At 40.5% G+C, this 144,179-nt stretch overlaps 5 protein-coding genes across 16 annotated transcripts; 2 read left to right on the forward strand and 3 right to left on the reverse strand.

The window, feature by feature from the left end:
- Nucleotides 1-23: 23 nt before the first annotated feature.
- LOC131237667 (uncharacterized) lies at nt 24-981 on the forward strand. Its single transcript, XM_058235557.1, has one exon. It carries the CDS (start codon nt 215-217, stop codon nt 788-790), a length of 576 nt encoding a protein of 191 aa, XP_058091540.1. The 5' UTR covers nt 24-214; the 3' UTR covers nt 791-981.
- A 26,486-nt stretch (nt 982-27,467) lies between these two features.
- On the reverse strand, nt 27,468-30,152 carry LOC131237668 (stem-specific protein TSJT1-like). Its single transcript, XM_058235558.1, has 5 exons — nt 29,844-30,152; nt 29,492-29,732; nt 28,614-28,734; nt 28,311-28,417; nt 27,468-27,718 (listed from the first exon to the last, which is right to left on the reverse strand). Exons 1-5 carry the CDS (start codon nt 30,044-30,046, stop codon nt 27,683-27,685), a joined length of 708 nt encoding a protein of 235 aa, XP_058091541.1. The 5' UTR covers nt 30,047-30,152; the 3' UTR covers nt 27,468-27,682.
- Nucleotides 30,153-40,701: 10,549 nt separating this feature from the next.
- LOC131237669 (carbon catabolite repressor protein 4 homolog 5) lies at nt 40,702-72,191 on the reverse strand. 7 transcript variants are annotated; one of them, XM_058235559.1, is made up of 14 exons: nt 71,812-72,185; nt 62,369-62,532; nt 56,954-57,019; nt 56,764-56,816; nt 49,366-49,447; nt 48,184-48,242; nt 47,369-47,450; nt 45,400-45,492; nt 45,251-45,283; nt 43,847-43,944; nt 43,549-43,681; nt 42,989-43,074; nt 42,814-42,898; nt 40,702-41,056 (listed from the first exon to the last, which is right to left on the reverse strand). In XM_058235559.1, the coding sequence occupies exons 1-14, from the start codon at nt 72,089-72,091 to the stop codon at nt 40,940-40,942; spliced, it is 1,431 nt and encodes a 476-aa protein (XP_058091542.1). In that variant the 5' UTR covers nt 72,092-72,185; the 3' UTR covers nt 40,702-40,939. The 7 variants fall into 7 exon arrangements, 6 of the variants coding, with proteins under 6 accessions (XP_058091542.1, XP_058091543.1, XP_058091545.1 ...); XM_058235560.1 differs by lacking the exon at nt 71,812-72,185 and adding an exon at nt 70,350-70,671; XM_058235562.1 differs by lacking the exon at nt 62,369-62,532 and having other exon boundaries at nt 71,812-72,184.
- Nucleotides 72,192-87,436: 15,245 nt separating this feature from the next.
- Nucleotides 87,437-100,647, forward strand: LOC131237671 (signal peptidase complex subunit 3B-like). 2 transcript variants are annotated; one of them, XM_058235565.1, is made up of 6 exons: nt 87,441-87,647; nt 95,334-95,381; nt 95,756-95,818; nt 98,252-98,305; nt 99,592-99,678; nt 100,397-100,647. In XM_058235565.1, the coding sequence occupies exons 1-6, from the start codon at nt 87,522-87,524 to the stop codon at nt 100,520-100,522; spliced, it is 504 nt and encodes a 167-aa protein (XP_058091548.1). In that variant the 5' UTR covers nt 87,441-87,521; the 3' UTR covers nt 100,523-100,647. The 2 variants fall into 2 exon arrangements, with proteins under 2 accessions (XP_058091550.1, XP_058091548.1); XM_058235567.1 differs by lacking the exon at nt 98,252-98,305 and having other exon boundaries at nt 87,437-87,647.
- Nucleotides 100,648-102,449: 1,802 nt separating this feature from the next.
- LOC131237672 (tetraketide alpha-pyrone reductase 2) lies at nt 102,450-119,886 on the reverse strand. Of its 5 annotated transcripts, XR_009167368.1 has the most exons (8): nt 119,632-119,886; nt 119,089-119,263; nt 118,191-118,363; nt 117,706-117,894; nt 117,443-117,605; nt 116,618-116,753; nt 115,410-115,599; nt 114,807-115,040 (listed from the first exon to the last, which is right to left on the reverse strand). XR_009167368.1 is itself a non-coding variant. In XM_058235569.1 (7 exons), exons 2-7 carry the CDS (start codon nt 119,192-119,194, stop codon nt 102,654-102,656), a joined length of 963 nt encoding a protein of 320 aa, XP_058091552.1. In that variant the 5' UTR covers nt 119,195-119,263; nt 119,632-119,886; the 3' UTR covers nt 102,479-102,653. The 5 variants fall into 5 exon arrangements, 4 of the variants coding, with proteins under 4 accessions (XP_058091553.1, XP_058091552.1, XP_058091551.1 ...); XM_058235569.1 differs by lacking the exons at nt 114,807-115,040; nt 115,410-115,599; nt 116,618-116,753; nt 117,443-117,605; nt 117,706-117,894 and adding exons at nt 102,479-102,795; nt 103,601-103,790; nt 105,708-105,870; nt 105,960-106,148; XM_058235568.1 differs by lacking the exon at nt 116,618-116,753 and having other exon boundaries at nt 114,750-115,040.
- Between the last annotated feature and the right edge of the window lie 24,293 nt (nt 119,887-144,179).

Genomic DNA, 144,179 nt, shown 5'->3' on the forward strand with positions numbered 1-144,179 from the left:
ATCCGACCAACACGCGCCTACACACCAATATTAAAATCCTCATCCCTTCCTCCCTATAAAATCCAATCCCTTGCATTCTCAGCTCGCATACACCGTACTTCCATCTATATCCTCTCTGTACGTCTTCTTTTTCTCCCTCTCCTTCCCTTTCAAATTCAACCCATCTTTCCTTCTCGTCTCAGCGAAAAAACCCATCTTTCATTTCCTTTTTCTAATGGCAGAAACCCATTCCAACAAGCGAGTCCGAGTCGACTCGGACGAGTCACACACCGAGTCGCCTGACTCATCCGAAGCGAAGCGCTTCCGGGCAGACATCCTCGATATTCTCGACGACGTTGACGCCTCCGGTGATCGGGATCCGGCCATCGAAGATCTTGCGACGGTCATGAAGAGCCTTGAGGAAGAGATATCTTTGTCCCTGACAGCCCCACCACCGTTTCCGTTGTCCGAGTCGGACTCGTCCGAGTCGCAACCCGATCTGGGTTACCTCCTTGAAGCCTCGGACGACGAACTAGGCCTTCCTCCCACGTCCTCCAGCGCGGAGAATGACAAGGAGTCCGTTGATGTCCTACGTGGCGAAACAGAGACCGCTGAATTCGGTCAGATTTGGGGTTTCGAGGATGAGATCCCGAGTTATGATGCGTTGGGATTCGGGATTTGTGCGGAGGGAGAGAAGAACGAGGACGAGCCTGTTTTTTTCGGTGGTCTTTTTGATTATCCGGACGTTGTATCTGGGCCGTCTGATTTTTCTGAGTTATCGTGGCGGCCCGAATCGTTACCGGCACTGTAGAAAGTATCGGCCGATACGACCTTTCGGTGCCGGTTTTGACTGTTTATATGAGTTTGTAAAGGAAAAGAACAGAAACTGAAAAAAAAAAAATAGGTAGAATGAAATCATCACCGTCAGATCAAAATCGTTTCTTTTATTTTTTTAATTAATTTATTATCACCAAAATGTCCTAGAAACGTCTTTACGATTCATACTGCCGATTCGATCCGGCAGCGTACTTTATTAATTTTGTGGAGGGGTATTTCAGTCATTCGATTTTTTCCCCGAATGAGAGAAAAATAACGTGCGCACTGGGAGCGCACTCTATCTCGATACGCCCAAGGAACACTGTGTTGGTACGCACCCTTGTATGACAGCATTTTCAGACGGTTGCGGGAATCAGTCAGACCCTTCAAAATTTTGAATTTTCAAAAGTCCAAGACTGGATGCGCACCAAATCTCGGTGCGCGTTGGTTGCACCTAATGCTGCACCTTGTGGGGCCCGCAAACCATGAGAAAATAAAAAATTAACGGTCCACCTTTAACCAACATAACGCTAAGATCTGTTGGCTGGAATCTTCAGAATATCTATCCGGTTTGGGGCTCTTTTGGTTCGATTCTTTCGGTTCTCGACTCATCCATTGCTGGGCCATCATATCGACGGTTCTGATAACAGAACCATTGCCCCCATTTGTTGTAATAAGCTGAAAGAAGCCCTTTGGGCTTAGTCCTTGAAAATCTCACGAGAAAATATCAATATATTAATGGCGATAAATAGAGCCGAGATAATCGGGTTTTATTCTACTAGCGAGAGAAAATGACGGGAAAGTGTCGGTGGGGTTCGATGGAGAACGTCAGCGTGTCTTGTGCGGATCACATGCGCCTCCCTTAGGTGTACCTCAATCAGGTTCATTGTCGATTCTAGACTTTTGTGGGGCCCAGCTCTGGTGTGCTGCACCATGGGGATGTGTAGCCAATCATGGGTTTTTGTGTGGACCACCACCATGTATCTTTTATCAAAACCCCTAAATCAGGTGCAACTCACCCAAATAAAGTGCAAAATACAAAAATCAACCTCATCCGTCCATACGTGTGTGAACTTGAGAGGTTTAAGCAGCAGTTTTTTCATTGTTTCCATCGGTGTGGGCCATCCCAGTTTTTTTTTGGTAGGGTTGAAATCTTGTATCTGTGGTTTAAATAATGGATCTCCGGATGGACGGTGTGGATTTACAAATGAACATTGTGGGCCACACAGTTTGGCCATTTTATGCAGCTGCCTGACCACGGTAACTGGCGGTCTGCCTCTGTATGGATGCGTGTATGTTGGTTACCATGGGCGGGCCTGCCGTTGGGTTGTTATGGATTTTTTTCTCGCCAGTCTGGACGGTTAAGATTGGACGCGGATTACGTTGTACCCCTGCTTCGACCCCTTTGCAGGACGGACTCCCTGGGGCTACCGTGATGCATGTGTTTTATCTAGGCCGTCCATCTTTTTTTTATTTTCAACTTCATGAGTCCTTATACCCTGGCTTCGGTGGATCTAGATCTGTGGTTGAGGCCCACCGTGAAGTATGTACCTTACATCCACGCTGTTTATCCGTTTTGACATCTCAATTTAGGTCATGATCTAGAAAATGAAGCAGATCGAAATCTCAAGTAAACCATGACATGGGAAACAGTGGTAATTGGTCATTAAAAATTTATAAGAACTTTTGGGCCACAAGTTTTAATTAAGCCAATATTTGTGTGGTTCCTTCATCTAGGTCGTGACCTTGTGATTCGATTGGATGAAAAATAAGAACTCTGGTGACTAAAAAGTTTTAGTGGTGGTTATTCAATCACTCATTTTTTATGTGATATGGTTTACTTGAGATATTGATGTGCTTCATTTCTTGGATCATGACATAAAATGAGCTTTTAAAATAGATGGACAGTGTAATGCTGTAAGGCACATAAATTTTTAATGGTTGTTAAGCTTTCAAAATGGATGGACGAATCAAAAGTGGCTTAAGTGCTGCTGGGAGAATTTGAGTAGCAAGACTTGATAATGAAGTGTCATTACTTCTCTGGGCCTCACCATAATGTATATTTTATATAAATTATCCATCCATCTGAAGCAATCATTTTAGGACATGAGTTATATCCAAAACTTCTAACGGCTACAAAGGTTCCTGATGAAGCTGATATTTGTATTTTCCCTACCTTAGCGGATGCACTAAAAGAGCTCTCCAAATGGATGTATGGTGTGTGGATACAACACATACATTATAATGAGCCGACAGAACCTCATAACGTCACTTCATAGCGAAGGAGAGTGCTTCCATCACCGACTCCTATCTCATTTGAGATTTCTATCGCAATGACACCTCAGCCGGTATATTCATGGATTTGAGTTATTAACAGAATCGGAATTCTGACAAGAAGGGCAGCAGATTGGGAAGCGGATTGGTTGGTGTACCACACGTCAGCTATATAGACGGAGTATTTACGTCAGCAAGTTTTGTGGGTCCCATCATGAGGTATGTATTATATCCAAACCTTCCATCCATTTTGCGACCTTGTAATAAGGCTTGAGGCGAAAAATAAGACATATCTAAAGATCAAGTGGACCACACTTAAAAAAGCAGTGGGAGATTAGTGTCTACCATTGAAACCCTTTTGAGGGACACAGAATTTTTGGATCAATATGAAATTTGTTTTTCATCTTCATCCAGGTCTCTGTGACCTTATGAGAAGATTGGATGGAAAATAAATGTTATGGTGGGCCCTACAAAATTTTTAATGGTGAAAATCATTATCTCAGCTACTATTTGTGGTGTGGTCCAGTTGATCTTTAGATATGATTCATCTTTTTGATATTGATCTAAAATAATCTCTAAAAATGGATGAACGGTGTGGATATAATAAATACATCATCATTGCAGAGTCACGTAACTTTGTTATCCTTTGAACCGTTCGTGCAACTAGGAGCTGGAGCAGCATCAGCGCTCGTCGTCTCACATGCATTAGATTGGGAAGCGGATTGGCTGGTGTACCACAGACCGGATATATAGCTGGTGTATTGACGTTAGGAAGTTCTATGGGTCCATCATGGGGTATGTATTATATCCAATCCGCCCATCCATTTAGTGAGCTTGTCTTAATGCTTGAGCCAAAAAATAAGATGGATGCAAAGATCAAGTGGACCACACTGAAAAAAGCAGTGGGGGATTGAATGTCTACCATTTCAAACCCTTTTGGGGTCATAGAAGTTTCGGATCAATATGAAATTTGTTTTTCTTCTTCATCCATGTGTTTGTGACCTTATTAACAGACTATGGAAAATAAACATTATGGTAGGCCTATGAATTTTTTAATGATAAAAATCATTATCCCCGCTGCTATCTTTGGTGTGGTTAATTTGAGCTTTGGATATGATTCATTTTTTTGTCTAATGCTCTAAAATGATCTCTAAAAAAGGATGAACGGTGTGGATATAATAAATACATCATTGTGAGACCCATATAACTTGATCTCCTTTGAACCGTTTGCACTACTTGGAGCTCGAGGAGCGTCCGCGCTTGTCTTCTCACGACACGTATCTACACCAGCTATATAGCTGGTTTGTGATACCCCAGCCAATCCGCTTCCAGTAGATTGAGTCCTGCCCTTGTCCACGAAGGACTCTATGAGTTCCTCCTTAATTTATAGATTTTATCCGTTTTATCCAGGCCGTCCATCCATTTTTCAGATCTTACTTCTCAAGTGCACTATTTACTAGAGATTGAACATACTGTTAGAAATTTCTTAAAAGTCATATAAGTTTTGGATGAAATTGATGTGTTTTCTATTCATTATAAGTCTTTATGACCTTATGATTAGATTGGATGCCAAGTAAACATCACCCTAGCTCCTTAGAAGGGTTTCAACGGTGAGTGGGTGTCATTATCATAGTGTGGTCCACTTTAGTTTTAGGTGGAACTTCTTTTTTTTTTTTTTTTTTTTTTTTCATATCTTAAAATGATCCAGAATAGATAAGGCACAATGGATAAAACACGTCCATCATAGTAGGTGTTGATGCAAAATTTTGGGTTACCCTCCATTGAGCCCTGCACATTCGGAGTGAACCTTGGTCGGGTACAGAACAGTAAATAAAGGAGACCCTGACTTAAGTAAGAGACCCTCCAATACCAAAGTCATGCTAGGAAAATTGGGTCTAATTAGTGTAGAGTCGAGTGGGGGCGTGAGATATTACATACCTAATCTCGTAGAAATGACCTGTTTTATACCTGACGGTCGCGGTGAACATGTCTGACAATCTCAGCACAATCATAGCCATCACGCGAGGATTACGTGGGGGCGGTATTCAGCAGTTACCTAGATATTGTGCATCAGACATATCTCCAGTTGTGTATTACTGGAGTTATACATTAACGTCACTGATCAAGCTCCCATCTGACCCGACCTCCTGGCTCAAATTCTACCCAGTGATTTGAGCCGAGCATGCGGGTAAGTGGATTGATGACATGTTTAAGTAGAGGATAAGATGAACGGATCGGCTCGGATATGTTGTTGCTGCTCCGGGGTGATCCTTACAAGATTATGAGAAGATTAGGGTAGCGTCATAGTTCTACCAAAGCCCTCGGGTTGGATACTTTCTTCGTCTCGGACGCTACCCGCTCGATAATTTATTCATCGATGTCAAAGTTAACCTGATGCGGCTCTTTTCGGATTTACCCATAACAGTAGGCTCCACAGACATGGTTCCTGCCCATTGTGCTGACCTGAGCTTGGCACTAGCAGGGGACATGAGGTGACCAACAATTTATATGTATTTTTTCTACCCTTTTCATCCCAATTTTTTTTTTTTTAAATAAAATAAATAAATAAATAAATAATCCATTTCAAAGTATAAAATAAAAAATAGTCAAATTTAATTAAAGCTCAAGCAGGCCACACTTATAATGAAACCCTAGTTGAGGACGCCTTTTGGCTGGTGACCCAGCATCATCCAGCCAGCTCATGTTAAAATTCTATGGGCCCACCCTAATGTATTGTTTTATCTAGCCGCCCATCTGTTTTGACGGTTCATTTTAAGGCATGAGCCAAGCAAAAAATTATTCAAATCCAAAACTCACCTACACCACACCACAAGAAAAAATGGAGAGAAATGTGTTCACCATTAAAACCTTTCTAGAGCCGACGATAATGTTGTTTGTCATCCAACCGGTTCGAAGGAAAAAGAAGTAGAAAAAGAAAAATAAGCTTATCCAAAATCGTGGTCTCCCGTAAGTTTTCAACGGTAAGCATTCAATTCCTACTCCTTTCACAGGTTTGGTCCGCTTTGGATCTACCTATTTTTTAGCCCATGCTATAAATTGAGCCGGCGAAATGGATAGATGGCCTGATAAGACACCTACATCATGGTGGGGCCTACAGAGCCACTTTGCGGGCTAGTGTTTGGGTCACCAGCCCAACAGCGTCCCACCGTTGAAACCTTCCCGAACCCACCTGGTTATTTTCCATCCAACCTGTTCATAGACTTGGATGAAGGGAAAATAAAAATATGGGCTTGATATAAAACTTATGTGGTCCCAGTAAGTTTTCAATGGTAAGAATTTAATCTAGAGCGTTGGATCTGTCTCAATTTTGAACTTCAACCCTAAAATGATACGGAAAAATGAAAGGACGGTGTGGATGAAACCCATACATCACGGTGGCTTCTCAGAGCCCCTGCCTGTGCCGACCTCTTAACGCCCACGTGAATAACGGTTCAGATTACAGTAGAGTTATGAAGTAACATCAGTGACCGACCTTACGAGCTGAAAGCATTACTTGCTGGCGGTGGATGGTTGGTCTGTCCAATTGTGTGGTCCCTCTCTGCCTAACCCTGACAAGGATGTCCATGTCCGTTGTTTCCTTGCATGGGCCCCACTCGTCTGTTTCTATCCCATCCACTACCTTTATTACGTGAGCCCCGTTAATCAGACCTGGATAATCATTAGATGGGCCACACCACAGGAATTGAAATATACAACCACCTAATAATCATGAAAAACACGTGGTGGCTGAGGGTTGGATTGGGCTGATTACTTTCGTGGTGGGCCAACCCTGCTAGGCAGGCTGGATGTCATACACAATGGTGGGCCCCACGTGCTGTCCTTAGTAGAATTAACTTGACTTGTACAGGAACCGGCCTCACCAGTTTTTAAGAGTATCTGGTGGGGCCATAAAAATAACAAGTGGGTCCCATCTCCATCAAGAGGTTCCCTTGACTGGACGCGGATTGCGTCCTACCCCCGCCTAGCTCTGTAGGGCCCACCGTGATGTAAGTATTTTATCCACGCGGTTCATCGTTTTTCTCAGATCATTTTAAGATACGAGATGGAAAATGAAGTAGTTACAGGTCTTAAGTGGATCACAAAGTGAGGATTGAACGTCTACCATTAAAAACTTCCTGAGAGCTGGAGAAGTTTCGGATCAATATGATATTTGTTTTTTCACTTCATCCACGTCTACATGACCTAATGAATAGGCTAGACGGTAAAAAAATATCACGGTGGCCCTTAGAAAGGTTTCAACTGTGAGTGTCATTATCACCGCAGCTTCCTTTGGTGTGGTCCACTGGAGCTGTAGATGTGCTTCATTTTTACAATCGTACTGAAAATGATCTTAAAACATTTATGAACGGTGTGGATAAAACACTTACATCACGGTGGGCCCCACAGAGCCCTGCCCGGACGGATTACCGTCCGGGCAGGGGTAGGATGCAATCCGCGTCCCCCTCGAGTACATCTTTTTAGGAAAACCAACGGTAATCCGTCCGGGCAGGGGTAGGATGCAATCCGCGTCCCCCTCGAGTACATCTTTTTAGGAAAACCAACGGCTTTGGAAGCATTTCTTCGTAAGGGTATATATCTTCTACTCGCCTTATCCTTTCGTCTAATGCGTCGGATGCGTACACGTAACATGGGAGCGGAGTAGATGCGGACCGGTGGCTCACAGTGATGTATGTATTGTATATCCACACCGTCCATCAGTTTTTTAAGCTCATTTTAGATTGCAAATCAAAAATGAGTCAGATAAAAATCTCAGTTGGACCACACCGCATGAAACAGTGGTGATTGGCCATTAAAAACTTCTCGTGGGCTATAAAAGTTTTGGATCAAGCTCATATTTGTTTATTCCTTCATCCAGGACTGTATGACCTTATCAACGGATGGATGGTGGATATTCAATACATAGATTAACATAGCCCCACGGTCAGTACCGCACCGTGCTGAGTGTGGCCCGGTACGCACCTAATCCGCTTCCCATAGCATGCATGTCATGAGATTGTCATCAAATGAGATAAAGATGAAAGACACGTGTCATAGAAGGAGGTGTCCTTTTCCGAGCGCGGATTAGCTACTTTCAGGTTGAGTAGCGAGACTAGCCACTGAAGTAACGTCACCTAGTTCCGTGGACCCCACCATTATCTATGTTTTGTATCCACGCCTTCCATCCATTTTGAGAGATCATTATCCAAAAAACGAGTTAAATCCAAAGCTCCAGTGGACCCAGCACAGAAAACAGTGGGACAGTGACACCCACCGTTAAAAACTTCAAAAGTCCACAAAAGTTTTAGATCAAGCTGATATTTGTGATTTCTCTTATTTCATGTCTTTTTTAACTTTTTAAGAGGTTGGATTTCAAATAAACAAACATTATGATGGGCCTTAGGATAGTTTCAACGGTGGGAATCACTCTCCCCACTGTTTTCTTTGGTAGGGTCCACTACAGATTTTTATTTGCCTCCTTCTCCGATTCATACCCTAAAATAATATCTAAAAATGAATTAGACTGTGCGGATATAACACAAACAACATAGTGGGCCCACAGAACTTGGTGACATCGCTTCAGTAGCCGCCTCGCTACTTAACGTGTCAGTATCTAATACGCGTCCTCCTTTTCCATAGCAGTTAATCCCTTTCTTTCCCAACGAACGGTGGTTACCATGCCACGACGCGGATTTCTTGCGAACCCAATTATAATAAGTTCACGGTAAGAAGCTAGGTGGGCCCATCGCGATGTTTGTGAGAAATCCACCCTATCCATCCGTTTTATCAGCTCGTGTTAGGACGCGAGCCCAAAAATGAAATGGATATAAAAATTCAAGTGGACCACACGACGGGAAAAGGTGAAGAGAAAAATGCCTACCGTTGAAACCTTCCCAGGTCCACATATGCCATCCAAACCGTTTGGAAGGTCACTCCCACGAGGATGAAAAAAATAAAAATAGTAGCATGATCCAATGGTTAAGAATTAAATAGTGTTCCGATGCATCTATTTTCTACAAGTGGAGCTCCGTTAGGGTGATCCACACCATTGGTACTTTTGCTTAAACGTTGACCGTTGGTTGGAGATTTCTCAAACTGTTTGTTTGTAATCGTCAATTGATTTCTGATCGGTAGGTATGGGAGACAGATGAAAGGTCAGGATCTAGATCTCCTCTCTTTACAGGATTATGAAAACAACTCACTCACATGAGATAGAGGATTTTGCACTAAAAAATGTGCCAACATGGGACATGTTCATGATGCGACCTTTATCTGTTTTGGTCCACCATGAACGTGACCTTGCCGAAAATTAATTAGACTGCACGTGTTTATTAAATTTGGACGGTCAGCAATTTTCAATTTCTTTTTTACATGAGTGTCCCGTAAATAGGTAAGGTTGAAAAGTCTTAGATGATTGGCGTAGGATGACGAATGGCTGGGATCTCGCTTATGTAAGGTGCATTACTACTCGTGAATGGCAACTTCAGAAAAAATAATAATAATAATAATAAAATAACATTTATAGCATATGATGGGGGGCTGATTAGGTGGTTCAGTGGATGAGGCCCTGACCATTGGGCCCACCTGATGTATATGTTTCATATCCATACTGTCCATCTATTTTGGAAGCTCATTTTAGGTTATAGTCCCAAAAATGAGGCAGATCAAAATAGAAAGGTGGATCACACTACAGAAAACAGTGATGATTGAATGCCGGCTATTAATAACTTCCTGGGGCCACTGTAATGTTTATTTGCCATCCAACCTGTTGATAAGGTCATACAAAGCTGGATGAAGGGATAAGATAAATAGCAGCTTGATCCAAAACTTTCGTAGCCACAAGAAGTTTTTAACGGTGGGAATGGTCCATCAGATATTTGGGTCTTAGTCATCTTTCGAAGCATGCTCTAAAATGATCTGGAAAAATAGATGAACTGCGTGGATATACAACACATAAATCGAGGTGGACCCCACAGTCAGGGCTCACCGAACGCTGATTGCCTCCTCCCCTGGCTGTCTCTAGCCACCAACGGGCAGTTTTGTGAGCAGGCCCACCGTGATGTATCTGTTTATCCATGCTGTCCATCCTTTTTCTTAGATTATTTTAAGGCATGGGCACAAAAATAAGGTAGATCCAACGTTCAAGTGGACCACACCACATACGACTCCTGCATTTAATGCAACCCAAGCTTATTATTTGGTGTGGTCCACTTGAGCGTTGTATCTGCCTCATTTTTATTCAAAAACATTAAAATGATCTTAGAGAAGGTATGGACAGCATGGATAAATAGGTACATCATAGTGAGCTTATTTAATGACTGAAGCGGGCCTCACCCACTAATCTACTACCCCTGCCCCACTTAATCCACGCCCCATTTAATGACATCTTCTGGCCATTTAGAAAGATCCAACGGCTCCACTTTTTCCATACGCCCGTGGCCCACTTGATGACTGAACTGGGCTTATTTTCTATATGGGGTCCACTGGCAAAGGGCCCAGAACAAACATGATAGGCCAGTTGTAGAATGAAGGTTAGTCTACAACTGTTGCATGTGGGACCCACCTTATCATGTGTGTGCCAGCCAATCTGTACATAAAGTAAGCCACCGCCCCAACAGTCCATGCCTATCCAATCATCAAGTGGACCACAGGCCAGAAAACATGGCCAACCACCCAAAAAGCTTCGAAAGCACGCAATGGCCCACACAATAGCTGGAAATGCGTGATTTATGGGATTATGGCATACACAAATGTATAGGGTCATTTTTGTCATTTCTGAAAATAAAATTAATTAACAAGGTAGCTTAACCAAAATCTTATTGAATTAGGTACCAGAATATAAATACCAAAATCATGACATACTAATATATAAAAATCCCTTAAATTTTAATAGGAGTAGAAGCTTCCATGCATGGAAGGAAGAAGTTAGGTTTGGACAAGGAAACATGCTTTGCATGGTTTTTGAATTTTCTGCCATATCAGGAAAAGAGTAGTAGACTAACTAAAACAAAGAAGAGCTAATACTATTCATTGTTTACAAAAAAGAGTAGGGCATGGCATGTGCAACTGACGTGGACAAAGATAGGGAATAGAAAAAGGTTTGTTGCAGGTGTAAGGAAGATGTATGCATGACATTTTTTGCACTTAAGATTCAAGTGGGAGAAAAATCTTAGCCTTGCGTAGGTTAGCAACTATCTTTTAAATTATTAAAATTTTCTCAACTTCATTTAAAATATCTTCTATATTTAAAATTTTAATTATGAAGTAAATTGCAACATCTATTATTTAAATTGTAACATCTATGATATTTGGTAAGCCATAAGGTTGAAAGCAATGGACAGCTTGATTTCCGCCGGGAAGTCTCCATGGTGGAACCCACTCGCCGTACCGCCTCTTAAACTGCTTAGATCAATGCAATATGAGCCCACTTGGTACAAGCTCATATCTTAATATGGTCACGTTGAGGGAAATCCGATTGCGCGCGTATTGAGTTAGTTGGCTTTTATGGTTGTAAGTGAACTCTGTTGGGACTGCATAGAATTTATAAAGTTTATCCATACCATCCATTCATTTTTAAAAAATAATTTTAGGAGTTGAGCTTAAAATTGAGTCTTATCCAAAGCTCAATTGGAAAACACTATATGATAAAAGAAAACTACTAATATGCTTGTTTGTCATCTAACCTGCTCATAAGATCACACAGACATGGATGATAGGAAACCATAAATATCAACTTGATCCAAAACTTAGAGGGCATCTAGAAAAATTTTAGTGATAGATGTTCAATTCACGTTGTTTCATGTGGTGTGGTCCATTTGAGCTTCATTTTTAGGCTCAAGGTTTAAAATTATTTAGTATAATGGATGAATAGAGTAGATAAAAGGTATAAATCAACGTCGGCCCCACGGAGTTTACTCGGTACTTAATTTGCATCGTCGCCGAGGAGCATATGATTAGTAGACAATCATTAATAAAAAACTAAGCTACCATACATAGGAGACTTCATTTATCATCTTAAGATGCGCTAGCTAAAGTGGGCCCGTAATGATGTGTAATTGAAATTCACCTTGACCACAAAGTGTGTTCTTCCATTTTAAACACAGGGACCAAACATAAGCTCAATTTATGATTCATGTGGACCAGCGGAAGGAAAACAATTGGGAAAGAGATCCTACCCTTGATTTACACATGGCCCACTAAATTATACAAGAGAAAACTACTTGGAGCATTAAACATGAGATTCCAAATTTAGATCTAGGCAAAGAAATCATGGTGAAATGTGATTTAGGTGGGCCACAACAAAGGAAACATTTGGAGGAGAGATGTCTCCCTTTGATTTTTTCAGTGCCCTTTGATTTTTTCAGTGCCCACCATGATGATTATGTAAAATTCATGTGACCTATTAAATGACATACAAAAATATATAATTGGAGCTCAAAAATCAAGCCAATTCTTGAATCTGATGAGCCACACCAAGTGAAACAGTTCAGATGTTTCTTAGTTTCAACTGTCGAAATGATGAAAGGACATTTTCATCCTTCATAAAAATAAGGAACATAATTTAATCACAGTTTAGAAAAACAAACCATATTGAAATGGAGGTAAATGGAAAATAAATTGGGATTAAATGGGTTACTCAATTATGTTTACATAGGAGTAAATGAAATACATTTAAAATCAAAATATTTTTCATTTTGATGAAAATAAATGAGATGAATTAGAATGTATTGAAAATTTTCTATATATATATACACACACACACTCGAAAATATGTGATATTTAATGGAATGATTATAATAAGCCCATTAAAATTTATACATTAATAAAAAAAATGAAAAAAAATAAAAATAAATCTAAACCTTGAATGGGTCACAAATGTAAAGGTTACAAACAAGCAACTTGTTAATATTTTTTAACTTTCCATTTAGATAGTCAACCTTTGAATGATTTAAATTATTCTATTGATATAATTTTAGTAATGTAATCAATAATTGAATTATTTTGAAATATAGATATGCCACATATACGTTAGACTTTTGTTTACTTGTGTGAATCTTCAAGTGAGTTCAAAAAGACAGTTCACTCCGTATACTTTTCAATCATCTCTTAAAAACGAGAATTTCATTTACAATGTTATTTACTTTCATTTCATTTCATTTACTCTATTCAACCATGGATTGAATGTCATTTAACTCCATTTACTCCTAACCAAATGACCCCACTGGCACTAATTAAGTACGTTAATGAAAAACTTTTAAAAAAGTTACAGGATGTAAATTCCAAAATAATAAGGTAGTGTTTAGTAAAAATCCCTATTTAAAATTCCACTTGCGATGGGGCAAAGGGGGTAAATCCCAACCGTTGGTGGCCATGCCGGCCAAATGCCGATTGCCTTTGCTTTGATTATTTCTCATGTCCTTTGAAAATCAAAAGCATAGGATTCTCCGAGCGTGTGAAAATTTGCCGTTGGCTACTAGCGTCACATGTGGCAGAGATATATAGATGGAATTATAAACGTACGATTCTATCTTTATTTTACTATTAAGGAATTTCATATACTGAAAATGTTTGTCGTAGGGCCCAGGGCCCACAACAAGCTAGAAAATCCAAATCCAGACCGTTGATCAGCTGGATCCAATTGTGGATGTGCGATGCTCCAAAAATTTTCGAGTTGGAAGTTGATAGCTGCTTGATCAAGTGCCTAAAAACAGACGGCTGCGAAAGATTCTGCAAGTCTGCAACGGCTCAGAGAAAAAGACAAGATACTCGATTGACCGGGCATCTGCTTTCAAGGTGGGCCCAATTAGGTTCAAGGTCTGATCATTCAACAGATTGGGTCCACTATTCACGTGCGCACGCATCAGGACAAAATCAATGCAGAGGGCATTTCTAACTTTTTTAGGTGGGATTCCAAAATCCCATTTTGAAAATCCCAACTACTAGCGTCTTGGATTCTCACCCACCACCGTCTTTGGATGGTGAGAGATAGGTGTTCACCGACTCTCGGTGCGCATATGGTATCTACTGACAGCTCTTTACCAACTGAACCTCCGTAAAAGTAGGAATTACTTTTTTGCCACCTGATTCGAACATCTGGGGCCATGTTTTGGTGGGCCAGATGTTGATCTTATTGATCCCACCTTGATTGAACAGCTGGGATCTTCGAATCCAAGGTCTCCTTTTTTTTTTTTTTTGGTGTATCTCCCAATCCAAGCTTATGCCTGTCAGACCAACAACCTGGCCAGCCAAAGTATGGGCCCTACATGAGTGTCTGAGAAGCTTGATTCTTCTCATTGGTAAATATTAGAATTTGAGTTCTTTGTATTCATGGGTTTGGCGATGGTGGACCGTCTGATAGAGTTAGAATGGTATTAAGAATTGAACCCCTCTTGAACTGCCACCTTCAATCTAAGTTGCAGCAAACATGTATAGTTGTTAGTACAATTAATCACTTACTCTGAAATTTATCTTATAACTTAGGCCTCACGTTTATGGGTTAGGGTCTTGGCTAAACCCTCATCCTGAGCTTCAAATTTATGGGTTCCGCCTCCTCGAAGGCCCTAAATCATATGGGTTCTACCTCACACGAGCCACCCATTTCACATGTCTTCTAAATCCATGAGTTTCGCGGGCTGCCCAGCCAAAGTATGGCGTTATATCCTAATGGCAATTCCATTCGAGCCCAGTATAAAAATACTCTGTATTAATCACCCCAGCGAGGACTCTCGAACACGAAACCTCCCGCTCTGATACTACTTATAGGGGGACCAACATGATCACACCACCACTAATAAAAATTCAATAACAACAAATTGGGAGTTTGATGTAATCATTTCCATCTATGGATGAGATTGAAGGATAGCTTGCCTCAAGTAGAAACTTGGCCAGTGAGCCTTAAAATCAAGCCCAAGCGCAAAATAACTTGACTGGGCAGAGTCCTAATAGGAAAGTATTAAACTTGGAATGGACCCTACCCAGCCTATTGTCAGCCTGAAATCAGATCAAGCACGATCCTTGTGCACACTGTCTACGTCCATACCCGCCAGAGTATCAGAGTTTTTCTAATAGAAAATAAAAAAAATAATGGATTTCTATCATTGTTTAATACGATAATGCTGTTGGTTTCATGCATGTATTGGAATTTTCTTTTATTATTATTATTTGAATATTGAAGAGATGGCCACACATGGGCTGCTTTGGAACACACGGGCCGTAGGGGGATTAGCTACTTGTCGGTGACACGTGTCAAGTTTTCATTGGAACTTGTGTTTATGGGACCAGGATACGTGTGAGTAGCTGTGCATGGAAGTGGGTCTGGGTGAGATCATATGATCCGCATGCCCACGTGAGAAGTCTAGCTAAGGTCACATGCACACCTGGCCACGTGCCCATGCTTGTAGTTGGGTGTACCATATTCCCATGTGTCTGGACTCCATGCAATGCAATAACGAGGACATGGGCGCTTATGTACGTGTGAGATTAAGGTTGGTAGTTTTCCTTAGGAAAACCAATCTCACACGTGCGCGTATGTGCCTACCGTTATCCTAACTATCAGATATAAGCTCTGTCACAAATATCGCCTCGCCTAGATTTTGAAAATCTCACGATCACATCACTATAAATTTGAAAACATTTTCAAAACATAGGTAGATTTAAAATTCTCCATTTTTATCATTATATTATCATAATATTATCCCAAACAATAGTAAAAATATTAAGAAATTTATTATCTAAATATATATTTAAATTTTAATTTTATTTAGTAATTTAGAATAAATATTTTTACATATTTATTTTCAGCAGGAATTTTTCAATGATAACATCTCTAGAAAGACCTCAAAATTTAAAAACCTAACGCAAGGAAGGGCCTTCTTGGGGGATGACTGTTCTAAGCGCACCAAACTTCTCTGGACAACTCACAAATATTTCTCAAATCCACGAGAAAGAAAGCAAGCAAAAAAAAAAAAAATCTATAAAATTTGAAATTAATTGATGATTAAAATAAACAAGTTTACAACCCTTTAAATAGGGGTACCAAGCAATGAGAGAGAAATCAAAAGCAAACTACAACTAAAACTCATAGAAATCGTAACTTATAAACTTACTATTTAGACAATTGTGATGTCTCCTAGTGCGCAAGGTTCTCTGCCAAAAATAGTAAGTGTTATATTTGGCTTCACCAAGCTGTTCTCCTAATTATTCTAAGTTCTTTTCAGGCGCAACTCCTAAAGCCCAACGAATGAAAAGTTATAATCAAACTAAAACTTATTATTTATAGTAAAAATGGAATTAAAATAGAGAAATGACTTTCGATCCGAGGGTATTTCGCAAATCCGGCTTGCGCTCGGTTGGATGGCTAAAGTAGCTAGTTTTACTCCAAAATTATATATTTTATACCCGATGACTCATTCCAGATTGCGAGATACGCCCAATCTAAGGTCTGACAGTCTAGATCACTTTTGTTGTCGACCGGGCCTTTTATGATGCATCTTGGCCATGAAACCATCTGCAACCGACTTTACGTCAAAATCTCTCAAGAAATTTCGAGCACTCAAATGTGTGGGGTCAAGTCAGGTTGAGGATCAACACTACCTTGAGAGTAGCTAGGCCTTGACCTTGGGCATTTTGAATTGTATCAGGTTAACACCTATAACTAATAAAATAATATAGAAATAAAGATTAATTTTTTAATAACATCAGTAAATAATGCATGTAAGTACTACCACAAAAAATATAAATAAATAAATAAGATTTATAAGCACTACTTATAGATAAATAAAATTAAAGAAATAAATAAAAAGACTCAAGTTGTAGGTCCAATTCAATTCTAACCCTCAACCTATTTTATTACATGGATGGTTCCAATCACAAACCCATATAAGCATAACGTCTACAGCATGGATCCTAAGATCCTTTGAACCGTGCATTGGATATGAAAGCCCCCAGCTAGTAAAGGGCCCGGATCAGAGTCTTGCACGTATGTTTCAAAGCCCTACCTTCAGCCCACGTGAGTGGTTATCCTGCGTATTCAGCTAATTTTTTAGTATTCTGGAAAGCATGAGTTTCGTGGGCCACTAGCCTCAATGGTAGGTAACTGTCTTTTCTCATACGTGGGACACAAGTCAACACAACCGACGTTGGACCAAGAATAGAAATTCCATGAATATTTTGCCCGCTAGAACGTCTGACTGGACCGGATCCAGTGGGAAACGGATTGGCTATTCCCCCTGCCACTAGCCAGGTGGCTGATGGTCTGTGCTCTGTGGGCCCCACCATGATGTTTTTGTTTCATCCATGACGTTCATCCATTTTTACAGATCATTTTATGGCTTGACCCAAAAAATGAGAGGGATATAAGTCTCAGGTGGACCACACCACAGGAAAACAATAGTGATTGGATATCCACCATTAAAATCCTCCTAAGGCCGACTGTACTGTTTGTTTGACATCCAATCTGTTGATTAGGTCATACAGACCTCGATGAAGGCAAAAAACAAATATAAACTTGATCCAAAACTTTTATGGCCCCCAAAAGGTTTTTAATGGTTGACGCTCATTCAACACTGTTTCCTGTAATGTGGTCCATTTGAGACGGGTACATACATCATTTTTAGTCTCATAGCATAAAATGATCTGGAAAAATAGATGTACGGCATGGATGAAACACATACATCATGATGGGGCCCACAGAGCATCAACCATCAGCCATTGGATGGTGGCCGGGGGGATCCAGTGTCTCTTTAGGCATTGACGATAACCTTGCTTCCACTTGATTTCCGCACATGCAGTGGTGCAGGTAGTGACGTGATGAGGTTGTTCAGAGTCTTCCCTAAGGAATAACTAATCTGAATTCATGGACTTATCTGAACTGTTACAGAGCTTCCTCAAATTCACATGTGATAAAAGTAAGAATAATTTCTAATAAATTTGAAACAATTTGATTAAGGATTAAAAAAATAGAAAAGAAATTACAATCTTTTAAATAATGAACTCAAATTTAACGATAGAATTTTATACTTAGACTCCAACTCAAACACCCTAAAAACATGAATTATTATAAGGACAAAAGTAAGAATTTTCTAACTCTCTTTTCATGTTGGGCACAACTTCTACGAACTAAAGGATCAAAAGTTATACTCCAACTAAAACTTATTATTTATAGTAAAAATGAAAATAAATGAAACTTTTGATCATCAATATGATGAAATCTTGCCAATCCGGCAGCATAGCAGGGTTGGTTGGCTTAAGTAGGTTCTCCTACCCTAAAATCATACATAATATGTCAAAAAAACTCATCCCGGGTTTGCAAAATACGACTAATTTACGGTTCTGATGGTCTTGATCATTTTAGCCTCTGATCGGGCCTTCTCTGGTCCATTTTTGGCATGAAAGTGCCTGCAACCCGCTCTACATCATGCGGCATACACAAACAAGATCTAAACCATTAATTTATTAGATGAAATCGTGAATAGGCCACAATCCAAAATTCACACACTTTAGACTGTTTATACCTGATCTAAGTGCACCCAAATTTGATGGCTAGTAAGCCAACACATGGCGGCACCATTGTGCGAAAGATTAAGATAAAATTTTCATAGCCGGTATAATTGACAAGAAGAGATCATGAAAGTTGTCACCATAAGACACGTGTCATCACATCTAAGCAATACGTTGTTGCATGACGCAACAATACGAGAGCTCATATGCTCTATAATGGCTCAAATTAGAAATTTACTACATTTGTTTTAGATGTTGATGATTCTTCCTACAATACAGGGTGGAGTATGAGTGGCTACATGAAGCGATAAGCAAAAGAGCTCTATACGCATGATTAACTAAGGTGGTGATTCTTCCTACAACACACAGTGGAGTACAAGTGGTTGAACATATATGAAGCAATAAGCAAACAACTCTAATACGTTCGATTATCTAAGGTGATGTTTAACAGTAGCAGAAGACTTAATGTGATTGGCTATGCATATTAAGAAGTAAGCTGATTACCGAAAATCATGAAAGTTTATCTCAAGATAAAAATATAATAAGCTACATGTGCTAGATGATTGGCTGATTGGAAGAAAAACCTTGTAAACTCGTCTTGAATTAAAAGTATAATCACCACGTCCGTTAATTGATCAATCAATCAAGAGAAGATTCAGAGCCTGATTTCAACACGAGTATTCAACAAACTACCTTACACATCTATAAATTCAGAAAAAGATGAAGACCTTAGGACAGATCACGCCACTCCAATATAATACAACACAACATTACTTTTTCCAGAGAAATGTTGCCATACTTTTGTCCAGTATGGACATTTATCATTATTATTATTATTATCAAATCTAACTCATCCACTACTAAGCTAGCATAATACTACAAAACTAGATCAAATCAATTATATTAGAATAAGGTAATTAGGCATCCTATGTCCGTGATCATATGATTGGACTTTAAAAGATCTCTAATTTTCAAACAAACGACCAACAGGGCCATCTTACCATGTGCCTAGGGATGTTACTCAACAACTTCCCTATAAAGCTCGACCAACTTTTGAACAAGTCATTGTTTAACCAAGGCTACTTTGCCATGGAGCCCAATCTAGTGACAAGCAGGTAGTCACCCCACGACAGCTCGGAGCCAAGATCCTAGTGACAAGTGAATAGTCGTTCCCAAGACTATCTCACCACAACGTGAAGACCTATAGTGACTTATAGGTTGTCACCCTACCGACCTTCCTACTACCTAGTGTGTGGCTAAGTGATGAACGATCGATCATTTATTTTTACGACCAACTTGCCTGTAAAGCTCTGTTGTGCGGTGAACGAACTATCATTTCCTTATGACTATTTGCTGTGAAGCCTAGCCGTGCAATGAACCGACCATTGAAAATCTGCCTGCCATCGACTGTTTAACTACAGAACTCAGTCTTGAACAACAAACAAACTGTTGTGATCCAACTGTCCAGCCACGAAGCCAGTCGTGTGGTAAACAGATGATCACAACTGACCATGACTGCATCACATAACATAATCTCAATAGCAATGATCGAACGGATTATCATTCTTGATGATCATCTACCCATGAAGTTAGTGGAGCACGCGATCCAGCTTTCATACCCGACGATCTTCTTACTACGAACAAACAATCCTTTCTAACGACCATTTCATGATAAATAAATTGTTTTCAGTTATTTTATTTTATTTTTCCTTTTCTTTTTATCATTTACATTTCTAATCAAATGTAATTAAACTTATTTATTTAGTTGATTGGCTTGAGTAATTTTAATTATTTTTAATTATATTTTCTTAGTATTGAATGGTGTAAAGTATCACATGTTTAAATGAAAATCATTTCTTCGAAGGATTTCAAAAAAAAAAAAAAAAACCATTAAAAGGATGAACCCTTCTCTTTATAAATCACTTTATTATGCATAATTGATGGCTAAGTAGCCGGAGAAATCTTTAAAAAGCCCGTTACTAATCCAACCATTTCATTGCTTGAGGTCACAATGAATTCCGTTATATATAACCGATATGAAGTGGGCTCCATCATCTGGCCGGTTTCATTTGCATTTAGCAAGCCACACGTACAATTTCTGAGTTCACAATGAGCCAACTACCGTGAATGGCTGTAGATATTCGTATGAGAGGTCGGGTCCACTCCGAAGTTTTGTAAGCTAAGATTAGCTTACAAAGGATTTTGTGGGCTCACTGCAATGTATGCAGAGCATCCAATCCGTTCATCATGTGCTCCTCCTCAGGTTCTCCTCGATCCCAAAACTCAGGCGGGCCCACAACACGGAATGGATGGAATTGGATAGCCAACCGTTTAAAACCGTCCATATTTTGTGTGGGGCCCACATTTTTTATATATGGCATCCAATCATTTAAAAGATGGAACCAACCAGGATGTATGGAAACCCGAGTTGACTTAGTCTCGTCCGAGTCTTAAACATTTGGGCCTGACCGTGGCCCAGTACATCCATGTAATTCTGAGCCCAAACTAGAGGTGGGCATCGAGTCGAGTCGGACCAGATTCGGTCCAACTCCACTCGATCCAATTTTTCCAAGAACTTGACCCGAACTCAATCCGATCCGGGACCGAGTCCAGCAAGGCTGACTCGATCCGATTTGAATATCCTTACTGGCCTAACTCGAACCAAGTCTAACGAGGAAACCGAGTCAGATCAAGTCGAGTCTATCCGGTGGATTCGGACTGGGCTGAGTCAAGCCGAGCCGGAGATTCTCGTCCTAGGAAGGAAACAGGTGGGAAATCGGGAGAGAGGGGAGAAATGAGGAGAGAAAGAAGGAGAAGAGGGAAATCGGGAGAGAATGGAGGAGAGAAAGAAGGACCTCGTGCGGCGTCACTCGAGTAGGGAGGGGTAAAAGTAAAAGTTTTACAAAAAAATTATTTATACTACTCGACCGGATCGGATTGGCTACTGACCCGAACTCGACTCGATGTGCGGTCGGATCTAAGTGAGTCTACTCGATTCGACCCGATGCTGGCTTTCGGATCCGTCAATTCGGGTTAGATCCTGCGCAGCTCTAATCAAAACTAATCCGAATTCGAGTTGACTTGGTCTTGTCCGAGTCTTAAATGTTTGGGCCTGACCATGGCCCACTACATCCATGTAATTTTGAGCCCAAATTACATTTTTGGATATGGGCCACACACCTCAAAGTTAGGTCCAAGCCCAAAGGATGGAAGGCTAACTGGGCCTATATTTGGGATTAAGGTGGGCCAAAGTAATTTATATTAAAATGGACCCAACCCATCATTTTTTGTCTTAAAATAGGCCCAGGCCAGGCCCAATATAACCGGGAAACCGGCAGCTCCACAAGCTAACCCATTGTTTCAGCGACATACAAACCGTCCATCAGACGCATACCAGCGCGTCAGGCCCATGCTAACCTAAAACTTAAATGGGCTGGCCCATAGGGGCAACTGGGAGCAATGGGAGGGGACGCCCACCGTACAAACTTCCAGATTGTCTGTGGGGCCCAACATGCTGTGTATATTCCATCCATCCAATCCATTCGTCAGCTGCGTAACACAAGGGCATCCCATAATTCAGGTGGGCCACACCACATAAATTTAAAGATTTTAGGTGTGATTTTACATTGTTCCCTGCGGTCGGTTTGGTGAACGTTGGGTGGGACACCTGATGCACGGTTTGGATTCCATCCAGTAATCATCTATTCGGCCCCCAATTGAACAGTTAGGATATGTCAATCAACAGGATGTTTATCAAATACCACTCCACGGTGGGGGCCCACAACACATACAGTCAGGTTCACCTGTCCATTGGATCGGGTCTTCGACATGAAACGACTTAAATATCCATAAGCGGGCCTGGGCCCAGCCCACATTTGGCCGGATCTGGGCTAAGGAGAAAGGTCTATGGGTTGGCACTGGTCATGAGTTTTGATGCCTGATGATAAAATGAGTCGGGTCTAGCCTTGGGTACGGATTAAGACCCGATGGAATATGGTGGGCCGGCCCGACAGATTCAACACCATATTGGGCTCAGTTCTTCAATAGATGGATAAGCTGGCTGCGTCTCAAAAACTCAAACTCTGTGGGGCCACCCTGATGTATTTGTGAAATATCCACTCTGTCCATCAGTTGTGCCATTACATTTTCATCGTGCATAACAAATATCAGAAGGATTCAATGCTGAGGTTGGCCACACCAGTGGAACAATATAAAATCACACATATAACCTATAACCTAATGGAGTGTGGCCCACCTGAGTCTTGGATCATGCTTACTTTTGGGGATGTCTTCATCCTAGTGGGTATCACCTGATGAACGGATTGGATGGCATATAAAAAACACAGCGGTCACGTGAATGTTTCTACGGTGAGCATCCCATCCCCACTCTTATGTGCTGTGGCCCACCTGAGTTTTGGGATACGGATGTAATATGAGGTTTCTCAACTGTTGGATGAAGTGGATGTCACACACACACATGACGGTAGCCCCACACAGCTCAGAGTATTTCATGCTCTTCCCACATATATAGGAGCCAGCTATTTTGAAAGAAAAATGTGACTGAGCTCATGGTCCGTCCATATCTCTTCCCTAACCACAAGGATGGTCCAGTCATCAGGTGGGCCACATTCCACCAGATCAACGGACTAGAGGTAATATATAAGGTGGAAGAGAGAATGAAGTAGACCCGCGAGCCGCCCACCAAGCCAGGTTCATCTTGACCCGAACCGTTTGTTAAATAGGCTAGTTAAAATCTACTGAAACCAAGCCCGGCCCGATCCCTCAGACTGAACCGTTAGATGGACCCGACACTTGAATTTGGAGGTTTATTGGGTCATTTTATATTTTTTTATGGTGTGACCCACCCAATGGGTAGATCAGTCTGATATTTGTTTCATGTACTAATTATGATGGGAGACACTCGTTGGACGGGTTTGATGCCTTGTACACGCCACGTGGCACTCCAGTAGGTAGGTATTGGTATGATCCTCCAAGGCAATGCACAGTAGACTTGGTTTTAATTGTACATGTGGAGCCAAGGTGTAATGATCAGAACATTGGTTTGATTTGGTCCAAGTTTCTATGGATAATGACACAATCTAAACCGTTAAATTTTGGTCTGAAAATGGCTATTGAGAAAAAGATAAAATAGTAGCATGACTTCAACTGTAAAAGGCCCAAGATTGATCATGAGTAAGATATTCCAATCATGATTTTTCACATGCCACTATATCATAACGCAAAAAATTTGGATGATCCTAACCGTCCAATGATGGCCCATCTACCTTGGAATCATTGATGATTTGAATTGCCATATGATAAGATATCTATGGTCAAAAGGAATTAATATAAGATAAAAAGATCAATGGTCATGTACAATCATTTGTAATTTGGCTTAATCAACCACCCATATCACATGACGACTTTCCAAGTGTGAATGACATCACAGCTGTGAAAATGGTGGGACCCACCATAAAATATCATTGGGCTAAAGATCAGGCCCATCCAATCCATAGATGCCCACCTTTTAAGAAAACAATGGATGGCTTAAGAGCTGGACACGAGTCGAGCTAGCTCAGTTAACTCACTTTATATACCTTAGTTAATTATATATGCATACCTACCTTTTTTTTATAAAGTAAAAACGCCTTCTTTTAGCTGACTCCCTACCCAGTCGAGCTCGAGCTCCCTTTTTTTAAAAGTGTATTGGCTGGTATACCACACACCATCGACCTGACTGGTGTAGGTACATGTGGTGCGAAGACGAGCACTAATGCTCCTAGGTCCGAGTTCATAAGTTCAAAGGAGATCAACGTTACATAGGCCTCACAATTATGTATTTATTATATCCACACCGTTCATCCATTTGGCTAGATCATTTTAGAGCACGAACCCAAAAAATGAGTTACATCCAAAGCTTAAGTGGACCACACCAAAAATAACAGTGGGGACAATGATTCTCACTATTAAAACATTCGTAGAGCACACCATAATGTCTATTTTCCATATATTTAATGTGCTGGGTGAAGGAGGTGGATTTTTCATTCATGGTCATCTTTAGTGGGACCCACTAAAATACACGTGTGTGCACTGCATGTAAATGTGTGTGCAAGTGATGAGAAATGCGCCCATTGACTTGACCCATTGGGAGCTTTTAGTGATCTGGCATTTGAACATGTGTGCCATCAGTATTCATGTTCTAAACCTTGTGTTAGGTCTAAACTTATTCAGGGTCCTGCAATAATTACAGCTATTGTATGATCTTAACCATTTAAAAGTTAGCCTTTCTTAATGCTCATTTTTCATGCCATGAATTGAAAGGTTATGATAGCGAGTCTTTAACAGCTTGTCCAGATCTTATCTATTTAGGTAAGGTGGAACCAAATTTATTATTTTTATGTTGTTCATGAAGCACGCAAAATGAGTTAGGATTATTAGGCATATGATGGTACAAGTGTGGATTGAAAACTTGGTAGCTATGCTGCTTGTGTAGTGTAAATTGAAAACTTAACATCTATGCGCCTCATGTGTGTCAATTGAGATTATACAGTATTACATAAAGGGTGCTTGAATATGTACAACAACACATATAACACATGTGAAGTGTATAATGAAATACTTTGACATGAATGGCAAATACATTTTTGTACAACTTCACATATGTGAGATGTGAGAAAGGTTTTGTTTTTTTTTTTTTTTTTTTGGGGGCGGCGGGGGTTAGCTTGTTAGTACACACCCATGTCAGTACACACACTCCATGTTAGCCACCCTCACTAGGGATTGATACCACGACCTCAAGTGTTGAAACGAGGTATCTCCACTCAAGTTTGCCAGTTGAACTATGGATCTGGGTGTATGAGAAAGGGCATTTGAAGGTTGAACAAGTCACATTTGTAGCTCTAAAAAATAGACCGTAACATTCGTGGTACATCGGAATATATGGTGCTTGTGGATGTAAGAGAATGTTGTTGATGTTTTAAATCTGTAAGCAACAAGAATTGTTGATGCCATTGATAGACCACTCGATTCCATTAGAAAATTCTGAAAATTACATGTTGGTTGCTGAAATGTTTTAATGTCAATACTCGATGTTATCAAAGTTTGATGCTATCGAGGCCTTCAATAGGTCTGTCTATACCATCAAAGTCCCATTGAGCGCATGCACAGAGTTGAGTAAGTTCGGGATTTCTTTCTTATTCCGATTGCAATGCTATATATATTGGCTGTAATTGTAATTTTGGAGTAAGAAGATGAGTTCTAGGATTTCTAATTTGTTAGTAAAGGTTTCAAGGGCATAACTTGGCTCGTGAGTTAGATTCAAGGCTTGTTTGAATTGGTAACTCTCCATCTCTTGTAATTTTTTACTTTTATAGCGCATACCCATCACTTTATGCCATGATTTTTTTTCCGTAAGAGTTCTTCCATATAAATTCGAATTATTTGTGTTTGGACTTAGTTGTGCGATTGTAAGTGCTTTGTTTAATTCAACTATATGTGCTTCTGCAGTTTCCCAACAAGGACTAGTCTGGTAGATATCATATGACAAGCAAATCTTAACTTTGTTTAAAGAAGATTTCAAGTCCTTACAATTGTATAAAATAAAATATTAATAAAGTAGATAACTTGTTTTTTTTCTCTTGTTTGTTTATGTGGACATAAAGAATAGATATATAAAACCTAGGGAGGAAGCATGTCCTGAACTAACTAGTCAAGGTCTAAACAGTCCCTGAATTAATCTACTTTATGGATGATTAGATTGAAAATCTAACCTTTTTCTTACCATAAATCCAAATCATGGGTTTGTAAGACATAGATCAAAGGTAGTAGACCCTTCCATCAGATGATTTTCTAAAACAATCACTCTCAAAGTTGAAGGTCGGCAAGGCAACCTTTCTTCAAAGTCCAAAGTCACCAAACCAATTGCCGTGTGGTTGAAAGTGGAGAAGAAATTTTATTAGACAATGACCCCAAACTTAGATTATATCGGGGGAGATACTCTGATTCGCACCTTTGGACTGTACACAAGCTATTTTATTCTAACAAACGGACTCAATCGTTAGGTAATCCAGACCATTGGTTTTGAATCATATCATGTATGAACCGTGCCTCAAAATAAAATAAAATAAAATAAAATAAAAATCTATCAGATTGCAAGTTCCAACCAACCAATCCAGGGGATTTTTCTTTTCAGTTGTATTTGGTCATTGCTGTATTTCTCTTCTTGAGCATCTAGCTATAGGCCACAAATTGAAATTTTAATAATCTTCGCGCAAAGTCCATCACCATGGGACCCAACAGACCAACGATCTAGATTAAACTTGCGCGTACCATGCAAAGAGAGATAGAGAGAGAGAGAGAGAGAGAGAGAGAGAGAGAGAGAGAGTGAAAGCTAGTATTATAGTAAATAATCAAAGTGCATAATCCACCCTACCCTTTTTTTTTATGTTTGATTTGCAAAGATAGTGGAACTTACAATGCTAATGATGTAACTAAAATGTCGTTTTCCATGAGTATGCCACTATGATAAAAACAAGGAGAGAGAAAAAAAAAAATGAGAGAGAGATGGGCCCACCTGCACTTGAAACCATTGATCTAGTGCGTCACACCGTGGATGGACTATTCCTCGGACATATCCTCAACGGGAAAATCTTAACCGTTGAATGTGTGTCCTGTACAGAGAAATACAACGATGTCTGAAATTGGACATTTTCAGTGCATGATACATCCACAGTGGTGTGCACGACACCAACGGTGCAGATTAAAATATCATGGGCACCTTTTTTGAAAACCGCGGGTCCATCACTCCGCTCAGACAGGACCCGGCCCAAATTGGACTGGGCCATTTCAGATCCGGCCCATTTTCATATATATGAATGATGCAAGCAAGACAGTGATTCCCGTGATTGACGGAGAGCCTTTGAAAAGGCCCATTCACCTTTCATACCTTTCTACAAACCAAACCATCACAGAAACCGTGCTTTCTAATTTATCATATCTTACAGATTCATCCAACAAACACCAAACATGAGAGAGAGAGAGAGAGAGAGAGAGAGAGAGAGAGAGAGAGACACCCACTAAAATTACAATGCTTACAACATCAGAAGAGAAAAGGTCAGTTTCATTCCATGGTTGCGCATACATGGGGCCCCTCAACCTGAAAAGAACACAAAACATGTACATACAATACACATCAATGAATTTTATTTTATTTTTTAATTTTTTTTTCTGTAGTATACTGAATAAATCCACATACATAGATGTGTGCATACATACATATCTGTATACACATACATGGGCCTCTTATCTCAAATGGGATTTCAGAAAATCTCATTTTAAGCTTTGGCCTCTCAATCTGAGAAAACATTGAAGTAAAAAAACACCCACCAATGAATTTGAGATTACTAAAATAATAACCCCATGATGCACATGCATGCATGCATACATACTGTTATTCATATTTGAATAGGCCCACCATGGACTGCTTGTGATTTCAAAGAAGCACCTTAGTTTGATGTTGCTAACCATCCAATCCATAACTAGTTTTAAAAATGGATGGTTGTAGCAAAATCTCCAGAGTTCAATGGGCCAGGATAATCCAATAAGAGTGCTCTTTTCCACCATAGCTTGTCTAGATCAGTAATTGGCCATCCACGTGTCAGTTAGGAGCCTTAGATACATTGGTAAGGCAAGGTCATTAGCATTTCCATATATAAAATAAAAATACCATCATGGCCTGAGTGTAATACCTTAAAGGTTGCACCACATATCTCCTCCTCGGTAGCAGGCTCGGCTGTCACCTTGTTCTTTGGATGTTCATAGCTTCTAAGCTCCATTGCCGATGAGAAAAAACACCCTAAATTTATTTAAAATAATGAATAAATTAATGTGATTTATATGCACATATCCTTTTGTGAATGTAACCATTCACATCCAAATAATCCATATTTATTCCATTTCATATATATATATATATATATATATATATATATATATAGAGAGAGAGAGAGAGAGAGAGAGAGAGAGAGAGAGAGAGAGAGAGGCAAAATCACCTGGAGGAAATGATGCTAGTGATTTTCCACAAGCCCCTTTGAGTACATCGACATCGCCGGAGAAAGCAAGATACCCATCAGCAGTTATTCCCCAGAATAATGGAACCTTGCCATCTTGATCCTATTCAACATATATGTGCGTGTAAACATCATCATCATCGATACCAATAGCATTCATACACACACATAGACATATACATACATGCATGCATGCATATCTATGTGTGGTGGGCCCCATGTGATGCATGTAAGACATTCACCCGTAAAATTGTGCAATCCCTACCTTGTTTGGTCATGGCCCAATAATGACACCAACCCATGGTTCAGGTGGGCTACAACTTAAGAGACAGTTGAGAAAGGATGATCACCCTTGATTTCATGGAGGGCCCACCTGTTGTATATATGCAATCCAATCCATTCACTTGAAACATCTGTCCCATATCAAAGGATGCAATAAAAATAAGGGTATTTTGAATCTTCAGTGGGGCCTAGTGAATACCAATGATGCTGTTCCCTTCTCAACTCTTCCTGCTCGTATGGTCCACTTGAGTTTCTTTTCAACTTGATTTTTGGGGACATAGTTAAAAAAGGAAGGGTTTGCACGATGGTTGGAGTGGACGTTCCACATGCATCATGTGAAGCCCATTTCAGACCTTATCAATTTCGTATGTGTACATGAAGCCACCATCTACCCTATCCTCTTTTGCTTTCTTACACCCGTTTTCCATTTCGAGTGTTAGTTAAATTGCAATTCAAAATGGAAAATGAGTCCATGAAAATAAATCAAGGTGCATACGCTAACTAAACTACATATGCATTTATATAAATATATATAGATATGTATATATGTATATGTGTATATGTTTTAACACACTCACAGATGCGACGAAGATGGCGGAGGTAGTCTTGTCGAAGATGATAAATGCGAACTGGCCAGCTAGGTGGGCCACCATGTGGTTAGCCGAGTAAGGGGCCCGGTCTCTAAGAGCTTTGTATGCTTCCATCACCAAAACAACCTCGTTCGCGTTCTTCCCTAGACCATATTGTTGTTTTAGCCTCGCTAAGTTCTCCAAAGTCCCCTTAAACAAGCAAAATATCTCATCTTTCACCGCGAATGACCTATAGAATTCGAACAAAATAATGATAACAATAACGATGACAATGATGATAATATAAATATTTCATAATAATGATGATGATATAAATATTTCATAGTAATGATGATGATACCTTGGTTGTAATGAAGTTTGATTATCATAAGTGTAGCACATAGACATGGTTGGGCCCATGTTAATCGTTACACTTGAAGGGGAGTGTTGTAGGAAAGAATCAATGAGATTGGAGGCTGATTTTTTCGGCGTAGGAGTTCGATTACCGGCTTGGATAAGCTCTTCAGGAGCCCTTATGATAGCGCCGCTGAAAATCGCCAACATATTTATTGGCCTTCAAAGAAAATGAAGATGATGATAAAGAGGAAAACAAGGTGTGGAAGATGGGATACTACTAACAGAGTCCCAAACAATGAGGAGCTTCATGGAGCCCATGGAAAGACTTATTTATAATTCTACATTGGAAATGGTAAGACTAAGATGCCAGTGGTGCCACACGTGCTGCACGTGTGCATGATCTACACCATTCATCACGCAGTCCCATGATTAGGAATTAGGTTGTTCATGTCATTGAGTGGGACGCATGTATACATAAGAAACATGAACAGTTATCTATATTCGACACAAGTATACCTTTGGCCCATGTGTTATATTAGCTGGCTTGATATTTGGGCCATGATCTTCGTGAGCCCCACTTGATGAATGGCTTTGATCTATCTTGCAATATGTATCACATTAGCTAATTGCATTCATTCTCATAACCTCGCTGTGAAGATCAGATGGTGCAAAATCAGGTTAGTCCACGTATCAGATGGACCATACTGATGGAATCAAAGGAAAACCAACGGTCTTGATTCAACATACAGGTGGATCACCTTGATTTTCGAGATGCACGATTTTCATGTGGGGCCCACTTCCTTATGGTATGGATGTCGTGGACGGTGACTAGAAGCTGTGGTGCCGTTGCGTATAGGGGATTGGTTATCATTACAATATATCATAATAAATTAATATGGTCATGTCCCACGTCTAAATGATACTACTAAAATTAAAAAATAATAATAATAATAATAATAATAAATGAATTGGTAGTCCGCGGGCTACTAAGAAAGTCATTCTGCAAGAAAAAGTGGTAGGCCGGCCGGGTCTCCATCGGAACGATCCGATCATTCCAATCTGGGGGAGTTGTAAACGGACACGGATTGCGTCCGAACCCGGTCGGACAATAAGCCGTCCGATCAGAGTCCTGTGGGGTTCACTTTATCCATGCCGTCCATCCATTTTCTCACTTCATTTTCAGGTAGAAGCCCTAAAATGAAGCAGATCCAACTTTCAAGTGGACCACGCCAGAGATTACTCTTGCATTTAATGCAACCGAGCTCACTATTTGGTGTGATCCACTTGAGCGTTGGATCTGCTTTATTTTATGGCTCATACCTTAAAATGATATAAGAAAATGGATGAACAGCGTGGATAAACAAATGCATCACGGTGGGCCCACAGGATCTCTGGCCAGACGGCTTAAACCGACCGACCGACCGACCCAACCAATAACCCGAAATAGGACGTCTGTAGTATAGTTTAGGTCCATTCACTGCAGATTCCCCACGCGTCGAGGTGGTATTTACAATAATTCAAACCTACGGGGAGGTTTTTACAATTGTCAGAATCTATAGGGATGTGGTTACAATTATCCATTCCAATTTCTAACTTCGGTAGTCCGTCACCAGGCCATCAGGGAAATCGGATTGTGTACTGAGTTACTCAGTACGCTCTTATCGTACTGAGTAAACTATGTTGGGCCCACTTTGAATGCATGTGGTTTATCCACGCCGTCCATCCGTTTTTAGAGATCATTTTAGGCGTTGAGATCAAAATTGAAGTATAATCCACACCTCAACTGGACCATACCACATGAAACAGTGGAAGTATTGGTTTCCACCGTTGAAACCTTTCTGAGGCACGCAGTAATGTTTATTTTTCATCCAACCTGTTAATAAGATCAAATAGAAATGGATGAAGGGAAAAAAACAAATATCAGCTTGATCTAAAACTTCTGTGGCCCCTAAGAACTTTTCAAAGTCTAATTCACACTGTTTGCGTTGGTGTGGTCCACTCGATCTTTTTATAGGATTTATTTTTGGGCCAAAGCCCTAAAATTATCTGGTAAAATGGATGAACGGGTTGAATAAAATGCATGAATTAAGGTGGGCCCCACAGAGTTTACTCAGTACGCTAAGGGTACTGAGTTACTCAGTACGCAATCCGCTTCCGCCATCAGGTAATAGTCTGGAGTTGGTAAACTGACTTCTACCTTAGCCTATGCAAGAAACATATCTAGTACACTGGACATGGTGCAGCCATTTTTCTCTCATGAGTGTAAAATTCAATCCTTTAAAAAGGTGGACCGCTTCATGATTATCACTTCATATATAAATCAAGCTGAAATTTTACGCTATGCAGACACTCGGGTATACTAACTCATACCATTGGCTATCCATTGATCTGAATGTTGGATATTGATGAATGAGTGGATGGGCCTAATTTTCATTTAAGTTTATTATCTTGATATGGCCCACCTTTTTGAATAACTAGATATTACACATATAGGACATGCATGTCAGAAATTGATGGCTGTATTTCACCGATGGATGCAGTTGCAATATCTGATCGTTTCTATGGAAGCTTTTGGATAACATCGTAGTCGGCGACGTTGAAGGAAAGGGACCCGGATTGCGTGTAGAGTAAACTATGTGGGGCCCACCGTTTCCTACCGTTGAAAACTTCTTGGGGGCACAGAAGTTTTGGATCGATCTGATATTTCATCCATGTCGCTGTGACCTTGGGAACAGGTTAGATGACAAATAAACGTCAGTGTGGGACTTTGGAAGTTTTCAAAGGTGGATGTCATTATCCCCACTATTACATGTGGTGTGGTCCACTTAAGCTTTGGACATGCTACAATTTCAGCTTTATGTATTAAAATGAGCTGATACAATTGATGGACGGCGTGGATAAGACACGTATACCATGGTGGATCCTTACTCTTGCTCCGGTGGTAGACTCTCAGGGGTTGTCAAGGGTTCAAGCATCCATGGGTGGTGAAATCCCACAACGGCATGAGTGTGTGGGGGTATGTGTGCGTGTGTAAAAAAAAATGATGGGCCCCACAGAGTTTACTCAGCATGGTGCACCCTGTGAGTCCGCCGGACTACGACAGGAAGTTCCTGCAGTGAGAAGCTACATGGGTCCACCGTGATGTTGGATTGTAAATAAACATTACAGTTGACTCTAGGAAAGTTGTAATGGATCGGTTAGGATATTTGGACCATACCAAACCAAGCTCAAGTTCGTGTAATCAGAACCAGACAAGCTCAAACAGAAGAAATGGGCTTGAAACTCAGCTCGTGTAAAGCTCAAACAGGGGATGTCACATAAACAAGTCAAACCAAGCTTGGGTCAAACTGATCCAGTTTACCTCGTGTACAGCTCTAACGTTATGAACAGGCTGGGTGAGCAATTAAACATCACAGTGGACCCTAGGAAGGTTCCATTGGTGGGTATTATTATTGTGGATGCTTCCTGTAGTGTGGTTTGCTTAAGCCTTAGATCTGCCTCATATCCTAAAATAACGGGGAAAAATGGTCCTGACAAGGGCTAGGTGGAGGCTCACCGTGATGTATGGATTTTATAAATGCCGCCCATCTATTTTGCTAGGTCATTTTGGGGCATGATTCTAAAAAATGAGGCTGTTCAAGACAAAGTTGACCACGAAAGGGGGATTGAATTCCCTTCCTTTGCATCTTATAAACAGGTTGGATGACAAATAAGCATCACCGTCGATCTTAGAAAGGTTTCAACGGTAACACCTATGTTTCCTTCCTGTGGTGTGGTCTACTTGAGCCTTGTATCTACGTCATTTTTGGCTCATACCTTAAATGATTTTAAAAAATTAAAAAAATTTAAAAGAAGAAGAAGAAGAAGAAGAAGAAAAAGAAGGAAAGAAAGAAAGATGAATCACAGTAGGCCCCTTAGAGCCCCTCATGTGCCAAACTTGGGTTATGCCACGGTAGTACCCAATCCGCATCCTTTATCATCTCCTTCTCTTACCTCTCCTTCCCTTTCGGACAGTGTTTGTAGGCTGCACTCCCAAGTCGCTGTTGTTCACATGGCCTACAAGCGATTTCCTATATGTGGATAGGGCTGTACATGAACCGAGTTAGCTCGGTTAGCGCGCTCCACTCGGTTCAAAACTGAGTTCAAGCCGAGTCGAGCTGATTTTTGAGCTCGAATAAATTTCAAACTGAGTTTGAGGTTGGCTGAGCTCGACTCGACTTGGATCGAACCCCAACTCAAATCGAACTCGGATCGAAATAGTTTGGTGACTCGGTTACTTTGATATTGATGTTGCTCACCAAGTGTTTGATGAAATGACTCAACGAAGTATCAGCCGGTGCAAGGAAGGTATGTGAACGAAAGAAATACCATTTTTGTTCTTGATTTTGACCTTGCCTACAAGGTGTTTGATGAAATACTTGTAAAACTGTTGCTGCAATTTTACATAGAGTGAGAATTTGAATGTGTAGTCCATATGCTTGTGAAAATGCTGCACAAGCGAACTCAACTCGATCTTGGCTCGAACTATCCTGAGCCAAGTTGACTAGTTAGGCTTAAGGACCAAGCCGAGCCGAGTTCGCTAATGGCCCAGCCGAGTCAAGCTTGGCACAAACCGGACTAGACTAGGGGTGTACACAAACCGAGCTAGCTCAGTTAGCTCGCTCGACTCGACTCGAAAAAGCTCGATTCGACTCAGTTTGAAGCTGAATTTAAGCCGAGTCAAGCTGATTTTTTGAGCTCCAAAATGAGTTCAAGCCGAGTACGAGCAGGCCCCAGCTCGACTCGACTCAGATTGAATCCAACTCGAATCGAACTCGGAGCTATATGCACATGTATTTTTCTGGTCAAAAGAGAGGCAAAATCTGCAATAAACAACGTAATTTTGAATCTAAGATAGTTTCTTTACCAAGCATACATAACTATTGTCTTCTCAAATAAGTAGTTTCTGAAACTTCCATTGAATATAAGTGGGAATAATAATAAATACAAGGTAACTACTTGCATTGAACGTAATAATGCCTACAAGTCAGCATTCTCTGCCATCAGCTCCTGCTTCTTCACCTCATATGCATCCGCCTATTGGCCATGGAGTTCTCTTTTTTCTCTTTGTTTTTCTTGGTTTTTATGTTGCTTAGAAGGTTTTTGATAAAACACCTATAAAACAATTGTCTCTATTTGTAAAACAGTGGGATTTTGAAGTTGCAGTTCAAGTGTTTGCGGAAATGCCTCAATGGCAAACTCTGCTTGAACTTAACTCGAGCTGGCCCAAGCTACTGACCGAACCGAGCCGAGCTAGCCAGTTAGGCTCGAGGACCGAGCAGAGCCGAGTTCAAGCTGAGGTCAGCCAGTGACCAAGCCGACTCGACTCGGTTTAACTCTGTGTACACCCCTAGAGATTAGTGTACACCTGTACATGTGGACCAGCTGTTGACGGAGACTAGCTCGGAAATCTTGGCTTAGGGATATTGACCATCTGATTACACCTAATGATTCATCAGTTTTACCGGCTCTTTTTTGGGAAAGAGACCATAATTAAAGCATATCCAAAAGTCAAGTGGACTGCATTAGAGGAAACTGTGTAAATTGAGCTCATACCGTTGAACACTTCTCAGAAGCATAGAAGTTTTGGATCAAGCCGATATTTGTGTTTTCTCATCATCCATGTCTTTGTGACCTTATAAACTGATTGGATGACAAATATCACTGTAGCCCCGGGAATGTTTCAACAGTGGATGTCATTATCTTCACCGTTTCCTGTAGTGTGTTACACCTGAGCTTTAGAAATGCTTCAATTTTGGCCGCATGCACTAAAAAAGAGCTGATAAAACAGATGAACAGTGTGGATAAGACACATACGTTGCAGTAAGCCCCAAGGAGTTTACCGTAGTAAATATTGAGTAGGCGCATTCTCAAGTCATGGTTCTGGTTGCATGGGGACCGTTGGGAGTCTGATCAATCGCTCCACTGTACATTACGTCCATCACACATTACATGGCTGCCATGCAAAAATAATGGGATGATCCAGTCCAAACTATATTAGACTTCTTTTTGGCCATCTGTTCTTTTCAAGCCGAGGATGGGATGGTCAGGATTGCCCAATAAAATAAAATAAAATACTATTTACAACCAATAAATCTTCCATGATAGCCCCCGCAAACAGACGACACATTGATTTTGAAAATCTCGATACACTTTGACACACACCAAAAAATAATAATAATAAATAAATAAATAAATGATATTACCACAATAATATTAAGGATTTCCAAAATCGCTGCACTTCATTTTTCACAATTTTATAGTGTGACAATGTCCCTTTTCAAGGCCAAAATTATTTATAATTTTAACTAACCCGTTAGTACTTCTATATTTAAAGTTTTTATAACTATTTATTAATACAATTTTTTTATTTTTAGTAAAAATTTTCAAAAAATATCTCAAGAAAAACCTCCAATATTAGAGAATTTCAGATGCAGGTAATTTATGGAGAACTAGATTTGAATTGGTTGGTAAACCAGGGGAAAGGAGAAGTAGGACACAAGCAGCTTTAAGAAAGGGTGAAACAAAACGTTTGCTTTTCTTTGTTTCGCAGAAGAAAAGTTCTTCCTTTTTTTTTTCTTTTTTTACCTTTTTTTTTTCTCTCTCTTCAGTTTCGTAATCTACAACTTAACAGCAAAAGTTACTTTTTCCCACCAACTTTTAGGTTATATAAATTTTAAAAAAAAAAAAAGAAAAAAAAAAACTTTTAACCATATGTGATGGTGGGAAAAGCAAAGCAAGTAATTTATGATAGTGCATTAATTTATGCATCTTACTTGTCAATTGCATGAGTTTACGTGTCATGTAGTCGGTTGAGCCCTTAGAAATTAAAGACCGAAAACATAAGATGAAATAAGCATCAAGAAGCAAAGAACATGTAAATGAGGTGTCTTGGTGACCCTAGCCTTGACTCAAAACAACCCTTAAACTTTTATACGATCTTAACCTTAATAGGCAAACCTTATGTGATCATCCATTAACCTTGAGAGCTTTTTTGAAACATGATAAGATAAGCTATAGAAGTTCTCAAGTTGATGGAAATCTAAACAGCCCAAACCAGCAGTCCTGGTGATGTGTTGGGCAAAGCTTGATCGATCGAATTAATTAGTCAAACATAGCCAAAAACATCCCGCAAGCTCTATCCTAAATATAAATTAGTTCGAGTGTTCAAAACACAAGCTCAATCGATCGAACATAGCCAAAATAGTCCACCAAGTTCACTGGACTATTTTTCAGCCTAACTCGATCGATCGTCTATCCGTTGGAGATCCATTAGAGCATGCTTATTATATATATTGCATTCGGATCTTTGGGCAAATTATAAATTTTAGCATTTTAAATACCCTAGTGCATTCTAAGTTTTATAAACCTCTCGGGCTCTATCTCAATGAGATTCATGTCTTCTTCTCAATGATTTTTCACTCTAATGAGCATTCCATACTCCTCTATAATAAGATCATAATCTCAAGTCTTCTCTATAATTTAGACATAAATTGTATTTGCAAATCATAGTATATATCAACCTCTAGAGTTTTCATTAAATAGAATCTCCTAGAATTCAACTTCCCATTAGTTATAGAAGATTCTACCCAACCTCACATCACCTTAATCACTTTAAAGGAGCACTATATGTAAGGTGTTTAATTTTGGAGTTGAAGCATTGGCAAATCATCAACATCATGATCATGTGAGGAAGGGGGAGCTTATCGAAACATGAGAGAGCGTCGATCAAGCAACCCAAGACAGCAGATCAACGGGGCTCAATTCGACAAGTACATGTTATTGAGTAAGTCATGTACATTCATTCCTTATGTAGGATTAAGTGTATTCAATTAAGTTCTTGTGTAGGACCTTGGTTCTTGTGTAAGACTTAAAACAAGTATTTGTGTATGCCACTGGACACGAGTGTGTACGTGTTAGTTTCCAATGGAGTCTTTAACGAGAGTAAGCATAGGTCCTTATATCAGGATCGAGGTTTATAGTGAACCTATAGAAAACCACGTAAATTTCTAAAGAAGCTAGTCCTTATGTAAGATTATAAAGGTTAGAGGTGAACCTGATTTAAAACCTCCGATAGTGAAATCTGTTACAGTCATAGGTTGAGTGCGTTCATCAGGAGTAGAGTAAGGAAACCAAACCACTTACATGCTTTTGTTTGGAATTATCTTTGAGCATTTGTTTAATTATGCTTATGTAATGAATTGATGAAGTATACATATGCATTTTTGGATGAATGTTAAGATTAAATACGTAGCACATCCCATACACACATGTACAATATCTTGTTTGTAGACTAGTTACTTAATTGTCACATCTTTTGTAGTTTATGTGATTAGATCCTCTATTGGCTTAGAACCTTAGAATTAATTGTCTTAGTTTAATTTACATGTTAGTTTAGGTTATGCAATTGTGTTTTAATTGACTAAATTTTTATTTGGTCCTGATCATTCCCTTTTAGGACAGTCATCATTCGATAACTTTTATATGCTTCCGCACACATATCATGATATCATATTCCACGCAATTTCAATTTATGCATTATAAAATTAGGTTCTGATCTTGACCATCCATTAAAATTTTATACAAAATTTTATATATAGTAGGGAAATATGTCCTCACACAATCTTTGGCCATTAATATCGAGGTACTTATCATTGTCTTCATCATCTCGGCCTTAATTCCCAGCATTCAAAACTTACTAAAAAGTAGAGCGCAAAAGTTTTACTCTCGACGGGGACACCAGCTATCTTTTACACGTATTCTCAGGGTTAAAATCGGCCTATTGGGTATGTATCACCCATGACCGATTCTTTGTATGTATGGTATGATGATATACTTGCTTAAGTTTCAAACAAAAACCGGTCCGAGACATTTGGTACATGAATACTTCATGCATTTTTATGTCCTTGGTATAAGGGAGGAAAGAATTGTATGAAATCATTGAAATACCTTTGTTGTTTTTAGTAACCTTGTAAGGTTCGTCCACACATTTTTTTTGCTGGATACATATTGGTTTCAGTGCTGACAATACAGACGAGTAGACTGATAAATCATGATATTTGGGGCAACTAAAATGCACCCTTTACCTAAGTACTCCATTGACGCAAGTGCCCTGTTTGGGGGCTTGGGGAAAAAAAAAATTGGTATTTTCTCTATTTCTTCAAGGAAGCTTTTGGGGAAATTAGAGAGAGAGAGAGGGAGAGAGAGAGAGAGAGAGAGAGACAGAGAGAGAGAAGAGAGTTAAAAACACGTTCTGGGAAAATATTTCCCACCAAAATGTGAACCATTTCCCACCAAAATGTGAACTCCCAATCAAGGGAAAATGTCAATGTTCTTGGAAAGTATTTTCCAAGTACTTTCCAAGCTCCCAAACAGTTAAAACTTTAGGCAATTATGTTGTTTGCTGTTCCATAATCATAATCCCCTCCAGCACGAAATTTCAGTGTGGGAGCTTGGAAAATAGAAGGAAAGAAAGTGATACTTTCTTTGAAAGTTATTTTCCAAGGAAGCATTTGGAGAGAAGATAATAAATTATTTATTTATTTTATGGTGTGTGCTGGAAGAGTTTCAAGGACTTTTCCTATGAAAACAAACTCTTAAAACACGTTTTCCACTAAAAAGTGAACTCCCAATCAGGGAAAAATGTCATTTTCTCGGTAAGTATTTTCATTCCAAATACTTCTCAAGCTACCAAACAGGCCCAGGACAAATGAATTTATAATAATACATTTTTCAGTATTTATGCTGTTCATAGATTCGCAACACCCTAATACCCACCACCAAGCAATTTCTTTACAAAAATGAATTTACAACAACAAGACTTTACTGATGCTTAACGTTCAGAAAACACTTCCAATTATCCTTTACAATAATACACATCAATCATTTCAATATGTTAGCATGTGGTGATGTGTTAGTGCCATCCAACCCGTCCATTAGTATGTGCTCCCCATGTTAGGCCTAGATCCCGAATTCAGTCTGATCCAAAATGATGGGACAAACACCATAAAATCTTCAAGATGAAATGTGGGTCCACCCTGTAGTGTATATGTCATCCAACCGAGCAATCAGATGCGCCCCACTGGGATGAACAGATGCATCGAAGCTCAATCCATTCCAAAACTTAGGTGTGTCACAAGTGAATATATAGGTTTTAGGCATGATTGAACATTGCTACCTGTGGCATTATCTTTTAGGCAGAAGATGTTTCTTTCAGGAGTGGTGGGATCCTCTCGCTTGAGCAGTCGACTGAGCTGGCTTTGGGATTGGAGAGCGAGCAGAGACTCTTGTGGGTTGCATGCAGTCCTTGTGAAAAGAAGGCCAGTGTAGCAAAGCTCATGAAGGTGGGGCCGTTAGGTGTTCCACGTGTCATTTAAAAGGTTTGGGGACTGCTAACATTTCCTTGAAGGTGCAGATGTTCACAAAACCCTATGTCTGTGTGTGGAGAATTATACAATAGAGTCAACACTATGTAAGGCACACGAGGATTTGTGTCCAGACTGCAGAACCCGCTATAGATAGTTTATCATCCCAAATAAGATTTGATTGAATGACCCCAAGGGAATTTTTTTTAATATTATTTTTACTGAATATTTTTCAACTGTCCACTAAATTCCATCAATCAGCTACTAAAATATTTGATCAGTGAGCGTTTCACTATAAAACCCACCAAAATCAGGGCCCACATTTTGAACAGCTTAATTTGAGTTACTTGTATGAGAAGTGTGCAATTTCTCAATGCCTACATATTAACCAAGGCATTCTATAATTTGCATCACCACATGGTACCAAGAATTTGTACTGATAATCTTTTCACAAAAATATTGGACATCATATTTACCTATTTCCTGATATGTAAATATGGCCAACTCAAATAATTTCAGAGAAAGAGCACTTAACTATGTAAGTTACACAAAAAAAAAAAAACCTAAGTTTTTCTTTCCCCTTGTGATTTAAAAATAAAAGATAAAAATCTAATTGGATGGAAAAGTGTATTGAGGAGTATCACTGCCACTGCCACCAACATACCTCAATTCAAAGAGCTAATACCAGCCCAAGAACTCATTGGGCCACACCTTGTTTGTCAGAAGAAAGCACTTGAGTTGTGCTAGTCAAGTCACTGACGTTGTCTGCAAAGGCCAGTTCACATACAAGCGCTAGATGATCGCTGCCCCACTTCTGCGAAGCAACCATACCAAAATTTTAACATGATGAAGAATTAAATGTAGCACAAGCCTAAATTACATCAATGAATATATCCAATGTGTACAATCAACCTAACACAACCCGGTGTATTAATGGGCCCCACAATATGTTCACTTCCATTTTTCCATCTAGAAAATGGAACTGAACACAAGCTATAATCCTGTTCCATTTTGACCAAGGTGGATGAGGCACCACTATCTAGAAAATGGAAGCCAACATAAGGTACAATCTTGTTCGATTTTGACTGGAAAATATGCAATGGCAAATTTGCCAAAAGCAACCAAAGTTAACCGAATCCCATTTCACCTCAAAGAGATTTTCCAGCCAAAAGTATAGATCGTTGAGTGAGCCCATTCAAGTAATATGTACTTCCAATATTCAATCCAAAACATGCCCTTCTTCTTCTGCTGCTGCTGAGTAAAACATGCTCTTCCAAACGCCAAGCTCATGGAGAACTGACTTCCCTCTCAATGGGTGCACTTTTCCATAAATTACACATCTTTTCAACACTTTAGCAAGAAATGTCATTTAAGGGTGAAGGTATTTTTACAGAACTCTTTAACCAGAAATATTGTTTCAGGGTTTTCAGTATGAACCAGTGGGGCCCAGCTCAAAACATCTCAACTGTCGATATGATATGATAGATCACGTATTAGATGGTCAAGCACAAAGTATTCCCCAGATTGAAATATCCTATTCATGTAATCTTCTGCAACCAATTGAAGGTTTAGGATTTTTACCATCTGAGATTTTTTGGTGCGGGGGACATCTGGAGCACAGGCAAGCATATCAACAGTTCAGATCATGAAGCCATAGCCCCATTTTTACAAACTGAAAACCCAAGTGTACTGCAGAAACTCTTGGAGCGGCCAAATGTATAATACCTCGAGTCTTGAGGGTGCTTCCATACACAGCCTTAAGTTGTGATTCAATGTACTTGCACCCCTGTGCATGCCACCATCCCACATAGGTCCACTCTATGGATGGGGCAATTACAGGGGTGGCTGAAGCATGCATTGAATGGGTTGTAAGAAGGACAAGGCACTTTTTCAGAATAGCAAAATCTTGTTGTGTCCATGTCTGTGCATCCAACACTTCCGGACATTCAAATATAAACATCTTTTTTTTTTTTTTTACATTTAAATAATTGATTGTTAGGTTTATTATTGTTAGTTAGTTTAAATATTGTTTTACATAGAAATAAATACAATATACATTTTTTTTAGAAATAATGCTTAACATTAAAACCATTTATATTAAATATGAGGCTGAGCTCCCTACTTGTTCCGAACAAGTAACTCCCTTGCTCGGAACTTCGTTTGTAGACGTGGGGCCCATTGTTGGTCTATCCAAGCCATTGATCTGACAGTGCCCATCATAGATGAACCGTTCCCATAATATCTCCTCAACTCGTCAACTCTAAAAGAAATGCATGAAAAAAGAACATTCAAATTCAATGGAGTGAAGACCAAATGCTTGATGCCCAAATTGGAGGAGATGGGGCGGTCAGATAGATGGCTTGGATAGACCAACCATGGGCCCCATGTCTACAATCTAAGATCCGAACAGGGAAGTTCCCTGCTGGGAACTAACAGGGAACGTGGCCTCATCAAATATTCAAACAGACGTTTTGGTGTATCTGAAGTTCAACATCAACAACAACCATTCAAATGAAGCAATACCCTCTCAATGAAAAAGTGGCACATACAAAGTTGAGGGCAAAGGCTTACCTCACTTGGGAGACCTCCCGTTTTTCTTAAGATGTTGATGGGTAAGGTTTCAACAACTGCTACAGGAACAAGGTCCTCAGAGTGCCTATATGAGTAATGAAAGAAGGTTTAGACAAAAACAAAACCTCCAAATGCCACGCATCAAAAGATTTTCTTTCAAGAGTATAATTTGCACCAGATATAATCAACAGTTCCCATAAACTTTGAATGATATGACGTTGCCAAAGGTTCTCCATCATTGTCTCTAGTGTGGCAATCCCCCTGTCAAAAGTGAATGTAATGAGAAAAAAATATAATGCACTGACTGAGATTGGCAAGAAAACTTTGGATCTTAATATCCACAAATGATCAGGTCCTGACAGATCAGGCAGTGCAAAGTTTTCTGGTGTGTACAGACTGGATGGGTTGATCCAGACCATTGATTAGGACCCAACAGTTGATGGGGATGCTTGGACTACTGCTCAAAGATCTGTGGTCTGGATTCCTAAACAATTGGCCCAGCCCATACTACCCCCCGTCAGCTCGGGGCATGGTTCCTAAGTTGTCAGATGAGCCAGGCTCGGGCCATGGTCCCTACAGCATCGGGCCTAGCCAGGCCCAGCCTGTTGCCACCCCTATCAGGATCCAATAAATCATCTCCAGATTATTAGTCGACCTCTGACAATACTCATATAAATGAACGAACTTAAAATGCACACAAAGAAAGGAATGAGCAGGGCCCATATGGAAAATTACAGGGACTCCTATGTATGCACTGTGGAGTTTTAGGTGGTGCTGGAGATGGGTACATCCTCTACAGCCAGCTGCAAGTCGTATCTCTTCCTCACTCCACCTATATCTCATTGGATTTGAGATGCATAACAAAGACCTGAAGCCATTACCACAAGCACCCACATACACCAAATTATCATACTAGAAAAGGTAACACGTGAACTACATGGCTTTTGCTGCATTTGAACTAGAAAAGTATGATACAGAAAATCTTTTAGTAATAAGACATTGATTAGTGGAAGTTTTATGCCATGACAAAGACCTCGTTGTGGTCGCACTCTGATTGCTGAAGGGTTTCGAGCTTGATGGACATTCAATCTGGCCAGACATCTTTCTGCGGTCGTACATTAGAATATCCAACTGCATATATTACAAGAATTATTTCATGTTTTAGATTTAGATAGAAAAGAGTTAAGACTCTGATTTGTGCCTGCCAGTAAAGTAGTACAGTGGCAACTTAACCATATGCATGCTAATCCAGATCATCAAAATTGTGGGCCCATTCATAGCCTTAAATCCTCTGATTGGACAATCTTAACTATCTGATTTCACTCAGTGAACATGGACAGTTGTGCATTTTCTTTCTAGCAGCCCATTCAACGGACACCATTTGAATGGTTAGGGCGCTAAAAAACTTATCTTTGGAGGGGAGGATCAATTCAAGACTAGTGACCTCAAGAGCCTGATCAGAGGAAAAGGAATTTCTGCTGAGAAAAGTTCCTCACTCAGTGAACACTTCAGCTTGAGTTTCTTTTATCTTAGTCAAGTGAAACCCCATCCATCGCGCTGTAATACATACACAGTTTCGATGTTGTAGAGGGAATTGTGTCTAGTGAATCGATGCTTCTTACGATACATGGCCATTAACCTCGTTCAAATGTGTGGTTTTTTCCCCCATAAGAAAGTTTAAGCTCTCTTTTTTTATGGTACTAGGATTTAGCCAGCTCCCCTGTTCCCGTGTGAAATGAAAAGAAAGAATCTAAGGTCCCGCCATGTGAAGAATCATATGGTAGTTATTCCTTCCCTTCCCATAAATGGATGGTACTCCATTCTTCAGTTCCTTCGCAGGTTCCACCTACCTTTCTCGTAGGGAGTGGGTCAAACCAAACCCTTTACTTGCATGGGCTCCCTTTCCTCGGAAGAAGATTCCGCCCTCCAAACAGTGCTTTTCAACTATCCCATCTCCCATTCCGCTTCTCACCCATCCCAGTCGTACTTGATCAATCTAGAGGCTTGCCCTTCCCTCATGGAGAGAGCACTCCACCCACCCACATTAAAATACTAACTTATTGAATCCCTATGAACCCCTAACTGATTCTCACACCGTAGCCCCCAATTTCTTTCTTGATTATCCTCCATTCCCCAATACAGGCTATCCAAATCATTCCCCTACAACCCAGTCCAATCAGTGGTCAGCAAAACCAGACAAAAAACATGAGCGCACCATTACTATATAGGCTAGATAGGAGCAACATGGCTTTTTGGCCGCCAGATGATGATGGGTTTTAGTTAAGTCAGTATTCCTACTGAAGAATGCTCTTCATCGCCCCTTGCTACCTGGATTAAATGCAATGTAATACTTTGTGACCGACACATCAGAATCATAACCCTTCCAAAAGATATCCTCAATGAGCAGATTGCAATTCCTAGCAAACAAATTACACACCTCGGATGAAGCTAGAAACTGATATATGGCACTCTGAAACATGAAGATGAAACCATAGCTCCGATTAAAAAGAGAAGATGAGAAGCTTTTCCCACAGAATACAATTAATCTTAAACCTCTGCATGGAAAACGACATTGCAAGATCCCACCTGAGGCATGCTATTAAGATCTCCAGCAATTATGACAGGGATGTTGCCCCACTCCTGTGATAATCTGTGGGCTGTCTCAAGAAACAGTCGAATCTACAGCAAGGGAGATTTAACCATATTAAACGACCAAAACAACAATGATTTATTTTTTATCTTTAGAAACAAGGGAACAAAAATATCAGTTTGACAGAGAACAAAAAAAATGACCAGAGTAATGAGAAACATTTTGGCACTATCAGTTTACACTGTCATGATATTGAAGTCTGCAGTAGGAAAGAAAGATAGACCCAATACTACACCGACACAGTAACAAGAATTAAGTTTCAATGAGTACAAATAAATAAATCATGATATTGAAGTCTGCAGTAGGAAAGAAAAGACCCAATAATACACGGACGTGGTAACAAGAATAAAGATTCAATGAGCACAAATTATTAAAAAGAAAAATAAAAAATAAAAAATCAAAGGCATGTTTTCTAAAATAATCATATCCCAAGTAATAGGTGCAAAGAAAACAATCTGACAAGGTGAATTATTAGGTCCTCGTGTATCAAGATATTTAGTAGAGCTGTACACAAGTCGAACCGAGTTGAGCTTGGCACAGCTCGACTCGGCTCAGCCACTAGCTGACCCCAGCTCGAACTCGGCTCAGCTCGGTCCTTGAGCCTGACTGGCCTGCTCGGCTCGGGCCAGTTCGAGCATGTGCGGCATTTTCTCAACAGCAGTTTACATGTATTTCATCAAACACTCAGTCGGCAACATCAAAATCAAGATACAAAGGTATTTGTTTCATATCTATACCTTCATCGCCACCAGCCGACACTTCGTTGAGTCATTTTATCAAACACTTGGTGAGCAACATCAATGTCAAAAAAACCAAGTCACTGAACTGGTTCGATCCAAAAATCAGCTCGAACTCAGTTTCGAACCGAGTCGAATCGAGCTTTTTCCAGTCGAGTCAAACGAGTTAACCGAGCTAACTCAGTTCGTGTACAGCTCTAATATTTAGTGTCCAAATGCTCCCATTCCATAGAGTGGAGCCCCTGTTTTAGTGATCCAAGGCACCCAATCAATGGGAGATGCCCTGAGCTCTTTCAGACTAAAGATTCAAGTCAGCAAACCGTCGGTTTGGATCTTCTGATCTGGGATATTTGGGCACACCCCCATTCATGGTAGGCCTATCAAATTGATGGTCTGGATCACAAAACCATGGCCCCACCTTACAAACTTGGCACATCATGACACTGTTCACGTACTGGTTCATCAGGACCTGAGAACTCCCCGTTTGACAATGACTTGCTACTGCAACTAAATAGTAATTTCCCACACTCCAAACCGGAAGTGAAGGTTCTGCCATTTAGATGAATGTTTACTTCTTAAGAGTCAGTCGTTTTTTTTTTACTTGGAGGACTGAACACCTGCAACCAGCTGTATGTTAATATAACCTACAATCCATCTTTACGGGCATTTTTCTGTTGAAAATATAAAGAGATATATGATCTTTCCAAGTGGAAGAGAAATTCTGCAGCCATAAAAAAAATGGGTTGTAGTGTACAGCCAGTAATAGGTGATCAGTTCTTTTTTGCTTATCAGACAGCTTTTGAAGACCCCCTTTCTATGAAATTACTAGCCATAAAATAGTAGAAATAGATGCCAAAAAGCAACCCTACTACCAAACCCAAATACCAGAAACCATATCAGAACCACTCAGGATGCACGATGTACATGCCATCAACAACTTAATTTTGTGCAGATAGATGAATAAGTATATAACGATAGCACGGATCTCGGGTTGGTATTAAACAATCTTAGATTTCAGAATCCTTAATTCCATAGCTGGCTAAGAACTATCTGCAGTTACAATACTACCTTTAAAAAAGAAGTTGCAAAGTGGAAGTGATAAATTAATGGTGGAATGCTTGTGGTGGTGAACTTATTTCTACTGTGGAGAGATTAGAAACCCTTTTACCTGGCCTAGCTTGATATCTCCACGATTTGGATTGAACAGAACATGTATGTTTCCAACAAGGATACTGCGACTGGGTGTAGTCCTAAATTTGTGGAATTTACATTAGCCATGAAATTTGAGAGAGAGAGAGAGAGAGAGAGAGAGAGAGAGAGAGGGAGAGTTCTTGATGATGCATGAGCAATTTACATGAAAGAAAATTCCTCACAATGCCTGAGGAGAAATTAGGTGCCACAAAAAAAAAAAAAAATCATAGCCTGTGCACAGATGCGCATACATCAATGCACAAGAAAAAATACATGCATGGTTATATGCAAGAGAATTTGTCCCTACATGATATTGTATTCTCCACGAAGGTGTACTTGTTGCAGCAATGTGCAATTTCTGGAGAGGAAGCACATGCTACATGCCCATGTCTTTGACAGTATACACAGGTTCTCAATTCTGACAAGTGGGACCCAGGTAATCCAGACCATTGATCTATCATGTCTCACCAGGGATGGACTATGCCCCGAGAATCTCCTTGACAGGACAAACACAACCTTTTGATTTATTGCCTACAGATAGACAGTAAAGAAGAGAAATACAGTCCACATTAAACTGAAGATCCTAACATTGGTTGTTGGGATCTCCCAATTTGGGAGATTTTTTGGGGCATTTTTCCATCTACAGTGGGACTCGACAGACCACTGGTCTGGACTATCAAACCCCGGGTTCCAATTTCCAAAATTGAAAACCCATGTACCCTATGCAGAGATGTGAGCTTCGCATCATAGAATTCCTCATTTTAATATTACAAGGAGTTCACTTAAACTCACCGAGCCTTTTGAGGGTATGTGCCATTACTTCTTGAAGATTTTGAATGATTAAGATTCATCTGGGAAAAAAATAAAAAGAATAAGAAAGAAAAGGAAACATCATGTTAAGTGGAAATTAGACAATTCTTGAGAAAAACCATCATATCGTGGGCTATCATGAAAAATAACTGTGATCAGATGATCAAAACGATCAATAACATGGGCATCTTTCTAACACCATTCATTTTTCCTGCCATTGATGGGATGGTTGGAAGGACATCATGAATGTGATGCTTTAGAACCATGAGCAATCCGTAATGGGCCTCAACAAATAAATGTATCAAATTGTTGGTGGAAAATGAATTACTATTCCAAGCCCCTACTCTCTCTCTCTCTCTCTCTCTCTCTCTCTCTCTCTCTCTCTTCTATATTACGTCAAAAAAACAAAAAAACAAAAAAAAAAAAATCCCAATACTACCCCTCACTTAAAATGTGACGTAATATTAAGTGTAGCCGATTGACCAAATAAAGAGAAACAGGGACTCAACTCAAGACTAGGTGGGCTGTACCACAATCACTGTACAGCCCCTTATTTCATTCATCTGGGTGGGCCATACAGTTGTACAGCCCACATCCATAGCCATTAAGATAAATAAATGATCCTGATAGACCTTTTTAGGCTATTTATTGGACAGTTAGAATGATCCAATTGGTGTGATTTTTCCATGGAAGTTCATGAAATGAAGATGCAATCTAATGGGCCGTACAGATTGATCGATGGGCTGTCCAAGCCTCCCAATTGAACTTGAACCGACAGTTCATGGTGGAATCAACTCTACATGATCATTCCCTTTTAGGTATGTATACATGTAAATTTGTATGTCATGCATGGAAAGACCTGAACAAACACGCTGGAATACTGTCATGACCTATGTTACTCCACTCCACATTCAATTCAAGGAAAAACCTAGTGACAAACCCAAGGAGAAAAAAAAAAAAAAAACTCTACACAACACCTATCTAATAAAAAGAAAACTATCAACTCAATCATAATTCACAGCATATACCTTAGAACAGAAACCTACATTGATAATAAAAATAGAGACTTCTGTAAGGTCAAAAGTCTTAATTAATACATCAAACACATGTTTAGCTTCAAAACCAGGACCAATTAGTCACCAGGAAAAGCAACATCCACTGTACCTTTAGGACACAAAGCTGGGCAACATTGTCCCGAAGCCCAAATTTCCGGAACTCTAAGTCCTCTTGATGTAAAAGAGTAAATCTGTGTTCAAAATATAATTAGCTAACTTTTACAGGCTGAAAAGAGGTAAAAGTCACACTGACATACAACAACACTGAATTGAAGATCAAACCGATTGCAACAAATATGCTAAAAAAACACATGGTAGATTTATAGCTAGTCAATCTTCTTTTCCTTTTTTTCTTTTTTGTCTTTTTTCTTTTTTTGAACATTAATTTATAGTTAGTCTATCATGTTTGTAGGAAATGAAAATTGTCCAACTAGCATAGAAGAAACCTTGTAACTCTCAGCCAATTTTCAGATTCATGTCAGTTAACATTTTGTTATAACCAATTCTAACAAAGATTCAAAGAAAACATATATTTGTAGCTAGCTTATAAGCCATAAGAATAGCACGTGTTTGAAAGAAAAATTGATGAGAACGCTCCTAATGGGGTGTTTAGATTGGGGGTAAATGAAGGAAAACCAAGGAAAAGAAACTGTTTTCCTTTGATGTGAAATTTCTCTGTTTGAAAAACATAAAAAGAGAAGGAAATTGATTTCCTTTCCTCACCAAGGCAGTAAGACCTTTTTCCTTTCCCAAAAACTCAATTGGTGGGAAGTGGTTTCCTTCTGATGTGACATTTTAAATGGCAAAATTGGAGAGTTCCCTCTGAAAATTGCAAACAAAAAACTGAAAAATGGAAAGGAAAGCACTTTCTTTCACAATTTCTCTAGCAAAACGAATAGATGGAAGGTATCTCCTTTCCTCCGTACTTATGTCAACTTTACACTCGCTTATGTCATCAACATTTTTTTTTTACTTTCCTTTGTTTTGTTTTCACCCAATCCAAAAACACCCTAAATATCAAACGAGCTATTCAGAACACAAATGGTTTGTTGGAAGGGACAAAAGTTGCTTTTGCAAGAATACGGTCACAAATGGAATATGCATTGAGACACAATTGAGGATGTTGTCCCACAATGGGAAGGCCATGTAGAACCAAGGTTTTCAAAAATGGTTAACGAGCATTACATAACGGTAGCAATGGGAACTGTTATGCGTTATGGGGCCATGGCTTTTACGGAGAAACTGGCCCTTAACGGCTGTTACGGCCTGTTATGGGGCTGCTACATGTTTTTTTCTTTAAAAAAGGTGATTCTTCTTGTTCTTCTTCATCATCATCATCATTTAATTGATTTCCTTAGGTTCTTTTGCCTTAGATTTTTTTAATGGATAACTTCAAACTTCGTCAAAAGGAAAAGGAATGAGGAAAAAAAGGGCCAAAGAAACGAACTTTGAAACCAATACCAAGATGGAAAAACAGAACCGACGATCAAATCCCCCTTCGCAAGCCTCTATTAGAGTAGTCCTTGCAACTCCTGCTTTAGCCAGGACTAGAGTTGTACACGAGTCGAGCCAAGCCGAGTATTGCCCAGCTCGTACTCGGGTCGCACTGCCCGAGTCCCAGCTCGTACTCGGTTCGGGTCGCACTGCCCGAGTCCCAGCTCGTACTCGGCCCAGCTCGGCCTTCGAGCTCGGATGCCCAGCTCCTGCTCGGCTCGTCTGAGTTCGAGCAGATATTGAGCCGAGTTCGAGCAGAGTTCGAATATAAGAATCCGTCATTGTTGGGGGATTTCCAAAGTCTACAGAAGCTGTTCTTGGCGAAAAACCAATTTTCACGGGAGATACCATTAGAATTGGTGCGGAAAGAAATCTCGAATATTTTCATAGCACCCAACTGCTTAGTGGAATGGATGAAGCAAGAGTTCATCTAGCGATTTGGGTGCCATGAAAAGATCTCCACTTTATTCAGTTCTAAAATAAAATTACATAATTCAATCCTAATCACTATTTCCCCATAACAAAATCAAGAAAAGAAAACCAAATTAAAGAAAGCATACCTCCCATTCGAGTTCCTTGCATGTTACCCTTCTTCTCTACATGTTGGCGGGAACAGGCATTATTAGGCTTCCAAGAAAGGACCTTCTTGGGAGGAATGGGAGAATCAGGAGCATCATCGGCGCCGCCCCAGACAATGAATTTGTCACCGGTGTCATCGTCAATCAACTGATAAGCACCGTGAGTTCTAATGGGTTTCCGAGTGTAAGCAGCCCTGACAGAAAAAGACCCTGATTTGGGGCATCTCATTCGCTCGCTAGCGAAGAGGAGTCTCTCTTTCTTGAAATATTTCAGGGAGCTTTTGCCAACATTTCTTCCTCTTTCTGTCATGGCGAATTCACCCGTAGCTTAGGGTTTTTAGTTTTCGGGTATATATATACCCCTGGTCGAGTACCGAGTCGAGTCCGAGTCAAGCTGAGTCGAGTCGATTTCGAGTACTATTCGAGTCGAGCCGAGTCGAGCAGGGTCAAGCTCGCGCTCGGCTCGAAATCAATTCGAGCACCAAAAATCAACTCGTGCTCGGCTTGAACTCATTTCGAGTCGAGTCGAGTCGAGCGAGTAACCGAGCTAACTCTGCTCGTGTACAGCTCTAGCCAGGACATCTACTTCTTGATTCGCCTCATGGAGAATATGTGACAATCCAATAGTTACTCCAGAACAAACCTCCCACATTTCATCCATGATTTCGCACCCCCAATGCCACACGCCCCAAGGATCCCCAATTAATATAGTTACCCGAACCGCCCTCAATGATCAATGGAGAGAGAGGCCACGACTAGTAGCTGTCTTTACCCCTTGAAGCATTGATTCTGCCTCAGCAAAGTCTGAAGTAGCAATGCCTAAGGGACTGGAAAAACATACAACACAAATCCCCTCATGATTCCTAGAAATGCCTCCAATTCTTACTGATCTAGGATTACCAGTCATGATCTGATCTACCATATTTAGCAATAATAACGTTCATCCAGCTAGCTGAATGTCTCTCCCAAGCCTCCACCATTTACTCAACAATGCTAACTTCATTTGCATAACTCCTCTGATGCCTAAACCCCCCTGATTCTTCCTCTTAAACACGTCCTTCGAAGCCACTAGGTGATACCTATGCTTCTCTTTGTTCTTCCAAAGAATTTATCTTTTAATTCAATAAAATTCTATCCACCATTGAAGGTTCTAAAAAGGGCAACGGGAATGCCAAAAATGACGTCCGTGGAGGTAGTAAGAAAAGACCTGGTGACCAATGGTCTAACTGAAATTATGGCCCTTGATAGAGTGGAATGGTGGAACAAGATTCATGTAGACAACCCCAATTAGTTGGGATAAGGCTTAGATGATTATGATTAAATTCTATTTGCCAGATTTGACGAACATTTAACAACTATAAGAACGAACCCTGGGAAATTAGCAAACACCGGTTTCAACAACGTAATCCTCCCCGCAAGTGACGGAAAAGCTTTCCTTTCCACAAGGCTAATCTGCTTTCAAAATTTTCAATTAATTCATCCCAAGCATTCCTACACTTCCAAAACACATAGGAATGCCCAAGTGCTTCAACGGAAGACTGGAAACCCTGCAACCAATCACATGAGCAAATCTTTCAACTTCCCTGTCTGCAGATTCCGCCCAAATAATACCACTTTTCGCCATTGGACAGATGTTTTTGGAACAACGAAGAATATTTTTGAAAGCAAGAGCATCCTGAATTGAGTTGTCTCCAAATAGAGTAATATCATCTGCATACTGCACAATCCTACTCCCATCATCAGCCTCACCAATCTGAATATCCTAGAACCTCAGCTATAGAAAACATTCTACACAGATAGTATGCCACGATGGTTAATATGAAGGGTTGATAAAGGATGACCCTGATGAATTCCCCTATTCACTTGGAAAAAACCTTCAAGGATGCTATTGATTAGAACCGAAAATGAAACCGATTCCACACAAGCTTTTATCCACCTCCGCCATTTACAATCAAATCCAATTCTGAAAAGTATATAATCGAAGAATTTGCAATCTTGCTTCTCAGTGAATTTTTCCACAAGCTCATGAGCAACAACAGGGCCATCTTGGATGTTTTAGCCCACAATGAAAGCAATTTGCATCAGGGAGATGATCTTTCCATTCGACTTCGTCATTCTTTCAGCCAACACTTCAGCAATGATTTTATACAAACTCCCACTGGACTTATTGACCTGAAATCCATCACTTCTTCTGGAATCCAATTTTTGGAAAAAGAGAAATGAAGGACACATTTATATCTCTACTTAAAACTGCACTTCACGAATTTCCTCGAACACAAACATGAGGTTCCTTGAATAATGTACCACTAAAATGGAATAATAACATTGGCAATCCATTTGGGGTCTGGCGAACTTTCCCCTTTTGCTTTAAAAAGTAATAATCTCTTTTACCTCCTCAATGCTGTGTAAATTCTCCAGCAATCTTGCATTGGCTTCTGGAAGCGTCTCCAAATCCAGCCCAATGCAAATCAGACGCTGAATATCCTCATCTTTGTAAAAATATTGAGGTTGGTTAATGATCGCTCTCTTCTAAGAAATTATCACATTACGACTTCAATGTGTGACATAAAATTTGTTCTTCTTGCGCTGGGCACTTTGTGGAAGAAAGCCGAGTGCGCTTCATGCAAGACTTCTGCTTCCAACTCATTTTGCCTGCATTATAGTAACTTCCAACTTTAGTGTAGCTCCCCTCTTAGCACGATCCTCACTAGCGAGATTATTGTATTCATCTAACCTATCCAAGGAGTCAGTTTTGGCAAGGATCAATTCTTTTGCAGCCTTATTATACCAAAAACTTTCTTTATTCCATGCCTTAAACTTTTCTCTAAGGAGCTTGAGTTAGGCCATGAATCTTTTTGCTGATTTAGACCATGAATCTTTTCCCTGTTTTGCTTCTATCAAGCAAGATTACCACCTGCAGATACATTTGAAAAAACCAGGGTGTTCAAGCCACATGTTTCGAAATTGGAATGGCTTCGGGCCGCAAGATTCGACACTGGAGGAGAGCAGAATAGGCAAGTGCTCTGAGCAAGCCTTAAACAAAGCACTTGATTCACATCAGGTAACATGTTCTCCCAGCTGGCAGTAAGGAGGAACTTTTCTAACCATGACATAGTTGCATTCTCTTGCTTGTTTGACCAAGTGTATTTAGCACCTATGAGGAGCAGATAAATCAATTCTCATTTCTCCACAAAGTTGGAAAATCCCCACATGCAGATGTTACAGTAACACCCTTCTTCTCATGAGTGAACCAAATCACATCAAAATCTCCCCCCAAACACAAGGGGGCGGCCCATCAGCTTGGAGTTGAACTTAGTTCTTCCCATAAGGCAGGTGTGAGATTGGGATCATTGGGACCATAAACAGACGATAAGGCCCAGTAAATCCCACTAACGGAACTGTTGAAGAGAATATCTTGGTAGAATGAGCCTTTCACCAAATCAACATATGAGCAGGAATTTAAAACCCAAATTACCAGAATGCTGCCCAATCTACATACAAATTAATACACTTCCAGTCACACTTATTCTCTCAGCTGATTGCTCTGAACTTCAATCAAAATGGACTCTTTCTTGATTTCCTGGATCATCATGATCCCAAACTCGTTGCTCTTTATAACTTTCTAAATGCCTTGCCGTGAGGCTACTGTCTACTTCTGCCAGCTCAGACAAGGACGATAACCTTCCCCTGTTCTCAATCGCCCTCTTTGAGGTGACGGGCTTGCCCCATTCCTCTGACCTGCTGGATTCACTTGGTTCTTTCTCTGATGCACAATCTCCAAACTGGAGTAAGGATAGGCAGAGTCCTTTGGCATTTGCAGTTTCATCCAGTATTTGTGGGCTTTCTCCATCAATAAGCAACCAGCTGGGACAATATGCATCCTAGAGATGCTAATAAGCATTGGAGGAGGATGGACGGAAGCACTGACATACTCCACCATCTGATTTTTCCCCTGTGGATTCAAGATGGGATGAAGACAGGAAAGTTGAGGGACCTACCATCATGTATACCTTGTTGTGTAGCATTAGAAATATCCCTCCTGAGGTGGGACACGTCTTCAATCCTATCATTCTCATCACCCTCAGAAGACTCCACTGATGTAAGATCCATTGACACGTGCCCATGAAGAGACAACTGGCCAGGGATAGTGGTTGCCACTACCAGTGCTGAACTGGCCAGATATGAATCAATTGTAGCCTGTATAAATTCCAGATTTGAGAGAAGTTCGGGGACTGACATGTTTATGACTCACCATTGCCCCTGACGAATCCCATTTTTGCCATCTAGCACTCGAGGCAGGAGGTTGCAACATGAGTTATCTTCCCCACTCTTCTGAGTTGCATGTGCTAGAGTAGATTAGTATGATCTCTTAGAGAGACTCTAGATTATCTCCAAGATCAGATTACATTAAATTTGGAGTACCTACTAGAATAGAATATCTCCAAGATCAGATTACATTAAATCTTAGTTTCTCCTAAGATCTTATAAGATACATTCTCTCTTGTATATATACATGAGTCATTATCAATGACTACGATATACTAAAGTTTTCATAATGTGGCCATAAATCTAACAGCAAGCACCACCAGAAAATGACCGACTAGAGATGAAGGAAGCTTATTAGCCACATGATCCAATGGCTCAACCCTAAATCGCTATGAAAGACCCTAATGTCGGGGAAGCCCCAGCCCTGTGGAAATCCAAGCAGGGGATTCCATTTGTGCAAAAGATCAGAAGAGTCAAAAGACAGCCCTCCCACTTCTAGTTCTAACACCGCTCCCAAGTTCACTGAGCAATTCTGGCAAAGAGGAGGAGCACCCTCTTCTCAAACACCGATTCATCCAACTCTAAAACCTTGCCATTGCCATAAGGATTTCCTTAGTTGTTTTCCTTTCTTTATCCATTTTTCAATTTTCATCATCTTTCCCCATTTCTCATTACTTTAAAGCTATTAGAAGAAATACTGAGCATCATTTTACTCCTAAGCCTTGACTCTCAAGTCCAGATGGGAGAATTGTCATGCCAACTCTTATTTTTTTGATCATTGCTTTAGACCAAAAAAAAAAAAAAAATACAAATATCAGTACCAGAGCATGTAGTGACTGACAGCAAAATCAATCCTTATTGGAGGCATAGTCATATAGACCGATACGCACTACATATCAACCACAGCAGTGTGATTTTTTAATGCTTCGTCCCATGTTGACAAAATATACAAGAAATGCATCATATCAGCTGTCCAAAAATATTTATACACACTGCTGGTATTTTGAACCATGCAAATAATAATAATAACAAAAATTAATAGCTAACCATCTTTTAGTGACTATCTAAAGTAAATTCATGAATCATAACAAATATAATTAGTAATTGTATTTTTAAAGAAAATTACAAATAGCCACAACAAATTTCATCGGAAGAATGAAGAACCTTACAGTTCTTCCCTCCAAAATATAGCACACCCATCACAAGCTTCTCCCGTGCGGCCCTGGAATCAGTGATATTTAAAAATTCAAACATCATAATTAATTTATAAGTATCTCTCAAAAAAGAATTCATTTATAAGTGGCATAGTTCTTCTGATAAATGCCGCATAAATAGAAGCATCTGCAAATACCTTAATACCTTATAAACGCCTTTAAAACCATCTTCGTGCAGAAGATCAGCTAAGTCGTCAAAACGGTCAACCTCCTGTGGACATAGAGCATTTGAAAATGAGAACTCAGTAAAAAGCATTTATGCAGCAGGCGCAACATTTGATTATTTTCTTGTTGCTCGTTTGCAACATAAGTTTCTGATTTCCCAAGTCTTATAGAAGACAAATTAGAAATTTTACAAAAGAACAAAAAGGTCTGGTTGAAGTAAGTAACCAAATGTAACATCACAAGGTATATGATCTGTAAAAATCTCTAATGTTTTACCTTAGAGGTCATTCGGTTGCATGGGCAAGGATGTACAAGGGGAAGTCTAGTGTGGATGGCTGTGGAACGAGTTTACCTGGCTGTCGCTGTGAGGCCTATGCTACTGCCGACGACCTTATCGTCACTGGTAGTAGTAGGGTGGCTTCCAGGACCACTTTGAGTAGTTGGTAGAAAGTCCATGGATCTTTAAATACTGTACAGGGACTTTAATGAAATTTGAGATGTTTTTTTGGATGCATGGATGGGGGTGTCCACATATGTTGAAATTTTGTGTTCAGATGACACCTTTTGAACATCTTTTTCCCGAAGTGTACCCTAGAAGCATTAATTGAAGAGGTTTGCTATGGCACATTTGCCAACATGGTAAACATGCACAAGATCCAAGCCTTTTGATAAGTGGGTCCTAAAATGTGAGCAAGGTTTCTCCCAAAATCTGGGCCATGTAGAGTTGGGATGAGGGTCCTGGAGTATGGTTGCAGGAGGAATGTCAAGTAGAGAGAATTTTTTGTGGGCTCCTTTGTCCATGGACAGTTGCACCCCAGCCTCCCAAATGGAGACCATAATATATAATTTTTGTCGATAGCCATGTCCAAGGGACACCTCTGTCTTAAGTGATAGCCAACTCCAAAAGGTAGAAAACTCCCTTAGACGTGACATCCATGTTTGAGTGGAGCTTTCCACACATCCAAACAACCCCTTGAAGGAATTGGAGTCGGAGCACATCAAAACATGAATGGCTTCATAATGCACCCAGCCCACACAGGCAGGGCCCATGGTTTCTTGATCCAGACCGATGATCTGATGGGACCCAAAACAAATGAGGAATGATCCAAAACTCTTATACATAGTGAGGTGCCAGCTGTCCAATCTTTGGCCTTTCTTCTGGACATTTCTTGTATTTTTCTCTTAACCATCTATTTGTAGGTCATTGATCAAATGGTTGGGCAGTTTTTGGGGCATCCCCATTCAAGATAGGGGTCATATTAGTTTGAATCACTGAAACATGGACACATTTGTACAGACAGGTGCATCAAAACACTATTTACATTCTAATGCATCAAAACCTGAAAATTCCTCATCTTCATAGTACATTGGCTTCTACTCGGCTTCTACTCGTGGAACCATTAAGACCACGAGTTCAAGCAAACAGTTACCTCATTTGTAACACATTGAGTGTGTTGCAAAGAGCTCCTGATTTTATATGTTTCTCCTTTACGGTCTTCCTTCATGCAGTTGACAGATCAGAAAAAGAAGTACTATAAGCTCCTGCTCATTAGAAGAGATTTTTTCTTAAGGCCAAGATGAACATGGTTGGATGGCAAGTCTTTGTGTGTCTTTGCGAGATTTCCTTCAGGTCTTTTGGATACTATTTGAGTTGAATCCATGTTGCATTGGGACCAATGGTTCCTCATCATCCATTCCTAGGATGCAGTTTTTGTTTCTTGCTTCATTGCTTCTTCTTCTTCTTTTCTTTTTTCTTTTTTTTTTTTTTAGAAGTAATAGTAACTTTTATTGAAAGGGCACCGAAAGGCGACAAAGAATACAAGGGGAAAAAAAAAAAAACCCAACCCAGCCTAGGCTGAGAAAACAAAGGCTGCCCACTCAGAGGCAAAGCCTTTGATCCTATTGAAAGCCCCTTCAACTGACAAACATTCATTTCGAAAACAAAGAGCATTCCTTGCCCCCCAAACAACCCACGTGAGAGCCATAATATGGAGCCTCCAACTCACTTTTTCAGATTTCCCCTTTTCTCCCCCGTCCCAAGCCCAAAGGAGATCTTCCACTGAATTCGGCATCACCCACGAAGTGAGAAACAAACCAAAAATCAAGTCCCAGATCTTCTTCACATACGGACAATGAATGAGAGATGATCGATCGATTCCGCATCTTTTATACACATCAAGCATATATTCGGCAAGATGAGGGATCTTCTTTGAAGGTTGTCAATGGTAAGAATCCTTCTCACTACTAGCCAAACGAAAACTGGAACACGAGCAGCACCGTAAAACCAGTGGTGAAAAGGATGAGGCAGGTCACCATGAGAGGCGGTTGAGGCACTTAAATTGTAAAGAGATGAAACAGAAAACTTGCCCTATCAGTGAAGCTTCCAAACCATGGCATCAGAATCTTGCGGGGAAGGTGACATATTTTAGGCACTCAAACAAACTGACCAGTACTTCTGTTTCCACATCCGTCAAATTCCTATGGCAAGACAGATTCCAAACAAAGGAACCCCCACAAATCAAGACATAATCTGCTACTGAAACAAATCGATCTGAAGAAATGCGAGTCAGCCATGGGAAAAACTCTTGAAACGCTCTCTCCCCACACCAAATATCCACCTAGAATCTAATATGACTCCCATTTCCATGAGAGAGCCACCCCTCTTTGCACTAAGTGCTCCATTACCGCAACTTCCTTCTAGATAGATGAGGCTCTATATAAGGAGAATCGCCAAATGAACCACCCGCACCACTCTGTCCAGTACTTATTTGCAATGATCTCCCTCCACATCCTCCCCTACTCCAAACCAAACCTCCAAATCCATTTGCCAAGAAGAGGTGTATTCATGTACTCCAAACTTTTGATGTCCGCACCTCCCAATTCAACAGGTTTATACATCTCCTCCCATTTAAGGAGGCGAAACTTCTATCCCTCCATAGAGCCATTCCAAAAGAAATCTCTTCTCATCTTTTCCAACCTGTGCAAGACCGCTTTCGGGCATTTGAAGAGCAAAAATATATTAGCATATTTGCAAATGTTGTCTTGATCAGAGTGAAGCGACCTCCCTAGGACAAATAGCGAGTCTGCCAAGCCGCAAGCTTCCTCTCTATTCTTTCAATAACCTTGGCCCAGAGATGAATAGCAGGTTTACGAATGCACAACGGGAGACCTAAATATGTTGTCGAGAATTCAACAGTCCTACATCCAAAAAGGCTAGCATAAGACACAAGATCCTGGCCACTGATATGGATTCCTAACAATTCCGACTTAGCCACGTTAATTTTCAGACCTGAAACTACCTCAAAGCAAACCGTAATTTTTCTAAGATTGTCCACCGAAGTAAAGTTCGCATCACAAAGAAGTAGGGTATCATCTGCATGTTGGAGATGCGAAACTGAAAGACTATTGTTAGCCACTTTGAACCCCATAATGAGACCGTTAATTTCAACCTTGTTGAGCATCCTGCTTAGAGTTTCCCCAACTACCACAAAAAGATACGGAGACAAAGGGTCTCCCTGCCTTGACCCCCTAGACGCTTTGAAAAGGCCTTTTGGGGACCCATTGATCAAAATAAAGAAAAAAGGCAGATTGCACACAAGCCCACATCCACCCTCTCCATTTTTTGCCACATCCCAACCTGTCCAACATGTAGTCCAGGAAGCTCCAGTCTACATGGTCGTAAGCCTTCTCAATATCTAACTTGCACATAATGCCTGACTTTCCCTCCTTATGCCTTGAATCGATGCACTTATGAGCGAGGGGAGTAGCATCTAGAATCCGTCTCCCTAAAATAAAGGCACCCTCATTCTCCGATATAACATTACCGAGCACATTTTTAAACCTCAAAGACAACTTTAGCTAAAATCTTGTATGGTCCCCCTATCAGACTGATCAGTCTAAAATCTTTAAAATGCTCTGCCCCCTCCACTTTAGGAATAAGAACAACGAATGTCGGCCCGAGATCGATCGATAGACATCCCCACTTGAAAAATTCAGAGAAAAAGTCCATGATATCTTTTTTTAAAAATTCCAAATTTTTTGAAAGAAGAGCATTGGGAAGCCGTCCAGGCCCAGCGCCTTGTCCCAACACATTGAATCTACAGCAGCTTTCACTTCTTCTTCCCTGAATTCTGCTTCTAGCGTCAAGGCATCCTCTTCTTAAAAAGTCTAAAACTGAAGATTGTGCAAACGCAGCCTTTCCCGCTTATCTCCTGAAAGAAAATTCTTATAATATTGAACTATAGCATCACAGATTTTGTTCTTATCTGTTCTCCGCGTCCCTTCTACATTTAGATTGGAGATCCTGTTAGCACGAGCCCGAGTGCTAGCTATATTATGAAAGAGTTGAGTATTTTTGTCCCATTCTTTAAACCAAACAGCTCTTGATCTTTGTCGCTGCTTAAGTTCCTCTTCTTTTGCCTGCTTTCGTACTTAAGAGGATAAATCTGCCCTTCTTTCTTTTTCTGCTGATGACAAACCTCCCTCCTCTTCAATGACATCAAGAGAATGAATTTCTTCTAGCATGCTATCAAAAACAGGCTTAGAGGATCAATCTGCCCTTCTTTCATTGCTTTTTCCTATTAATAAAACAGAAGTTATTTCTCAGAAAACAGGCTCTTGCTCATCAGAAAACCTTTAGTGTCACACAGGATTCCATACGTATGGGGGCCATGGTTTGGTTATCCAAAACATTGAGCTGATGGCCCTTACTATGGATGAGGGGTCACCGAGAAATCCATATTGGACAATCCCAACCCTTCCATTGGCAACCAACAAATAAAAAATTAAGTGAGCACAGAAATGGTCCACATGCATTAGAAAAAGAAAAGCAAAAAAAGACAAATGACTTGATGGCAAAGTGTTCCTAATCTGGGAGATATCTGGGGCATCCCCGTTAAGAGGGGGGCCCGTCAAACCAATAGATTGGATCACCAAACCAAATGTATGCTAGTTGATGAGACAGACCTTATAGAAAATACCCAAAAACGAAACAAGTACTGGATGTCTCATGTGCATAATGAAGAACCTCGGGCAAGTCAGGTTGGATACGGCATACAGTTCATACTGAAACACGAAAGTTATACGAGTAGAATACTTGACGAGGCAAGGACATCACACTTGCCTGGAAGAACGAAGGTCAAAACGTGGAGTCAAAGCTTGCCAAAACCAAGTTAACTCAGCCAAGTTGCCTCAGTTTCATGGGGGAATGAACCAAGTTGACATGGTTTTCACCGAGTTGTACAAAACTGTACTGTTTTCTGTCCCAGGATGAGTCGCACTCTGGCACCGAGTTTTATTTCATTGGTTCAACGCCAACCCAATCATGTCTAACATTTTCTTTCCTAAGTAAATCAATAAATACATGAAAAAGCTAACTGAAAATTACAAAACTTGCCTGGAAACATAAAATGCCGGGCATGTAAAGATTGAGCTCCTTGCATATAAGCTTCTTCCGCCAGTCCCAATTCAAATTTTGAGGTGGGACTCGATTGTATAGGTCAACATGCTTTGAGGCATTCCCGACACCTAATATATTGTATGAAACAATTACAAACCTATCTGCAAAACAGTATGGTTTTGTCAGCACGAAAGATGTTATAATTAGCAGTCTAAAAATTATATGAAGTAAAGATACCGACTATAGATCATTTGCATCGGAGTTCAAGGCAGTGTTTGGATGCTCAATTGAATTGAATTACAATATTATAAGTTGATAGTTAATACACCATATAATAACATGCTAATGCTAAAGGAATATTTAGTCTACCCTTAGTTGCATGATCCTTCTAACCAGGTGCCGCTCCCACATTCGATTGATATCTGGACTTAAGAACCTGCTCCCAATTCCTAGCTGTTTATACTTACTAACATTTTAAAACAAACGCTTCTCTACTCCAACACCCGAATCCGTTGCCGCCTCACTTCACATTTCATGCAACTATGAGTCTACAATTTTTTTTTAGGTAGAGGTAACAAAAATTCTATAAACAACGTGCCAAAAAGCACAAGAACTATACAACAGGAGGCCGAAGCCAGCCACCCAAATGTTGCCATTAAATGTCATTATTTTTTTTATTTTTTTTAAGGGTAACGAAAATTTTATTAAGAGGGAGGCAAGCAGCAAAAGAATACATAGAAAACAAAAAATCAAAGAGACAACCAATCCAAACTAGAAATGGAACAATCTCTAAGTTTGTCAGACACAGCTGCCCATCCCGAAATAAGAGACCGAGCCATACGAAATACCGACTTTTCATCCCTGGAAGAATCTTTAAAACATTTGTTGTTCCTTTCTAACCAAATGCACCAAAGTCCCGCTAACAGCCCTAATCTCCATATCAGACGACCCTTCTTCCCAAAACCACCTCCATGCCACTGGACTAGGAGATAGTCAACTGAAGAAGGAAATACCCATTGGACCCTAAACGAAGCCAAAAAGCTGCAGCAGACTTCCCTGGCAAACAGGCACTGCAACAGAAGGTGATTCACTGATTCTCCATTTCTTAAGCATAGGGGACAAGCATTGACGATCACTAGGCCCCTTTTCCTCAAATTATCACAGGTTAGAATTCTTCCCATTGGACCTCAAACCAAGTAAACGTTGAAATCTTAGAAGGGGGCCCATAGGACCAAAAAGCCATCCAACACAGATCAGAAACTCCGGTCTCTGAAGAAGAAAGGAAACTGAAAAAGGAAGATACGGAGAAAATGCCTGACTTGCTGAAGTTTCGACGAACCGAGTCCAGTTCGTCCGAAATATGCACCGAGGCAAGAAACGAGAGCAGGGACAGCAACTCTTCTTCAGTATCCAATAAATTCCTCCGGAGCAAAGGCACCAATGAGTAGGAGAATGGTGCCTAATGAAACATTCTTCGACCGAGCTATCCAAGTTTTGTGCTACTCGAACTAAGTTTGGGAAGTGATCCTGCAAGCAGCTCTCTCCCAGCCATTTATCCTTCCAGAATTTGATCCTCCAGAGCAAAGGGAGCCAATGAGCAGGAGAATGGTGCCTAACGAAACATTCTTCGACCGAGCTATCCAAGTTCTGTGCTACTCGAACTAAGTTTGAGAAGCAATCCTGCAAGCAGCTCTCTCCCAGCCATTTATCCTTCCAGAATTTGATCCTCCAGAGCAAAGGGAGCCAATGAGCAGGAGAATGATGCCTAACGAAACATTCTTCGACCGAGCTATCCAAGTTCTGTGCTACTCAAAATAAGTTTGGGAAGCGATCCTGCAAGCAACTCTCTCTCGACCATTTATCCTTCCAGAATTTGATTCTCGATCCCAAATTAACCATAAATGTGACCCCCTGAATAATATGATTTTTCATCTTCATGATCTCCCTCCATACTCCTGAAGCTCTGTATATTGAAGAGTTCCTACGCCACCAACCTTCATTGTTGATATCATACTTACTGCTAATGACTGTCCGCCATAAGGACCCTTCTTCAGTTACGAATCGCTACAACCATTTGCCCAGCAGCGCCCTATTCATGGAGTCAAGATCTCTCACTCCTAACCCTCCTACCTCCTTAGGCTTGCACACGGTTTCCCACTTCATTAGACGAAATTCCCCACCCCCCCCCTAAGCTTCTCCAATTTTGTTATAACACTCTTCAAGCATCTAAACAGGAACATGAAATACAGTGGGAGGCTTGACAAGACTACTTTGATCATTGTGATTCTCCCTCCGATGGACATGCATCTGTTTTTTTTTTTTTTTTTTTTTGAAGACACGGGGGACTAATCCCTGCGGATACACGCAATCACCCACAACCACGTGTATCGGGTAAAGACAAGGAGGGGAATCGAACCCTCACCAATAGGGAGCAAACCTATGGTGAAGACCATTCGCCCAAACCTACAGTGGGAGGCTTGACAAGACTGCCTTGATCATCGTGATTCTTCCTCCTATAGACATGCATCTGTTTTTTCCATAATGAAAGCTTGTGATCAAATCTTTTGATAATGGGATCCCACATCTTCTTGCCAATCATTCCTACACACAGAGGGAGACCCTACACCCAAGTTTTAAGTAGGAAAAAACCCCACCTAACTTCTGAATGTAGTTGCTAGAGCGCTGATTTCTTCGAGAAGGAGATTTATACCCAAGAGTTCAGATTTTCTTTCATTAACATGAAGACCTGATACAGCTTCGTAGCATGCAACAGCCTTCCAAAGGTTGTCAACTTGCTGCCTATCCACCTCGCAAAAGAGAATCGACAATCGTGTCATCCACAAACTGGAGATGAGATATCTGAATATTTCCAACTCCCACCACTTTCAGCCAGCTGAAGTGGCCCAAAGACACACCTCTGGAAAGCATGCAAGTTAAAGCCTCTACCACCACTACAAACAAGACAGGAGAAAGAGGATCACCCTGTCGAATGCCCCTTATGGCTTTGAAGAAGCCTTTCGCAGACCCATTCACTAGGACAGAATATTTAGTTGAGCTGACACATTTGGAGATCCATCTTCTCCACTTCACTCCACACCCGATCCTTTGCAACATGTAGTTGCTAAATGGCGACTCCACATGATCATACGCCTTCTCGAAATCGAGTTTGCATACTACCCCAGCTAGCCCTGCTCGATGAGTGGAATTCACTACTTCGTGCGCACTAAGAGAGTTGTCTAACGACTGTCTGCATTCCACAAAAGCTCCTTGCTATGGGGAAATAACATTTCCCATCACTAGTCTGAATCTTGCGACAAGCACTTTAGATAGAATCTTGTAAAGGCCTTCAATCCAATGTTTTAAATATCGATGATATCGGCCGATATATCCTTTATCCCATTTGTGCGATACAAAACACACAGGTAATGCCGATATATCCCACATGTTCGATCCGGTGAGCATTTTCAATTTTCGATTCCTTTTTTTGTTAAAATTAATGTCAAATGGTTAAAAATCCATTGGTTCTTCATGTTTTGCATGAAAAATCGTGGAATTTGAGCTTTGATTTCGATATCCATTGGTTCTTCATGTTCTCCATGTTTGTTTTTTTCAAAATTTTCCTTCAACCAACTGTCAATTGAGACTAATTTTGAAGTATTTAGGAGTATTTGATGAAATGATCATCACATACACTCTAATTTCAAATTTTGAGTGTAGGTGGTTCGATTTGGAAAAAATTGAAAAAAAAAAAAATCAAAATTTCCCAATTTCTCCCAAATTGCTTGCAAATTTGCATTCCAAACATGAAATCAAGCATGTATGAGGGTTGATCTACTGATTTGTTAACTCCTTGTCAACTTTTGGAAAATAAATATCATTTTTTAATTAAAAATTACTTTTTTAAAAAATTCAAAATTTCCCTTCAAACGGCTGCCAATTGAGACTAATTTCGAAATATTTAGGAGTGTTTGATGAAATGATCATCACATACACTCTGAATGTTATGCATTCAATTTGAATATAGTTACATTAGCTCAGTCAGACAACACATAGCTTAGGACCCTATACAAAGGAAACCTATTGTGTGCACTTCTTTTTTGAGATATTACGATTTAAAAGTGTGTATTAAAGTCTTTTTTAACAATCTTTGAAGCTTTCATTGAAAAATTCAACCATTTTCCGAATGTTTCTCCATGTTTCCCAAAAAGTGCGATAAATAACCCGATACAAACGATATATCCCGTGCGATAACCGATATGTATTTGTATCCCACGGATGCGATACGTAATGCGATACCAATATTTCAAACACTGCTCCAATCAAGATGATCGGGTGATAGTCTTTCAAGCAATCAGCACCTTCTTTTTTCGGGATCAAAACAATGAATGTTTCCCCCAATTCCGCCACAAGCTTATGACTAGACCAGAAGTCCGATATAAAATTCATGAACTAGACCAGAAGTTTGATATAAAATTCATGATGTCTCCCTTGAACTCTGCCCAAAAGACCTGATAGAAAGCGACAAGGAAGCCATTGGTCCAGGAGCTTTGTCTCTAGCCAAATCTAATATTGCTTTCCACTCTTCCTCTTCTGAAATAGGCTTCTCCAACAATTCTGACTCTAACTCTGACAACATATCGAACTCCAAATTATCAAACTTGGGTCTGGAGATGGAGTGGCCAGGAAGCATATTTTTAAACAAATCCACCACTGCATTGCAAACGTCCTGCTTTTCATGCAACCACGTTGTTTATTCCGTTGATCTGAGCCCTTGCGCTCGTGATAGCATGGAAATACTTTGTGTTGTTATCCCCTTCCGTCAACCATGTGGCTCATGATCTTTGTCTTCGTTTAACTTCCTCTTCTTTGATAAGTCTACCATACATCCCCTTGAGTTCATCCCTTCTAGCCGATTCAACTCCCAAAAGGCTATTGTTTTCCTCCTTTACATCCAGATCCTAAATATCTAACGGAAGAGAGGCCATCTCTGTATCACACGGTAGGAGAACGTCCTTTTTCCACATAAAAAGCTTGAGTTTCATGGCACGAAGTTTCTGGAAAAGGGAGAAGCCCGGTCTGCCCTGAGAAGGAAAAGAACCCCACCAACATTTAACCATTTCTCTGAAGCCATCAATCAGAAGCAAGGATAATTCAAATCTAAATGGGGGGCGGCCCCAACTATCCATATCAACCTCGAGCAGGATGAGGTAGTGGTCCGAAATTAGCCTAGGAAGAGCTTGTTGTCTAGCCAAGGGAAACTTGTCGATCCAAGGCGCTAACACCAAGAAACATTCCAGCTTCGATCGAACAAGGGGCAGCTGATCATTCAACCAAGTGAATCTTGCTCCACCCATAGTGAGATTAACCAGATCATGCCTTCTAACCCATCCAAAGAATTTTCCCATGCTACGTGTAATATTTGAGCTAGATGATGTTTCAAAAGAAAAGCGGGTGACGTTGAAATCACCTGCCACACACCACAAAAGATTCCATTTTCCTCCCACCATATCCAGCTCCTTCCACATCTCTAATGTAGTCCTTGGAGAATTAGGCCCGTAGACATCAGAAAAATGCACCTGAAATTAGAAGCTTTGTCCCGAAGCAGGACATTCAAGGAGAAATCTCCTTCCCATTGATCTTCCTTCGACCACACTGAAGAGTCCTGGATAATTAGGATCCCTCCAACTATACCGATAACCTATTTAGCGATCCACGCCTTAGCCTGCCGCCGCCAAAGATCGTTAACGATATTCTATGCTATAGAAGTCATCTTAGTCTCTTGAATGGCTAGAATTTGAACTTCATGTCTTTTGCACATATCCCTTATTTGGGGTCTTTTTTGGGGAGCAGCCCAACCCCCTAACATTCCAACTCATGATTTTCATTGAGACTCTTTCCTACTCCTTCTTCCCTTGTCTCCCCCTTTAAGAACCCGAGGGGCTTCATATTCACTGAGCATTGAAGGCTCTTTAGTTCCCTAATGCCTTTGGGGGATAACAATTGCCCTGCTAATGCTACTTCTTTCTCCTTCTAAACTCCTCTATCACGTATGGTCTCGAAAATTGCCACATAATCCTCTTCGCGGTCTCCAAAGGTGACGCCAAGCATCCTTCCCACTTTAACCAAAGAATCCTTTGCCCACCTCATCCCCCACGGCACGGAAACATGATCTGTAGCAGCGGAAGCCGGCATATTTGTGCCTTGATCGCAAACCAGCAATGAGTCTCTAGCTTTGCAATCTTCTATGGATACCTGGATAGGAGAGACCTCGAGTTCGTACATCCATTCGTCCTCCGGAACCGTCACTATCGGCATGGGGCCCATTTGTGGCCGACACGAGTGGGAGGGTCTCACACATTTTTCTCCCCGACCTATCTTTCAAATTCCTTCCAAGGTTTGAATTTAATTTTCAAATTAGTAGTTAAAACTCAAACTTAAATTCGGATGGAAGAGGATGAGATTGGATGAGATTGGATGAGATGGGATCAACCCCGCCTCATCCAAAGTTCTCGATCCTTCCCTTAGAAAAAGGCAAGGGATCCTTTGTGCTATGATATATTCCCAGAGAGAAAATAAGAAATGAGAGATTATAAATCCATCATCCATCTGGCCTGCCGTATAAACGATCAAAGGCATTGATCGTAATCCTGGGGCCATCTTAACTGTAGAATCAAAGGGATGATAAGTTCCCCTCTGCTCCCATAGTGGTTAGGCAGACCACTGGCCATTAACCGTCCATCTTCGGCTTTTGCAAAGGTCCCAACATCGTGTAGCAGTTGAATCATGCGGGCCCACCCATTCGGGCTAACTTTCAAACAGCCACTTGTGTTTTTTTTTTTCAAACCAAACCCAAAACGATGTAGAATGGCAATTTCACCTCGAGGTAAGCCCAAGTTGGTCATTTTAACTTTGCCCATTGTTTTAAATATTGACGATATCGACCGATATATCCCACGATTATCTTGCATCCCACCTATGCAATACGAAACGCATAGGTAGTGCTGATATATCCCACGAGTTTGATTTGGTGAGCGTTTTCAATTTCCGATCCCTTTTTTGTTGAAATTATGTTAAATCAGTATCAAATGGTTAAAAATCTATTGGTTCTTCATGTTTTGCGTAAAAAAATCATGGAATTGGAGCTTTGATTTCGATATCCATTGGTTCTTCTTGTTCTCTATGTTTCAAAATTTTCTTTCAACCAATTGTCAATTAAGACTAATTTCAAAGTATTTAGGAGTATTTGATGAAATGATCATCACATACACTCTAATTTCAAAACTTGAGTGTAGGTGGTCCGATTTAGAAAAAATTGAGGAAAATTCGAAATTTCCCCCATTTCTCCCATATTGCTTGCAATGTTGCACTCCAAACATGAAATCAAGAATGTATGAGGGCTGATCTACTGATTTGTTAAATCCTTGTCAATTTTCAGAACATAAAAATTATTTTTTAATTAAAAATTAATACAAAATATTAAAATATTAATTTGTTTTTTTTTTAATTTCCCTTCATCCAGTTGTCAATTGAAACTAATTTCTAAGTATTTAGGAGAGTTTGACGAAATGATCATCACATACACTTTAAATGTTATCCATTCAATTTGAATAAGTTACATTAGTTCAGTCAGACAATGCATAGCTTAGGACCCATATAAAGGAAACCTATGATGTGCATTTCTTTTTTTTAGATGTTATGATTTAAAAGTGTATATTAAGGTCTTTTTTAACAATCCCTGAAATTTCATTGAAAAATTCAACCATTTTCCCAATGTTTCCCAAAAAGTGAGATACAAACGATATATCTCATGCAATAACCGATACATATCTGCATCCCAATGGTGCAATACGTAACGCGATACCAATATTTCAAACACTGACTTTACCCGAAATTGAAAGATTACAATGCAGTGCAATTGCGCATCCAAATGCAACATAGAGATGATTGTTTTTAGACCTTGAAAGAGGGCAATAATTACCTTTGTAACCGGAGCAATCTCGTGGAGAGAAAACCCATCTGCGGTTCCTATCTTCCTCACTTCTCCCTTTTTTCTTCCTCTTTTGCCCTCCATCCCAATTCCCACGCTTGCGCTTACACGGATCAATTGAGGTTTGGGTTGCGGGAACTTCTGCGGAGATTCGCGAGCGCTTGCGACTACGTTTCGAGAGGGGCGGAGGAGTGACGAGTTTACATTCGACGGGAGCGGAAGAGGACAATGTAGAGAAGTGGCGACGGTGGTGAACCTCTTGCATTGGAAACAGAGGGTCGAGAATCTGGTGGCACGCGAGCTTGTCTCTTCAGGTATTAACTCAAATGGTACACATGGGATATATTAACTCAAATGAAACCCGCGAAATCAGATTGCCTACTGAGTTACTAAGTAAGCTTTCATCGTACTGAGTAAATTCTATTGGGCCCACTGTGAATGTATGTAGTTTATCCACGGCGTCCACCCTCTTTTCCAGCTCATTTTAGGAGGCTAAGCCCAAAATTGAAGCATATCCAAAGCTCAAGTGGACCACACCACGGGAAACAGTAGGAATAATAATTCCCACCGTTGAAACCTTACTAGGGCCCACAGTGATGCTTATTTGTCATCCAAAACTTCTATAGCCCCAAGAATTTTTCAATGATAGAAATTCAATTTACACTTTCTTGTGGTGGGGTCCACTTGATATTTTTATGTTTCATTTCTTGGCTCAAGCCATATAATTATATGGTAAAGTGAGTCGACGGAGTGCATATATGATACATAAATCTAGGTCGGCCCCACGGAGTTTACTCGATACATTGAGATACTGTGCAATCCACTTCCAAAACCCACTGAATTGTAGAGCCCGCTTTCACAAAGTTGTTGGAGTCCAAAAATAAATTGGTTAAATATTCCTGACTTTTAATTCGTGGACACTTGTTTGCCGAAATAAGGCAAATGGATATTTTCATTTTCAACCATTCAGTGAATGTCACCAATCTATATCCATAAATTGGACTACTCAATTTAAATTGCTTATATGCTTTGGTGTTTGGCAGTATGGATTTGAGTGTCTTTGACTGCATTCGGAATCCTAACCAATTTAGGATTCATTGTGCTTCGGAGTTATTTAGAATCGGTTTGAAATACATAATTTTACTATATTTTGAAATATCTTTAATTTATTGTGTTGGGGGAGCGCAGAAGCACACAGAGATGAATCAAGCAAAGTATTTCAATCGCAAAACCAAGCCCAATCACAAAGACTCCGACTTTAATGTGGAAAAACCCTTTTCGAAAAAAAAAAAAAAAACCACGTCACAAGGCGACAGATGTCACTATGAAAACAGAAATTTGGTCATTTTAACTTTACCCAAAATTGAAAGATTGCAATGCAGTTCAATTAAGCATCCAAACGCAACATAGATACGATTGTTTTTAGACCTTGCAAGAAGGCAATAAAAATTACCTTTGTAACCGGAGCAATCTCGTGGAGAGAAAACCCATCTACGGTTCCCATCTTCTTCGTTTCTCGCTTTTTTCTTCCTCTTTTGCCATCCATCCCGATTCCCACGCTTGCGCTTGCGCTTGCGCGGATCAACTGAGGTTTGGGTTGGGGGAACTTCTGCGGAGATGCGCGAGCGCTTGCGACTACGTTTCGAGAGGGGAGGAGGAGTGACGCGTTTCCATTCGACGGGAGCGGAGGAGGACGGTGTAGAGAAGTGGCGATGGTGGTGACCATCTTGCATTGGAAACGGAGGCTCGAGAATCCGGCAGCACGCGATACTCTTGATAAGCAGCGATTAGAAATGGTACACGTGTGATATATTTACTCAGATGAAACCCACGAAATCGGACGCCGATTAGCTACTGACAGGTTGAGTAGCGAAACTTCGCTACTGAAGTAACGTCACCAAGTTCTGTGGGTCCCATCAATTATGTATGTTTTGTATCCACACCGTCTATCTATTTGGAGAGACCATTTTAGGGTATAAGTAAACGAATGAGGCAGATACAAAGCTGTAGTGGACCCCACTACAGAAAACAGTGGAGAGAGTGACATCCACCGTTGAAACCTTCCTAAGGTCCACCGTGATGTTTATTTGAGATCCAAGCCGTTCATAAGTTAAAAAATACATTAAAAAAAGGAAAAAACAAATGTCAGCATGATCGAAAACTTTTGTGGCCCTTAGAAGTTTTTAATGGTGGGCGTCACTCTCTCCCCTGCTTTCTTTGGTGGGGTCCATTGGAGCTTTGAATCTGACTCATTCTTTGTATCATGCCATAAAATGGTCCCTCTAAATGGATGGACGGTGTGGATACAACATCATGGTGGGACCCACAGAACTTCATGATGTCACTTCAGTAGCCAGTTTGGCTACTCAATCCGTCCGCAGCTAATCCGCGTCCCACGATATCCGTCAGTAAACTCTGTTGGGCCCACCCATCAATGTATGTAATTTATCCACGGCGTCCATCCGTTTTTCCCGCTCACTTTTAGGAGGTTTAGCCCAAAATTGAAGCATATCCAAAGCTCAAGACGACCACACCACGGGAAACAATGGGAATAACGATCTCTACTGTTGAAACCTTACTAGGGCCATGTTTATTTGCCATCCAATCTCTTTATAAGATCACATAGACATGGATGAAAGGAAAGAACAACTATCAGGTTGATCTGAAACTTCTTTAACCTCCTAATATTTTGAATGGTTGAAGTTCAATTCACACTATTTCTTGTTGTGTCGTCTGCTCGAGATTTTTATATATTTCGTTTTTAGGCTCAAGCTATATAATTATCTGGGAAAATGAATGGCTGGAGTATATGTAAAATACATAAATCTAAGTAGGCCCCATGGAGTTTACACAACGCAGAATCCAAAAATCAGATTGGTTAAATATTCCTGAATAAGGCAAATGGATATTTTAATTTTCAACCGTTCAATGAATGTCACCTATCTACATCTAGACTACTCAATCTAAATTGCTTATATACACAAATTTACTCCTCTTCTACACTAGGGATACCAAGACCATACACAAATTTACTAAATATCTCTTAATTTATTGTGATTTTAATAGCTTTTTTTTTAAGTAGGAGAGTCAGTCATATGAGGTACCACTAGATTACTAATTCACTGTACACATGACATGCTGATGATACTTGGTGTCACTAAAATTATATCAAAGGAATGATCCCAATGGTCCATGGCCATGTAAGTTGCTTGAGCCTTGAGGCCCACTCAAGGCTAGGAATTTCTTTCTTTTTTATTTTTTCCTTTTTCCATTTTTTGAAGCATAAATTTCAATAGGCATATTACAATTGTTATATTAAATATTATATATATACATGATGTACAGGGTTATTGAATTCGATTCAATGATAATTTCAAATTCTTGTTCATATTCTACAAAATTTCACTGAGTGCACATGGAATACAAGCAGCCATATGCAAGAGGATTTAGAATCAGCTTGATTTGTGATTTGTAATCCAATGCATTTCAAATACAAGTTCTAACCTAATTTATAGGTTCCTACTTAGGATCTATCACCCTCACCGAGAGTATAAAAAAGAGAAATATCACATACATGAGCCGTATGTGAACTTTCAATACGGCCATTACTTTTGTGGCAATGGTCAAAATTTTGAAATATCTGGTCTGCGAAAATAAGAGCCACCCCATGACGTTCCCCATTTATGCAGAATAATTTCTTCCCCTTCACAGTAGGTGCAAAGCATCAAAATCATTGGATATTACATAGTGCTTGGTGAAGTCTATGTAATGAGTAAGTCCGCCTGATCGCTGTATTAGAAGATCATGATGGTGTGGCTCACACTTTTCAAGTATAGGATTTTCCACATATTTGACTTGTTTGAGGAAAGGAATGGTTTTAGTGATCGGGCCAAAAAGCTGCGCTGTGGTTGGGTTTTCATTTTCTATTAGTGAGGCCCATGGTCTATCGATTGAAAACGTTGATCTAGCGGTTTCTCTGGTGACTACTTTAGTGCCTATTTGGATTAAGTGAAATGGTGAGAAAAGAAACAAGGTATCTCAAGAAATTATTTTCTCCTTGTTTATAAAGACTATAGTCAAAGGAAATGAAGGGAAATTCAATTTCCCATACAACCAAATTTCCTTTAAAATTGTTCTTTTATTTTCTCATCCAAACCCTTAAGTAGGCATGATCCTGGCATCAACCGGGATGGTGTAGCCCTTATCATGGGCTCACATAGATGTATGTATCCTATATCCATGTCCTCCATCCGTTTTTTTATATCATTTTAGTGCACAAACCCAAAAATGAAGCGGATCAAAATCTCAAGTGAACCATACTATAAAAAACTGTGGTGACGTAATGGCCCACTATTAAAAACTTCCAAGGCACACTATAATATTTATTTTCCATCCAAATTGTTGACAAGATCAATTAATTTTTTATGAAGATAAAAAACACATGTCACCATGATCCACAGGAAGCTCTTAATGATCAGTCACCACTGTTTCCTATTGTGTAGTCCGCCTAAGATTTGGATATGTTTCATGTTTGATATCATGCCTTGCAATGATATGAAAGACAAATAGACAGCATCCATACAGAATAACATCAAGGTGGGCTCCACGGTAAAGGCCTCACCATCTTGGGTGAGGTCGGGGTTACACATAATCCGCTTCCGGACCAAGTAACTTTCATTAAGTGAGCTTTGCATAACCCCATCATGTTCTCTATGTCAAGTCCACTCCATCCATCAAGATCGTCCCTCAACGCTAGGCAATGGGACAAAAGGTTAGTCCAATCAAAAACTTAAGTGGGCCTATCCACAAGAAACTATGTGTATAGGATGAAAATAGGTTGATATGTAGATACTATATATTCCATCTAAGTGGGCCTATCCAAATATATGATTTGAAAACATATCTCAATTTTCTCTCTCTCTCTCTCTCTCTCTCTCTCTCTCTCTCTCTCTCTCTCTCTCTCTCTATATATATATATATATATATGTATTATTAATGAACAAAAATTGGATATATAATTTCCATTCTCACACTTTTTATGGTAATAAGGTTTCTTGGGAAATACAATTCCCTTCTTACCATTTCCACAAATTCAAACAAGCCCATACTGAAGTCCTCAAAATTGTCCATCGGGAGTAACTCCTATTCACCATATGCCACGTGGTTAATGTTGATCAAGGTGCCTTGAATCTGGTGAAATTCAGAGCCTTCGATTGATAGACAGCCTGGTCAATTGCTTGTGAAACTCCCGAACATGTGGTGTCGATCAATTGAAGGTGCGCGCAACTTCTGTGTAAGTGCATAAATTTGTTATTTATTATGGAACTGAGTCATATAAATTACTTTGATTTATGCAGGATTATGGGATTCTAACGTTGTGCTAGACAGAACTAGTGTTTTGAAAGTGGAGAAATCGTCTTTAGAGACGAGGATTTCAAATATGTAAATTGTTCATATCTTGTAATTCTCTTTTCATAATGGTTTGTTTGTGGTTTGGTGTCGTGATTTTTTTTCACAATGGTTTTTCTACGTAAGATCGTTGTATTATCTATAATTGCTCGAATTTTCGTTTCTCTATTGCTTGTTTGATTTGTTCTAAGGTTGCTTCTGCGCCTAACTGTGCACAACAAGTGGTATCAGAGCATAGGCTTTGTGTTAGGCTGTTTAGATCAAAACGAGACATGGGTTCGAATGTGAAGTTTGAGACGAGGAAGTTTATGTGTAAAAATAACTTCAAATTATAGATGTTAAAGATGAAAGCCCTCATAAGTCAGGAAGGAGTGTCACATGCTCTCATTGGCAAAGCGAGACATCCTAAAACTATGAAGGAAGAGGGTTGAGATAACCTAAATCAGAGGGTTATTAGCGCAATTTAATTGTGCTTTGCCGATGATATCCTTTGTAATGTTATTTTTTAAATGACTATCACAGGCTTATGGACAATGTTGGAGGGCCTCTACATGATAAAGTCCCTTCCAATCGCCTATATTTGAAGAGACAATTGTAAATTGACAAGCGTGGATGTGAAGATCGATGAAGAAGACAAAGCCTTAATGTTGTTGACGTCCATTACATATTCTTATGGATACTTCTTGCTATAGCAAAGATACCTTGGACCTCGATGTTGTTATCTCTGCCCTTTGGTTGAAATAGTAGAGAAAGAACAACGGTAAGGAATGTACTTCCACAGGAGCACTGGTTATAAGGGGAAGATCATCTGAACGAGAGAAGAGTAAGTCGCGATTAAGGTCCAAGTTGAAGGGGTAAAGGGAAGTCGAGGTGCTAGAATTTTAGGAAGACATGAAATATGAAAAAGGATTATACAAACCCTAAAACTCAAAGAGATATGGGCTATCATTATTGCCAACAGTCAAAAGCATCCAACGGCAACCCACCTATGTTCTTCTTCATTCTTTGTTATTGCTGGATGGGAATACAGAGTATGGGTGAATAGGGTCATTGTGCTATGGCCGAATTACACAACAACGAAGTGAGTAGTGTTGGTGTTAGGACAGTGGTAATGGCGGCTAGGGGTTTTGGATTAAAAAGGGTTGTTTTTTAAAGAGGGTCAATGTTGTTAGCGTTTTATACAAGAGAGAAAAGCTTATTGTTCTGTGTATTTCCCTTTTGGACTTGACATAGGCTCATTGTCGCAGGTCTTGGCCTTGTCTACCTCTTTTTTCAATGTTAAATGGGTTGAATTTTCCAAGCGGGCTGGTTCTTGGGACCGTTTCATGCTAATTGTAGGCCCAAAATCTTATGGTGTGTTTGTTGTCCATTGGAGGCCTTGTGATAGGCCTCCTTGAATGACTGTGAATGGACTAAGTTCTGAGCCTGTTTTCTCATCCATTTTAAAGGCCATTATGCAGGCCATATTTGGGCTCTAATATGGGCTTGTTTGATGCCCATTTGGAGCCCATCTTTGGGGCTTAATGTCTCATTCATCTTTAAACTTTTGGGCCCTCTTTAGATATTTTGGGCCCATTGTCCAATGATGATGTTCAAGTCATCTAGGCCTGACTTTAGATCTAGTATTACTTTCTTCTTTTGGACTTTTAGGGGCCCACTTTGGGTTCTTGGGCCTATTGTCCAAGATGATGATCTTACCATTTTAATTCATTATATTTGTACCATTTTAGTAAAAGTAAAACCTAAGGCCCTGTTTAGGCAAACGGCTTTGGGTGTAATGAGGAGTATAGAATTACCATGTCAGGTGCATTTATTATCGTCAGTGGATGGTCGGGCGCTTTGGGTGTAGATGCCAATCCCATACCCAGCAAGTGTTCCATTTGGGTGTTGTGGTATTGCAACCATCCCACCAACATTATCCGTTTGGGTAACCCAGGAACACCAGCCATTGGATTGGCAACAGAACATTGAGTATTTGCAACTTCTCTCTCACACCAGAACATTGAGGATTTCCAAGTTATACTGCCATAAGATCATCCTTCTATCTTTACACAGAACATTGAGGATTTGCAACTTCTCTCTCATACCATCAAATTTGAAGGCCCTCAGATCAGACGGCAAGGATCATCCTATGGCCGTATAACTTGGAAACATATCATCGCCAATAAAACTCACCACACTGTGATGTATGGGTTTTATCCACACCGTCCATTCATTTTTTTTTCTTATCATTTTACGATATAAACCAAAAAATGACACAGATTCAAGGCTCAAGTGGACTATACAATGAGGATTAAACTCTTACCGTTGAAAACTTCTTGGGGGCCATAGAAGTTGTAGATAAAGCCGATATTTGTGTTATTAGCTCTATTTAGGGCTGTGGAAGGTTGCGTGCAGACGAAGAAGGGGAACCAATTCATGGGTTGGTTTTGAAAATTGGGTTTGGGTTGGATGTCTACGTGTATAGTAGTTTGGTTAGTTTCTGTTCAAAATGTGGCGAGATCACGTCCACAAGGAACATGTTCGATGAGATGGTTGAGAAGGATCTTGTTTGTTGGAATTCTTTGATTGATGGCTACATGAAATGTGAGGAGGTTGTCATGGCACGGGAGGTGTTTGATGGAATGTTGGAGAGGGATTCATTCTCGTGGACCGTTTTGGTTGATGGGTATTCAAAGCGTGGGGAGATAGAGGTTGCACGTGGGTTTTTTTATCAGATACCAGCGCGAATCCAAGGAGGGATTTTGCAATCCCTCCATATCTCCCACGTATACAGCAAAGGACGGATGACTTCCTACAGACAACGTCGCCCAAACAGGAAGAGTGGTAGGGTAGGAGGGATTTGATAATTCTATTCGACCTAATCCCCTTTTAATACGCCGAAAGCCGTTTGCCCAAATAGGCCCTAAATTTATTGATGGTTGGTGGGTTCCACTTGTTAGACAAACCAAGTAATATAATATATATGGTATGGAGATTATTGAGTAATGATCTGGCCTGAAATAGGGCCATTACTTTTTATTCCATGTTGATATTCAGGTTTGGCCATTAAGTGAAAATCCAACTATTATTTAGTTAAAAATGTTTTAGCTTACTAGTGGTCAACATCAACCGTTTTTTGGGCCGAATCAAAACTCTTGCAGTATGGTCCGTTGAGGGCAGGACCATGTTACAATCCTTGAGTCTAGTTGCACGGATTGGAGTTGGTTGTGTTAGCTACCAAAGTGACCTCAATTGATGAAGATCTTTGTGTTCCTGTATATGGAATTCAGTGACTCTTCATTATAAGATTGCATTAAGTTACATTCGTATTCACTACGGGCGGTGGTCAAAACAAAGAGGTGTCGTCTCTTAGTAGGATACGAGAGGGTGAAATTATTGGTGATTGTGATATAAGTTTAAGAGATTCGTATCACTTGAAGGTGATGGGTGTCTTAGATTTATTTTACCATCATTGGTTAGCTTTATGTTTAGTATAACTTCCCGTATGTTGCAATTTCATCCAAAGTAGGAATTGTGATGATACGCCGGACTCTGGTCAGAATTTGATGATTATGACCCATCATTATTATTGGTCATTTTATTAAAGGTCCCAATCGATCAAATGTGAGTACATACATGATGTTTAAGGTTTATATTCATGTGGTGTTAAAAAGGGACTTGTTTATTCCTTGATGTAAGTGTCATGCTTTGTCCATGTATGAAATTTCTAACTTTCTAACCCAATACAGCATTATACATTTGGTTACTGTGTCCAATTATCATTAATGAAAGTCATCTATCAAAATAGTCCTAGTTTGCATGGACTTTGATCTTGTCCCATAGGAAGTAGAACCTCCCTCTAGTCAGGAATAAGATAAAGCGCATAATAGGCTGGCTTAAACCAAGTTAGATAAGATGTGTCTTAAGATCACGCATAACTTAATATCTATGACTATGCAGGGTGTCATGCTTAACACCGAGAAAGTCAGAGAGTTATCTACCAAAATAAGGAATTGATTATAAAAGTCGGATAAAGCTCGTCTAAGTTCGCTTTTACATAAGCTGATTCGAATCACCTATAATGGTCAGGTAAATATCATAGAGTACATTACTAAATTATCCAATGTGGTTATTGAAATTCACATACTGGGTATAAAGATTGAGCATGAACTCCTAGTTTTTTTAGTTCTAAACTATCTATCTACATAGTTCAATCAATTTTAATTTAGTTATAACTTCAAAGAAAAAGTCAATATTGAACGAACTAATATCTTAGTACATTTAGGAGAAAGAGATACTCAGATGGTATAGTGCATACCTAGTAACATCTGGTCAATAATAAAAAGCGAATAAGAAAAGAAAATATGATTTAGGAAAATATTTTATAGGTCCTTGAGGTGGAAATTAATCACAATCTGATGGAAAATCTAAGTGAAAGTGGGTTATAATGATAACTGCTTCTTTTGAAAGACATCAAACCATTAAAAGAAGAATTATATATGCTTTAAGTAATGGTTTGTTAAAAGTGAATAATAACATAATTATAGTCTATTCTGAAATCAATTTAACTAATATGTCCACAAACTCCTAATAGATATATTTTGGTGCAATTATTTACGAATGTAAATCCATGCAGTATATGCTATAAAGTCAGCCACTAATTAATATTAAAATATTAGTATATGTGGGATCAAATTTGATATGATTGTTAAATTATTTGGATTGATTGATTCAGTGAGCCCTATTATAATTGTGATTATTATATATAGGTTTGGGACAAGACGCTTAAACCTAATCCCCATACACGGTTATTAAGATATATATATGAAAAACCTAAATATGATGGGTAAACTTTTCCAACTATATTTTCAATAAATACATGTATTGACCAAACCTAAATATGATGGGTAAACTTTTCCGATTATATTTCAATAAATACATGTATTGACTCAAAATTCCAAATTTTATTAAATGATTTTCCTAAGAATCTAAGGTCGTGAGGATCAAAATCTACTTTCAATGATAACGTTGAAAATGTCCTCATCCTTTAAGATTACATTTGGAAATGTCGGTTGGAATCTAAAAATGTATAGACAATCATTTATACCTTTATTTATTAAGGGCCCATTTGGCCACTTGCATTAGGTGGGATTAGATGAGATTGCATTCATTGTCCCATCTAATCCATCGCAGAAGTATGTTTGGAGCCCAATTTTCAAACCCGAGATAAGTGTCTCTGGGTCTCCTATCCAAACCGTGGGTCGAGGGGAAGGATTTGGCAATCCTTTCTGGATTGACAGAATCCAGCAGTTATTCACCCAAAAAAATGCGTGGTTTGTATCCTACGTTGGTATGTGAAAAGGCCGGGCTCCGTGGGGCCTACCATGATGTAAATGACGGAATCCATGCCGTCCAAAATTATGTTCGGGTCATTTTAGGGCATGAACCAGAAAATGAAGTCGAGTAGGGAATGGAATGGACCACAACCAGGAATGAAGCAGAACTGCTGCATCCTCTGGTGTGGTCCAGTGGATCTGGGACTTGCCTCATTTTTTGGGATCATGCTGTAAAATAAACAAGCTGGAAATGGATGAACGACGTGGATATTTTTTACTTAAATCACAAGGGGCAACATCGAGATCAATCTACGTTCGTATTTATGTTCTTACAAGAGTTCGACGCAATCCGCTTCCACTTCCCCAATTATCATGATAGAATGCATGTGGATTGGATATACGTGCGCTTTGATCGTTAGTGGGGCCTATCGGAAGATGTTTGAAAAAATCTACCCCCTCCAAGGGATTGTCCTCACCATTTTCATATAAAAGCTTGAAAAGCTATTTGGGAATTAACTTGGTGGGCCAATGAATGTTTCAATGGTAGAAAATGCTCCCACGGCGTATTCTGGATTGTAAGGGTGATAAAACTTTTGGAGGTACCTAAAATTATCTATACAAATTGAAGGACGGTTTAGATCTTTCATAAAGTTCATGATGGGCCCTACCAAGCATCACGGCACCGTATGAACGTGAATGGTACTATTATAGTGTTTTGTATCTTGCTGGATTATCCCAACTGAGTGGATTGAGTGACATCCGCATGAATCAAGCGACTTGGGTGTGACGCTTGACTGTGGGCCCCCTGTGGTGTATGTGATTACATCTACTCCATCCACTCGAATTATATTAAGCTTTTATGTCCCCACACAAAAAATATAACATTCAGTTGGAGTTCATAAAGTTTTTAATTGTCATCGTTCGATCACGTGAACGCACCGTGGTGTGGTCCACCTAAGATGTCGTTGAGTTTTATTTTTTCTTATGATGCCTTCTAAATACCTTTGAAAAGGGTTAGACGGTGTGAATTTATGGTTTGTATGTCATTGTGACCATCATACAACGTCTGCATGTCGTTCGCAGTCCACACTTGAAGTAAATTTCCCAACACATATCTAAATAACGCGGATTTTCTGCGAAAGCCTTTCACAGGAACATCGTGCGAAAGAAAGCTGGATAGGGCCCACTATGATGTTTATGGGAAATCCACTGTGTTCATCAGTTTTTCAACAATATGTTAGGACATAGAACCAGAAATTATGAAAATTCAATTCTCATATGGGCCACACAACAAATGATTGAATGTCCACTGTTGAGACATACGTGGGGCCATAGAAGACCTAAATCATGATAACTTATAAGTTTTCACTTCATCTGTTTAGAATTTACTTTGTGAATGGTATGGATGGTATATAAAAAACATGGTGGAGGAATGGATGAAGTGTTATTCTTTACTTTACTTGAGCAAATTGTACTAGGACTAAAGTCTGATAATGAGTTCAAAATGTCAGTGTACAAAGTTGTAGCAACTGAAATTACAAAACACACAAATATAAGTGTCGCATGGACGAATGTCTCAAATCGGATGAGGTATCATAGGCGTGAATATAGTGATGTGAAAGAAATGCTTTTTGCGAGCAGCTTTGGATGAGACTGCGAGCGAATGGTTGTGACGGCCCCAGATGATGTTTGAGAAGGATGACTAACGGTAACATCTCAATTACCACATATTGCATTATATGAATTCCACATATTATAATATTATATAATAGTCATTTGTTTTATGATCATTAATCCATTTTTTTCGTAGTCTCATCCACGTGCGGAACATTTGCGGGGCAAGAGGATAAATCGCTTGGACAATTTAGCTGTAATAATTGGGAATAATCAAGCCACTGGAAGATATGTGAAAGGAAGTAGAAATAATAGGATTTAAACGAGGCTTGGTCGGACACTGATGACGTGATGAATGATCATGTTGATCTATCTTCAGATAACTTGTGTGATTCTGGACAGGATTTACGTTACTCAACTGACAGTCACCATTTTACCATTAATTGATCATTTCACAATAATCCAACCCCACCTTTAGTTTCTAACACTACTCGTAGCGGTAGCTCTTTTAAGTAAAGGACGAGACCCGTTCATCCCTGTGAGGTACTCGGTGCATTTATAGATAATGTTGCTAATGCAACGCATGAATTTGACATTCGCATGGGTGACGGTAAGGAAGTCAATCGAATGGCTAGAGTGTTAAGTGCCTTAGAAGATGTAAAATGACTGACACAAACTGACCTATTCAATGGCAGTGAATTACTCTTCAAGGATGAGCGGCTTGCTGCCATGTTCATTAACCTACGAGGACAAATCACTATGATTGGCTGAAAAAAGTTGCCCATAATGTATGAGGCCCACTTGGTGGAAATAATCCGCCTTAAGTTCACACATCACTCATCTCGTGATTGAGACGCTCCATTTTCTCTATATCATGTAAGACAATTTGCATTTTCAATTTAGTTTCTATGTGTTTGAGTAAATGACTTATTTAGGATTTGCTTAAATGGTATGCTGGATATTTGGATATAATATCAGCATAGGTGAACATGTAATATTTTTAATTATCGTTGTGGTAGATATGATGTTTAGACCTTTTGGACTCGTATGACTTTCTATATCATTTTAATGTTTTTTTTTTTTAAAAAACTATCTATTTACTTAAATTAATTGAATGCCCATTGGTATGACATATGCGTATATCCTTGTATTAGTAATATTATATGTTTTAATTGTTAATGCAATGCTCAAGGAAAAGTATTATGTTGTATATGTTGGTTGTCGGCCTGGCATATATCCTTCATGAGAGGAAGCACGGCTGCAGGTCGTAAGATTTAGTAGTAATAATCATTACTCGTTCACGTGTTTAAAGGATGCGACAGAGGAATGAGAGATTTTTTTTAGCTCCCGTACATCAATTAGATCAGGCCAGAGACTAACGATGGAGACGTCTCCCCTTGCCGATATAGAATCCTATGTAAATATTCGGACTCCAAACTCAGACATCTCAACCCAACCTCAGCGTCAGACGTCAACAACGGTTACACAAGGTACATCGACGGAAGACTTAAATATGACATTCAGGACGCCAACAACGGTTTCAGAGGGTACATCTATAGATGACTTAAATCCAACAGTTGGAACGACTTTTGTTTTCTTTTTCATTTTGATCCTAGTTCTATTTTTTGCATTGTATGTTGTGATTAAACTATAGGAACTTCACTGACGCTTTCAGGATTGACGTTGTTATCTATCGCAACTTTTAACTTGGACGATAGTACTCTTTCTTATGTTACATGTTTGTGTTCAAGTTTAGTATGTCTATAATCCATGATCTATGCTGTGATATGACACAATTTTTCATCAATTCTCCTTCATTAATTAGGTGTTAATATAAAGTAATTGCCGAGGTGAGACGATGGTGTACTACATATGAATAATAGGCGTGGGTCGTGTACAATCCCATCAAATCCCGAGTTTATTTCCAAACATGAATAAGGAGAAATGGGAGGTAACTTTTGCAATCCCGAGCCTACTTCCAAACATGAATTTAACAATTCCGAGGGTATTTGTATAGTGACTTTTGCAATCCGACAGTATCTTTCCAAACATGACTTTACTTCAATATCTTCCAAACATGACAATAAAAAGCATGAGATAAACCAAATCCACAGACAATATTTTACACATGCATTAATTTTTACTTTTTCAATTACATCTACTTTAATCCCACCTAATGCAGGTGGCCAAACGGGCCTAAGGTTACTTGTACGCCACCTCTCCCTGGAACTCGCAGTGGCCAACCGTTGCAACCGATGCATTTATGGCCATATGTGCCTAATAACACATGTGAAGCTAGTGTTCCTAGCACTTGACACGTGGTGGGCTTCCTCATGGGAGCGGATTAAATAATGAACACTGAAGTGACATGGTGAAATAGGATTGGTTGAATGCGAAGAGTCTGTTGTCTTACAATCAATGCTCTTTTCGTTAGAACTCGTTAAACGTCTCTCTCCATTTTCAAGTCATTTCTTTTATTGGCACCCCCTACCAAAGTGATGTCACCACTCTTCGTGGGCACCACCATAATGTATCTAATCTGCTCCACACCGCCCATCCATTTCATGAGATCATTTTAGGGCATAATCCAAAGCATTTAATCCCCATTGTTTTTTTTTGATGTGGTGCACTTAAAATTTGGATCTTTTTCACTCTTTAGATTATGCCCTAAATTGATCTTACCAAATAAATATATAGTGTGGATACAATACATACATCATGGTCCAACGGAAAGAGCATTTACCTTTTTGGGGTTGAGTACGTTTTGGGTTGAGTACGTGCGAAGTCTAATATATCTCTAACGGAGAGAGCATTAATTATGCAATAGGCTTTCGTCATTCACTCCTATTTCACTACGCCACTTCGGTAGCTTCGAGAGTTCGGTATCTTATTCATCGTTTCGTAGAGCCAGTAGTACTGGAATATGCATAGCCATCTCTTCACAGTACACGTCGCGAGGTGAAATATCATTGGGACCGCACATCAGTTGACCCTAAACATAGACGGAATGATTCCAACCATGCAATCCATAGTAACCAAAGAGACGGCAGGAAACAGAAAATTTAATCATTGACGTTCACTCCTCCAAAAAGAAGAAATCTGATTGAATATATTCTTCGATGTTCTTTGTTTTGGAGGAAACGTCCATCCAAGGTACTTAGACAACAGATGGACGGTTATGATTGATGCATCACACTTTCTCTACTGTAGATGATGGCTCGAGGAGTAGCTTTCTCAAAACGGAACATTAGACGGTTTAAGCCAGTGTTCATGGAATCGGACACGATTGCGTCCTACCCCCGCCCGTCTGTAGCCCGAACGGGTGACCGAGCCAATCTATCTGTTTATCCATGCCATCCATCTTTCTTTTTTTTCGTATCATTTTGAAGAATACTCACAAAAATAGGCAGATTCAACGCTCAAGTGGACCATACCACAAATGAGTCGTATGAGTAATGCATTCTGTGCATTTAATGCAACCAAGCTTATTATTTGGTGTGGTCCACTTAAGTCTTGGATCTCTCTCTTTTTTGTATTCATATCTTAAAATTATATGATAAAAGGGATAAACGGCATGGATAAACAGATACATCACGGTGGGCCGCCCGCAAAGCTTACCGTTCGTGGCTGGAGACGGGCACGAGTAGGATTCAATCCGCGTCCCATGGAATCACGCGACTCAGATTCGGCGGTGACTCCTCCATTACGGACGTTGGTGCTGCAACTGAGATGTACGATTTTATCCACACCGTCCATCCGTTTTTCCAGCTCATTTTAAGTCATTAGGCTAAATATGAGTCACTCAAGTGGACCACACCACAAAAACAGTGGTGATTACACATTAAAAACTTCCTAGGGCCCACGGTAATGTTTATTTGCCATTCAACCTGTTGACTAGATGTCACTGATCCGGATGAAGGTAAAACACAAATATTAACTTGCTCCGAAACATTTGTGGTCCCAATGAGTTTTTAATGGAAGGCGTTCAATCACCACTATTTCTTATAATGTGGAATAAGGTATCTGCCTATTTTTTTTAGTTCACTCACTAAAATTATGTCTCGAAATAAATGAATGGCGTAGATAAAACACATACATCATGATGGGCCCACGTAGCTTCTCGAGCACCGACCACTACATGTTACCGAATCGGACGTGGATTTCCTGTGGAAGTAAGTTCTTGCGGAAAAGTGGGATCCACTTTGATGTTTATGAGAAATCTGAACCGTTCATCTATTTTTTGAGATCATTTTAAGACATGTGACCAAAAATTAGGAGGTGGACATACAAGATGAAACAGTGGGGAAAGGAATTCCCACCATTGAAACCTTCCTAGACTCCGTCTTAACCTTTATATGCCATCCAAACCGTTTAGAAGGTCATTTTTAGTGGGAAACACCAAAAACTTAGACCTATACAAAACTTTTGTGGCTGTATAAATATTTCAACTGGTGGTCACTAAATCCCCACTATTTCCTCTCATGTGTCCCATTTGAGCTCTGGATCCACCTTATTTTTAGAATAATATTCTAAAATGAGATTGAAAAACGGATGTACGGGTTGAATTTCTTACAAACATCGTAGTGGGCCCCACCCATAATCCTTGTGCAGGAACTTCATGCGAAAGGCTTTAACAGGAAATCCGCGTCGTACCGAATCCGTCTCCCTCGAGGAGCATCACGTCAGTGCTCGCACGACAAGTACCTACAGCGGCTATATAGCTGGTGTGTGGTACATCAGCCAACCCGCTTCCCTCCCGAGTCGCCACATATAAATAAATCTCCCAGCGGCCGTGGGCTCCACAATTTCCAGCACGCGAAATATGCATTCGCTCGGGCATCGTTTGAACTGTGTATTCCAAATCGCAGCGGTATTGCTGGCGCTATTGTGCGCCTTCGCCTCCCTCTCCGATAACCTTAACACCCCTTCCGTACATGCGAACGTCCAGGTAACTAAACACCTCCTCGTTCTTCTGATTTAATTTCTACTTCATTGTTCGGAAGCTCTTCTGGTTTTTAGTCCATGATTGAAGAGTAAATCATACTTCTTTTTTACTGCTAATGGAGGTGGGGCCTAACTTTTGATCTGGACCGTTCATCTGGTGGGCCACACTGTGAATTAGGTTCCGACAGCCTGATTTCCGACTCTCAATTTACGAATTGCTAATGGCCCATATGCAACGGGAGAGGGTCCACTTGTGGAATGCGGCCCACATTATGGTAGACCGTTCATCTGGTGTGTCACACCATGGATGGTTGACGGTGCAAGAAGCTCCCCCATGTGGAAAATCCTGGGGAACCGATCTGAGTCTGTGAATAGATAGATTTTTTTTGAAAGGCAACTAAATTTTATTAAGAAAGAAAAAGAAACAGAAAAAAACAAAAAGCAGCAGCCAAATCTGCTGAGGAAGCAGACAAAGGCTTAGAAACCAAGAAACAAAAGATTACAATCCTTCATGGATTCAATATGGGTAGCCCATTCAATGATAAGAGTTTTAGTTCTAGAAAGCACCCAATCCGAAGAATTAGAAGTGTCCCGAAAACATCTGCCATTCCTTTCCACCCAAACACACCACCACGTGGCAAGAAGGGCCATTTTCCACAATGTGGATCGAATCTTGTCAAGCTTCACCCCATTCCAATCCAAGAAGAGAGAAGAGACAGATTGAGGAGGGCACCAATTGACATCAAAACAGCGCCAAAAATCGGCGAGAATGGAGGAGATGAACGGGCGGTGAAGCAGCAAATGGTCAACCGCCTCCTCCGCCTGCTTGCAACACAAACAAATATTCACCAGGCACATCCCTCTCTTCATAAGATTATCGACTGTTAATTTTTTTTTCAAAATGACCAGCCAGCCGAATGTGATGAACTTAGTAGGAACCGGCAATTTCCAAATTTTAGAGCAGTGGTGATTAGCCGAAATGGGAGGTTGGTCCAACTGCGAATAAAAAGACCAAACCGAAAATCTCTTGTTGTTGGACTCGGTCCAAATAAGCGCGTCTTCAGATTGAGGATCGGGCAAAACACTATAAGTGCATTGAAGGAGGTCCACAAACTGGTGAATCTCCCAATCTTTTAGATTTCTCCTACAATCCACTGAGCAAACCAACTTTCCAGCAGAGATAGAATAGCATTCGGAGACCATAATATCAGGATTTGGGGCGAGAGAGAAAAGTAAGGGGAATTTGACTTTAAGTAGGGTTTTCTCCTCTCAACTATCTTTCCAAAACCGAATTTTTGAACTGTTGCCAAGAAGAAATTGCGTTCCTTGCAGAACCTGATCTTTAGTAGAAATAATATCTCTCCAAATCACTGAAACCTTGTGCCGAGAAGTGATGTTTGACCACCAGCCCCCAACAGACCTACCGTACTTTCCTTTTCTCACTTTGTTCCACAAGCTATCGTCTTCAGTTCCTAAGGGCCAAATCCATTTGCCTAACAAAGCCCTGTTCATAAGTTTCAAGTTTTTTATACCTGTCCCGCCTTGATTATAATGCTTGCAGACGGAATTCCACTCCACCAAATGGAATTTTTTCTTCTCGCCCTTATTGTGCCATAGAAACTCCCTTCTTTTGTTGTCAATAGTTTTCAAAATTGAGGAAGGACATTTAAAAAGAGACATGAAATAAATGGGGAGATTCGACAGAGCCGCCTTTATAAGGGTTATACGACCACCGAAGGAGAGAAAATGGCATTTCCACTTTGCTAAGAAAGAATCGAATCTAGATATCACCTTGTCCTAGACTGAAATAGGAGGAGTACCAATACATAGCGGGAGACCAACAAATGTGGAAGGAAGGGATATCGGAGAACAGCCAAAATACTCTGCCCATATAATAGTTTCTTCTTGTTTCATGTTTATGCCGAAGATCTTAGATTTAGCGAGATTAACAAATAAACCTGAAACCGCCTCAAAGCAGAGAATGGAAGTACGGAGATTGCTAATTTTATCCAGGGAAGCTTCACTAAAGATCAGTGTGTCATCAGCAAATTGAATGTGGGAGATGGGAGCAGAGAGGCCCTGAATGGGGATACCAGATAAGATCCCAGCTTCCTGACCTTGATGGAGCATTTTGGAGAAGGCCTCACTGACAATTAGGAAAAGAAAAGGGGAAAGAGGATCCCCTTGGTGCAGCCTGCGAGAACTATTGAAGAAGCCAAAAGGAGAACCATTTAGGATAATAGAGAAACGGGTTGAGGAGATACAGTCCATAATCCACTTTCTCTAAAGAGATCCGAACCCCATTTTTATAAGCAAGAGATGCAAAAATTCCCAATCAACATGATCATAAGCCTTTTCAATATCTTGCTTGCAACCGATGAATTTGCAACCCAATCTGTGCGCAGCATCAATGCATTCATTAGCTATAAGCGCCCCATTAGTTATCTGCCTACCAGAGATGAAAGCACATTGATTGCTTGAAATGATTTTGCTGATAACTTTTGACAGACGAGTGGCTAGAACTTTGGCCAAAATCTTATAGGGACCCCCCAAAGGGCTGATCGGGAGAAAGTCTTTAAAAGATGCAGCCCCTTGAAATTTAGGAATGAGGGCGATGAAAGTGGCTCCAATATTAGCAGATAGTCTGGCCCTATCACGGAATTTGTTAAAGAAATCCATCAGATCAGATTGAATAATCTCCCAGAAAGATTGGAAAAAAAGAAGAGGGAAACCATCGGGACCAAGAGCTTTATCTCCCCCGAGCAAATCAATAGCGAGCTTAACTTCTTCTAAGGAGAAAGAGGCTTCAAGAGAAGAAGCGTCTTCAGACGATAAAGAGTTAAGATGGAGATGATCAATACCAGGACGTCTGTAATGGGCCAAGCTATAGAGGGATTGGAAGTGAGATAAGGCGGCATCGATGATTTCATCCTTTTCTTCCACCCAACTATCATCAATAACCATACTGCACATCTTATTGGATCTGGCATGCATACTGGCTAAGTTGTGGAAATATTTTGAATTTCTGTCACCTCTTTGATCCATCTTGCCCGAGCTTTTTGTTTCCAGTATATTTCGTCTTGTAGAGATCTCGCAGACAGAGCCTGAATAACAGAGATTCTTCTGGCCAGAATTTTACCACCTTCAATTTCCATGTCAATCTGCTGCAGGGAGGACAGAAGATTGTTGGTTTCAATCTGATTAGAGGATAGGACCTGAGTCTTCCACTGTTTAATTTTGGTTTTCAGCATCTTGAGTTTTGAGCTTAATCTGAAACTAGCAAAACCTTCTACACTAAACTCACCCCACCAGTCTGTGATCAATTTACGGAATCCTGCGATTTTCAACCAAGACGCATCAAAACGGAAAGGTTTCGGACCCCAGTTAATCTCCTCAGCAGAAAGAAGGATCGGACAGTGATCTGAAGTTGTTCTCGGGAGAGCAGATTGGGAAACTGAAGGAAAAACATCCAACCATTCAGGGGAAAGAAGAAATCTTCAAGCCTAGATAGCAACGGGTTAGCTCGACTATTTGACCACGTAAAACGAGCACCAAGAAGAGGAAGATCCACAAGCTCCTCATCGTCAATCCAGGAAGAAAAAGCTTTCATAGCAGGGGAAAAACGTTTACCGGGGTGATCTGGAGATGTTAAAATCTCCAGTGTAACAGGTGGGCCCTGAGAAAGAAGATCTGCTCCTACTGAGTTCTTCCCAGAATTCATATCTTTTGTTGTCAGAAATCGGACCGTAAATTGAGGATATGGGATACTGTAAATCGGAAGCTTTGCCTTTTAGGATTACTGAAATCGAGAATGAACCGCGCCGTGTGGAAATGAGGTCCCATTTTACGGAATTCCACCCCACCAGAATTCCGCCAGCACTCCCAATAGCATCTAAAGACTCCCATTTGGAGTCCTTCAATTTCCAGATGGATCCGAAGAGATGGTCGTTGAAAGAGGAAACTTTTGTCTCCTGTAAACAGATGACGTCCGGCCGATATTTCAAACATGTAAGTTTAATGAATAGATAGAGAGTTTGTGAATAGATAGATAGCATTTGATAGTCCACCGGGGAGAAGTCCTATTATTGATTTTAGGTCCATTAGGTGTTAGGGTTGAGGCGGAAAGATAGAAAATTAATCACCTAAAGATAGGCTTAAGGCGCGTTACGCCTTAACTATCTTTAAGGTGATATTCACACCCTAATGGTGATTAAACTAATTTGCAAGAGGGTTACAACTAATTTGCCCCTAGGATATAATAAGCCTCTTCTCCAAGACCGGAGAAATGTGGGTTTCGGCTTGCAAAACCGAAAAACTGCACCCCGAACACACTTTTACAGCGTACACCCTGACTTCTGTGCTGTTACAATTTACCCCTTGAAAACTATTTGCAATTTACTGCCTTAAAAACTATTTGCGATTTAGTGCCTGAAAACTGTAATTTTCTAAAAAAAACATCTGAAACCGAAAATGGAGAAGAAGAAGAAGATGGAGAGGAAATTGTTGGATTTGTGATTTTCGGATTGACCCAAAGATGGGTTTATATAGAATCACAAGAGATGCTTCAATGATTTTCTTTGGGGGGGGGGGGGGGGGGGTAGATGAATGGTCTGGATCATTAGAAGGCGGGCGTACACATTTCTTTGTATGCAAGGAAACTGTAAATTCATTTTGCCTCATCTGAGGAGGGAGATGATATGGTGTAGTTGGAATGAATGGTAAATGGTAGAGTCATCTCTCTATGTTACATATGGCTGGTTATACATCAATCTGAATAGTTCAAATACCGAGTCTCTTTATGGATGGATGATATTTCGAAAACCAGACTTATTAGAGGACCAACGACATGACTTGCCTGTAAAATCTTTAAGTTGTAAAGGGACTAGGTAATCAGATTGCAGGGGCTGTTTTGATTCGTGCATTTGCTTGTAAAGGCTTTTATAGGTTGTAAAAACATTACAACTTTTATCTGTAATTTGAAACCTGGGAAAAAACCATATTTCTAAAGTTTTTGCAACTAAAAAGACATTATACATTGATACACACTCATGATGTGTAGCTATAGAAACGTTACCACTTCTAGTTTTAATATGAAACCTGAGGAAAAACTATGTTTCAGATTATAGATAAAGTCTCTACATCTAAAAAGACATTATACATAATAGAACACAATGGTTGATACACACTCATGATGTGTGGGGCTCACTGTAATGTGTACAATGCATCCAATCTGTCCATCATGTGCTTCCTTTAATGCTCTTTGTGGCCAACAAACCAAAAAAGACAAAAAACAACTTGATTGATCGTCAAATGGACCACATGAGAAGGATGGGACGTCTACCATTAAAAACTTTATATTGCATTTGGGACTCACTATGATGGGTGGAGGACATCCAATTGTCCAGTGCATGCATGCTTTAATGCTTTCCTAGGACCCTAAAAAAATCAAGTCCTTTTTATGTGATTTGCCAATTTTGGCGAGGTTTACCACCCCAAGCTCTTTGTGGTGTGAATACTTACTTTATACATTGTAAACACTTTACAAATTAGCTAAACACAATCTGTTTACCTATAAATAGATAACCACTTAAAAGCCAAACAAAATAGCATGTAAACAGTTTCAGGTGTAAAGTGTTTACAACTTCAAATTTTACAAACATCCAAACGACTCCTTAACTTTCCTTTCCAACACTTGATGTTGAACATTAACTATTTTTCTTTTCCACTTTTGAGTCTCCCTCTTTATGTGGGAAAACCTACTCTGTATTTATGGGATAAAATTCTTGAGTGTATGGAGAGAAAGTTGCCCCTTTGGAAGACTAAGTTGCTCTCATCGGGAGGCAAAATGACCTTAATCAAGGACTATCTCCAACCTGCCCCAGTATTATTTGTACCTCTTTCACTGCCTGAACTCAGTAATTGTTTAGATCGATGGGCTTCGCAAAGAGATTTTGTGGCAAGGGGTCCATAATATTTCCCCTCTTAAATAGGAAAGAGGTTTGTTCCCCTTATGCTGAGGGAGGGGTAGGTATTAGGCGTCTCAATTTGGTTAACGTCGTCTTTGGAGATCAATATTGCTGGCTAAATATGGGTTCGGCTCCCTTTGAGTGGTGGACAAAGCCCTCCTCTCTATATTGATCCTCTTTTTTCTAGAAAGGGATTGTGAAGTTAGCTCTGAAAGTCTTCTCAAATCTTAGGTTTGCTTTAGGGGACAGAGTGAGAAATAGATTTTGGGACGACCTTTGATGTGGTTTGTCCCCTCTCAGATCCTCCATTCTGGCTTTAGCTTCCCTTAGCTCTGTGAAAGACATTTCCATAGTTGATTGTTTTTCATGAGAAAGTGAGGCGGGTGTTTGGGTCCTGCCTTTCAAAAGAAATCTTTCAGATCTTCAATGGGCCATTTTTTGGTATCTATCTAGGAGCGATTTGATGGTGATGTGTGGCCTGGATGCACTAGATCCTCAGGATTGTTCAGAACATACAGTGAAAAAGAGCTCAAAATGTTAGTCATATTTGTTTACTTCTACCTAATGGAGTTCTTATGGGGCTGTAGGGTCATAACAACTAACATATTGGCTGCTATAACATCTTTTTTCCTTTTCCTTTTTTAAACCATGCCCTTGAATGATCTATTATGAAGCTAATTCGTATGCTTGGGTACTAAAAGTATGATGGTAGTGTTTATGTTGAAAACTTGCAACTTGAAACACTTGGGAAGCATCTCATTTATCAATTTGTTTGTACCTTGATGTGCACCTTTTAGCTTATCACATTTAAGTAGATTTGATGAAGTTTCTTAGCCCACATGCATGTCTAGACCATGCTACAACTGCCAACCTGGCACATGCGCATAACCTCCAAGCTGTGGATTAGGTTGGAACTGTTGCGACTTGCGCGTCACCCAACCAAAAACACACTAGTCAACTATCAAGTGGGTTCCACCTTGGAAAATGTGTCTTGGACTGTCCGTTGTTTTTATTCACTATGCGTACCTTATAGTTGATTGGCCTTAATGTTTGGCTAGATGATCTATACGTGGGTCCCGCATCATACATGGCTTGGGTTTCATACACAAAGCCAGGTTTTGCATGTGTGGCCACTAGCCATGTGTTGAGGTGCGTATAGAGCTAGCAAAGCTAAATGTCCTTTATCGTGTGCAGTATCCAGCTTGTGTTTTAATCCTCTTTATGATTTCCGCCACATATATATGTGGTTTAGGCAGGCAAGTCAATCCGTACTTTCTCTCACTCAATTTGAGCTGTATGATTCTAACCACAATGCCATGGTTTTGAGAATTAGCTTTTACAGTTTACTTTCAAAATTTCCTTGAACAAGTGGACTGAACAAGAAATTGAATGGGTCAAATAAGATGGAAATCTTAAGATGGTTTGTTAGGAATCTTTCAAATTTTAGAGTTCTATTCATTTGTGTGCATGCATGCCGGCGTGGGTGCCTATACGGGTGCATAACAGATGATATACATATGCAAATATGTATTTTGTTCCTTCTCTTTTGTCTTCTATTGCATGTTTGCTAGATGTCTCTTGATTGCGCTGCGTTTTGGATATCTGTTGCCTCTCGATCTGTACTTTGTGGATTCTTATGAAATTACAAAACAGGCTCAGTGGGAGATTATGAACCAGATAATTTCTTAATCTTGGGTGTTTCACAATCAATATTTTGTTTTCAGGTACTCAAAGTAAATTGGTTTCGGAAGCAGCTGAATGGGAACGATGAGGTAATGCAATGTTGTAGACTGCGTTTCATTCTCCGTGGTCTGAAGTTGTAACCATGACCTAGGCCTTGCCCTTGATATTGGATTTTTTTTTATAAAAAGCTGCCAGAATTCTCTATTAATTGGTGTGTTTGGGTGTACATCACAAATCAAGATTTGGGCATGTATGGGGGGTGAGGCCACCCTGTTTGATCTGTACCCATGTTTGGTGCAGCTTGGTAGGACTTGAAGCAAGCTGACTGTTATTTCTAGGCAGAAACTAAATCTGCCCGTGTGCACTTCGTGTGACACCCAAACATGACCTTATCTATCACACATCAGTTCTGTACATGCATGATTCATGAGTTGAGTTTCTTCAACATGTTCTTGTTTTACAGGTTACCTTGACCTTGAACATATCCATGGACTTGCAATCAACATTTACATGGAACACAAAGCAGGTGTGGTACACTTTCATTATAGTGGTTTTCTATTCTTGTTTTATTTATTAATAATTTATTATTATTATTATCAATGTTTCATCTCTCAGTTAACTATGTTTATGATATTACTGAAAAACCACTAGGCTTGTTAGCAGTGCTATCATTGTTAAGTTAGTGACCGGATTTACCCATTTCACCATTGGAGCACTCTAGTGGTACCAGTATTGCCATAAGGTTGCGGTGGTATGGGGCAGAAGTGGGGTGCATGTGGTATATGTATCACATCTAACCTGTCCATTAGATATGTCTCCTCAGGTTACCCTTAGAGCTTGAAAATTAGCACAATCCAAAACTCTGGTGGGCTGCGTCACAGGAAACAAGGTGGGAGAGAACACCCACCCTTGATTTTCACCGGGTCCCACCTGAGTTGCAGAGCAGCCTGATTTTTTCCCCGACCCTCCATACATCACAGATGAAAGGTCCTGACAGTGTGGATTCTGTATACACAACATGCTGGGCTCCCCATGCAAATCAAGGTGGGTTTCCCCTCTCAACTTGTTCCCTGTTCTGTGGCCTATCTGACTTTCCGTCTGGGCTGATTTTTGGCTTCTGTGGGTAACATTGAGGTAACACATCTGATGGACAGGTTGGATATCGTGAATACATCATGTGGGCCCCACTTCTACTTCATAGCACTTTATACCGTAGTTTACGACTGTACCAGTACCACTGGAGTGTGCCCCTTTCACCATTAGATACGGTATCCATCGTGTTTTGGATATGCAACTGTTCAGCATAGTGTTTGGGGCAGGTGCTTTTCAGATTTGTATCATGAAAACTCATCTTGTGAATCTTAAAAACAAAGAAAAGAAAGGAAAGAGGCACATCTTCTGCCCCAATCACCATCCTGATAAGTTCTAGTCCGATTAGATCTGGGTGATAACTTAATCATGGTTTAGTCTTTCCTTGATTTCTTTATTCCAAGCAAACAAACCCTACTGATGGTTCAAAGGTAATCCACATTCAGAGCCACCTTTCATGGGATGAGGAGAGCACCATTTCTCATGGCCATGGATAAACTTTCATAGCCATCAGTTCCATAGAGATACTTATGATGGAAGGACTTTGTAGAGATCACAATTTTTGCCTCTTGAGCTAGCTGTTAGTGCATCAAAATTTCATTACAGTTTTAGTGGGCGTGCTAGATATAGTCAATATTTGTACTAATTTTCCTTTCTTTCATGCTCTTGTAAGTAGAGCTGGACGCTGAGCCAATCTGAGCTGAGTTGTGCCAAGCTCGACTCAGTTCGGCCAGCAGCTTACCTTGGCTCGAATTCGGCTTGGCTCGGTCCTCTAGCCGTACTGGCCAGCTCGGCCCACTGAGTTTGAGTTCGAGCTTTCGAGTCAAGTTCGAGTTCGAGTTCAAGATGTCGAGTCGAGTTCGAGTTCGAGTTTGGCCGCTTTTTTCTCTTTAAAGGTAAAAGGGAGCTTTTATTTTTTTATTTTTTTTATTTTTAAATATAAAAAGAAGACACACACACACACACATATATATATATATATATATATATATATATATATATATATATATATATATATATATATATATATATATATAAAACTAAGGTATATAAATTGAGTTGAGCCGAGCTCGGGCTAGCTTGAGCTTGGCCCAAAATTTTTTTGAGCTCAATTAAATAGCTTGGTTCTGTCCGAACCCAACTGTATCACATTACGTATTGTATCATTGGCATACAGATGTGTATGCGTTATCAAACGGGATATATCGTTTGTATCGGGTCATTTATTGCACTTTTTGGGAAACATGGGAAAACATTGGGAAAATGGTTGAATTTTTCAATGGAACTTTAGAGGTTGTTAAAAAAACCTTAATACACACTTTTAAATCATAACAATGCGGATAGATAGTTTAGAGTTCTTAAACTATCTATCCGCATTGTTTTCATAACATGGTAAGATTTTATGTTCTCACTCAAATCATCTTCACAGTGTTTTACATACCTTTCTTCTTCTTCTTCTTCTTCGTTTTTTTTTTTTTTTCATTTGATGCATTCCACATTCCTTTGTTTGGTTCTGCAACCATACATTATCAACTTACACTTGCACTCTGTGTTTCGATGCAGAAGTCAATTGTATTGCAAACATTCTCTTTAATCAAGAGGGAATGCCAAAAAATTGCTGATATTTCCTAGTGTTCAAATGAGGATGTAGCCTACAATTTTTATTTATTATTATTATTTTTTATTTTTTCTAGTCTAGTCTAACTAGGAAGTAACACAATTTCAATTTGCGGCCCAGACTAGCAATATGATTGCTATGGAAAGATATTGGTCAATTCCTCTTCCTTAATAATTTCAATTCAATAGATTGTGCATCCAAATGCGTCCCAAGTCCACACTATCTTGTAATAACTACAATTTTTGGCTGCAGGTTTTTGTGTTTATAGCAGCAGAGTATGAAACTGCCAAGAATTCCTTGAACCAGGTCTGCCTTTCATCACCTTCTCATGGCTATTCCTGATATGGTTTTTTTTTTTCTTCTGTATGCAATCACAGGATACTTATCAGACTTGTTTTGTTACTTGGGCTGTCCGTTGAGGACTAACCATGTATGAATCTTTCATTTGCTTAAGATTTTTGCTTTTCAAACCTTCATTCACAAAGATCTACTTCATATTCCGTCCATTAAATTCATTTCAATTCTTTGTTCTCATCCATCAATAACCTTTTTATATTTTGGTTAAATATGTATCTATACAATAAAAAGTTGTTCGTTTTTGGGTAAGTGTTTTTATCTTCTCGATTTTGTACCGCACAAGAGTTAACTGGATCTTCTATCCACTGATAGGTACCTTTATTATGACATAGAGTTATTTGGATGCAGGGAACTCTTAAGTTAGGTTCCTACATTTGGATGTTCACTTAAGAACTCTAGGCCCTGTGGAACTCACTTCCAAACAACTCCTTGTTGGAATTTTTTTTTAAGAGGCTGGATCTGTTCTATGCCAAAAATCGCAAACTGATAGTGAAAAGAAAGAAAGAAAGAAGCTTCTAAACATCCATCTGGTAGAAAGTAAAACTCGATTCTTGACAACACCTAGATTTCTTTTAGTTGCATGCTGAGGGAGTGTGTGTGAGTTATCCTGGGTTCAATCCCCGGTAGTGTTACCTTTCAAAAAATAAAAATAAAATAAAATTAGAGGTTTGCTAATCTTAATCACCCCCATTTTCTTTCATGTCTTACCCGCGGCATTTCTGTGTGAGATCTGAAGTGCTCATCAGGAGCGCCCCTACCCCCCAAATGGATTTTACCATATCCAACAATGATATTGATAGGACGATCCTAACTGCTGGATTTCAGAGGGAAGTGTTAATGATTAAACGGAGGGGTCCGAGTATTTTTAACTGTCCATCTTTTTCCTCAAATCAAAAGATTAGGATTATCCAACTGCTTGTGTAATTGGATATGGTGACATACCTGGTGTACTGCAAACGTGTACTGCAGGCATGGTGTGTAACAAAACCTCTGAAAACCACAGCTGCTGCTTTGTTTGAATAAGATCAGAATTACTGTCTCAAATAATGATAATCTAGTACCACCAAATGTGCCATTGATTAATCAGGTTTCAACAGTTCTAGAATTTGTAGCCTTTCAGGAAAAAGAAAAAGAAAAAGAAAACCACTTCTAGAATTTATAGCGACTTGTTTTTAACTGCAACATTTTTAGATCGCATGTTGATGTTATTTCTGTCAAATTTTCCTCTCCTCCAGATCTCGTTGTGGGATCACATAATCCCTGACAAAGACCATGCAAAGTTCCAAACCCAGATCATGAACAAGTATCCCTTGATCGATCAGGTGGGCCTTTTGAAACTCCTTTATTTCTTTAATGCACTTACAGTACATTGCAGTATCCCTGGTTCCCAATTCCAACATGGTTTGCTACCGCCAAATTTTGATTGAGATAAAAGCAGGACCTCTCTAATTCTTATCTCATTTGTGATTTGGGACTGGAAAAATGGGAAAGCGCTAAGCCAACAAGGTCAAATACATAGTCCAAAAACCTAAAACTCACTTGACTCAATGTTCAGCTGGGTCTGGCTGACTTGAAGACCCTAACCGACTCGGTTCGATACCTAATTAATATAAAATGAAACTATACAAATGTTAATAGATATTTGATATAGTTTGATATTGGGTAAGTAATGTCAAACGTAACTCAAAAGCAACAACATTATTGTTATGAGTTGACTGAGCCATCGAGTTGACTCAATGAGTCTCTCTGAGTCCAAGCCCAGTACCAACTTATCCAGAGACTTGTCTCGAAAGCTTGCCGGTCGAGTTGAGTCAACCAAGCTTCGAGTCAGTGAGTTTTAGAACTACAATTGTATTTGCATCTGGGGCAGGCATCTCTTTGCTGCCCTGTTCACTCCCATTTCTGTTTTATGTACAAGGATTTGAACTCATGGCACCTGCGTTTTCCCGCTAGCAAATGGTGTTGACCTTGGAAACCAGGTACTCACAAAAGTAGTCTTAATAATCAATCATCATAACCATTGTTGTTGGGATTCTCCAGGGAAGCAACCTCCGTGGTAAGACAATTGGACTTGTTCTCCACTGGGAAGCTATGCCCAAGACAGGTAGAATGATCAGAGACGGCTTGTTTCTTTCAGACTTTCATCTGCCGGATGAGTACACTTAGTATGTCCTTGTTGGTCATCGTGTAGTTTGAGTATGATAGAGGTTTACCTTTCATTCGAAGTCTGGTTGGATATTTCTATCACCACTTTGGAATGAAGATAGCATAGTATAGTGTTAAATGCGGAATTTGTTCGTATGCCCGCCACCCATAAACATTTTTTCGAATGTTGCAAGGAAAAAAAAAACTTCCTGTGTGTTTGGAGGGGACGAACACACACATCTGAATGCATGGTAATGACCATAAGCTGTGTGGGTTGTGCCACCCTCATGTTCACCATAACCTCTCTATAATCATCCTGATCCAAAACTTGTATGGGGCACACCACTAAGAGCAATGCACTATTGCGCCTAAAATCTATATATTCACTTGTTGTGTCCCACCTAAGTTTTTGGAGTGGCTTGTACTTAGGTGTGGCCCTTCATCCTACTAGGGTGTGCACCTGATGACTGTGTTGGACCACATATACACAGCATGGCGGACCCACATTCCACATGGAAGTTTCTATGGTGAGACTTCCCTTAATGCCTCTCATATGGATCAGGCTGGATTTTGGGGTGTGTGCCTAACATGAGGGAATGCACCTAGTGGACAGGTTGGATGGCACTCACACATCATGGTGGACCCCACACAGCTCAAATGCATGTGATCATTCACCATGTTTGGATGCACTCTCAAATTGAAATTGCAATTACTAGCCTAACGAAGTGTAAATAACCAAATCGCAAGTTGCTTTGCATTCACATTGATGGTCTGCATTCCAAATCACACGCAGTTGCTTTCATGCTGGCCTTGAAAGATATTGAGGGCTGTCCTCATCATGAATCCTCGGGAACATCATTAATCTTTGCCAGAATCTCGATGGAGCTTAATGTTCACAATTTTATTCACTTGTGCATCCAAACAGTGTCAGAACTGCTAAGTTGTGGAAAGGTCCGCTATCATCTGAACTCCTGGCAATCGCCTCATGGCATGCCGGTGTGAGACCTGATACATGTACCCATTATTGGTTTTCATGTCCTTAGTTTCGGATATGTGAGGCTGTATCCCAAACTCTATAAATCTGTGTTTGCATTGTATCTGGGACATCATAACCTAACAAAGATGTTTCTGTATGGTTTTCCCACTATGCTAAAGTTTCTTCCTTCTCCAACTTGCCCTTTTACATTTCCTGCAATGCATGTGCTACCTACCCCTCTCCACTTACATTTCCTGTAATGCATGTGCTACCCACCGCTCTCCTAAATATCACATGTTCAGTCAAAGTCGAACACCATACCATCATCGAACTTACCTATGATGTTACTATTACAACATGACGATCTTGCCACCCATTGTATCTATAACATTTTGCTTTTTTCTTGCTCACAAGAATTCCATTTCTCCTTTCTTATCTTTTTACATGGTCATGGATACAAATATCGGAGTCGGGATTTCACTACTTAAATGTCGGTTTTTATAACCCCAAGTGCAGGATTCATGGATCTTGTGCTGGTAAATTTTGTTAAGGTTGTTAACATGCATGGAACTTATTAGTGTTATCAACTGTATGATGATGGGATGCTCCAAAAATCAGTTCTATACAATCTTTAGGTAGGCCACACCATATGAAACAATGGACATCTACCCAATCACTTCTAAATTCATGTGGTGGCCCGCATGATGCTGGGTCGGCCTTATTTTTGGATGCATTGGATTACACGCACAAACCATAGCGTGCGACACAAGCAGAGTTGTGGGAAAAGCTTTTTCTACAAATATTGTAGTAGATCCTGTCTCCTAAAATTTTAACTAGTTTTTAAAATAAACATTCCATCCTGATTCTTGTTATGCATGGCCATGAATTGAAAGCTTAAGATTAGTGCCCACCTACATACCATGCACGTGCCGCCCCATGTGCCATAGGTGTGTGTACATTCATCTATCTTTTGGAATGCTACCCATTTCAGATTTTTTCACACGTGATGCATCTGCTGCTTAAAATAATTCATGTAACATAGCCTTATTTCAATGGAAGAAGGAAATTGCCAAAGATATCTATAACGGTAGCCTAGTGGTGAGGAACCTTTGTATCGGGCCATGTATCAAAATCAAACTAGTGGAAGCTGGTGGAAATGGACCATCATCAATGATCTCACAGAAATCCCTTCTCCTGGAAGGTTTTGATGCAATCATCAAACATCTGAGGGAGAGTCTTGAAGGTGGTGAATCCCAACTGCTTGATCTTGCTTGTGTCCATGCTATGTGGGTTGTTGTCTCCTCCTAGTTCACCACACCTACAAAACATTCCACTTCAATCCTACTTTATCCAAATTTGGCACGTGTGGGACATCTGAGCTGTACATCAGTTGGGGCCCTGCATTTATAGGAAACGGATTGGCTACTCCCCTGCCACTAGCCAATGGCTGGTGGTTGGTGATATGTGGGCCCCACCATGATGTATGTGTTTCATCCATGCCGTCCATCTATTTTTATAGATCATTTTAAGGTATGAGACTAAAAATGAGGTATATCCCAATCTCAAGTGGACCACATTATAGGAAACAGTGTTGAATGATTGTCGACCATTAAAAACTTTTTGGGGGCCATAAAAGTTTTGGATCAAGCTGATCTTTGTTTTTTCCCTTCATCTGGGTCTGTATGACCTAATCAACAGATTGGATATCAAATAAACAGTACAGTGGGCTTTAGGAGGATTTTAATGGTGGATATCCAATCACTATTGTTTTCCTGTGGTGTGGTCCACCTGAGATTTATATCCTTCTCATTTTTAGGATCAAGCCCTAAAATGATCTGTAAAAATGGATGAACGGAATGGATGAAACACATACATCATGGTGGGGCCCACAGAGCACCGACCACCAGCCACCGGGCTGGTGGCAGGGGGAGTAGCCAATCCGTTTCCGCATTTATATGCCCTGGCTCAAAGTTCAGGCCAGTTGACTTATTGAACGGTCGACGGTGCAGGTTGGATGTGGTTTTGTCCATTCTTCGCCTATTGTTGGGCGATGGCATATAAATGGTGGGACCCACGTGATGGATGGCTGGATCTTGAAAGTAGAAGATATCCTAGAATCTCACTTGTTTGGAATTGGATAGGATGGATATTTGGCCTTGAGCATCTCGACAATCTCAGACCAATGAACGACTGAGCTCGTACATATGAGCCTCCCTGTGGCTTTAGTCTCCTTCATGGCCAGTATGTGGGCCGTGATCACATCGTCGATGTGGACAAATCCAATGGTCATGTTTGGATAGACAGTGCTCTCTCCTACAGAAAATGTGACACCCAAATCATGTTTGAACATGTACAATCACGTGCATGCTATTTTGATTTTTGAATGTATGCAAAAACTGCAATGTGTTTATGCAAGAACGATATCGATTGGGCGGTCAGGAGAAGGCGAAGAAAATGATAAAGAACGGTCCACTGTAATCACTTGGAATTTGCAGTTTCATAATATGGGGCCCATGAAGCGATGTCATACCATTTCCTCTTACACACGTCTGTTCATCAAGTGGACCGCACATGCATGTTGAATACAAACCGCCTGTCGTTCCATTGGAAATCGGATTGCGTACTGAGTTAGTACGCTCTTATCGTACCAGGTAAACTCAGTTGGGCCCACCTTGAATGTATGTGGTCAATCCACGCCGTCCATCCGTTTTTCCATCTAATTTAAGGGGTTAAGCCCAAAATTTAAGTATATCCAAAGATCAAGTGGATCAAACCACAGGAAAGAGTGGGGATAATGATTTCCACCGTTGAAACCTTGGTAGGCCCCACTGCGATGTTTATTTATCATCCAACTTGTTCATAAGATCATACAGACATGGATGAAGGGAAGACACAAATATAAGCTTGATCCAAAACTTCCGTGGCCCCCAAGAATTTTTCAACGGTAGACGTTCAATTCAACTGTTTCCTATGGTGTGGTCCATTTGAACATTGTATACGCTTCATTCTTGGGGTAAAATACGAAAATTATCTGATAAAATGGATGGACGGAGCGGATAAAATATATAAATCATGGTGGACCTCACAGAATTTACTCAGTACGCTGATTGGAGTGAGTTACTCACTACGCAATCCGCTTCCGTTTCAATGACCGTCCATTGTAGTATTTATGATTGTACCTAATTGATGAATGGTCTCTATCTTGCACTCGTGTTGCAAATCAGCACGTGTGCAAACGATAGCGTGTGTGAGAGAGATAGGAGACTCAGCAATTGGCGGCAACTATCAATAGTTCCGTATCTGACCGTTGAAGTCTTATGTGATAGACAACATGTAAAAGCCAGAATAGATGGTTAGTTAGTGGGAATTTGGTAAATGGTTTGTATTTGATGTGCATGAGTGGCCCACCTGGTGGATGTGTGAAACAGACGGACGTTATCTAAAACGAAAGATTGGAACGGATGGCTTCCACGTCAGTATTGCTGGAACATCTGATACGTGAAAAAGGTCGTCCATACAATAAAGATCATCTGGTGAGAAAACAAGAACAATCCACTCATTTAGTGGGCCACACATGTATATTGAATCAAACCATTGCCTGTCCATTGATTTTAATGCTATAGCCCACCTGATGAAAATATGGTCACCCCAACAAGTGACTTTTCTGATGCATACCACTTTTTTGAACGGCTTGGATGTTATACACAAGTGGCACGTTTACAGGGCGGGAAAGAAATTGCAGGGATTTGGGTATTTCGGAAACGGATTAGCTAGCGACATTGCGGTGCCATGTGGGACCCATCATGATGTATGTGTTTCATCCATGCCATCCGTCCATTTTTACAGATCATTTTATGACCTGAGCCCAACAATGAGATAGATCCAAATCTCAAGTGGACCACACAGTGTTGATTGAACGCTCACCATTTAAAAACTTATTGCGGGCCACAAAAGTATTGGATCAAGCTGATCTTTTTTTTTTTTTTCTCCCTTCAACCAGGTCTGTACGACCTAATCAACAGGTTGGATGTCAAATAACATTACAGTGGGCCCTAGGAGGTTTTTAATGGTGGACATTCAATAACTACTGTTTTCCGGTGGTGTGGTTCACATGAGTTTTAGATCTACCTCATTTTTAGAATAAACCCTAAAATGATCTTTAAAAATGAATGGAAGGCGTGGATAAAACACATACATCATGGTAGGGTCCAAGAGTGGGGTATTTCTGACCTTTTACGATGTTGAGTACCACACTTAGGGTGCTGGTGGGCTCTGGTGCAATCAAGGGGCCCACCACATAAGACGGATTCACAACCACAAGATCAATCCCATTCTCCTTAGCTAATCGCCAAGCCTCTCTTTCTCCTATCGTTTTCGCATATGCATACCATAACTGCATGCAATCACATTCACATGCATGAATAAGGTTCCTGTGCAATTGGGTGCATGAAAAACGACCTTTTATGTATGGTGCAATCTTACGTTGTTTCGCTTGCAGTACTCTATATCGCTCCAATGTGATTCGTTGAGAGGGGAGATTTGTGTGACATCATCACGGTATCTGATCGAAGAACATGAAGATGTGAGCACGACTCGCTTCACGGATTTCGCTTTAGTGCAGGATTTCATCACGTTCATCGTGCCTTTTATGCATGGATCGATCAAAGTCGCCTGCAGTAGGACATTCTCTAGTGAATTTCCACCATTGATTTGGATGTACTGATTGTTTTGAGAGTTTTGTAAGTCTACCACTACATTAGGCATGAGTAAGGATTCCTTTATGTTTATCTTACTTGAATGTTGTTGTCGTAAGGTACAAGAACAGGAGATGCCGTGTGGAATACGCCATCCACACCGTCCACTGCATCGTCAAAGCTCCCATTCACCATCAGATCAGCTCTTAAAACTTTTAGTCTGTCCTGCGCCCCACTCATTCTCCAAAGGAAACTAACCTTTTGGACATCATCTGAAAAAGATAAGAGAGAGAGAGAGAGAGAGAGAGAGAGAGAGAGTAATGGGGTGCACGTCATCAATCTCTATATCTCCATACACGTGGCACATAAGGAGGGATGGTCTTAACTGAATGTCATCTGGATCATGTCCATAGCATTTCTCTCCCCTTTGTGAATCAGGACCATCCATTTGGTTGGACCCACCATGGTGGTCTACAGCAGGAAAGAAACCAAACCAGTCAGGGAATTCAAGTGGTCCATTCTTTCGAACGGCCACACAGTCAACGGTCCATCTTAAAAAAAAAGTCAACCAACCAGCACAATTTTCGTACCATGGACACCTTACATTGCGACCAACCAGATAGACGGTCTGGATTCACCTACGGTGTACCATGTCTACAATTTCAAGTCGCAACGAACTAGGACGAGTACATCGTATCAACCTCAAGACCAGATAAACGTAAAACACGCACCTGGGTCCCGCACCGTGGTCCGAACATGGTAGCCCTTTTCAAGCAAGGCCTTCACTAGGTAGGCTCCTATGAATCCGGTCCCACCTGTTACACAGAACTCTGGCATCTTGGTACGCTGCGTTGTATGTAAATCACAACACCTCCTGTTTTCTCTTCTTCTCACTTGGGTACGTTTTGGTCCCCTATCTCCCCTATATAAAGGCAAAGAGGTTAGAACCAAGCCTCTGAAGTGGTAGACTACAGTGTGCGTTTAGCCCCGTTCTGGCAATTGTGTGGCAACTTTATCTACCGTTCATGTGGCACATCTGCACTAATGGAGCCGTCTACATTGGGGGCCATCTTGTGGATGTATCTTATCTAAAAAAAATCAACGGTTGGATGTTTGGATTGTTCCAATCTTTGTTCTGTGCACCAACCACTTATGGGACCCATGGTTTAGACGTTCCTGATTGGTTTGGATGTGTGATAAGTATGTGGAAGGTGAGTTGCTACAATTTAGTGGATCCGGAGCGCGAAAATTACAGTTTCGCCCATTTATTTAAGGGGAGTTATTATATACTCTGGCAGCGTATGACTATTGATACGCAGGCGCTGAGTATGTGGAATATATTAAATTACATTAAACAAAAAATTAAGTTAAATTAAACGGGCTTCTTGAATTCAGTCCTAAAAGCAGATTTTCTGAACAATCCCAACTCTGATTTCTGAAGACTTGTTTGATGAAGTAGGACCATTGGATATTTTTCATTTTTAACGATCTAACAATGTCTACAAATCCAATAGTCAGATGATCGAATAATATTAATTTTGGATCATGGTACATCTAAGCTGCAACCCATGATCTGGACAGTTTAATTTGCGTGCCTGAATATCATCTATCACACTCTTCCAGAGTATCAAAAGCTTTTGTCTTTTATCTAATCAGTTTTGTGTTTGGTGAGTCACATGATTTGTGGAGCATTTTTAGGAATAAATGCCAGCATGATGTAGCTTTAAAAATAGTGCAAATTGGTGTGAATAAATTAAAGGCTGAGATCTGATATTGCTAGGCAAAAGAATCGTGTTTGGCCCTTGGATGAATGTCTTATGCGGAATGGTTATACATCCGAGGCTCCATGTGAAAGTAATTATACCTGACGTAAGTGCCGACCATATAATCAAAATCTGCTGTTCTTGGGTTGCATGAAAACATCTGCTCTGTTTAAAAACTCAACTGGACGCGACTCGACTTGACTCAACTCAACTCAGTCTAACTCGACTGGGGAGTTCAATCAACGCAATCAAATTTGAGCAACACTTTACAGAACTTCTAACCTCTATGAGGTCCACCATACAATGGTAAACCTCACAAAAGATCAATCTCCTAATAAAATAAAATAAAAACTAGGATAGGTGATATCAATGTGAACAATGTAAAATTTTTCATAAAACCTCTAACCTTCTATTGTGTGGGCCACATGAGTTTTAAATCTCCTCAATTTTGGTATCTTTCCTGCAAGTGAGTTAGATTTGATTAACATGTTTAATAAAAGACACACTATAATGACTCCCACATTCAGGCTTTTGCGTGTAACGATTTTTCGTAAGCTTGTTAAATTTTCAGGCAGTTTTTGTTATATTCTCTGGTCATTTTCAATTTTGTAAAAGATTTGTTATCATGAGTAAAGAAGAAACAATTAACAGACCATTAATCATACATAAGATTTATTAGAATGCTAATAAGGAGAGGTAGATCTCTCATACTCAATTACAATTTAAAGCAAATAAAACAACACGATAAAATAATATTATGAGGATAGACAAATGTTGTAAGGCGGCTTAGAATACCATCCATTGTTTGATTTTGGTATCTATTGTTGTATTTGATGTCTTAAATTGAGTCAGATACAGTGTCTGTCGATGCCATCGACAGCCTGTTCAATGTCACCTTCGATGACATCGAACAATTCTCGATCTCATCGATGTTTTCTGGATTTTCTTCAGTTAGTTGCTGGACTAACTGGACACTTTTTCGATATCATCGATGAGTGATACCATATAGAATTTTTGAAAAATCATGTTTTGTCTTTGGCCAGTTAATGTGTTAGTTTGATGCCATCTATGAGTGTTCGATGGCATCGACAGATTAGTTTCGATGCCATCAATAGGTCTTCGATGGCATCAACAGATTCTACGCAGATTTTTCTCAAAGCTGTGATTTTGTGGGATTTGTTTCCGATTTCGTTTGGAATTCTTTTCAAGATATATATATATATATATATATATATATATATATATATATATATATATATATATATATATATGGGTGTAAACGGGATTGAGAGGTAATTCTAAAGGTTTCTAAATCGTCCTAGGGTTTTAAAGAGGTGTAGCGAGGGTGAGATTCGAGGTTGTTCGAATCAAGTAAGCTTTCGTTGTATGTAATTTCTGCTTTCATATTGATCATCCGTCGCTTTGTGATGTGGTTTTTTTCCGAAAGGGTTTTTCCACATTAAAATTCCTGTGTTCTCTTTGTGTTTGCTTGGTGCCATTGGATTGCTATCCTAAATTTATCTCTGTGTGCTTCCGCAATCCACCAACATCTATCCTTATCATTTATTATGACATGGCCCATCTAAATAATGAATCTAGATGATTTTTGGTCGAGGGCCAAAAGTCAAAGAAGGAATCCAATGATAGAACGATCTTTCATACACACCATGATAGCCTCATCCAACTGTCAAGGAGATCAAATAGACCAAACCATGAAGACCACCCCCTTCTCCTTCCAAAATAGGCTAATATGCTAGCTAAGTGGGCCAAACTTGTATGTTGAGTGTGTTGGATTAAGGGCGCCACCAGGCCCTCTTCAATATTCATCCTGTCCTTACAATGGTTTTCTAATTAAGCCCTTTAAAACTATTTTCAATACTAATATTATTATAAATATTATTTTTTAAAAATAAGTTCTTAACCGTTTGAATCAAAGATTTATATGTAGAAGTGTTTCTCTTTTTGGGGGGATTGAAGATCCGACCGTTAGGTTGGTGGATTAGATGCTATAAAAAAAAGCAGTTTTGGTAACCAATTGAGAAACAACAAGAAAACAATAGAAGAACTCTAAGAAATCAATGGTGTAGAAGATCATACCACGATGTTGAACCACTGTTGCTATTTTTCCACGAAGAATTTTTTCTCTCAGCTTTCTTCTTAATTTACAAAAGAGCAATGATGACTGTTTTGAAATTTCTTCTTGATCGTTTAAAAAATAAATAAAAAATAAAAATAAATCTTGAAAGGCGAGTAGGGTCAAGGAATCTCCTGACCACCCATGTGAATCTCTTGTTGTTATTATTATTATTATTATTTTTGGATTTTTAGTGCAAAACTCCTCTCCAATTTAGATTTTACTAAATAGTCCTTTTTAAAAAATATTTATTATTATATAGAGGAGAAATTACATTATTGCCCTCTTTTCACTTGGGGACTTCTGACGTGCTGTTTCAATAGTCTTCCCTAGTTGAACCGTGTCCAGCACCTAAGGTCCGGCCAGAACCACAGGTGCAAATTTCCCTACATGTGGCTTGTCCGTGATAACTACTTCCGATTTGTGTGAACTAACGGACTGAAGCTTTTCCATGGGTAGGCAGTACAGTGGGACCAGCTTCAAATTGGTAGTCTTGATAGTCGTACAGTAGGCTCCTCCAATGACGAAGTGCTCTCAGCCTGAGGACGTCGCCTGTGGTCGGAAGGTGACGCTGGCAATGAGGGTTTCAAAACACATTGAATCCCATGGATAGCATATCAAGCTCTGTTTGATGAGAATGCTGCTAGCTTTGCACTAGAGGATTTGAAAATGGCACGGAATTCCTGACATCGAGGTTGTATCTGTGCCAGAAGACTGGATCATGAATCTTTTCTCATATGTTTCACGTCTGTTTCCACTCTGAAAAGGAAGGTTTGGATCTTTCAATCTTATATCGTCCACTTTTGTCCCTTCATCCTGTTCTAAAAAGTGAGTTTTGTTTTATTGTTAAAGTATAGATGTGGCTAGAGAAAAACTTAAGATAAAAGGTCTCTTTAATACCATCTATCATCTAACTCTCTAAATTCAAGCTTTTTATCATATTGAGTAAACTGTGTGGGGCTCACGGTGAATGTATGTCGTTTGTCCATGTCATCTATTCATTTTTCCAGCTTTTTTTAGGGGTTGAGCCCAAAACTAAAGCATATCTAAAGCTCAAGTGGACCACCCCACGGGAAACAATAACAATAATGATTTTTATTGTTGAAACTTTTTAGGGTCCATCGTGATGTTTATTTGTCATAAACCTTGTTCGTAGGATCACATAGACATGAATGAAGGAAAAAAATAGTTTTAAGCTTGACCCAAAACTTGTGGCCCTAAGAAATTTTCAATAGTAGACACTCAATTAGGGGTGTACATTGAGTCCAATAGAGTCGAACTGGCCTCAGCTTGACTCGGCTCGACCACTAGTTGACCTTAGCTCGAACTCGGCTCGGCTCGGTCCTCGAGCCTGATTGGCCAGCTCGGCTCGGCTCGGTTCGGTCAGCAGCTTGGGCCAGTTTGAGTTGAGTTCGAGCCAAGATCGAGCCGAGTTCACCATTGCAGCATTTTTCACAAACGCCTTGACTGCACCTTCAAAATCTCACTGTATTTGAGATAGCAGCAATGGTTTTACAGGTATTTTATCAAACACCTTCTAAGCAACATAAAATTCAAGAAAAAAAGGGTGTTGGTTTCATATACATACCTTCCTTGCCACCAGCCACACTTCTTTAAGTCATTTCATCAAACACTTGGTGAGCAACATCAAGATCAAGTAACTGAGTCACCGAAATGGTTTGATCCGAGTTCGATTCGAGCTGGGTTTGATCCGAGTCATGTTGAGCTGGGCCAGCTCGAACTTGGCTCGAACTCATTTTCAAGCTAAAAAAATCAGCTCTACTCGGTCGAACTCAACTTCGAACTGAGTGGAATTGAGCTTTTTCGAGTTGAGTTGAGTGAGTTAACTGAGCTAGCTTAGTTCGTGTACACCTCTACACTCAATGCATACCCTTTCCTAGTGGTCCACTTGAGCTTTGTATATACTTCAATTTTGGACTTACGCCGTAAAATTATCTTGTAAAGTGGATGGAGGGGGCCGATAAAATGCATAATCAGTGGACACCATAGAATATTGAGTTACCCAGTATTCAATCCACTTTCCTTTTTCTTTACAACAAAGTAGAGAATTAAGAATTTTAGGTCTACATAGTATGTGTCTTACATCCAACTTATCCACCAAACACACAAGCGTTATTATTAAATGAATTAAAAATATGGCAGATCCAATCATAAAATCAACTAATCCAAGAAAATAATATACATCATTCAAAATATCCTAATTCAAGGGTAGCTTATACGATGATACGGTAAACCTGATGTTTTGTTTGTGTTATCGCGATGATGAGCTATATATGTTGGACTGCTTGGATGTGGTACACAAAACCATGAGGCCCCACAAGTCTTGAATTTTATTACTTTTTAAAGAAATCAAATGAGGGCATTTTTGTAATTTCATCCCTTGAAAAGCACTTATAGTGAGTTATTATCATTCAAGCATTATTTAATAAAATATATATTCCTCAGGAATTTTGTGGTAAAAATCCCTTTACCTTTTGCCTTCTTGAAAAATTTTAAAATTTTCCCTCAATCAAGCTCAAGTTCAGAAGCAAGTCCCAATCCACCATCAGTCCAAGCTCAAACTTAGGCCCATGGTTGAGTTAGGCCTAGACATAGGCCTGTGCTAACTCAAGACCAACTTCACCTAGAAGTACAATCCAGGCTTAAAATCAAGTCCATCAGCCAAGCCCAAATATCACGTTGGGCCCCTTTACAGGCCCATTTCTCCATAAAATTTCAACGGCTCATGACTTTGTCACTTGAATTTGGATTTTCGATTCGTGAAAATTGGAGTGACCATTTGATTTAGAAGCATGAGATGGAGGGAGTGGATCAAACATTCAAGCAATGTTAACACAATAAATCGTCAAAGCACATGGGGTCCACCAATAGTAAAATAGGCACTTTAGCAAGTTTGATTAGCATTTTCTTCTGATACTAATTAAGTAGATTCTACTTCTTTATCTTATATAGCTCTTATTATTGATATTATAGATTCTTGTTTATGTAAATGCATGTCATGTTAGATTAGGGCACACTAGTAAAACAATATAAAGTTTCTGGAGTGGTTTCAACTTAGATGGATCCCTTCATCTTGCCAGGCAAAAGCCAATTTCTTTCTTTATTTTATTTTTTTAAAATGCGACTAGTGAAATTTTAGATTTAGATATTTTCCACTATCAGTCAACCATCAAATTTTGTCCAAATCGTTTCCATATCTTGACTACACATATTTTTTTCTTCAAAATTGGGCAATGATAATTAAACGTGGACCGTTAATTAAGATTAAATTTGTTTTGATATCTAGTACGAGAATTTTCAAGTACGCCATTGTAAATTTTGAATCACCAAGAAAACCATATACCCTGGCTCTATTCGATGACCCCGATACAATGAACAATTTAGATTTAAAGAAAGATTGTCAAAAAAGACAGATTTGAGAAACTCAATGACTGAGTTGGATTACATATACACAACCGTGTGGATTTTGGGGTGTAGGCCTAACATGAGAGGCTGCACCTAGTGTGCGGGTTGGATGGTACTCACACATCACAGTTGGCCTCACATAGCTCAAACGAATGAATGGTAATAGGTTGCACACAGGTCAAAGGGATGGTAATTACCATATGTTTGAATGCATGTGATCATTTCTCCTGTTTGGATGCACTCTCAAATTGAAATAGCAATTACTAGTCTAACAAAGTGGAATGACCAAATTGCAATTTCCTTTGCATTCACATGGATGGTCTGCATTTCAAATCTCATTCGGTCGCTTTCAAGCTGGACTTGAAAGAAATTAAGGACTACATCCTCATCATTGAATACTAGGCAACATCATTAATCTCTGCCAGAATCACGACGGACCTTAACAGTCGCAATTTAATTCACTAGTGCATCCAACATTTAGAAACTGCTAAATTGTGGAAATGTCCACTATCATCTTTAACTCCTGGCAATCCCATCATGTATAAGTTCAGATACACGTACACATTATCCATCTTCATGTCCTTGGTTTCGGGTATGTGTAGCAGTATCCCAAACCCTATCAATCTGTGTTGGCGCATCCATATCTGGATATCATAACCTAACAAAAATGTGTCCGTACCTTTTTCTCATGATGCTTGAGCTTCCTTTCACCTACCCGTGAATGCTATTTAACTGTGTGGGGTCCACCGTGTTCTGTATTAACTTGTGCATTAACCAGTCCCACCATGATGATGGGATGCCCCAAGTCAGGTATATACAATCTTTAGGTGGGTCACACCATATAAAATAATAGACATCTACCCAATCGATTCAAAATTCACGTAGTGGACCACATGATGGTGGGTCAGCCTTATTTTTTGGGTGTCCCACTTTATTGACAGGGCAAGTCTTCTGGATGGGTTGGATTACATGCACAAACTATAGCATGCTCCACAAGTGGAGTGGTTGAAAAAGCTTCTTCTACAAATATTGTAGTGGATCCTGCATTGTTTATTTTAATTAATTTTGAAAATAAGCATTCTATCCTGATTCTTGCTATGCATGGCCATGAATTGACAGGTTAAGATCAGTGCCTACCTGCATACCATGGATGTAACGCCACATGTACCATAGGCATGTACATGCATCTATCCTTTGAATGTTGCCCATATGGGATTTTTTTTCTGAAGTGAGCTGTCTCCAACTTAAACAAGAATTCATGTAACATAGCGTCCTCGTTTCAATGGAAAAAGGAAATTGATAAAGATCACTATAACAGTAAGCTACAGGTGGGGAACCTTTGTATTGAGAAATCAGTGGGCCATGCATCAAGTGAAAGTGTAAGTTGGACCATCATCAATGATTTCACAGAAATCCCTTCTCCTGGAAGGTTTTGATGCAATCATCAAACATCTGAGGGAGTGTCTTGAAGGTGGGGAATCCCAACTGCTCGATCTTGCCTGTGTCCATGCTATGTGGGTTGTTGTCTCCTTCTTGTTCACCACACCTACAAAACATTCCACTTCAATCCTTCTTTATCCAAACTAACCCAAATCTTAGAGGAGAAAGCACTCTTCAAGAAGAGATATCTGTAAATTCCAAAGCTGGCATGTGTGGGAAATCTGTGCCGTACATCAGTTTGGGCCCTCCATTTATATTCCCTGGCCCAAGTTCAGATCAGCTGACTCATTGAGTGGCAAGTTGGATCTAGTACTTTTTTTCCATTGTTGTTCATTTGATGAATCAACCAATCCAATTCTTGGGTGATGGCATATAAATGGTGGGACCCTCATGATGGATGGCTGGATCTTGTGCAAGTTCCTAATCCAATTAACAAACCTCAGGGAGAAAATGTAGAAGATGCCTAGAGTCTCACTTGTTTGGGATTGGGTAGGATGGATATTTGGCCTTGAGCATCTTGATGATCTCTGACCAATGAGTGACTGAGCTTGAACATATGAGCCTGCCTGTGGCTCTAGTCTCCTCCATGGCCAGTATGTGGGCTGCGATCACATCGTCGATGTGGACAAACCCAATGGTTATGTTTGGATAGACACTGCTCTCTCCTACACAAAACATGGCATTCAAATCATGTTTGAACGTGTACAGTTATGTGGATGCTATTTTGATTTTTGAATGTATGCAAAAACTGTGATGTGTGTATGCAAGAACGATATCGATCTGACGGTCTAGAGAAGGAGAAGAAAATGAGAGAGAGGAACACTCCACTGTAACCACTTGGAATTTTCAGTTTCAAGGGAATGAAGTTGCTGCTTATGATCTTCACTGGCCATACAGATAGTAGTACCACAGTGTATAACTGGTCATAATGTGGGACCCATGAAGCAATGTCCTGCTATTTCCACTCACACATCTGTTCATCAAGTGGACCACACATGCATGTTGAATACAAACCGTCCATCATTCCACTGACTATATATCCATTTTGGTCTTACATGTGTAGCCGGTCTGATTAGTTCAAGTGCACAGGTGATTGAGCCAGGAAATGTTGATTGTTGTGCCTAATTGATGAACGGTCTCTATCTTGCAGGTGTGTTCCGAATGAGCACATGTGCAAATAATGGAGTGTGTGGGAGATATAGGCTACTTATCAATTGGCTGCAACTATCAACATTTCAGTATCTGGCTATTGAACTCATATGATTGATGTGGTGGATTAGGTGAGGCAGGGAAACATCTTAGTGGGTGAGACCCTGACCATGGGGGCCACCTCAATGTATGTGTTGTATATCCATGCCATCCATCAGCTTTGCCAGAACATTTTAGTACATGGTCCCAAAAATGAGAGGCAGACCACCCAAATCTCAGATGGACGAAACAGTAGGAATTGAATCCCCACCATTAAAAACTTCTTTGGGGCCACAAGGTTTGGATCAAGCTGCTATTTGTGTTTTACCTTCGTCCAGGTCTGTGTGACCTTATCAACAGGTTGGATGGCAAATAAACATTATAGTGGTCCACTTGAGTTTTGGATCTGCCTCATTTTTGGGCCCGTGTCCTAACATGATCCGGCAAAAAAGATGGTCAAGGTGGATTTCTCACAAACATTACGGTGGGCCCCACCTAGCTTCCCGGAGAAAGTTCTTGCAAAAAGGCTTTGGCATGCCATCCACGTCCAGAGCTGACACAGGGGAGGACGTGTAGAGGTCGAGCACCATCTTCCTTAGAGGGATAACTGTTCTAAATCCACGGAACTTCTCTGAACTCCTGACAGAGATACCTCGAATCCATGAGGAGAGATAGAAAATAGAAATAATTCTAATAAAATTCATAATAATTTAATTGATGATGAAAAACGAGTTTACAACCTCTTAAATGATAACATAAACCATAGGAAGAAGTTTTGGAATTAAACTATAACTAAAAATCTTAGAAATCGTGACTTACTATAAATATTAAACTTACTATTTATAGATGGTTTTGATTCCTACTAGCGTGCATGGTTTTTGGCCAAAAATAGTAAGTGTCTTATTTGGCCAAACCATGATGTTCCCTGAACTATTCTAAACACTCTTCATGTTGGGCGCAACTCCTAAAGTCCAACAGATGAAGGGTTATACTCAAACTAAAACTTACTATAAATAGTAAAAATGAAATTAAAACAAGAATTCGACCCTCGATCTGATGGTATTTCGCAAATTCGGCATGTGCAGCCCAGCGTAGCATGGTTGGGTGGCTAAAGTAGTTCATCCTACCCCAAAATCATACATGGCACATCGGATAACTCATTCCGGTTTGTGAGATACGTCCATTTTAGGTTCTGACCGTCCGGATCACCTCCGTCCCCGATCGGGCCTTTTCTGGTCCATCTTGGCCATGAAATTATCTGCGACCCGCTCTACATCAAGAGCCCAAGGCTTCACATGTAAAGTTGAAGGTATTTCTGACCTTTTACAATGTTGAGGACCTTGAGGAGGGTGCTGGTGGGCTCTGGTGCAATCAAGGGGCCCACCACATAAGATGGATTCACCGCCATAAGATCGATCCCACTCTCCTTCGCTAATCGCCAAGCCTCTCTTTCTCCTACTGTTTTCGCATACGCATACCACAACTGCATGTAATCCCAAACATGAATCAGCTTCCTATGCAATTGGGAGCATGAAAAACGACCTTCATGTCCTAACATTTTCTCAAAAGACTCTGCATCTTACCTTGTAACGCTTGCAGTACTCAATATCACTCCAATGTGACTCATTGAGAGGGGAGATTTGTGTTGCATCTTCACGGTACCTGATCGTAGAACATGAAGATGTAAGCACAACACGCTTCACGGATTTCGCTTTCGCGCAGGATCTCATCACATTCGTCGTGCCTTTTATACATGGTTTGATCAAAGTCGCCTGCAAGAGAACATGTTCTAGTAAATTTCCACCATTGATTTTGATGTATGGATTGTTTTTATGTGCATGGGTTGTGCTTATGGGGCAACTCAGAACTAGCCTGACTTGACTGAGTGAACTCCAACTCAGTCGAGTCTCGACTCAACTCAGAACTGGCTTGACTCGACTGAGTGAATTCCAACTCAGCTGAGTCTTGACTCAACTCAGGCCAGGCAAGTGCCCACCAATGCATTGGTGCACCATTAGGTTCATGACTCCCACCATGGTGTGTCTTTTCTTTTGTTTGTTTTGCTTGCCTGAACGTTGTCGCCATGACCCATATTAGCAGGAGATGCTGTGTGGAACACACCATCCACACCGTCCACCGCGTCATCAAAGCTCCCATCCACCATTAGATCAGCTTTCAAAACTTTTAGCCTATCCTGGGCCCCACTCATGTTCCAAAGGAAACTAACCTTCCGTTCATCATCTGTAAAAATTAAAAAAAATTAAAAAAAATTTTAAAAAAAAAAGAGTCAAGAGAGAGATTAGTGGCCTCAAGTCATTAATTACTCAATCTAAAAAAATCATTAATCACCATTTGAGGGCCTTAAAAAGAGTTAGGCCACTGATCATGTGGGGCCTACAGTGAACATGCCCTGTCCTTAAATCAAGGTAGCCCACCAATCAGGTAGGCCACAATCGGTCATCTTTTTCTTTAACCGTCCATTTTTATCACACTAAAGAAAGGAAGGATTTGATTTTCGGACCAGGCATGTTAATGGCCGGCTATGCCTGATGAGTGATGAATGGCCAGGATCCCAAGGCGATCTGTCATGCTGGCATATGCCCAGCGGGTCGTTTCTTCGATCTTTCCTTACAAGAATAACATTAGCATTTCTCCCAACTATGAATCAACACTGTCCATCTGGTTGGCCCCACCATCGTCGTCTACAACAGGAAAGAAACCAAACCAATCATGGAATTCAAGCACTCCATTCTTTCGAACTGCCAGCACAGTCAACGGTCCATCTTCAAAAGGAAAAAGTCAACCAACCAGCACAATTTTCGTACCATGGACACCTTACATTACGACCAACCAGATAGACGGTCTGGATTCACCTACGGTGTACCATGTCTACAATTTCAAGTCGCAACGAACTAGGACCAGTACATCGTATCAACCTCAAGACCAGATAAACGTAAAACACGCACCTGGGTCGCGTACCGTGGTCCGAACATGGTAGCCCTTTTCAAGCAAGGCCTTCACTAGGTAGGCTCCTATGAATCCGGTCCCACCTGTTACACAGAACTCTGGCATCTCGGTGCGTCTGCGTTGTATGCAAATCACAACACCTGATCTTTTCTCTTGTTTTCCCCTTTATCTCGCCTGTATAAAGGCAAGGAGGTTATAACCAAAACTCTAAAGCCCTAGACTACAGTGTGCGTTTAGCTCCATTCTATCAACTGCTAGGAAATTCTCACAATGGTTTTCTTATTAAGATTTTTAAAACCGTTTTGAATACTGAATTATTATAAACATTAATTCTTAAAATCTGTTCTTGACCATTTAAATCAAATATTTAATATCTATGAGTGTTTCCCAAACACGAAAAGCCTTTTTTTTTTGGGTATTGAAGATCCGACCGGTAGATTGATGGACCAGCTACTATAAAAAGGGGGTTTTGGGAATCAATTGAGAAACAAGAAGAAAAGAAAAGAAAAACTCTGAGAAATCAATGGTCTAGAAGATCATACCATCTAAAGCGATTCCTAGTTTCACCACAATACTCTGTTCGTGATTTCAGTAAAGATAGACCATCTGATCTCCGCTTTATCAGAGGGTTTTAACAATTGCCGTTTTCCGTCATCAAGGTCAGAAGTTGAAGCGTTGAATTGTGGTTGTTGAATCACCTTTGCTGCCGTTGCTACTGCTCTGCGAAGAGAACTTTTCTTTTTTGTTTTCTTGCTTTACAAAAGAGCTGTGCTAACTGCTTTGATTTTTTTTTTTTTTTGCAATTGTTTTTTTATTCTCGGAAGGCGTGTAGGTTAAGACATCTAATGCCCCTTTACCATAGGCCCACCTTCATGAATGTATTTTGTATCAGTGTCCATCCGTTTTTCCAAATATCAGGGGGACAATACAATAGGAAACAGTGGTGATTAAATGCCCCACGGTTAAAAACTTCTTACGTTGCAGCTTAATATTTTCATTTATTTGCCATTCAATCTGTGGATAAAGCCACCTGAGCGTGGATAAAGGTAAAAAATAAATACTAGCTTGATCCAAAGCTTTTGTAGTCCATTAATGGTCCATCATCACTTTTTTCTAAGGTATGGTCCACTTGATCATTTGGTCTTTTTTTTTTTGATTTTTCCATAGTGCATTGAAATGATCTAAAAAAAATAGATGAACAATGTATCCATCAATGTGGGCTCTGCAGTAAGGGTGGCGCCACCTTCGTGAGGCCAGGGTCTCACCTAATCCACTCCCCCACACCCACATCCATAGCTCAAGTGGTAGACTTAGCGAAAGATTCCTAGTTTCAACACTGAAGTCTTGGCTCAATTCCCTAGCTGGGGTGGCTATCAGTGAAGTGTGATATGACAGTGGGTGTACCAACAAAGTAATAAAAAAATATGTGAATCTTTCGCTGCTCTTGCCTATTTTTTTTTTCCACAAATAACTAGCCGTCCACCTTTTTCGAATTTTTTTTCCAAAAGCAACTTCATTAGTGAATGTTATTGTCGTTACACTATCCACCTATTTCAAAGAGTTTTCTCAAAAGCTACCTCGTTGATTTTTTTTTTTTTAACACTCACACCCACTCCCACATGCTCTCAAATACTCTGATGCACTCGTACCATAGGAAGTGCTTAACCTCATGACCTTTATGTTGAAACTCTATAAATTCTACCACAAAGGCATGACAACAGGTGCTACCGGTTGGATTTTATATGATATAGCCCATCCAAGCAGCCGGCCTATTTGCTCATGGCCCAGCCGGTACTTAAAAAATATGCAACAGAAGGTAGTGGAATGATAATAATTTTCACTACGTTCTGTTGCATATTTTTAAGTACCTGATGGGATGGGAGCAAATGGGTCAATTGCTTGGCTAGCATCTGCCATGTAAAATCCATCCTAACTACCATTGTGTGTCACCTTGTGTCATGTTAAGGGATAAAAAACTATCTTCATTTATGATTTTAGTGGTTCATATGATTGGAAATAATGTACAAGCAACCATCGCTCACCCAACTATTGCCTTTGGTATGACCTGCTTGATTCATGTATGGGCTTTATTTTTAGGCATTGGGCTTAAAATTTTGTGTAATATCTAATTGTTAAAATGGATTTCAGATAATCACCATTGTGGGCTTGTAAAAATCAAGGATCATGGACATTTCTTAGAATTGTTACTTTAGTTTAGCCTTGAATTACAACTTAGTCTGAATTTTTTTTTGGCTTTAGGCCTAAAATGTGATTAGGCATCTAATGGTCATAATGGATATCACATATGTATTATAGTGAGCCCCACCAAAAATTAAGTCCCGGCGCCACTCAAATGTGCAGGGCAAGTATTTACTAAAATAGGGAATTTCATGCATACAGCTGTAGACACCCCACCTAAAACAAGGACATGTCACTCTGAGCTTCAACTTGACTTCAATGAATTGTTTCCTACTGATTTGGAAATCATTGAAAATTTAAACGGATCAAACTAGGAGCATACTCAGCACACGTGCCGGGGACAATTAACGGACCCGATCAATTAATACTAAATCCAACAGCGATTTATGGTCGAAACCCCTGAAACTCTCCGTATGACACAACCAACTTGCAAAAATGGATAAAATGAATACTCTCTACCCATGAATCACTCTCTGTATCATTTAGTCCTTCCGAATAGTGTTGTGTTAAGGTGTGAGAGGTCGTATCTTCAAAATTAGGGAAAAGTACAGTCGTCCTGATATATAAATAGTCATGGTATTATTTGACACAAATCTTAATCGATTAGGATGATTTATGATTTATTAGAAATGTGGTCAAATGATCTTTCTAATAAACTTAAGTTTCCTTCAATCTGAATCATGGTGAGGAAGATCCGACTCGTTTATCAAAACCATGTATTCCTGATTGACCAAAATTGGAAAACTTTGGTTGCGCTTTAAACTAGTCAAAAGAGATCCGATTGAGATGATTTCAGTTACGATGAAAAGCTTATCAGGCGACATTTCCAATAATCCTAAGATCATCAAAAGCAGACCATCGCTTAAATCGTAAATAAATGATTTCATATATTGTACAGACGTATTTTTGGCACAACAAACGAGGTCTAATTGAAGTGATTCTAGTCTTATTAGAAAGCTTATTTCATTATCTTTTCAACAAGATAAAGATTACAAAAAAATGGATAAGTAACAAAGAAGATATGAACGTTTGAACATTTAGAAGAAAGAGACAAAAAGTAATAATTACTTTTTCTATATATATATATATAATATTATATATATTTATAATCATTACTTTTATATAATATATAATACATTACATTTTAAACGTCTGAAGGTGGGCGCCCACAGCATGGCCTAATATAGTGGGTCGTCTGCAACGAATGTCAATGATATATAAGGCTCCCCGGGTCACACAGATAGGGAAAGAGAAGCTAAGGTAGAGAATTTAAGCAGACATAAAGAAATAGAAAGTGAAAGAGAGAAAATAGAGAGTAGAAAGAGAGATTAAAAAAAATACAGAGAGGGTCTGCGGGTTGGAGTTTGTCTGGAGGTGCTACCCATAGTACCTTAAAGATTTCTAACGTGCCGACATGCTGCCCAACATAGGAGGCAAAAATGGCCATCAAAGGAGTAAAAAAAGCTAAGAATTTGTTCATATCTATTTAATTTGTATTCCACTCTACGCATTCCAATTGCATTAATTACTTCCACATTTTATTTTACATTATTCTCCATCTTTCATTTTTCACTTTATTTGTCTGCTCAGGATCTTAAATCCTGTGAAGTAAGGCTAGTTAGCATTTTATCTTATTTACTGCTTTTACTTTATTTGTTTACCTAGGGCTACTTGGCTCTGTGATGTAAGGCTAGATAATTTTTTTCTTACCTCTGCCTGCCCGACCCACCTAGGTTATGCGAAGTATGACCAAGTATAAAATGCCGAAATTGCATTAAATCCTCCAAAATTACAAATCTTGTAAAGTAGAGGTCGCACATTGTGTGGGTGGAAAATGGTGCTTAAATCCTTCCTTTTCTGTTACCGAGGCCCTTACTCGGAATCTACGGCCGCGGACCAACTGCGAGAGTCACTTGAGTTGGAAAATCGTGAGATTCCTTGACCCCTACGCAATTTTATGGTTCCTAGCCGGTCGTAAATTTTATGCTTCATTTGGCTAGTGGTGACTCCAAATCAAATGTATTTTTACACATAAGTCAATAGCACATATCACCCATAGTAACAAAAATCAATACGAAAGCTAACAAAGTGAGGGCACCACAACACTCATGCGCACGTGTGGTGGGGGGAATGGCCACTCCACTGGGGATTGTGCTAGTTACTAGCCTAGGCCTAACTTGAAACACATGACTTTTCAATTTATGGGGATTTTATAAATTCAGCATATTTACTTTCCTGCACTCCAGTGAATACTGGTCTTATTTACTTTCTGTATCATGCTTTCTAACATTCCAGTAAATACCAGTCTCCTACTAACACACTAATTCGCTAACTATCCACACTAACTGTCCAGTGTTTACTGGTCCATTTACTTTCCTACCTCCATCCTGCATTCCAGTCTATACCGGTCCACTTTACTTTCCTACTTACATCCTGCAATCCAGTCTATACTGGTCCACTTTACTTTCCTGCTTGCATCCTGCATTCCAGTCTATACTGGTCTCTTTACTTTTTCGCAAGCATACTGCATTCTAGTCTACACTGGTCCACTTTACTTTCCTGTCTGCCTTAAGCATTCCAGTTGCCACTGGTCCCTTTTATTTTCTTACAATCCGGTTCTCATTGGTCCATTTACCTTTCTATTAATCCAGTGTGCTGTAACGCCCTGAAATTCAGGGGTCGAGCACAACTCAGCTCCCGAGTTTCAAAACATCACTTATGCAACATATGCAATGATGGATGTATGTTGTCTGTATTAGTGCATAACACATAAGTAGATTAAGCCAAATCTGCAAACATAATCTAGGGATAGGTGAAAGACGCAAGCGGAAGACTAAAGAAATACATGTGTATATGTGTAAGTCCCTGAGATATGTATGTTCTGCCAGGTCATAATTACAAGTGTTTGTTTCAAAATATAAGTACCAAAATGAAATCATCCATTACAAAATAAATCCAGAATCCCCGTAGCTCAGGACACGGCTCACATAAACCCGCCTGAGAACTGCATAAAAGAAAACTGTCCTCGTTATCCTCATACTCCTGCTCTGCCTCGGGGGTTGCATCATCATCTGCATCTAAGACAGAGTCTGGTTGGTGTTGAAACACCGTCCTAGAATGTGGGAGTGAGTGATCAACTCAGTGGAACTATACAGTAAAAGTTAACATATTATCAATTCAAGCAATCAGTAATGATAAGGCAATACAATCAAACACATCCTAATTACTCTTGTTAATGCAAGGATGTATGCAGAAATGATACATGCTCTCGCCTGCACTCCCTCAGTGTCTTCATCTTACGATACGCATGACAACCTCTCGTAGTGCTCCACGACGCCAACGCATATGCAATGCGGTGCATGAACATGATTACCAAGTTGTTATTAGTCCTTTTCATACAGCAGGATTGGGAAGCTAAGGTACCTTCCTCATATCAATTCCCAAACGGTGATCCATTCTAGGGTCGTCAGTCCTAGACAATCTCATACGATATTGTGGTTCTAGGTCACTACAAAGGGCTCGTCACCAATCAATGCATGCCTATCATACCTTAGTTACTACCCTAAGGCTCGTCGCCTCAACGCAGTATCAAGGTATGCTCGAGGTCACTACAAAGGGCTGGTCACCAATCAATGTAGGCCGACAGCACGAATATAGTGTCCCATACCACCATAATCGGCTCACGAGTCTGAATTGCTCACTGGTCACTACGGGGAGGCTCGTCACCCCGGCGTAGGCCGACAGCTCGACCACGGTGTCCCATACTACCATGCCCGGCTCATGAGTCTTATCGGATCGAGGTACCATAGTTAACGGGATTTGCACTGGTAAGTTTGGTACCCTAGATTTAAATAATAGCGTCCATACATGGTGCACATCCACCGGGATAATCGGGTTACTTGACGAGCTCAACTAGCACGAGCGCACGTTGAGTTGAACGATATGAAGTGCGCAAACACTCCATGTGGCCAAATCACTGTCGACAACCCTAATCCGACTCGGGTTCGTCAAACACATCCTAGGTGGCGAAATCAACCTCGGCCACGAACTCAAGGTTTGTTACCGATTCCCTGGACTATTTCATAGTCCCAAACACATTCAAATATAACAGATATTCATACCAGCAATTCAGAACAGTAATGGATCAACAATTCCAATCATACAAGCATATGAGCATTTGTTGAATATCAACTTAACATGAATTCACACGTAAGTAACGTCTAAGTTAAACAGACAAAGAATATAGATTGCATGGAGGAAATCATACACATCATTAAGATAGTTGAGAATCTCTTCTCAACGCCCATAAAAGTACAATATATGACACACTCATTCATTCAGACATTTCTATAAACACTTAGGCTACATATTCCAACATACATGACGTATGTTGGTGATAGCTCACCTTAAGACAATTCCTCTTGCCAAGGAGTTGTTACACCTATAACTAGCATAAACATGCGACAATTAATCATAGCAACCACATCCTCATATTGCATACGCATACGATACTTTCTACATATACATGGAATACACAAATCTCAATATAGTTCATATATATCAGAAATGCAATACAAACATCGCATTTGGCATGTGAAACTGCACCCACAACAATAATAAACCATTAACCGATATTGAAAGCCTTGAAAACCATAACCTATACGAATATAGTCCGCACCTTAAACCAGAAAGTGCACAACAGATCTGATTCAGATGATAAGTCTTCATCAACGGCGACTAGATAACCTAAGGCAAGATTGAAATGAGCTATATCAACACTTAGACTATTCTAAGCTCCAAAACAGGTTAGGGTTTGATTGACTTATCCAAGAATAAACTTAAAATCACCGGAATAACGATTCAGATGCGATGGTTTAGGTATACAGAGTAACAGGGAAGAATCTCAAGATGATTCACCAACTTCTCTCTCACTTTCTCTCTCTTTTCCTCTCTCTCTCTTAGCTAGTGTTCACTCCCCAAGTATAGGGTTGTGATGTAGTAATAAACTCGGTGAGACCAAGGTCGAATCCTAAGGGACTGAAACCTGTACGTAATCTGAAGCTAACTAGAACTAGAACTAGAATGAGATAAAGTCTAAATCCGATATAAAGTGATGAATAATGGTGAGAGATTAATCTACAACTTTAAGGAATTCAGAGGAAGGAAACTAGGAATTCAGAGGATCCACTTGTAGAGATCAGGGAGATCTTATGCCTGCATCACAAATTATGGAATTTAAACTGAACTTCCTTTGATATAGTTGTCAAGAGGTGAAAGGTATATGAATTAAGATGGATTCCATCACCAAACCATGTCCAGGAGACAAAGTCAACAACAGAATTCAACTAATTGGCAACCAATCATTGATGTATGAAGGTTAGGAAGGGTACCGTCATCCAACCATGCCCATAAGATGATGGCGAACAACAGGGCTTCCTGACGTCATAAACATAAAAAGGAGAAAGAAATACTCAAAGCCATTACAGATCTATTGTAATTCAGTCACAACAAACCATTAAAAACTGAAAGCATTCTATGAAATCAAACTATTATCAAATTCAATTTAATAAAAAGCACCAGCTAAAAAGTCCCCCATCATGCTACAAGCTTCACCTCTTAGCCCTAGCTAAGAGATTTAGCCAAGCATGATTAGGCTAAATCCTTAGAAGTCATAAGGGAAAGAAAGAAAAGAAAAACAATAGCCAAGGAAATAAGAAAAAAAACTTTCCTTTTTCCTCCCTATCTTCACGTTCAAGCCCAAGCCATGCTCCCGTCCAGCCAAAACCGACCTTTGATCCCTGCCAAGTCCCCCTCGTTCTGGTCCAGCCTTTGCTGCTCACTCTCCACGTTCCCACCTCTGCTTACGCTCAGCCTCACGTCCCAGCACGACCCTTCAATCCCCCTCTCTTTTCTCTTTTATAGGCAGCCGGGAGGGTGACTAGGTCGGTCACCGACCTTATTTACGCCGCCAAAACGTTCACAGCGAGAGACGTTTTCCGTAACCATCGTTCTGCGTAACCGAGAAAAACAACAAGATTGTTGTTTTGTTTGCACATGCAAACGTGATCATCCACGTGCAGGGTCGACTCATCTTTCGTAGGTTTTGGATTTTTGAGAAGATGAATGGTTTGGATCTCCCCGTCGGCCAGCCGTGATGGCCCACCTGGAGCGTCAGTTGCATTCGCAAAACAGAGTCTGCGTAACGTCTGCCTGTGCTGATTGATTGGTGGGATCCCTGATCAAAGTCGGACAGGAAATCCACTCTGTCCATTGAACTCACCTCAAAAAACTGGTCGAATATGGACAGTTTTGGATTTCCGTTGACGCGTCCCACCTGTTTGATCTTGTGGCAAAGATTCTGCCGTTCGGTGTATTTACAACCTCTGTCTGGCATGTTTCAGATCAAAATCAACCATATATTGGTCAGGATGCTCGTCTGATTCGAATGGATGGATCGGATTGCTCTTCCGGATCGAAATGGTGGCCCACTGAAGTCCGTCCGTGGGTCCCTGTTTTTGATTTCGCAACAACGAAATTTTTGAATCCGAACAGAGTCGGGTCAGCGCATGCTGACCGACTCTGTTGGTTCGGTGCTCAGCGGTAATGCGTGTGCTATATGTACACACGACTTCTAGGAGGGGTCCACAGCGATGTAGTGTAGGATCTACACAGTCCATTCAGTTTCTCATCTACTTTAAGGAGTTGAGACCAAAATTGAAGCATATCCAGATATCAGGTAGCCCTTAGATCAGAGTTTTATGGGCTGATCTATTTGTTGGGCCACTTTCACAAGGGTCTCATGGTTGAAATTCGATGTGTATGGTTAATTTATGGTCCTCATGCCAAATATAAAGTTTTGAGCCAAACGGATGTTGAGAACCCTGTGATCTTGTAATCTGGACAATTTTTAGGCCTCTTCATCATTGATCACGTGATTTTCTCGGATATTTGGCATGTAAATTCCTCGATGTTGATCCCTTGGGGTCTGTCCCTTGCCTTGGTGACTTCTGAGCGTTAAATCCATGCTTTTAGTACCCTTTTTCAGTCCAAGCTCCTAAATTCACCAATTTCGGGCCTCCTTAACGTGAATGGCTTGATTTCCTCGGATCCCTGGCATGTAAATTCTTCTGTCTTGGTTCTCTAGAGTGCCTCCCTTATTCTGGTGACTTCGGAGTGTTAAATCCATACTTTTAGCACCCCTTTTCAGTCCATGCTCGTAAATACACTCTGCATCACAAACACGATTAAATCGAGCCATTAAACGACATCGTGCTTGTAAATCCATGCAATAACTGGATCCGATATGCAATATTTGACCCACAACAGCTAGGGTTTAGCAAATTCGTATAGAGTTGAGAGTGAGGCTTTTAAGGTCTTTATATAGGCCTAATATTGAAGAAAATAGCCCAAGGGCCAAGGTATGCTTAGATTATAACCAATTTGGGTCTATTTCGGTCCAACGGAGCACTTCTGGAGGTACTTTTTCCACGTGCGGTTGGATTTAAGCTCACTGACTATGGATCTAGGTCAGGCTGAGTTTTTGTACCAATCGAATTTACAGATCAGCTGTGGCGGACCAATTTCAGTTCAACGGTCACCGAAACTCGATTAGGGCCACAAACACTTTGACATGTGTGGGCCATCTTCCCTGATCCGAGAGTAAATTTGGGTCAGATTCTGACGGTTAGAATGCTTAAAATCGGTGCGCAAGTGACACGACTCAGATTTCTTAAATTCATATTTAATTTCTAAATAATTTCACCTTTCTCACACTCCTCACTCCGGACTCAAGCAAATCGTCTTAGGACATCATCCAAACTTGATCTTTGAGGTGATTGTCAAGCCCAACAAGGTGATCATAATTGTCTAAGATCATCGCTATCGGACTTTCAACGCGCGGTCCAGGTCCGATACAAAGTTTCCAAGTACTCCCGAGAGCAACTGGATTTAGCGTTGAATCCAAGATTTCAGGGTAACATAGCGCTAATGATTCAACAGGTTTTGGGTCTTACAGATCGAATTTAAAGTGATCGGTACCAATTTCGCAGGTAATCGAGTTTAGTGCTAGTTAACCCACATTTAACTTCTAAAGAATTTGAGGTAGTACTCGGGTCTTTACACGAAAATTTTCGGGTCATTACATGTGCACTGGTCCTCCTGTATTTTCTTGACATTTACGTTATGTTGAATGTTTGCCTTTTATAAAAAGAAAAGAAAAGCACACAAAAAAAGAAGAAAAAAAGATAAAAAAGAGAAAAAGTGTTCACTCCCCAAGTATAGGGTTGTGATGTAGTAATAAACTCGGTAAGACCGAGGTCGAATCCACAGGGACTGAAACCTGTACGTTTCCTGAAACTAGATAGAAATAAAACTAGCCTAAGATGCAATCTAAATCAAATAGAATTTCAGAAATAATTGTGGAATAATTATCTAAAAACTTTAAACAATTCAAGGAAGGGAAACTAGGGATTCAGAGGATCCACTTGTAGAGATCAGGGAGATCTTATGCCTGCATCAAAGATTATGGGATTAAGTTGAACTTACTTGATCTGGTTTTCAAGAGGTGAAAGGTATATGAATTAGAATGGATTCCATCATCTAACCATGCCCAGGCGACAAAGCAAACAACAGGATTAAACTAATTACCAACCAATCAACAGTGCATGAAAGTTAGGAAGGGTACTATCATCCAACCATGCCCAGGAGACGATGGTGAACAACAGGGCCTCCTGACGTCATAAACATCAAAAGAGAAAAGAAATATTCAAAGTCATTGCAAACCCATTGTAATTTCAGTCACAACAGACCTTAAAAGACTGAGAAAATATTCCTTTAATAATTAAACCAAAATCAAGTTTAATTCACAATTAAATAATTAAATCAACAAATAAAGTCTCCCATCTGAATACAAGCTTCACCTCTTAGCCCTAGCTAAGAGGTTTAGCCACACATGAATGGGCTAAATAAAACAACAAAATAAAAATAAAAAAAAGGAAAGAAAAGAACAAGAAGGAAGGAGAGAAAACCAGCTTCACATTCCAGCCGCTACTCGAAAATTCCAAACACTTCTCTCTCCGCCTCTCTTTCTCTATCTGACGTCCCCTATTCAAGCATACCCTCTTCTCCACGTTTGGAACTCTTTTTATAGCTTTTGGAGTGGTGGAAATCGGATTTGGGAAGCTATCGCATGCGCAGCAAAAGCCTTTTCGCAGCCAAGTTCAGGGCTTCATAACTCTCGCGTTCCTTGCATTATTTCTGTAAAATCAGCGTCTCTTGGAAGTGTTTTGGCTGGCCTACACGATGGACGGTTCAGATCTGCCATATGATCAAAGATGGTGGGCCACAACTGCTTGGAAAGTCCGATTTCGCGGACGTACGTAGTCTTTCGCACGTCCGGCGCTGACGTGATTGGTGGGCCCTACAGAGGTATTTTCTGGGAAATCCACCCCGTCCATTGGATTCAGGACGAAATTTCGGTCAAGAATGGGTGATTTTGAACGTCCATTGATGCGGAATCAGAGAAGAAATCACCCAAACATTAATTTGAACGTTGCAGGGTAGTCCACTTATGGCCTCTGTATCGTGCACGTGTGCTTGCATGGGTCCAAAAGTTTAGCATGGGTTTGAAGAACTCATGGCCCTCTACAATATGGACGGCTTGGATCATTCACTAGGACAATGTGTGGGGCCCACTGGCGTCCGTAAAAACGGACAGAGTCCGTCCGTTACACGGCTTAAAACGGCAACTTCCGTGTTTGGGAAGAAGACGCGTCCGTGAAGAGCTTTTGTTAATTCGGTGCGGCTCGTGTCCGTGAACACGTTGTGCACATACGCTGTACATATGGGGCTGTTATGATCTTCAATCAAAATCCAATCCATTCATTCAATTAGTCCCCCTATTTAAGGCGTTGAGACCAGATTTTAGGCAGCTCCAGATATCAGGCGGGCCTAGAATCAACGGTTTATGGGCTGACCTGTCAGTTGGGGCACTTCCATAGTGATCCGAGGGCTGAAATTTGATATGTACGGTTAATTTATGGCCCTCAGGCCATATATGAAGTTTTAAGCCAATCAGATGGCGAGAACTATGTGATCTTGCATTTTTCACTAATTTCGGGCCTCTTTAACGTGAATGGCTTGATTTCCTCGGATCCCTGGTGTGTAATTCCATCGATCTTGGTCCCCTGGAGTTCGTCCCTTGCCTTGGGTGTCATCAGAGCGTCAAATCCATGGTTTAAGCACCCTTTTTCAGTTCATGTTTGTAAATACACTCTGCACCACAAACACGATTAAATCAGGCTATTAAACGGTATCATGCTTGTAAATCCATGCAATAAATGGGTCTGATATGCAATATTTGACCCTCAACAAAAAGAAAATACTAAAAAGTGATCACAAGGTATACCCATTGTGAGGAAGTAATGTCACGCCCCAAACCCAAAAACCGGGCTCACAAAATTCTCGATCGCCAAATTCGGTGCCGACAGCATCCGTAGTACCCTATTCTCGGCTCCCAGCGCATATACGCCAGATTCCGATCTTGGGATCCTGCAAGGAGGATTTTCCAACATACATTTATCTTGTAAGAAACATAACCACAAGTTTACCCAAATCATAAAGGCAACATCATCATCACACATCCACTAATATAAATATTTGAGTACAGTGCCGAAAGAAAAATACATATATTAAAAATCAAGCTCAAGAAGTCCGTGCATGCTCTAAGCTCAATGCTGCTGCAACCTAACATCACCTGCATGCATCTATCGTGCATAAGCTTATATAAAGCTTAGAGGGTGATGTACGTGTGTGCACAAGTGCCAAGTATTCAATACAGTTTCATAATCATATAGTATCAGCAATACTGGCAAGATCATCAATCATATGATATCAGAATAAGCGGGAATAATGACAAATCCATAAGTCATACAATTTTAGAGTACGCAATATAGATCAGCTATACAAACGAGGAGCCATAAAGAGCTAAATATCAGATGCCATATGCCGCGGATATAATGCAATATGCGGTGTGAATGAGATGACCATGCTAAAGTGTAAAGTCGGGATGATAGTATGTAGTATCGCAGGCTATGGGATCCACCACAAGGGACTTCTATCCAAACTAGTCCCATACCTAATTTGGATAGTCAGACTTAATGTGGTAAACTCCAGATCTCAGGTTAGTTGCGCGCCCCAACTGAAATCCTGGCCATTGCGAAGGCACATGTAACAAATAGTTGCGCACCACCAGCCCTAGTGGATAATGAATGAATGAGTGAATGAGTATGCAACGCCTACTCTACAAATCCGTACTGTACATCTCTGGGATCATCACCGGGGCCTAGTACACTCTACATGCAAATCGCCGCCCACTGACGCGCGATCATGCAAGTGGAAGAGACCTCACTATCCACCAAACCAGTAGTCAGCCAATATCTACCCGGTACGTCGATAGCGAACCCATTCACAAGCTAGTCAAACTCAACTTAGCTATGCCCCTACTCTTGGGCGAGTAAGGCCACACCCCCTCCTAACCGACCACGACACAGTGAGAGACTGAGCCTCCTAGTATTTGGCACTCGGGCGCTCATGTATCTACTTGGTCTTGACGTTGGGGTGTATCTTGGCCACGAAGGTTTAGGAACTTTCACCCACGGACATCCAAAGTGCCCAGATGTTCCAACCAAATATTTTTGGTGTCCCATCTAGCCATCTACGACATGCCTGTGTAGGCTACGACCCTGATGTCGCTAGGGCGTACAGTAATCACAACAAACAATACAAGATGCATGAGTCATACAATCCAGTCATGCATCAACCCTGCGCATACCGTGTGCTCATGTGAGATAACCTCCGCCTATCAGGGAGTCTCATAACAATCTGCCCAAAACATACAGATGATGCGTATGAGCATGTATCATGATGCTATGCTATCACATACTCATAATCGGTATTAATAACCGGCATTGAAAATGTGAACATTTAACCAACATTGCCCCTAAGGAATGACCCACATAGAGCCTAACATATAGTGGACCCACGACCTCACATAAGGGCCTAATATACAACACCATGGGCCTCACTCGAGAGCATAATACACATCATGATAGGCCTTTCACATGGGCCTAACATACATCACAATGGGCTCCATCGCCTAGCCCTCAAATGCATTACAATGGGCCTCATCCCATAGGCCTCATATACATCACATTAGGCCTTAAACACGGGTTGAATACACATCACAATAGGCCTCAAATATGGACCACATAGACATCACATTGGGCCTCAAACACGGGTCGAATGTGCATCACAATGGGCCTAAAATACAGGCCGCATATTCATCACATTGGGCCTCGACAATCGGCCTCGATATCTGACCTCGACAATCGGCCTATACAATCGGCCTCAACAATCGAAATTGATCAATAATCGGAATCGGCAATTGGCCACAATAATCGGAATCGATCGATAATTGAAACTGACAATCGGCCACAACAATAAGAATCGATCAATAATTGGCCTCGATAATCGGAATCGGCAATCGGCCACAATAATCGGAATCGATCAATAATTGAAATTGGCAATCGGCCATGACAATCAGAATTAGGGGTGCACACGGTTCGGTTTGGTCCGATTTTGGGGTGAAACCGGAACCGAACCGTTCCTAACAGTTCTAGAAAATTCAGAACCGGAACTGGACCGTTGGCACCCTAGAACCAAATCGGAACCAAACCGTTAAAATCGGTTCAGTTCCGGATCGGTTCCATGGTTCTGGGCTTTTTATAATCCAACCCAATTGTAAGCCCATGTCCATCCATGTTGTGGTCCATTTGATGAATGGTTTAGATATTGTATAAGGTGTGCAAAAATATATTTATGAAAATAATTGTTCTAGAGAAAATAATTATAAGGTGTGCAAAAATACATCGGTTTGGTTTGAGGTTCGGTTCTACGGATCGGATCCACGGTTTGGTTCTACGAATCGGTTCACGGTTCGGTTCGGTTCTACATACCCCCAAACCGAAAACCGAACTGATGTCACCGGTTCTATGATTTTTGGAACTGGAATCGGAACCGGTGCACTCTAGAACCGGACCAAACCGGACAGTTTGGTCGGTTCTGGTCTGGTTCCACGGTTCTACCGGTTAAATGTGCACCCCTAATCGGAATCGTTCGATAATCGGAATCAACAATCGGCCACAACAATAAGAATCGATCAATAATTGGCCTCGATAATTAGAATCGGCAATCGGCCACAACAATCGGAATCGATTAATAATCGGAATCGGCAATCGGCCACAACAATAAGAATCGATCAATAATTGGCCTCGATAATCGGAATCGGTAATCGACCATAACGATTGAAATTGATCGATAATTGGAATTGGCAATTGGCCACAACAATAAGAATCGATTAATAATCGGCCTCGATAATCGAAATCGGCAATTAGCCACAACGATCGGAATCGATCAATAATCGAAATCGGCAATTGGCCACGATAATCAGAATCGATTGATAATCAAAATTGGTAATCGGCCACAACAATAAGAATCGATCAATAATTAACCTCGATAATCGGAATCAACAATCGCCGACAACGATTGGAATCGATTGATAATTGGAATCTGCAATCGGCCACAACAATAAGAATCGATCAATAATCGGCCTCGATAATCGGCCACAACGATCGAATCGATCAATAATCGAAATTGGCAATCGGCCACGACAATTAACCTCATCGCAAGGCAGAGTCCATAAATGAACGACCGATGATGGATCAACGAAAATCAATGAGGCCCAAGCGTTTGGGATAACCCATTAAAGAATGATGAGTAACGGCCTAATAAGGCCTAAGGGAAGGTCACAATGTGGACATCCAACCATCATTGCCCATCAATGTGGACCTTTAACCAATATTGCTCCCAAGGAATGACGCTCATAGGGTCGACCATATAATGGGTCCACAGTCTCATACAAGGGTCTAATACACATCATCATGGGCCTAGCTTATGGGGTATACAAGCATCACATTGAGCCTCACCCATGAGCCAATATATATAAAATCGGGCCGTATCAATGGGTCGAATCAAATGGGCCGACTCAAATGGGCCGGTACAAATGGGCCAAATCAATTGGGCCGATACAAATGGGCCGAGTCAATGGGCCGAATCAAATGGACCAAGTCAATTGGGCCGAAACAAATGGACCGAGTCGAATGGGTCGAGTCAATTGGGCCGATACAAATGGGCCTAATACACATCACTATGGGCCTCTACCCATGGGCTCCAAATACATTACAATGGGCCTCAACCCATTAGCTCCGAATACGTCATATTAGGCCTTTCAAATACAACAAGTAGGCCGCACTGCTTGGGCCGCACCATTCATCCATCTGTAGAAATCGTTTTAGAGCATTATCTACAATGAATCAGATCAAAAGATCATCTGGACTATACCACAAATAACAGTGGTAATAATGACTTCCACAGTTAAATCCCAATGGCCCACCATAGTTTTTATTTTCCATCCAGTATGTGCATAAGGTTGCAAAGACCTGGATATAGAGGAAAAACAAATATCATATTGGTCCAGAATCCCAAAGGGGTTTTCAATGGTGGGCGTTCATCCCACTGTTCTCTGCAGTGTGGTCCTCTTGATATTGGATCTGCTTTATTTTTAGTCTCAAGCCTAGAGGCAAGCTTGCCAAATGGATAGACGGTAGGGATACATCACACGCATCATGGTGGGCCCCACCGTCCAAAGAGTGGACGGTGTAGCTAAAGCACATACATCATTGGGACTTGTAAATCTTGCTGACGTTAAAAGATCAACTTCATAGCTGCTGTACTTGCAACTTTGCTGCCCTTTTTTTAAAAAAATTTTAAAAGTAGAGGTGGGTCCCACGTAGGGCCCACCACAACATTATATATATAGTATATATTATAATATAATATATTATAATATATATGCCATATATACCACATACATACACATATATATATAATCAACGTCCAGGCCCTGGACGGCTTGGACAGACACATGCATCAGGTGTGGTCCCACACGTGGGGTGGGTCCCACCATCTACGGACGGTGGATACACCACATACACGATGGTGTGGTCCATCTAAATGGATGGATGATGTGGATAGGTCCCACTGACCTCACGGTCAGATCACACCTCACCATCAGTCCATACTTCATTGCTAGCCACCACCCACCATCAGACACACCTCACTGTTAGCCACGCCCCACTGTCTCCATGGCTGGCCACGTCCAGCGTCCTTGGACGCTGGACAGTATGAATACAACACAGGCGTCATGGTGGGTCCCATATGGATGTGGCCCACCTGATTTGGATCAATCAGATATTTGTATTTTCCTTCCGTCTAGGCCAGGTAACTGGCTGGACGGTATAGATCATACACATTCATCAGGTGGGTCCCATGAAGGTCGATGTCATGGATAAGTTACATCATGGTGGGGTCTATCCGGGTGGGCCACACAGCCACATCATCACAAAAAAATAAGGAAAGAGAGGGAGGGAAAGAGAAAGACGCGTGAAGGGGAGGGACCCCGCCACTATGGGCCCTCCCTACACCCAATACAAAGCATACATCCAGTGGGTCCCACCATAAGTGGGCCCTACAACAAAATCATGATCTAAGGTTAAGAATACCCACCTTTTGCTTCTTCTTGGGCTCCTCCTCATCATAGCTCTAATAGGACATGATTCAACAATTGAGATCGGTTTTGAAGGGTGGGGATGGGAGATAGGAAGGTGGGCCACACCTAGCTCTCTCATGGAGCATTGAACGTGGGTTGCTTAGGAGGAAAATGAGAGAGTGAGATGAGAGAGAGAAGTATAGGAGAGAGAGAGATGGGTGAGGGATGGGTGGATGTACTTGTGTAAGGGAGAGAGAGTTGACTTTGGGAGGTTGTACTTGGGGATGGAATGGTTGTACTTGACATTTGATATGACGTGTCATAGAGATTCTCTCGAGATTTGCAACGCTCGGCATTTTTTCTCAGACTGAACGCGGGCCCACATCTCTTGGCCCGGGTATCGCCTCAGCGCGCAAGACGCGGCATCGGAACCGCGGCGACGGCGCGGTCGCAGCGATACAAGTCTCGGGTCGAGCCAACTCTGATATACGGGACATGACTCAAGATCACGCGCAAACGCAGATAGCAGATCACAGGTCGTCTGAATTCTCGGGAGGGCCGTGGAAGCATACGGACGGTACGGGCTAGGATACGGGTCTCACAACTCTCCCTTCCAAATAAAAATTTCGTCCTTGAAATTTATAGAATAGACAAGGGAAGAGAAAACATCATATATAAGTCAAGGCACAATAAGTTTACATAAGGATGAGGATAATGCTCTCTAATCTCATCCTTGCGCTCCTAAGACGCCTCACCAACACTGTGGTGACCCCTACTAAACCTTAGATCTTGGATCAGAAATGATTGAAACTAGGATACCTTGCAACCTCACCATCTCACCAATGACTAATCTAACAAGGTGTCCTAATGCCTGGTTGCACGAATCGTCAGTGACTCCTAATGACTGAGGGTCCTGCAGAGCTGCATAAAACCTGCCCTAGGTCTGTTGGGGATGTGTATGTCCCCCCCAAAGAGGTCGTTGCTGCTGAAAATGGGGGGCCTCACACTTACGATGCCCCGACTCACCACATCTGAAGCAAACGCCCGTAAACAGTCTCTTTGATGGTGTTGAAGGTGCTACTGGCGCTCGAAAGGATGGACGGTTCCTGTGCCTCTGCGGCTATCAACGCTGTTGGTGTTGAAAACTACCAGAGGGGATCTTCCTCTCCCGGTCTCCTCTATGGTCACGAACCCTCTGCAAATCGTTCCATTCTGCCTTGTAAATCTGAGCCCTTTGAACTATCTGTTCAAAGGTCGGGAGCATGTGTCTGACGACACGGCTCCTGAGGCACAAACGTAAGCCATTCTCAAAACAGCGGGCCTTTCGCTCCTCATCATCAACTAAATACGGTGCGAACCTTAATAGCACCACGAAACGAGCCGCATACTGCGTCACAGATATGTCCCCCTACACCAGAGTTTCGAACTTTAACGCTCTTTGACGATGAATGTGGTTGGGGAAGTACTGCTGCTCGAATCGATCAATAAAATCCTCCCATGTCCAGACAAAATCAGGCCCTGCAATATGAGTAACGGAAGTCCACCAGTGCTCGGCCTCACCTTAGAGAAGAAATACTGTCAATCGGACTCGCTGCTAGGTCGTACATGCCATCGTGTCAAAAATCTTCTCCAAATCGGAGCGCCATTTCTTAGCTGTTGTCGGATCTGGCTCACCCTGAAAACACGGAGGATCGAGCTGTCTGAACTCTCGAAGAAGAGCGCCTGCGCGCTCCTGCTTTGCCTAGGCTGGCGAAAAAACATGGTGCCTGCCCTGTCCCTGAAGCGCGGCCATCACAGCCTGCAACATCTGTTGTACCTGGGAGGCACTCACAGGTACAGTCAGATCCGCACCAGTCTCAAGTGGTGGAACAACATCCTCATTCTGGGGAGCAGGGATATCTGGGGGTGGAGTGGGGGCTGCAGGTGGTAAAGATGGAGCCTCAGGTGGTAGAGCGGGATTTACTCGAGTCACTCTTCTGGGCGGCATGTCCTATAGAGAAGAACAAAGGCGCTTATTAACATTGAGAACTCTCGAAGGCACGCACAATAAGAGTCTATAACAAAAGATCGCCAAGTTATTCGAACTCGGGACCTAATCATTCTAAGTTCTCGACAATCATAGAGTGTAGGGTGGCTATCAGCAGATATGTGATGTTATCCTCAGGTATTCCTAAGTTACGCTCTGATACCAACTTCTGTCACGCCCCAAACCTGGAAACCAGGCTCATAAAATTTCTAATCGTCAAATCTGGTACCGACAGCCTCCATAGTACCCCATTCTCGGCTCCCAGTGCATATACGTCAGATTCTGATCCTGTGATCCTGCAAGGAGGATTTTTCAATGTATATTTATCTCGTAAGAAGTATAACCACAGGTTTACCCAAATCACAAAGGTAACATCATCATCACATATCCACTAATATAAATATTTGAGTGTAGTGCTGAAAGGGAAATACATATATCAAAAATCAAGCTCCAGAAGTCCGCTGCATACTCCAAGCTCAATACTGTTGCAACCTAACATCACCTGCACACATTTATCGTGTATAAGCTTATAGAAAGCTTAGAGGGTGGTGTACGTGTGTGCACAAGTGCCAGGTATTCAATACAGTGTCATAATCATATAGTATCAGCAATAATGGCAAGATCATGAATCATATGATATCAGAATAAGCGGGAATAATGACAAATCCATAAGTCATACAATTTCAGAGTACGTAATACAGATCAACTATACAAACGAGAAGCCATCAAGAGCCAAATATCAGATGTCATATGCCGCTCATGTAATGCAATATGCGATGCGAATGAGATGACCATGCTAGAGTGTAAAGTCGGGATGATAGTACGTACGTAGTATCACAGGCTATGGGATCCACCACAAGGAACTTCTATCCAAACCAGTCCCATACCCTCGAAATCCTGGCCATTGCGAAGGCACATGTAACAAATAGTTGCGCACCACTAGCCCGAGTGGATAGTGAATGAATGAGTAAATGAGTATGCAATGCCTGCTCCATAAATTCATACTGTACATCTCTGTGATTATCATCGGGGCCTAGTACACTTTACATGCAAATCACCGCCCACTGACGCGCTACCATGCAAGTGGAAGAGATCTCACTATCCGCCTGACCAGTAGTCAACCAATATTTACCCGACACGTTGATAGCGGACCATTCACGAGCTGGTTAACTCAGGATAGCTATGCCCCCTACTCTCGAGCGGGTAAGGCCTCACCCCCTCCCAACCGACCACGATACAGTGGGAGACGTGACCTACTACTATTCGACACTCGGGCGCTCATGTATCCACTCAGTCTCGATGTTGGGGCGTCTCCTGGCCACGAAGGTTTAGCCATGCATGACATGCCTGTGCAGGCTACAGCCCTGATGTCGCTAGGGCATACAGTAATCGCAACACACAATACAAGATGTATGAGTCATATAATCCAGTCATGCATCAACCCTGCGCATACCGTGCGCTCATGTGAGATAACCTTCTAACAATCTGCCCAATGACATATGCAATGGTCAACCACATCTCATAATAAACATACAGATGATGCGTATGGGCATGTATCATGATGTTATGCTATCACATACTCATAATCGGTATTAATAACCGGCATTGACAATGTGAAAATTTAACCAACATTGCCCCCAAGGAATGACCCACATAGAGCTTAACATATCATGGACCCATGGCCTCACACAAGGGCCTAATATACAACACCATGGGCCTCACTTGAGAGCATAATACACATCACGATGGGCCTTTCACATGGTCCTAACATACATCATAATGGGCTCCATCGCCTGGCCCTCAAATGCATCACAATGGGCCTTATCTTATAGGCCTCATATACGTCACATTAGGCCTTAAACATGGGCTGAATACACATCACAACAGGCCTCAAATATGGGCCACATATACATCACATTGGGCCTCAAACACGGGTCAAATGTGCATCACAATGGGCCTCAAATACAAGCCGCATATTCATCACATTGGGCCTCGACAATCGGCCCTCAATATCTGACCTCGACAATCGGCCTCAACAATCGAAATTGATCAATAATCGGCCTCGATGATTGAAATCGACAATCGGCTACAATAATCGGAATCGATCGATAATCAGAATCGACAATCGGCCACAACAATAAGAACCGATCAATAATCAGCCTCGATAATCGGAATCGACAATCGGCCATGACAATCGAAATCGATCAATAATGGGAATCGACAATCGACCATAACAATAAGAATCGATCAATAATCGGCCTCGATAATCGAAATCGGTAATTGACCACATCGATCGTAATCAATCAATAATCGAAATCGGCAATCGACCACAACAATAAGAATCGATCAATAATCGGCCTCGATAATCGAAATTAGTAATTAGCCACAATGATCAGAATCGATCGATAATTGGAGTCGACAATCGGCCACAACAATAAGAATTGATCAATAATCGGCCTCGATAATCGGAATCAGTAATCGGCCATAATGATTGGAATCAATCAATAATCAGAATCGGCCACAACAATAAGAATCGATCAATAATCGGTCTCGATAATCGAAATCGATAATCAGCCACAACGATTGGAATCGGTAATCGGCCACAACAATAAGAATCGATCAATAATCGGAATTGATAATCAGAATAAAAAATCTGCCACAACGATCGAAATCGGCAATCAACCATGACAATCGACATCGATGATTAACCTCGACGCAAGGCAGAGTCCATTGATGGACGACCAATGATGGATCAACAAAAATCAATGGGGCCCAAGCGTTTGGGTTAACCCACTAGAGAATGATGAGGAAGGGCCTGATAAGGCTTAAGGGAAGGTCACAATGTGGACGTCCAACCTTCATTGCCCATTAATGTGGACCTTTAACCAACATTGCTCCCAAGGAATGACGCTCATAGGGTCGACCATATAATGGGTCCATGGTCTCATACAAGGGTTTAATACACATCATCATGGGCCTCGCTTATGGGGTATACACGCATCACATTGGGCCTCACCCATGGGCCAATATATATAAAACTGGGCCGTATCAACAGGTCGTCAAATGGGCCGACTCAAATGGGACGGTACAAATGGGCCAAATCAATTAGGCCGATACAAATGGGCTGAGTCAATAGGTCGAATCAAATGGACCAAGTCAATTGGGTCGAAACAAATGGACCGAGTCGAATGGGTCGAATCAATTGGGCCGATATAAATGGGCCTAATACACATCACTATGGGCCTCTACCCATGGGCTCCAAATACATTACAATGGGCCTCAAGCCATTAGCTCCGAATACGTCATATTAGGCCTCTCAAATACAACAAGTAGGCCGCACTGCTTGGGCCGCACCATTCATCCATCTGTAGAGATCGTTTTAGAGCATTATTTAAACAATGAATCAGATCAAAAGATCATCTGGACTTAGAGGTGGGCATCGAGCCGAGTCGAGTCGAGGTGGGCCAAGCTTGGCTTGGCTTGTCCATGATGTACTCAAGTTCGAGCTCGAGCTCGAGCTTGGCCTCGAGCTCAACATTGAAGCTTGGCTTGTTTGCCAAAGCTGTCGAGTCGAGGTCGAGTCGAGCTAGCTAGTGGTTCGATTCGAGTCGAGTCGAGTTTACCTCGAATCGAGCTCGAGCTTGTTGGGTGAGAGAGTAATGGATTTTATTCTTGATCCTCCTCTATTGATGAAAAATTCAAAAATCTTAAGAGAATCAAAGCAAAACCCGATGAAAAAACCAAACAAAGCTTCAAATCGGATGAGGAAACCTGTAAGAACCGATCTGTTCTTGATCTTCTTCCACCAGCAGAAATCCAAGTACTAGAAAAGAAACAGAGCAGAACACAGATCAGAAATCCAAGTAAAGAGCTCTAGTCAATCAGATTATTGGATTTCCTTGAAACTTTAACAAATCTAAGAAGAACCTATCTCGAATTTCTTGGGTTTCTCACCTAAGAAATAGATCTCAAGAGATTGAAATCATACTATTGTAGAGCTGAAATGAAAACTAGTGGCGGGAATGCGGCTGGCATTGGGCAGAGAAAGAGAAGAAAGGGAAAGGGAAGGGGGTGCGTGCGGTCGGGTAGAGACTCTAGGGTTTGTTTTTTATTTTTTTATTTTTAAGTTTAAACTTAAAACTTATATATATATATAATATAATATAATATAATATTTAATATATTTATTAATCGAGTCGAGTCGAGCTCGAGTTCGAGCTTCGAGTCAAGTCAAGTTTGAGTCGAGTCGAGTTGAAATGCCCCCTGGTCGAACTTGGCTTGAACTCAACTCGAGCTTCAAATAATTAGCTTGGCTTGGCTCGAATTGACCAATCAAGCCGAGTCAATTCGAGCTTACTCGAGCCAAGTCGAGCGAGCTTTTCGAGCTAGCTTGACTCGTGAACAGCCCTATCTGGACTATACCACAAATAACAATGGTAATAATGACTTCCACAGTTAAATCCCAATGGCCCACCATAGTTTTTATTTTCCATCCAGTCTGTGCATAAGGTTGCAAAGACCTGGATATAGAGGAAAAATAAATATCATACTGGTCCATAATCCCACTGTTCTCTGCAGTGTGGTCCTCTTAATATTGGATCTACTTTATTTTTAGTCTCAAGCCTAGAGATAAGCTTGCCAAATGGATAAACGGTAGGGATACATCACACGCATCATGGTGGGCCCCACCGTCCAAAGAGTGGACGGTGTAGATAAAGCACATATAGCATTGGGGCCCACACCAAAGGGATAAAACACATACATCTGGAGTGGGTCCCACCATCAGAACAGAATGGATGTAAACATACATCACATGGGACCTGCAAATCTTGCTGACGTTAAAAGATCAGCTTCACAGCTGTTGTACTTGCAGCTTTGCTGCCCTTTTTTTAAAATTTTAAAAGTAGAGGTGGGTCCTACGTAGGTCCCACCACAACATTATATATATAGTATATATTATAATATAATATAATATAATATATATACCATATATACCATATGATATAATATATATATATATATACATATATAAAAAATCAATGTCCAGGCCCTGGATGGCCTGGACAGACACATGCATCAGGTGTGGTCCCACACGTGGGGCGGGTCCCACCATCCAAGGACGGTGGATACACCACATGCACAATGGTGTGGTCCATCTAAATGGATGGATGACGTGGATGGATCCCACAGACCCCACGGTC

The sequence above is a fragment of the Magnolia sinica genome, chromosome 2, assembly GCF_029962835.1.
Source record: "Magnolia sinica isolate HGM2019 chromosome 2, MsV1, whole genome shotgun sequence".
Lineage (NCBI taxonomy): Eukaryota > Viridiplantae > Streptophyta > Magnoliopsida > Magnoliales > Magnoliaceae > Magnolia > Magnolia sinica.

Coding starts and splice junctions, on each gene's coding strand:
- LOC131237667 (XM_058235557.1), top strand. CDS start 215: ATGGCAGAAACCCATTCCAACAAGCGAGTCCGAGTCGACTCGGACGAG.
- LOC131237671 (XM_058235565.1), top strand. CDS start 87,522: ATGCATTCGCTCGGGCATCGTTTGAACTGTGTATTCCAAATCGCAGCG. Junction 87,648..95,333: donor CCGTACATGCGAACGTCCAG/GTAACTAAACAC, acceptor TTTTGTTTTCAG/GTACTCAAAGTAAATTGGTT. Junction 95,819..98,251: donor TTACATGGAACACAAAGCAG/GTGTGGTACACT, acceptor TTTTGGCTGCAG/GTTTTTGTGTTTATAGCAGC.
- LOC131237672 (XM_058235570.1), bottom strand. CDS start 107,008: ATGCCAGAGTTCTGTGTAACAGGTGGGACCGGATTCATAGGAGCCTAC. Junction 106,149..106,270: donor CTTACGACAACAACATTCAA/GTAAGATAAACA, acceptor GTCCTACTGCAG/GCGACTTTGATCGATCCATG. Junction 102,796..103,600: donor TCCTATCCAATTCCAAACAA/GTGAGATTCTAG, acceptor AATGTTTTGTAG/GTGTGGTGAACTAGGAGGAG.
- LOC131237669 (XM_058235559.1), bottom strand. CDS start 72,091: ATGCAAGATGGTCACCACCATCGCCACTTCTCTACACCGTCCTCCTCC. Junction 62,533..71,811: donor AGATTGCTCCGGTTACAAAG/GTAATTTTTATT, acceptor ACTGTTTTGCAG/ATAGGTTTGTAATTGTTTCA. Junction 43,075..43,548: donor GTGCATACATAGGAGTCCCT/GTAATTTTCCAT, acceptor CACTTTTGACAG/GGGGATTGCCACACTAGAGA.
- LOC131237668 (XM_058235558.1), bottom strand. CDS start 30,046: ATGTTGGCGATTTTCAGCGGCGCTATCATAAGGGCTCCTGAAGAGCTT. Junction 28,735..29,491: donor CCGCCATCTTCGTCGCATCT/GTGAGTGTGTTA, acceptor TATGTTGAATAG/GATCAAGATGGCAAGGTTCC. Junction 28,418..28,613: donor ACTAGCATCATTTCCTCCAG/GTGATTTTGCCT, acceptor AAATAAATTTAG/GGTGTTTTTTCTCATCGGCA.